This window comes from Oncorhynchus kisutch, linkage group LG24, assembly GCF_002021735.2.
Source record: "Oncorhynchus kisutch isolate 150728-3 linkage group LG24, Okis_V2, whole genome shotgun sequence".
NCBI lineage: Eukaryota > Metazoa > Chordata > Actinopteri > Salmoniformes > Salmonidae > Oncorhynchus > Oncorhynchus kisutch.
This window is the reverse complement of record NC_034197.2, coordinates 40,568,089-40,691,180: the sequence shown is the minus strand read 5'-3', so window position 1 is coordinate 40,691,180 and position 123,092 is coordinate 40,568,089. Positions and strand designations below refer to the sequence as shown.

The following is a 123,092-nucleotide window of genomic DNA, read 5'->3' as shown; positions in this document are numbered from 1 at the left end:
AACAAAAACAGACATGAAGGCACATGCATCTTAACAGCCATAAAAGAATAGATTCAAAAGAGTTCTGAAATGCTGTTGTGGATCCTACTCTGGGGAAATGAGCAACAACACATTCATAAGAAGACATCAGAATTTCAGTTAATCATTACTCTCATTAAAACGCCTCATGGATGTGGGTAAGAATGACCGTCTTAAACCTCTCTGGAGTTTCTGGGCAGGAAGAACCTGATACTGAAGCTATTTCCCCTTAGTAAGAATGTGAGCCATCCAATGACATTCCACCTCTTACACACCTCCATACCTGGGTTCAACCACTATTTCAAATCTTTCAAAATACTTTGAGCATTTGTTTTAGTGCCAGATGGTCGATGTTTGTGTTTTTTTTTTTTTGTCTTTCTGATTGGTTCCATTTCAACAGGCACGCTCAATCAGGCATATCCAATAGTGCTTGAACCCAGGTTAGCACACCCTCACCTCATTGGCTGGCTGGGTGGGCTGGCTGGCTAGCTGGCTGCTCAGTAGACACACAACACTCCATGTCACGTGTCTACAGACCTCTTTCAGATGCCACAGTGAATGGTCATGGTGTCCAGGTGTCATGTTCACCCCCTAAACTAAAATGGAAGAACGATATGTATATATATTTTTTTTATGCCTGCTTGTTTTAGGGAAAAGTAGAAGTAGGTAGATGATTGGCATACAGGCCTACTGTAAGACAAAAGGGGGTTTACTTGGTTCTCAAACAGGTGAAGGTGCTGTGCAGTATTAAAACCAAAACAAATCATTGGTGTTGAACATATTTGCCCCTATTAAAAATGTCATCCAGATGTTATGAAAACAAATGTTTTTTGTTGTTGTTGTTGTTGTGTGGTGAAAACTGAGACGTTTAACTTATTGATCAGTATCCAGAACAGCAGCCTAGGAGGTGCATGAATTCACATATCAGTTCACTTTTGTAAATTAGTAATAAACCTAGCAGCAGACAATTGGTCTGTTGAAAACTGGAAAAAGCCAGCCTGTGGCCCAATACAAATCATGCCTTTACCCTTTCAATAGGTGGGGTGGGTGGGGGTTGTTGTGCTGAAGTGGTCACAGGTATAGACCATAGACTTAGATAGACAACGTATCGTTGTATCTGTCTCATTATGGGTTATCTCCATTTTGAAGTAGTCCATTTTCTTCTACTACTTCTATAAGTTGGTAAACAAACTGAAAATGTGCATACTGCCCCCTGGAGGGTGTTGTTTGAACAAGTATAAAGCCAAGATTGGCAATTTTTTACCTTTATTTAACTAGGCAAGTCAGTTAAGAACAAATTCTTACTTTCAATGACGGCCTACCGGGGAACAGTGGGTTAACTGCCTGTTTAGGGGCAACCTTCCGGTTACTAGTCCAAAGCTCTAACCACTAGGCTACCCTGCCGCCCCAATTTACAGCCACTTGTAGTTATGGAATGTTTGCTCACGAGTATAATTCATTGGCTGATCCCTCCTGATGACCTGGAAGGAAATAAGCGATCCTTCCTTAACCCATAGGAATCCCCACCCAGTTGACTACTTTAAAATGGTGGAAGCCCTCAACGGCAATGTCCATGTAAAAAAGTTGGGTTGTCCACATCTAGAGACCTCTATCATTCTCTATGGTGGGTAGACCTTCAGCTCTATGGATTGAGAGCTAGCCTTGTGTGTGTCCACTAGTTGAATCACTCTGTATGCATTAAGATAGCTTTCTGTCCTCTCTCCTTTTTATGTTCTCTCTTAGTACAATGGCTAAGTGAAAGTAACATTATATGGCAATTGCTTCCACCTGTAAAGTTATTTTTATCAGTAACATTGACTAAGGGTAGAATAGGACATCAGACTTTGAGTACATTGTTGTTATTGGATACTATTCAACTGTTCTGTCAATCAATTGGTCAATCTTCTTTTCATAAATAAAAGAGACCCCCCCCCCCCCCCCCCCCCCTGTGCTGTTGTCAGACCTCTCTACGTCACGGACAACTCCCCCTACCAGCCCCCCATGACGCAAATGAATTAATCTCTTCAGATGCTGTTGCAGCAGAGTTGGTCCTATTCAGAGAAAGCCGGGTGGAGGACAACAGTTGATGAGCAAGAAAAGCCACATTGAAGTCTCTGATTTATAAATATTATATTTACGGGAAGAAAAATAAGATTATGGTTATAGTGTTTTAAAAATAATTTAAAAAATGGCACAGAATAATAATACGTTATTACATCTCTTCGCGGGGGGGTAAGTCATCCTATCCGACCTTTTTTCCCTGTCAAATGTGACAGATAGATAGCGTAGCTGAATATTTTTATTGAAAGGGAAGTTACAGTAGCCTCTCGTTCCCGATGGCGTGAGAAGGGCTAGCTGGCTAGCTTAGCTACAACATGCGTTTGTCAGCTACCTGTAATGATGTACAATGTCAATGTGTTTCAGACGAGTTTTTTTTTTAAACTGGTTAACTAGTATATGTTTACTGGGGTGCGTTCGATAAACTCGCTCCGGCTTTTTACTTTCGATTTTAGAGCGCAGAATTAACTGATGCTTTTACGAACGCACCCCCTTTTTTTGTATCATCCGTTTAGTTTGAACCGGTACCGGCTGTGTATCTCGTCATGCAAATGTACAGGTTCAAGAGTAGTTATGCAATGTCAGGTGGCCAAATGTCATTGTTACTGTTATTAATCAACCGCATATTGATTTCTGAAGCGTGCTAGCCGCTATTCTAGCTATCACGTTAACATTTACGTTAGCTAACTTTATGCAGGAAATGTGGGCATCTTAGCCATTTGTGATGCTGTCTATTTCTATAAAGTTGATAACACTTGACATATAATAAAACACCAGCGTCGTAAATATCAAGATGATAAATGTTTTTAATGTGATGTGGTATTAGATGTCAGGTGGCGCAGTAATGAGACCCTTATTAACGTCACATGGTTGCCACAAAACTCTTTGCCCTATTTCTAAAATGTGTCTTTGTAAAATCAGATGTTAAACCTAACCAATAGCACTAACCTTATGCCTAACCTTAAACTTTTTTTAAAATATAATTAATCATCGTTTTTAAAAATGTATAATCTTCATGAGTTTCCCAAAAGTCGGTCCGATGCTCCGTGCATGTTTTGGTTTTGTGTCCTAACACTACACAGCTGATTCAAATAACCAAAGCTTGGGGATGAGTTGGTTATTTGAATCTGCTGTGTAGCGCTAGGACAAAATAACAACGTGCACAGTTTGGGGAATCCTTGATTGTAGACCATGCAAAGTGCTAAACTAGCAAACTGTCTCGTGTTAGTTACTGCAGTTTACAATGGCCGACTCTAAACTATACATAGACAACATTTTATTCTGCCATAGAGAAGAGGATCTTAAGGTACCCATCCTAAAATGTATATTAGCTAATATATAGCTAGCTACAATAGCTAGCAAGTCATGAGAGAGAGCGAGTCCAACCATCTTTAACCTGGAAGCTGAAGCCTTTTATTTGGAAGCCAGTACTTATCACTCAATCAGTTAAGGTCATCCATTGACAGCTGTTGACATTTGGGAAAGCACCATTCAATACCTAGCGCCGATATTACATTTACTACACACTGATACTATATTAATCCCACAGAGGAATAGAAATCCCAGTCATATTCAGTATATCGTGTGTGTGTGTGTCTGAATATCTTAGCCAATGACAAGAAGTACCAGAATGGTGATAATAGCTTTATTTGTCATATCATGATATAATCATTCAAAAAAAGAAGATTAGTAGCTACTTCACACACCCCATTGTGTATCTACAGTTGATTGGAGCAAACCGATTAGTTTCCTCTATCATTTCAGACAGTACTGCATTATTTTTTGCTTGAGATCCTACATCTAGTTTCACTTGTCCTGCAGGTCCTGGTACTTTGCATAGGCTGCCATGGTGCAGTGCATTTTGCAGGCATGACATTGAGAGCTAGTCTATATTTACATAGGACTCTCACAGTCCCTTCATTTGTAAATGAATGCCCAGTGAATGGTAGTTTCAAATGTAAACATTTAACTTTGAGTGTCAATCAGGGGCATCTGGCCTGTAGCCATATTACGGTTAGTTCCCAAGAGTGCGTATGGTTATGTGACTCTGTATCATACACCGAATCTTATCTTATGGTGTCCCAGGCCGCTAGGAGGAATGACATGATAAACAGTGAATGGATGTCTAGCTGGGTGTTAGGAATTGGAATCCCTTGCATTTGGCAGTTGACCTGCCCTTTAGACACAGAGTACAGGGCAGGCAGTACAGGATTGATGAACAACATGATATTTTGTCGTCGATCAATTGATCGTTGTCATTTGCTACTAAAACTATAGTTACCTAGTTACCTACTAGATGAAGCTCATGCTAAACTAATATGATTCTGTCTCCCGTCTAAACTTGTCTTGTGTAACAGGATAACTTTAGACCGTCCCCTCGCCCATACCCGGGCTCGAACCAGGGACCCTCTGCACACATCAACAACAGTCACCCACGAAGCGTCGTTACCCATCGCTCCACAAAAGCCGCGGCCCTTGCAGGGCAAACGGAACTACTACTACTTCAAGGTCTCAGAGAAAGTGACGTCACCGATTGAAACGCTATTTAGCGCGCACCGCTAACTAAGCTAGCCGTTTCACATCCGTTACACTTGGATGGACAGGGGTTGTAGACGGGTATTTTTATGATGTCACTCGAGACTATCCCTGACTTGTTACGGTCATAAATTAAATAAAGTGCATGGTTTGGAGATTTAAACGTCTATTAGGATCAGGATATAGAGAGGGTGAGCAATTCCAGTCCTCAAGGGTCTCATTGGTGTCACAGTTTTGCCCCCAGCTAACACATCGGACTCCAATAATCACCTAATCACGATCTGCAGTTTTAGAATGCCATTAGATTAATCCGCTGTGTTTGCTAGGGATGGAGAACAAGTGTTACACCCATCAGGCCTCGAGGACTGGAGTTGCCCACCCCTGGGCTATAGGGATGCCTTTTTTTGTGTGTTCTACCCCTGACACATAAAAATACCTGGTCACTCATTTGTCAGCAAACATTCTCCACCTCTGGCTGTAATCCACTTCTGGTAATCTTTTACACGGGTTACTGGAGCTCCGTCTCTATTGTCCTCCGCCATGTTAGTAATTTATTAATAATGCCATATTGATTAGTTTTCTTCTTCTCGTTAAAGATGTAGTACAGATGACTTAAAAGCCCTGACCTATATCTTGTTGTTACCGTGTTATAGAAATGTTGTCAACAAATGTTCAACTTCCTCTCTGCAGATGTAGCGGCACAGTGGGAGCCATTGTGACTTGTCCTCTGGAGGTGCTGAAGACCAGGTTGCAGTCTTCAGGCATCACGCTCCGGCCCATGTTCCAGGTCCAACTGGGCACGCTCAATGGTACTGGGGTCATCAGACCAGGCTCAGGCACCATTACACCACCTGGCCTGCTGCAGGTCTTACGGTAAGGGGTTGTCCCTTTTCTTCTTATTAGCATGGGGCTAGTCTACAATGGGTCTTACGGTAAGGGGTTGTCATTCCTTATTAACATGGGGCTCATCTACAATGGTCTTACGGTAAGGGGTTGTCCTTCCTTATTAGCATGGGGCTAGTCTACAATGGGTCTTACGGTAAGGGGTTGTCATTCCTTATTAACATGGGGCTCATCTACAATGGGTCTTACGGTAAGGGGTTGTCATTCCTTATTAACATGGGGCAGGTCTACAATGGGTCTTACGGTAAGGGGTTGTCCTTCCTTATTAGCATGGGGCAGGTCTACAATGGGTCTTACGGTAAGGGGTTGACCTTCCTTATTAGCATGGGGCTAGTCTACAATGGGTCTTACGGTAAGGGGTTGACCTTCCTTATTAGCATGGGGCTAGTCTACTATGGGTCTTAGGGTAAGGGGTTGTCCTTCCTTATTAGCATGGGGCTAGTCTACAATGGGTCTTAGGGTAAGGGGTTGTCCTTCCTTATTAGCATGGGGCTAGTCTACAATGGGTCTTAGGGTAAGGGGTTGACCTTCCTTATTAGCATGGGGCTAGTCTACTATGGTTTTTACGGTAAGGGGTTGTCCTTCCTCATTAACATGGGGCTCATCTACAATGGGTCTTACGGTAAGGGGTTGTCATTCCTTATTAACATGGGGCTCATCTACTATGGGTCTTACGGTAAGGGGTTGTCATTCCTTATTAACATGGGGCAGGTCTACAATGGGTCTTACGGTAAGGGGTTGTCCTTCCTTATTAGCATGGGGCAGGTCTACAATGGGTCTTACGGTAAGGGGTTGACCTTCCTTATTAGCATGGGGCTAGTCTACAATGGGTCTTACGGTAAGGGGTTGTCCTTCCTTATTAGCATGGGGCTAGTCTACAATGGGTCTTAGGGTAAGGGGTTGTCCTTCCTTATTAACATGGGGCTAGTCTACAATGGGTCTTACGGTAAGGGGTTGTCATTCCTTATTAACATGGGGCTCATCTACTATGGGTCTTACGGTAAGGGGTTGTCATTCCTTATTAACATGGGGCTCATCTACAATGGGTCTTACGGTAAGGGGTTGTCATTCCTTATTAACATGGGGCTCATCTACTATGGGTCTTACGGTAAGGGGTTGTCTTTATTATTAGCATGGGGCTCATCTACTATGGGTCTTACGGTAAGGGGTTGTCCTTGATTTATTTTTTTATTTCACCTTTATTTAACCAGGTAGGCTAGTTGAGAACACCTTTATTTAACCAGGTAGGCTAGTTGAGAACACCTTTATTTAACCAGGTAGGCTAGTTGAGAACACCTTTATTTAACCAGGTAGGCTAGTTGAGAACACCTTTATTTAACCAGGTAGGCTAGTTGAGAACACCTTTATTTAACCAGGTAGGCTAGTTGAGAACACCTTTATTTAACCAGGTAGTTCTCAACTGGCCAAGATAAAGCATAGCAGTGTGAACAGACAACACAGAGTTACACATGGAGTAAACTATTAACAAGTCAATAACACAGTAGAAAAAAAAGGGGAGTCTATATACATTGTGTGCAAAAGGCATGAGGAGGTAGGCGAATAATTACAATTTTGCAGATTAACACTGGAGTGATAAATGATCAGATGGACATGTACAGGTAGAGATATTGGTATGCAAAAGAGCAGAAAAGTAAATAAATAAAAACAGTATGGGGATGAGGTAGGTGAAAATGGGTGGGCTATTTACCAATAGACTATGTACAGCTGCAGCGATCGGTTAGCTGCTCAGATAGCAGATGTTTGAAGTTGGTGAGGGAGATAAAAGTCTCCAACTTCAGCGATTTTTGCAATTCGTGCCAGTCACAGGCAGCAGAGTACTGGAACGAAAGGCGGCCAAATGAGGTGTTGGCTTTAGGGATGATCAGTGAGATACACCTGCTGGAGCGCGTGCTACGGATGGGTGTTGCCATCGTGACCAGTGAACTGAGATAAGGCGGAGCTTTACCTAGCATGGACTTGTAGATGACCTGGAGCCAGTGGGTCTGGCGACGAATATGTAGCGAGGGCCAGCCGACTAGAGCATACAAGTCGCAGTGGTGGGTGGTATAAGGTGCTTTAGTGACAAAACGGATGGCACTGTGATAAACTGCATCCAGTTTGCTGAGTAGAGTGTTAGAAGCAATTTTGTAGATGACATCGCCAAAGTCGAGGATCGGTAGGATAGTCAGTTTTACTAGGGTAAGTTTGGCGGCGTGAGTGAAGGAGGCTTTGTTGTTCCTTATTAGCATGTGCTCATCTACAATGGGTGTTACGGTAAGGGGTTCCTTCCTATAATAGAGGGAAATGGCGTCTTTTTGTAGGCACTCCTCCATTGTTCGTTGGACAAAGCCTATGGGGAAAATTAATGGCGTTTTTGGATAATCCCTGAATATAAGGTCTGAAGTAAACACAGGTTTAGGAGATCGTATATGTTTTGTTCTATGAGATAAGCTACATCAGCTAACGTCACTTTTTTGTGAATTTTGAAGCTCACATGAAGTCTTCATCATTCACAGAGGTCATGTTAACTGACTGATATTATCTCATAGAACAAAACATGAAGTCTTCATCATTCACAGAGGTCAGATCTCTTAAGCCTGTGTTTACCTCAGACCTTATTATCGTCGTCTATCCCACAACACCTATTCTTTCCCCATTTATTTTCCCCATAGGAATGACTGAACCAACCAGAAGTAACTCATTACTGGTTTTTAGGGCTACAAGCTGGCGAGCTCAATTAACGTGGGGACAGCCTCTACTATGGGTCTTACGGTAAGGGGCGCGTATAAGTGAGGGGGCACAGGAGGCTGCTGAGGGCAGGACAGCTCGTAATAATGGCCGGAACATGGGGGAATGAAGTGGCATTAACTACATGGAAACCACGTGCTTGATATAGTTGTTACCATGGAGAGAAAATATATCGTTTCCATGACGTCAACAATCCTTTGATTCTAAGCCAACCCTGCCTGTTTTACACCACGGTGGCGCACGCATATTTTTTTTTGGGGGGGGGGGGCTAAACAACCCACCCATTTATAGAAGGAGACAAGTGAACAACGCCACAGCAGGAAGAACTAATACCACAGCCTCATGTAGGACCAGGATATGATCCACTTTCACCACCTGCATTCCCTACCCATAACAATGTAGTGACCGATCCACTTGGTATAGTACTCTCCTGATTGCCAGATGCCCGCTGTTCCAGCTGTCAGTGGATGTGGTTTCTGACAGTTTTTTTGTTTGTTGCAGAAATTCTTCAGGTTGTGCAAACCCACAGTTTTCGTGGTCTCCGACAGTCCCGCAGGTGAAGAATCCGGATTGGACGTACTGCCAAATTCTCTAAAACGACATTGAAAGCGGCTTATGGTAGAGAAGAAACATAATAAATTCTCTGGCAACAGCTCTGGTGGACATTCCTGCAGTCAGCATGCCAACTGCATGCTCTCTCAACTTGAGACATTTGTGGGGTTGTGTTGTTGTGACAAAACGGCACTTTTTAGTTGTTTTTATTGTCCCCAGCCCAAGGGGCACCTGTATAATGATCATCCTTTTTTTAATCAGCTTCTTGATATGTCCAGTATAAATTAATCTTCTATAAAGAAGAATTTAAGATTAAAGACTGAGAATCCTGCTCTGATCTAATCTCTCTTCGCCAGCTGTGGGGAGCACAGACACACTGCCGCCTCCGCCGCAGAGCATGTTGGGAATGTTGTTTTACTACTAGGAAGGCAGGCAAGGACACACACGTACAGTGAGGACTACTTATGTAAGTGCTGATGCCACCTGTGGAAATGTCCCTCGCCTGAGGCTCAGGGCCTGTTTTGGGCAGGAAGCAAGCAGGGTTGCCTCAGTCCACAGAGGGTGTTTTAAAACTAGTTGAAAACAAGTTTGACACAGACAACAACATAGAGTTACACATGGAATAACATGGAATAAACAAGTCAGTGACACAGGAGAGAAAAAATAAAGTCTATATACAGTGTGTGCAAAATGCATGAGGAGGTAGGCAATAAATAGGCCAATAGGAGCGAAGAATTACAATTTAGCAGATTAACACTGGAGTGATAAATGAGCAGATGATGATGCGCACATCAGTAGAGATACTGGTGTGCAAAAGAGCAGAAAAGTAAATAAAAACAGTATGGGGATGAGGTAGGTAGATTGGGTGGGCTATTTACAGATGGACTATGTACAGCTGCAGTGATTGGTTCGCTGGTGTGAGAGCCATGGTGTCACTGTGCCTCTGCCAAATTGAACACGAAGAGGAAGCTGTGCTGAATTGACCACTTCTACTGTGCTCTGGGGGTTTCTCATGTTTCTCACTTCAAGGGTTTAGAGCTTGAGGCCTTTGGCTGACTGACTGACTGACTGACTGAACCAGTGTGGGCAGGACTTCCGCTGAATGGATGATTGGCTCAAATAATATTGTGAACCGGTTCACCCAGTGCAGTTTGGACATGAGCCATTGCAATCCTAAGTTACACAACAGCCTTCAAGTATCTGTTTTGGTTCATTTAGCCAATCATTGTTGTATTCAAAATATTTTTTTCAGCCATGCTTTTATATAGCAGAGAGCGGGATTTATGCATCAGCCGACCTGTAGGTGTGTCCACCCATCTGGCTCATACCTGTCGGTGTGTCCACCCATCTGGCTCATACCTGTCGGTGTGTCCACCCACCTGGCTCATACCTGTCGGTGTGTCCACCCACCTGGCTCATACCTGTCGGTGTGTCCACCCACCTGGCTCATACCTGTAGGTGTGTCCACCCACCTGGCTCGTACCTGTAGGTGTGTCCACCCACCTGGCTCGTACCTGTAGGTGTGTCCACCCACCTGGCTCGTACCTGTAGGTGTGTCCACCCACCTGGCTCGTACCTGTAGGTGTGTCCACCCACCTGACTCGTACCTGTAGGTGTGTCCACCCACCTGACTCATACCTGTAGGTGTGCCCACCCACCTGGCTCATACCTGTAGGTGTGTCCACCCACCTGGCTCATACCTGTAGGTGTGTCCACCCACCTGGCTCATACCTGTAGGTGTGTCCACCCACCTGGCTCATACCTGTAGGTGTGTCCACCCACCTGGCTCATACCTGTAGGTGTGTCCACCCACCTGGCTCATACCTGTAGGTGTGTCCACCCACCTGACTCATACCTGTAGGTGTGTCCACCCACCTGGCTCATACCTGTTTGTCAGCTACTGGCATAAAGGTCATCCTTTCCTAGGGTCATAAATAAGTGTGTGTGTGAGAACAATACCTGTGTGTGTGTGAGAACGATACCTGTGAGTGTGTGAGAACGATACCTGTGAGTGTGTGAGAACGATACCTGTGTGTGTGTGAGAACGATACCTGTGTGTGTGTGAGAACGATACCTGTGAGTGTGTGAGAACGATACCTGTGAGTGTGTGAGAACGATACCTGTGTGTGTGAGAACGATACCTGTGTGTGTGTGAGAACGATACCTGTGTGTGTGTGAGAACGATACCTGTGTGTGTGAGAACTATACCTGTGAGAACGATACCTGTGTGTGTGTGAGAACGATACCTGTGAGTGTGTGAGAACGATAATCTGTGTGTGAGTTTTACGGAACAAACTCAGAAGAATCTTCTGCAAAAAAAAGATTCATCACAATGAGAAACCTTTTTTTTTTCTTTTTCTTTTTATCAATGAAAAATGTATTTAAAAAAAGAAATCTTCCCATTTCTAGGTCAATTCTAGAAAAAGAGGGTCCAAGGTCTCTTTTCCGGGGACTGGGTCCAAATCTTGTCGGTGTCGCTCCTTCAAGGTAAGCCCACTCTGCAGTCCACCTTCTACACTGCATTTAACAGAGTGGATTTGGTGGAAGTACTGTTTTGGGTGTGGATGTGTTACTAACTTTCCGTGTGCACTAACATGACACACACACACACACACACACACACCATGCCATCTCAATTGACAGATGGTTAGACTTTAACAACTGGGCAGGAACAATATCTTACGACAACACCATTTCCTAATAACGTGGTTTTCCTTTGTTTCACTGTGTTGGTGCGAAAGGCCCAGATTACCCCAACCTGGGCCCAGTTATTATTATGTTCTCTCATCTAACTATCTCCTAAGGATATGGGGAAATAGTTGGCCTTTTCTTAAAATGAAAGGCCAATAATCTACTGGAGTGATGTGACACCTAGAAAGTCTTCTTTCCGTTAACTTCAGCATCTTGTTACCAATCCTCCAATCACTAATGCGCTCCAGTAACCGATAGGATGGCAGCTCCAGTAACCTCCTGTGGTGATAGGATGGCAGCTCCAGTAACCTCCTGTGGTGATAGGATGGCAGCTCCAGTATCCTCCTGTGGTGATAGGATGGCAGCTCCAGTATCCTTCTGTTGTGATAGGATGGCAGCTCCAGTAACCTCCTGTGGCGATAGGATGGCAGCTCCAGTAACCTCCTGTGGTGATAGGATGGCAGCTCCAGTAACCTCCTGTGGCGATAGGATGGCAGCTCCAGTAACCTCCTGTGGTGATAGGATGGCAGCTCCAGTAACCTCCTGTGGTGATAGGATGGCAGCTCCAGTAACCTCCTGTGGTGATAGGATGGCAGCTCCAGTAACCTGTGGTGATAGGATGGCAGAGCAGAATAGTGAGGTGGAAGAGAACAAAGCAGGGCCCTGTTCAGTAGACACAAAATGGAGAGCTTATTTTTTTTGCTACACTGTGCCCTGATGAACACGACGCCGCTTTATAAGTGACAGAGTTGCAGTATAGTGTTGATTTTTCTAGGGTTAGAGGGTGACATCGTTAAGACATTGACCCTTGGTAATGTAAACATTAACAAAAAGTAGTCCATATTTAATGGAATCCTTTGTTTTCATTCATGGAGCGAGACATTATTGGAAAGCCAGACGTGGTTATACTGTATACTGACAGAGGGGGAAATACAAGAAAAACACAGCTTCAGGCCCTTTGATGTTCTTTACTTTAACCAAGGTAACAGGATGATCCCAATGTAGACTTGATGCCTGAGCCCTTTTTTTTGGCCTGTTCCAAATGCATAGCAGAAAGAAATGAGACTGCTCTGGACAGGACAGGCATCTCTGGGAAACAATGTTACAAACACACACACTGCTGTTCTCACAGACACACACACACACACACACACTGCTGTTCACACACACACACACACACACACACACACTGCTGTTCTCACACACACACACACACACACACACTGCTGTTCTCACACACACACACACACACTGCTGTTCACACACACACACACACACACACACACACTGCTGTTCTCACACACACACACACACACACACACACACTGCTGTTCTCACACACACACACACACACGCACACACACACACACACACACACACACACACACACACACACACACACACACACACACACACACACACACACACACACACACACACACACACACACACACACACACACACTGCTGTTCTCACACACACACACACACACACTGCTGTTCTCACACACACACACACACACACACTGCTGTTCTCACACACACACACACACTTCTAAAGATGGGGACATTATTTATCCGTTCAGGGGGTTCTCTCCTCCCTCCGTCTTGTGTCTTTGCAGAGCTATTTATTTTGCTGCCTACAAGAAGTCGAAAGAGACGTTCAACGGTGTCTTCGTCCCCAACAGCGGAGTGGTGCACATGTCCTCAGCTGGCTTTGCAGGTGAGACCCAGTCTGAAGCAGAACGCGTTGGGACGTAGAGGGTATAGAGCCCTGGGACGTAGAGGGTATAGAGCCCTGGGACGTAGAGCCCTGGGACGTAGAGCCCTGGGACGTAGAGGGTATAGAGCCCTGGGACGTAGAGGGTATAGAGCCCTGGGACGTAGAGGGTATAGAGCCCTGGGACGTAGAGGGTATAGAGCCCTGGGACGTAGAGCCCTGGGACGTAGAGGGTATAGAGCCCTGGGACGTAGAGGGTATAGAGCCCTGGGGCGTAGAGCCCTGGGACGTAGAGGGTATAGAGCCCTGGGGCGTAGAGCCCTGGGACGTAGAGGGTATAGAGCCCTGGGACGTAGAGGATATAGAGCCCTGGGACGTAGAGCCCTGGGACGTAGAGGGTATAGAGCCCTGGGACGTAGAGCCCTGGGACGTAGAGGATATAGAGCCCTGGGACGTAGAGGATATAGAGCCCTGGGACGTAGAGGGTATAGAGCCCTGGGACGTAGAGGGTATAGAGCCCTGGGACGTAGAGGATATAGAGCCCTGGGACGTAGAGGGTATAGAGCCCTGGGACGTAGAGGGTATAGAGCCCTGGGACGTAGAGGGTATAGAGCCCTGGGACGTAGAGGGTATAGAGCCCTGGGACGTAGAGGGTATAGAGCCCTGGGACGTAGAGCCCTGGGACGTAGAGGGTATAGAGCCCTGGGACGTAGAGGGTATAGAGCCCTGGGACGTAGAGGGTATAGAGCCCTGGGATGTAGAGGATATAGAGCCCTGGGATGTAGAGGGTATAGAGCCCTGGGATGTAGAGGATATAGAGCCCTGGGACGTAGAGGGTATAGAGCCCTGGGGCGTAGAGGATATAGAGCCCTGGGATGTAGAGGGTATAGAGCCCTGGGATGTAGAGGATATAGAGCCCTGGGATGTAGAGGATATAGAGCCCTGGGACGTAGAGGATATAGAGCCCTGGGACGTAGAGCCCTGGGACGTAGAGGGTATAGAGCCCTGGGATGTAGAGGATATAGAGCCCTGGGACATAGAGGGTATAGAGCTCTGGGACGTAGAGGGTATAGAGCCCTGGGACGTAGAGCATATAGAGCCCTGGGATGTAGAGGATATAGAGCCCTGGGATGTAGAGGGTATAGAGCCCTGGGATGTAGAGGATATAGAGCCCTGGGATGTAGAGGGTATAGAGCCCTGGGACGTAGAGGATATAGAGCCCTGGGACGTAGAGGGTATAGAGCCCTGGGACGTAGAGGGTATAGAGCCCTGGGACGTAGAGGATATAGAGCCCTGGGACGTAGAGCCCTGGGACGTAGACGATATAGAGCCCTGGGACGTAGAGGATATAGAGCCCTGGGATGTATAGGATATAGAGCCCTGGGACGTAGAGGGTATAGAGCCCTGGGACGTAGAGGATATAGAGCCCTGGGACGTAGAGGGTATAGAGCCCTGGGACGTAGAGGGTATAGAGCCCTGGGACGTAGAGGATATAGAGCCCTGGGACGTAGAGGGTATAGAGCCCTGGGACGTAGAGGGTATAGAGCCCTGGGACGTAGAGGGTATAGAGCCCTGGGACGTAGAGGGTATAGAGCCCTGGGACGTAGAGGATATAGAGCCCTGGGACGTAGAGGATATAGAGCCCTGGGACGTAGAGCCCTGGGATGTAGAGGATATAGAGCCCTGGGACGTAGAGCCCTGGGACGTAGAGGGTATAGAGCCCTGGGATGTAGAGGGTATAGAGCCCTGGGACGTAGAGGATATAGAGCCCTGGGACGTAGAGGTATAGAGCCCTGGGACGTAGAGGGTATAGAGCCCTGGGACGTAGAGGGTATAGAGCCCTGGGACGTAGAGGGTATAGAGCCCTGGGACGTAGAGGGTATAGAGCCCTGGGACGTAGAGGATATAGAGCCCTGGGACGTAGAGCCCTGGGACGTAGAGGATATAGAGCCCTGGGACGTAGAGGATATAGAGCCCTGGGACGTAGAGGATATAGAGCCCTGGGATGTAGAGGATATAGAGCCCTGGGACGTAGAGGATATAGAGCCCTGGGACGTAGAGGGTATAGAGCCCTGGGACGTAGAGGATATAGAGCCCTGGGACGTAGAGGGTATAGAGCCCTGGGACGTAGAGGGTATAGAGCCCTGGGACGTAGAGGATATAGAGCCCTGGGACGTAGAGGGTATAGAGCCCTGGGACGTAGAGGGTATAGAGCCCTGGGACGTAGAGGGTATAGAACCCTGGGACGTAGAGGGTATAGAGCCCTGGGACGTAGAGGGTATAGAGCCCTGGGACGTAGAGGATATAGAGCCCTGGGACGTAGAGGATATAGAGCCCTGGGACATAGAGCCCTGGGACGTAGAGCCCTGGGATGTAGAGGATATAGAGCCCTGGGCCGTAGAGCCCTGGGACGTAGAGGGTATAGAGCCCTGGGACGTAGAGGGTATAGAGCCCTGGGACGTAGAGGGTATAGAGCCCTGGGACGTAGAGGGTATAGAGCCCTGGGACGTAGAGGATATAGAGCCCTGTGTCTGTGGAAGCACTACACCCTCATTCGGTATGAAACACAAAGCGATGGAGCCGTGTAAATGCTTCCACCTTTATGCAAACAAATGGTTTTTATACCTGTTGTGTAAACAGGAGCAACATTTGCATCCAAGCACGAAGGAAAAAAAAAGAGAGAATTTTGTTCACCAAAACATGTATGTATGTATTTACACACGCACAGTACCAGTCAAAAGTTTGGACAGAATAAAAGACATCAAAACTATGAAATAACACATGGAATCATGTAGTAAACCACAAAAACAGTGTTAAACAAACCAGAATATATTTGAGATTCTTCAAAGTAAGCCACCCTTTGCCTTGATGGACAGCTTTGCACACTTTTTATAATGTGTTGTATAATGATTTAATTTCTGCTCTGTCAGGAATCCTGGAGGATTTGATCTCCCTGACCTTTTGTTCTTTAACAGAACTCACTTACTGTCCCTCTCTCTGTCTCTGTCCCTCTCTGTCTCTGACCCCCTCTCTCTCTGTCTCTGTCCCTCTCTCTCTCTGTCTCTGTCCCTCTCTGTCTCTGTCTCTGTCCCCCTCTCTCTCTGTCTCTGTCCCTCTCTGTCTCTGTCCCCCTCCCTCTCTGTCTCTGTCCCTCTGTCTCTGTCCCTCTCTCTCTCTCTCTCTCTCTCTCTCTCTCTCTCTCTCTCTATCTCTCTGTCTCTATCTCTCTCTCTATCTCTCTCTCTCCGTCTCTCTCTCTCTGTCTCTCTCTCTCTCTCTCTCTGTCTCTCTGTCTCTATCTCTCTGTCTCTATCTCTCTCTCTATCTCTCTCTCTCTCCGTCTCTCTCTCTCTGTCTCTCTCTCTCTCTCTGTCTCTCTGTCTGTCTCTCTCTCTGTCTCTCTCTCTCTGTCTCTCTGTCTCTATCTCTCTGTCTCTCTCTGTCTCGCTCTGTCTCGCTCTGTCTCTCTCTCCTGCTCCATCCAGTGATATGACATGAAACTCTATTTCTACTTCCTGTTTCAGCCTTTGTTACAAACTCCCTCATGAACCCTGTCTGGATGGTTAAGACCAGGATGCAGCTGGAGAAAAAGTATGTACTTTACATTCCTGTTATATATGTAGTACATTCCTGTTATATATGTAGTACATTCCTGTTATATATGTAGTACATTCCTGTTATATATGTAGTACATTCCTGTTATATATGTAGTACATTCCTGTTATATATGTAGTACATTCCTGTTATATATGTAGTACATTCCTGTTATATATGTAGTACATTCCTGTTATATATGTAGTACATTCCTGTTATATATGTAGTACATTCCTGTTATATATGTAGTACATTCCTGTTATATATGTAGTACATTCCTGTTATATATGTAGTACATTCCTAACCTGATCATCTCTTGTTTTGTTTTTTAAAATCTTTTGATTACATCTTTAAATGCAGACGGACAACTTCAAGAGTTTGTTCTCTACTAATGAAAACAGACCATATCAGGGTTACTGTAACTAGTCTAGTCACCAGTCACCAGTCACCACCACGTGTAATGTGGCCTTTGACGAGCCCCCACATCTTAGCTGCAGTGCTGTCCTTGTGTTACGCAGTGCAGCATGGTTTAACATGTGACCAGGCAGGTCCATAAATACCCGAGCTGCTGACGCATTAGGCTGTGTGGGAGCAGGAGGAGGAGGCTATATTAAGCGGCTGCTTGCGTACCAAATTGCACCCCCCCTCCCCCCTATTCCCTAATATAGGGCACTACTTTTGACCAGAGCCCTATTCAAAAGTAGTGCACTATGTAGGGAATATGGGGGTGCCATTTTTTGGGAGCAGAGAGGACTGTGTCGAAGTCAGTTACAAGGATAAGCAGGTTAACTGGTGACCTAGAATCCTGTTTACCCTTTGGACTTGTCCATATAGCTCGTCCCTCAAACTAGTGTTATAAAGCTCATCACTCAAACTAGTGTCATGTAGCTCGTCCCTCAAACTAGTGTCATGTAGCTCGTCCCTCAAACTAGTGTCATGTAGCTTGTCCCTCAAACTAGTGTCATGTAGCTCGTCCCTCAAACTAGTGTCATGTAGCTCGTCCCTCAAACTAGTGTTATGTAGCTCGTCCCTCAAACTAGTGTTATGTAGCTCGTCCCTCAAACTAGTGTTATATAGCTTGTCCCTCAAACTAGTGTTATATAGCTTGTCCCTCAAACTAGTGTCATGTAGCTCGTCCCTCAAACTAGTGTCATGTAGCTCGTCCCTCAAACTAGTGTTATATAGCTTGTCCCTCAAACTAGTGTCATGTAGCTCGTCCCTCAAACTAGTGTCATGTAGCTCGTCCCTCAAACTAGTGTCATGTAGCTCGTCCCTCAAACTAGTGTCATGTAGCTCGTCCCTCAAACTAGTGTCATGTAGCTCGTCCCTCAAACTAGTGTCATGTAGCTCGTCCCTCAAACTAGTGTCATGTAGCTCGTCCCTCAAACTAGTGTTATGTAGCTCGTCCCTCCCCCCATCTTGTCCTGTGACCTATTCAAATCAAATGTTATTATTGGTTACATTCACGTGTATAGCAGATGTTATTGGTCAAAGACACGTGTATAGCAGATGTTATTGGTCAAAGCCACGTGTATAGCAGATGTTATTGGTCACAGACACGTGTATAGAATATGTTATTGGTCACAGACACGTGTATAGCAGATGTTATTGGTCAAAGCCACGTGTATAGCAGATGTTATTGGTCACAGACACGTGTATAGCAGATGTTATTGGTCACAGACACGTGTATAGCAGATGTTATTGGTCAAAGCCACGTGTATAGCAGATGTTATTGGTCACAGACACATGTATAGCAGATGTTACTAGTCGCAGACTCGTGTATAGCAGATGTTATTGGTCAAAGCCACGTGTATAGCAGATGTTATTGGTCACAGACACGTGTATAGCAGATGTTATTGGTCACAGACACGTGTATAGCAGATGTTATTGGTCAAAGCCACGTGTATAGCAGATGTTATTGGTCAAAGACACATGTATAGCCGATGTTATTGCGGGTGTTGCGAAATGCTTGTACCTCAGACTCCATATTTGAGTGGAGTCTGAGGTATGCTGACTTCTCCACACGACAACTGATGTGTTTTGGGGAGGTGAAGTGTTGACTAGCTGTTGTGCTCCTGACACCTCTACACCTGGTGCTTTAGGGGACACCTCTACACCTGGTGCTTTAGGGGACACCTCTACACCTGGTGCTTTAGGGGACACCTCTACACCTGGTGCTTTAGGGGGGACACCATATCAAACTGGAGCTAAACAAAATCCCAGTGCATTTTTTAAATTTAACTAGGCAAGTCAGTTAAGAACAAATTCTTATTTACAATGACAGCCTACCCTGTCCAAACCCGTACGACCCTGGTCCCATTGTGTGCCGCCCTATAGGGCTCCCAATCACAGCCGGTTATGATACAGCCTGGATTCGAACCGGGGTCTGTAGTGACGCCTCTAGCACTGAGATGCAGTGCCTTAGACCGCTGTGCCACACGGGAGCACCGCATTGAGGCGCTCCATAGCAACCTGGAGCAAAACACGTATTTCCTATTGGTTCAAATAGTACCACTGTGTTTTTCTTCTGTTTTCCACTAATTTTAAATTCCTACTTGAAAAATGTTTCTTTCAGTCTAATCTAACCTCCGATAATTTCCTCAGGGCGCGAGGGGAGAAGAAGACGAACGCGCTGCAGTGTGCCCGTAACGTTTACAAGACAGAGGGCATGAGAGGTTTCTACCGGGGCCTGACGGCGTCCTACGCTGGCATCTCCGAGACAATGATCTGTTTCCTCATCTACGAGACGTTGAAGAAACGCCTGAACGAAGCGCGCTTCACGTCGCCGAACAGCGAGACGGAAAAAGGGGCGTCGGACTTCCTAGGCCTGATGATGGCGGCTGCCTTCGCTAAGGGTTGTGCTTCCTGTATAGCCTACCCACACGGTAAGCATGGGGTTCATGGGTAATAAATAAGATGTTAGGATATTAACTTGTCAAACCACACCTCAACGGACAAAATGCACATTGACGTCGGAGGCAAAGCCGTAGCTGTTAAATGACAACGGCCCAGTCAATGGCCATCGAGTCTACTGTGGAATAAGCAAACACACATCGTGACTCAAAATTCTATCATGTTCGCCTAATTTCAGTTTGTGACAAAACAAGGTGTGTAGTAGAGAATCATTAAAATCAGTAAAATGGCGCTCATAGAATGGCTCTACAGCTTATTAGACTGGCTTTCAATGAGAATGACCGCTCTATAACTCGCATTTCTATGTGTTATTGGTTGGGTCGCCCAGAAAGCTACAGACTTGACCTTTTGAGTGAACAGTCTTTTTTTTGGAGATTAAACTCCCAATGTTCCTTCCATCTTTGGGTCAAATACTCTAAACTTCATTCAAAATCACCTTCTAACGCGTCTTGTCTCCCTTCATCAGAGGTGATTCGGACGAGGCTGCGAGAAGAGGGCAGCAAATATCAGTACTTCTTCCAGACAGCACGGTTGGTGGCAGTGGAGGAGGGCTACTCTGCATTTTACAGAGGACTCATTCCACAGCTTATCAGACAGATCCCCAACACAGCCATCGTCCTCTCCACCTACGAACTCATTGTCCACCTGATGGGAGACTCCTCGCAATGATCAATGACGACGTGTTTTGGTCAGGCCCATCGGATGGAAGGGCAACATGATGTAGCTGTACCCCAAGGCACGTTGGCTAAGAAAGAGACTATCGTGCAATTGCAGAAGAAAGGAAACTTGTTTTTTTGTGAACTGTTGGTTTCTCTTGAAGGAATTTGAAAGCAGGTTTTACTGTTATCCAAAGGACCTGAAACTGATTTTTAAGGCTGCATCCCAAATAGAAAACTATCCCCTATCCCTATTTAGGGCACTACTTTTGACCTTATAGGCTCTAGTCAAAAGTAGTGCACTCTGTAAGGAATAGGGTGCCATAGGGTCTGGTCTAAAGTAGTGCACTATTTAGGGAATAGGGTTCCATAGGGCTCTGGTCTAAAGTAGTGCACTATATATAGGGAATAGGGTTCTATAGAGCTCTGGTCTAAAGTAGTGCACTATAAATAGGGAATAGGGTGCCATTTGGGACTCTGAAAATAATGTTTTATTTTAATGGAAGCATGTTATGTTTATTAAGGTGTTCAGAATAATTTTACGCTCTCAAGAATTGTGGTACTTACGACAGGACAACTCTAGCCCGAGTCCCAGATCGGTTTGTGCTGTTATTACCAACTCCACTGCTGTCATTTTGAGTTGTACGTTGGCAAGACGACACAAACAGATCTGGGAATCTGGCTAGGACATCTCCATGTCCCGAGAAGAACTTTAGTTTCCGTTTTGAATCATACGAGGTAAAGAGGTCACCTGAATAGGTGGGCCACTGTTAAGTTCAACTAAATTATGTTATTGTATTTGTATTGTTAAATGCTGATTCTCTGACGGCTTATCCATGTTGAATGTCCAACGTTCCACCACTTTCTTTGGCTACAGGCTATTTCATTACTGGTTATTTCATTACAGGTTATTTCATTACTGGTTATTTCATTACAGGTTATTTCATTACAGGTTATTTCATTACGGGTTATTTCATTATGGGTTATTTCATTACGGGTTATTTCATTACGGGTTATTTCATTACGGGTTATTTCATTACGGGTTATTTCATTACGGGTTATTTCATTACGGGTTATTTCATTATGGGTTATTTCATTACGGGTTATTTCATTACGGGTTATTTCATTACGGGTTATTTCATTTCACACTAATGATGGGAAAGAAGGTGGAGGCATAGCTAGAGTTGTTATTTGCCAGGCAAAAGCACACACACACTCATGATAGTTTATTTATTCACTACCACACGGTGAAGTTTTGATTAGAATTATCGCTGAGTAATGCATCATATTTTACATGACAAATACAGGTTAATCTGTATATTGTGTTTGTTAAAGAACATGGTCATCTTTTACAATATAACCACAACGTGAATGCTTATTTGACCAGTGGCTCAATAAAATTGCATCAATAAGTGGTTTGGTTCATTTGTTTTTGAATGGTGTCATACTACAGTAACCTGGTTGGAAAATATAGACTTGTGGTGTTATGGATTTCACTTGGTCTACAGTAAAAGATGGACTGGATTTTTTTGGTGTTATGGATTTCACTTGGTAGTCTACAGTAAAAGATGGACTGGATTTTTTGGGTGTTATGGATTTCACTTGGTGGTCTACAGTAAAAGATGGACTGGATTTTTTTGGCGTTATGGATTTCACTTGGTGGTCTACAGTAAAAGATGCTGAATGTCAGCTGGATTTTCTCACTTCACAACTCCGTACCAAACTACACTTTACATAGTGGTTCAATCAAAAGTGAAAACCCTATGCAAAGACTGAGAAGGGGATATATATATATATATATATATATATATACGCCCAACTCTTATCAAATGTAGCCTATCTGATTTACTAGAACATCCTCATAACAAGTTGCATCAACTTTGTTTGGAATGGACCGTGGACACTAGAATACCGTGGACACTAGAATACCGTGGACACTAGAGTACCGTGGACACTAGAGTACCGTGAACACTAGAATACCGTGGACACTAGAATACCGTGGACACTAGAGTACCGTGGACACTAGAGTACCGTGAACACTAGAATACCGTGGACACTAGAATACCGTGGACACTAGAATACCGTGAACACTAGAATACCGTGGACACTAGAATACCGCGGACACTAGAATACTGTGAACACTAGAATACCGCGGACACTAGAATACCGTGGACACTAGAATACTGTTAACACTGTGGACATTGTAAAATACTGTGGACATTAGAATACTGTGAACATTAAAATACTGTGGGCGCGGCCTCCCGTCACCACAGACCCAGGTTTGATCCCAGTCTGTATCACAACCGGCCGTGACCGGGAGTCCCATAGGGTGGCGCACAATTGGCCCAGCGTCGTCTGGGTTTAGGGGATGGTTTGGCCGGGTGGCCTTTACTTGGCTCATTGCGCTCTAGCGACTCCTTGTGGCGGGCCGGGCACCTGCAGGATGACCTCAGTCATCAGTTGAACGGTGTTTTCGCTGACACATTGGTGCGGCTGGCTTCCTGGGTAAGCGGGCTGGTGATTAAAAAGCGCAGTTTGGCGGGTCATGTTTCGCCGCTCCCGAGCCCGTTGGGGACTTGAAGCGATGAAACGATCGCTATTGGATATCACGAAAAGGGGGGAAAATACAACAACAAAAATATATATACTGTATATGGTGGAGACTAAAATACTCTAGACACGGTAAAATACTGTGGACACTAATACTGTGGACACTGTAGAATACTGTGGACACTAATACTGTGGACACGGTAAAATACTGTGGACACTAATACTCTAGACACGGTAAAATACTGTGGACACTAATACTGTGGACACGGTAAAATACTGTGGACACTAATACTGTGGACACTGTAGAATACTGTGGACACTAGAATAATGTGGACTAAAATACTGTGGACACAAATACTGTGGACACTGTAGAATAATGTGAACACTAAAATACTGTGGACACAAATACTGTGGACACAAATACTGTGGACACTAGAATAATGTGGACACTAAAATACTCTAGACACTGTAAAATACTGTGGACACAAATACTGTGGACACTAGAATAATGTGGACACTAAAATACTCTAGACACTGTAAAATACTGTGGACACAAATACTGTGGACACTAATACTGTGGACACTGCAGAATAATGTGGACACTAAAATACTGTGGACACTTTAAATACAGTGGGTTGCAAACACTGTAAAGTCATTGTTGTGGATTTGAAAAACAATCCCATGTGTGTTTTGTATCCAAAGTTGAACATTTAATTGTGATTTATATGTTTATTCATTGTCTATGTAATAAAAGACAGTATTAGTGCTTTACATATAATCGTTTCAAAATGTTAAAGATAAAACAAAATAATGATTTTCAAGGTATAATCAAACTCTTGTGTTTGTGGATGATTCATTCAAAATATGTTATTCATTATTTTTTTTGGTCATGTTTCTACTGGTCACCTTTTGCTTTGGAAACCTGCAAATGCATAACCGTCCCCTAAAACAAACCAAGAAAAAAACAACACAAATTAATACATTTTGCCAAGGAAAATGTAATAAATTTCCTCATAAGAAAGAGTATTACCTCGTAAAACAAGTTTTAGCATTTCGCTGTTGCAGTAATCCCACTGTGGATTGAACAGATGAGGAAGTCTTGAGGGGGGAAAAAAATAAAAATATTTAAGGGATAGGTTTCAGTGGCGAGGGAAACCCTGTTAAACGTGAACTTATATCATGCACAGGACAAGTTGTTTATTATTGACTTACCTTTGTACTGTCGTTTACTCTTTGGTGATGAAGCTAGAGTAAACCACAGTAAAAAAAATTGACAGCATTTAATTAACCGGTAGACTAATTGTATTCAAACTACTTATACTTCAAAAAGTAGAAACATCTCCCCGTCTTCTGGGGTCTTCATTTCTAGCCATCTTAATGTTTATTTTTATTTTTACACTATAATTACTTACCAAGAAGATCATCAAAGAGTCCTTTACACCAGTTCCAGTTTTTCATAGGTTTGCTCATGCATGTCATATAACCTACCGCAAAGACAGAAACCTTGCTGATTCCAAGAGACAACTTTAACGTGTGAAAATATATGCATCATAATTTACAAGTGATGAAGTGATACAACTATCAACAATAGTAATATCTGAAAACTTGAACTATTATCACAGTGTCGTCTTAAATAAATACGCAGAGTGGACAAAACATTAGGAACACTGTCCTAATATTGAGTTGCACCCCCCTTTTGTCCTCAGAACAGACTCAATTTGTCAGGGGCATGGACTCTACAAGCAGGGCCAGGTTAATGCATCACCTTACCGGGGCTGAAGCCCCTGGCCCCAGGCCCGTGGAGGCAAGGGGTTTCGAAAGCAGTCCACAGGGATACTGGCCCATGTTGACTCAAATTGACTAGAGCTCAGCGTTCAACACCATACTGCTCACAAAGCTCAAAACTCAAACTGCTGCGGCTGGCAACTACTACCATACCCTGGTCAAAGGAACTGAAATATTTTTGGCTTGTCAATTCACACATACACAATCCATGTCTCAATTGATTCGAGGCTTTAAAAATCCTTCTTTAAACCTGTCTCTTCCTCTTCATCTACACTGATTGAAGTGGATTTAACAAGTGACATCAATAAGGGATCATAGCTTTCACCTGGATTCACCTGGTCAGTCTGTGTCATGGAAAGAGCAGGTGTTCCTAATGTTTTGTACACTCAGTGTAGACTTAAAATAATACGGTCATTTTACTTACGTAACATATTGTCTTTCATCTCTCTCTCTGCCCTTATTTCTGTTGGAAAAACAAAATGGTGGGAGAATTGGTAGGGTACTCAGTCGTCTTACAATCAGACAGAAACGAATCTAAATTCAATAGAAGAGCCAAACAATCCAAGGAAATCTACAGCGCCTTCAGAATGTATTCACACTGCCACGCCCTGACCTTTAGTTATCTTTCTTTTCTTTATTATCTTGGTTAGGTCAGGGTGTGACGAGGGGTGGTTGGTTTAGTTTTTGTATTGTCTAGGTGTTTTTTCCTGTCTAGGGTTTTTGTATATCTATGGGGTTTTAGTATGTCTAGGTATATGTCGGTCTATGGTGGCCTGAATTGGTTCCCAATCAGAGACAGCTGTTTATCGTTGTCTCTGATTGGGGATCATATTTAGGTAGCCATTTACCATTTTTGGTTTTGTGGGTTATTGTCTATGTCTAGTTGCTTGTCAGCACTCGTGTTATAGCTTCATATTCGTTTTGTTATTGTGTTAGTTTGTTTAGTGTTCTTCGCGTAAATAAAGAATGTATTCATAGCACTTGGTCTCCTCGTTATGACGAACGTGACACATACCCCTTGGCTTTTCCCACATTTTAATAAGTTACAGCCTGAATTTAAAATGAATTCAATTGAGATGTTGTGTCACTGGCCTACACACATCACATTATGTCAAAGTGGAATGATTTCAATATTATTTTGTGATTTTTTTCCCCCGATATTTTTACAAATTCATTGAACATTTTAAGCTGTGATATCTTGAGTCAATAAGTATTCAACCCCTTTGTTATGGCAAGCCTACATAAGTTCAGGAGTAAACATTTGCTTAACAAGTCACAAGTTACATGAACTCAATAATATTAATTAATGGTGTTTAGCATGATTTTTGAATGACTACCTCATCTCTGTACCCCACAAATACAATTATCTACTGTATAAAGACCTTCAGTCGAGCATGAGAATTTCAAACACAGATTCAACCACAAAGACCAGGGAGGTTTTCCAGTGCCTCTTAAAGAAAGGAAACTATTGGTAGATAGGTATAAAAAAAAAGCAGACAATGAATATCCCTTTGAGCATGGTGAAGTTATTAATTACACTTTGATGGTGTATCAATACACCCAGTCACTACAAACATACAGGCAGTCACTACAAACATACAGGCGTCCTTCCTAACTTAGTTGCCAGAGAGGAAGGAAACTTCTCAGGGATTTCACCATGACGCCAATGGTGATTTTAAAACAGTTACAAAGTTTAATGGCTGTGATAGAGGAGAAAACTGAGGATGGATCACCAACATTGTAGTTACTCCACAACACTAACCTAATTGACAGAGTGAAAACAAGGAAGCCTGTACAGAATAAAAAATATTCCAAAACATGCATCCTGTTTGCAACAGGGCACTAAAGTAAAACTGCAAAAAATGTGGCAAAGCAATTCACTTTTTGCCTTGAATACAAAGTGTTATGTTTGGGTCAAATCCAATACAACACATTACTCTGAGTACCACTCTCATTATTTTCAAGCATAGTGGTGGCTGCATCATGTTATGGGTATGCTTGTAATAATTAAGCACAGGCAAAATCTTAGAGGAAAACCTGATTCATTCTGCTTTCCACCAGACACTGGGAGATTAATTCACCTTTGAGCAGGATAATAACCTAAAACACTCGAGTTGCTTACCAAGAATACAGTGAATGTTCCTGAGTGGACGAGTTACAGTTTTTGACTTAAATCTACTTGAAAATCTATGGCAGAGACCTGAAAAGTGTTGTCTATAAATGATCAACAACAAATTTGACAAAGCTTGAAGAATTTTGAAAATAATAATGGGCAACTGTTTCACAATCCAGGTGTGGAAAGCTCTTAGAGACTTACCCAGGAAGACTCACAGCTGTAATCACTGCCAAAGTTAATCACTGCCAATACTTCTACAAAGTTTTTTTAAACAATTTTAAAAAATCTATGAAATCCATTTTGAATTCAGGCTGTAACACAACAAAATGTGGAATAAGTCAAGGGGGTATGAATAGTTTCTGAAGGGACTGTACATGAACATTTCGTATGTGTACATTTATGTAAACATTTTTAAATACAATTGTGTAATGATCTAAATTATATGATATCTGCCTTACTCAGTTCCTTGATGTAGTTGTCATCTAGCTGACCATAGCAGCTTACCATTCCTTTCAAAGCATGGTAGAGCCAACAGCTCACAGCAACTGAAAATATGGAATATATAGCGATCAGATTTAATATATGAAAATTATAGAATATCCTGTTGTCTAAGTACTTACAGAATATATTGTTGTCTAAGTACTTATAAAATACCTTATTGTCTAAGTATTCATAGAATATCTTGTTTTCTAAGTACTTGTATAAAATACTGCTGTCTAAATACTTATAGAATACCTTGTTTTCAAAGTACTTATAGAATACCTTATTGTCTAAGTATTCATAGAATATCTTGTTTTCTAAGTACTTGTATAAAATACTGCTGTCTAAATACTTATAGAATACCTTGTTTTCAAAGTACTTATAGAATACCTTGTCTAAGTACCCCCAGAATACCCTGTTGTCTAAGTACTCATAGAATACCTTGTTATCGAAGTACCTGCAGAATGCCTTGTTATCCAAGTACTTATATAATACCTTGTTGTCTAAGTACTTATATAATACCTTGTTGTCTAAGTATTTATAGAATAGCTTGTTGTCTAAGTACTCATAGAATACCTTGTTGTCGAAGTACTTATAGAATACCTTGTTGTCTATGTACTTATAGAATACCTTGTTGTCTAAGTACTCATAGAATACCTTGTTGTCTAAGTACTTATAGAATACCTTGTTGTCTAAGTACTCATAGAATACCTTGTTGTCTAAGTACTCATAGAATACCTTGTTGTCTAAGTACTCATAGAATACCTTGTTGTCTAAGTACTTATTGAATACCTTGTTTTCTAAGTACCCCCAGAAAACCTTTTTATCTAAGTACTTATATAATAGCTTGTTGTCTAAGTACTTATAGAATAGCTTGTTGTCTATGTACTTATAGAATAGCTTGTTGTCTAAGTACTTATAGAATAGCTTGTTGTCTAAGGACTCATAGAATACCTTGTTGTCTAGGTACTAATTTTCACATTTCTCTTCAGCAACTTGATAAATAGCAGGCGGATTGGACTTCAGAACTGTAGGGATGAATCAACACCACACCACTCTAGGAGGTAAAACTTAAAATGTGAAATATCACTTTTTAAGGTGATAATAAGTCTGACCTGGATCATCAAAGATCATTGCAAACAACGGGGTAATGAACGGCTGTGCCTTATCAATGAGTCTGCCCATAAAACAACCTGCAAGAGAAAGACTGACTTAAATCAATGATCACCTCTGCGAATATAGAGTACACAAACACACTTAACAACAGATACAGTATACTGTATATAAACAGACCATCACTTAAAAGCAGATACAGTGTATATATATACACACAAAGACCATTACATAACAACAGATACAGTATACTGTATACAAACAAACCATCACTTAAAAACAGATACACTATATATATATATATATACAGTGGGGCAAACAAGTATTTAGTCAGCCACCAATTGTGCAAGTTCTCCCACTTAAAAAGATGAGAGAGGCCTGTAATTTTCATCATAGGTACACTTCAACTATGACAGACAAAATGAGGAAAGAAAATCCAGAAAAATCACATTGTAGGATTTTTTATGAATTTATTTGCAAATTATGGTGGAAAAATAAGTATGCTGAACATTGCCTCACCTCCGACTTCGGAGTCTGTCATCCTAAGCCAGCATTCAAGATAAGCATCTGTCATTTCAGCCATGAAAAGCTCTACGTTGACACAAACAGAGAACTCAGTCAATGAAAGAAATTCACATCCCCCTATAGTTTAGAATCATTTCTGTCCCTGTCTTAAAAGACCCATTGTCATTAGAATGAAAAAATGTTGATACATACCAGCATTTGGTTCGACAATTGAGGCAACTTTTGGATTTTGTGCCACTAGAAAACACAGTTCTCATAGTTAGAGGAGGGAATCATTACACTGTAATAACATTAAACTGTAATGAATCATTTCACTGTAATAATACTAAACTGTAATGAATCATTACACTGTAATAATATTAAACTGTAATGAATCATTTCACTGTAATAATACTAAACTGTAATGAATCATTTCACTGTAATAATATTAAACTGTAATGAATCATTTCACTGTAATAATACTAAACTGTAATGAATCATTTCACTGTAATAATATTAAACTGTAATGAATCATTTCACTGTAATAATACTAAACTGTAATGAATCATTTCACTGTAATAATACTAAACTGTAATGAATCATTTCACTGTAATAATACTAAACTGTAATGAATCATTTCACTGTAATAATACTAAACTGCAATGAATCATTTCACTGTAATAGTACTAAACTGTAATGAATCATTTCACTGTAATAATACTAAACTGTAATTCATAATTTCACTGTAATAATACTAAACTGTAATGAATCATTTCACTGTAATAATACTAAACTGTAATTAATAATTTCACTGTAATAATACTAAACTGTAATTAATAATTTCACTGTAATAATATTAAACTGTAATGAATCATTACACTGTAATAATACTAAACTGTAATGAATCATTTCACTGTAATAATACTAAACTGTAATGAATCATTACACTGTAATAATACTAAACTGTAATGAATCATTTCACTGTAATAATACTAAACTGTAATGAATCATTACACTGTAATAATACTAAACTGTAATGAATCATTTCACTGTAATAATACTAAACTGTAATGAATCATTTCACTGTAATAATACTAAACTGTAATGAATCATTTCACTGTAATAATACTAAACTGTAATTAATAATTTCACTGTAATAGTACTAAACTGTAATTAATAATTTCACTGTAATAATACTAAACTGTAATGAATCATTTCACTGTAATAATACTAAACTGTAATGAATCATTTCACTGTAATAATACTAAACTGTAATGAATCATGTCACTGTAATAGTACTAAACTGTAATGAATCATTTCACTGTAATAATACTAAACTGTAATGAATCATTACACTGTAATAATACTAAACTGTAATGAATCATTTCACTGTAATAATACTAAACTGTAATGAATCATTTAACTGTAATAATACTAAACTGTAATGAATCATTTCACTGTAATAATACTAAACTGTAATGAATCATTTCACTGTAATAATATTAAACTGTAATGAATCATTTCACTGTAATAATACTTAACTGTAATGAATCATTTCACTGTAATAATACTAAACTGTAATGAATCATTTAACTGTAATAATACTAAACTGTAATGAATCATTTCACTGTAATAGTACTAAACTGTAATGAACTTAACTCACATAACAGGGGTAGGTACTGTTGTAAGAACTGATCTACACAGCGGTTGGTGATTTTCCTACATTTGTGGACAACACAACCTGCAACAGAAAAACAGGTTGGTTAGCAGTAATAATGATTGAAAAAAAGACCTAAAGACATCAGTTTTGATTTTTGGGGAGAAAAAAAATGTAATAATAAAATAAATAAATATAGTATTATTATATCGTTGTTTTGATAATGCATGGTGAAAAGACTTTGAGGCTGACGTATATACTTTAGGATATATATAAAACCTCAAGATGATCTAATCCATGATGTATAAATGTATTATAACCAAAACATCTGACATTTTGTCCTCCTCACCTTTGAGCTGTTCTGTGGGGGCCTGTCCATGTGTGTCCACACAGGCATTGATTCTCCTGGCACATGTCATTTTCATACAGCCTGAAATATATATGTATATATATATATATATATATCAACAGATTGATGACAACACAATTGAATTAAACTAGCATATGCTTTAGTGTACACGGGGAATAAAATGAATTAGCCTGGTCCCACATTAGAAACAGACTGGCACTCATCCAATAAGGATACTGTTGTTTACCGGTTATATCAGAATGGAGTACGGGAAACTCTATTACTCCACAGTCACCTGGAAGCCCAGCTAGAGAAGGAAGGAAATAATGAGTTTGTTATATGTGTAACATGGTAATAACATTCATGATCATTTTCTCTTTAACTTTTGAGTGACAGTAAGAGAGATTTAGTGCTGTTTGAGATGGCAAAGTAACACTGTTCAAAACCTCAACCACATAACAGTTCATGTTTCTTCATGTTTAGTATAATTCAGATTCAATAGATAAAGCCGTTATGCCCAATGTTACATTGTAAACACTGTAATAGCCTTATTCACAATACTATTAAAGTAAAAGTGGAATTACCACAGAGTAAAAGTGGAATTACCACAGAGTAAAAGGAGAATTACCACAGAGTAAAAGTGGAATTTCCACTGAGTAAAAGTGGAATTACCACAGAGTAAAAATGGAATTACCACAGAGTAAAAGGAGAATTACCACAGAGTAAAAGTGGAATTTCCACAGAGTAAAAGGAGAATTACCACAGAGTAAAAGGAGAATTACCACAGAGTAAAAGTGGAATTACCACAGAGTAAAAGTGGAATTACCACAGAGTAAAAGTGGAATTACCACAGAGTAAAAGTGGAATTACCACAGAGTAAAGGGAGAATTACCACAGAGTAAAAGTGGAATTACCACAGAGTAAAAGGAGAATTACCACAGAGTAAAAGTGGAATTACCACAGAGTAAAAGGAGAATTACCACAGAGTAAAAGTGGAATTACCACAGAGTAAAAGTGGAATTACCACAGAGTAAAAGGAGAATTACCACAGAGTAAAAGTGGAATTACCACAGAGTAAAAGTGGAATTACCACAGAGTAAAAGGAGAATTACCACAGAGTAAAAGTGGAATTACCACAGAGTAAAAGTGGAATTACCACAGAGTAAAAGGAGAATTACCACAGAGTAAAAGTGGAATTACCACAGAGTAAAAGGAGAATTGCCACAGAGTAAAAGTGGAATTACCACAGAGTAAAAGTGGAATTTCCACAGAGTAAAAGGAGAATTACCACAGAGTAAAAGTGGAATTACCACAGAGTAAACGTGGAATTACCACAGAGTAAAAGGAGAATTACCACAGAGTAAAAGTGGAATTACCACAGAGTAAAAGGAGAATTACCACAGAGTAAAAGTGGAATTACCACAGAGTAAAAGTGGAATTACCACAGAGTAAAAGGAGAATTACCACAGAGTAAAAGTGGAATTACCACAGAGTAAAAGGAGAATTGCCACAGAGTAAAAGTGGAATTACCACAGAGTAAAAGTGGAATTTCCACAGAGTAAAAGGAGAATTACCACAGAGTAAAAGTGGAATTACCACAGAGTAAACGTGGAATTACCACAGAGTAAAAGGAGAATTACCACAGAGTAAAAGTGGAATTACCACAGAGTAAAAGGAGAATTACCACAGAGTAAAAGTGGAATTACCACAGAGTAAAAGGAGAATTGCCACAGAGTAAAAGTGGAATTACCACAGAGTAAAAGTGGAATTTCCACAGAGTAAAAGGAGAATTACCACAGAGTAAAAGTGGAATTACCACAGAGTAAAAGGAGAATTACCACAGAGTAAAAGTGGAATTACCACAGAGTAAAAGGAGAATTGCCACAGAGTAAAAGTGGAATTACCACAGAGTAAAAGTGGAATTACCACAGAGTAAAAGGAGAATTACCACAGAGTAAAAGTGGAATTACCACAGAGTAAAAGGAGAATTACCACAGAGTAAAAGTGGAATTACCACAGAGTAAAAGGAGAATTACCACAGAGTAAAAGTGGAATTACCACAGAGTAAAAGGAGAATTGCCACAGAGTAAAAGTGGAATTACCACAGAGTAAAAGTGGAATTTCCACAGAGTAAAAGGAGAATTACCACAGAGTAAAAGTGGAATTACCACAGAGTAAAAGGAGAATTACCACAGAGTAAAAGTGGAATTACCACAGAGTAAAAGGAGAATTGCCACAGAGTAAAAGTGGAATTACCACAGAGTAAAAGTGGAATTACCACAGAGTAAAAGGAGAATTACCACAGAGTAAAAGTGGAATTACCACAGAGTAAAAGGAGAATTACCACAGAGTAAAAGTGGAATTACCACAGAGTAAAAGGAGAATTGCCACAGAGTAAAAGTGGAATTACCACAGAGTAAAAGTGGAATTTCCACAGAGTAAAAGGAGAATTACCACAGAGTAAAAGTGGAATTACCACAGAGTAAACGTGGAATTACCACAGAGTAAAAGGAGAATTACCACAGAGTAAAAGGAGAACTACCACAGAGTAAAAGGAGAATTACCACAGAGTAAAAGGAGAATGATCGTCAGAGTCTCTCTCTGCATGGTTTCACTCAAGTCTGCTCTCAACCTGTTCACATTCAACAGAAATAAATAGATGATTATTAAATATGAGAATATCTCCAAAAACCTCGATAAAATGCAGAGACATTTTAAGAAACTAATACCTGATTCAGCCTCTAAAAGTCAGTGTGGTGCGTTGAAAGCTGATAACGCATATGAGACTTTTGGTTTCAGTTATGAACTTACGAGTCATTTGACTAGCTGTACAACATTTTTTACAACCTGTTATCTGCAATTGACTCATATAGTCAGATGAATTAGTGGGATGACAAAGCTCTTTCAGTGATTGGTGGGGGACTGTCTGTATCAAAGGAGCATCAAGAATGTTTGTTCTGCTAAGATATTTTTCATCCATCAATATGGCTACCCTTACCTACAGTACCTGCACACGGGTCATTACTTTCTACCAAAGATGGGCTACTTTCCTGTGCAATGGTTCGTCCCACTGAGGTATACACTGAGTATACTAAACATTAGGAACACCTCCCCCTTTCGCCCTGAGAACAGCCTCAATTCATAAGGGCATGGGCTCTACAAGGTGTTCAAATCAAATCGTATTGGTCACATACACATATTTATCAGATGTTATTGCGGGTGTAACGAAATGGGTTGTAAGCGTTCCACAGGGATGCTGACAAATGTTGACTCCAACGCATCCCACAGTTGTGTGGATGTCCTTTGGGTGGTGGACCATTCTTGATACACACAGGAAACCATTGAGTGTAAAAAAAAAAAAAAAAACAGCAATGTTGCAGGTATTGACACAAACCAGTGAGCCTGGTACCTACTACCATACCCTGTTCAAAGGCACTGAAATAGTTGGTCTTGCCCATTCACCCTCTGAATGGCACACATACACAATCCAAGTCTCAGTTGTCTCAAGGCATAAAACCCCTTCTTTAACCAGGTCTCCTCCCCTTCATCTCTACACTGATTTGAAGTGGATTTAACAAGTGACGTCAATAAGGGATCGTAGCGTTCACCTGAATTCACCTGGTCTGTCTGTGTCATTGGAAGAGCAGGTGTTCTTAATGTTTTGTATACTCAGTGTTGACCTGTAGCTTCATCCTCGACATACAGTATGAAATGGATACATTGTAGCAGAGTAGCTAGTGGTGAATGAGTGACCTCTGTCTGTGGGATGTAAGGATGGTCACACTTTTTAAAAAACATTTTTGTGGGATGGTCATTGGGTGAATTCATTACGCTTTATGCAACAGAAAACAATTACAGTTTGAGAACCAAACGGAAGTAAACAGAGCAAACAGAACTAAACGCGGAGGGACCTACATGGATTTGTCCAATAGAAAATCTTGTTTTTTCATTGCGAAACATTTCCATTTGGCAACAGACGAAACGTTTCGATACATCATCGGTGTAATGAATAGACCCATCGTCACAAGCCAGAGGAAAACATTCAGTTCAATTCAAAAGGAGCTTTATTGGCATGGAAAACATATGTTTACATTTGCCAAAGCAAAAATAAATAGATAATAAAGAAAAGTGTAATAAACAATCTGAAATGAACAGTAAACATTACACTCACAAAAGTTTAAAAGGAATAGAGAAATTAAAATGTCATATCATGGCTATGTAGTTTTTAAACAATGTGATAGTAATTGAAGCACTAAAGGGGATGTGTATCAACATAAATATGGGTTGTATTTACAATGGTGTGTGTTCTTCACCGGTTGCCCTTTTCTTGTGGCAACAGGTCACAAAATCTTGCTGCTGTGATGACACACTGTGGTATTTGACCTAATATATATGGGAGTTTATCAAAATTCGATGTTTTCAAATTCTTTGTGTGTCTGTGTAATTTGAGGGAAATATGTGTCTTTAATACAGTCGTATATTTGGCAGGTTAGGAAGTGCAGCTCAGTTTCCACCTCATTTTGTGGGCAGTGTGCACATGGCCCGTCTTATCTTGAGAGCCAGGTCTGCCTACAGAGGCCTCTCTCAATAGCAAGGCTATGCTCGCTGACTGGCTCACTGAGTCACTTTGTGGAAAGTCACAAGTTTTCCTTAATTTTCGGTCAGTCACAGTGGCCAGGTATTTTGCCACTTGTGTACTTTCTCTCTATTTAGGGCCAAATAGCATTCCAGTTTGCTCGTTTTTTTGTTTTTCTAATTTTTTTTCCAATGTGTCAAGTAATTATTTGTTTTCTTATGCTTTAATTGTGTTGCTGTCCTGGGGCTCCGGAGGTGTGTTTGTGAACAGAGTCCCCAGGGCCAGCATACTCAGGGGACTCTTCTCCAGGTTCCTCTCTGCAGTGTGATGGAAGGTTTGGGAATCGCTTCCGTACGTGATGACGTAAATACAACGCGTCACGGACATGTGTCTAGCTAGTTTTCGTAAACAAAAAAAATAATGTTTGAAAGGATTTACGCCTTGAAGTGATTATATATGGATGATAAAGAATACTGTATCTATAATGTTAACTATAGCTACGCCATCCACCCCATTAGCTAACTAGAGTAACTATATGCTAGCTAGTTAGCTAGCATGCTAGCTAGCTCGTTTTTAACCATCATCTTCGCCTTCTCTCAAAAAAAAGTTTGATATTAAATGGACATTTATTTTAACGACAGGTCGTAGTGCTCTCCGTTTAAAATTTTAAATATCCGTGATTAAATGTGAAAAGAAGGACCGCGACGGACTAAACACGTATGAAGGAATGTAGCTAGTTAGCTGACGCCAGTAGGTATGCTATAGCCAGTTGTACGAGCTAAGCACACCGAAATCATTCGGCTAGTATTTGCGCCGCGATACTTTGACTTGTTAACCAGCCAGCTATTGTGGTGTCAAGTTGAAGGACTCCATTGTCCGGTGCATTTTGAGTAGTCTGTTCCCCAGAAAATCGCATCGAGCCGTCATCATCATCATCATCTCTCGAATGGAACGGTGACAAAGATGCTGAAGATTCTCCTTGTCCTTTGTACGCTCGGTCAGAGATGATTTAAATGTTTCTGCTCTGTGCCTGATGATTATATGGTGTAATTTGTTCATTCTGGAACTAGCTTTAGTATTTCAATGTGCTCTTTTGATGTAATGAGCAAGTGTCATAACCATGTACTGTAAAGGTATTGCTTTGTACTGTAGCAATGACTCTTCTGCAGTATTTTCACGGTTATAGTTCTAATGTTTTCCTCTCTTCGTTATGCTGTTCCCATACAGGCTGTGCTCTTGTTACTTGGGATGGAGTCGATGCAGACGGTGAATTGCTCAAAATGATACCCTCTGCAGATGGCGTGTCGTTCATCCGGCTCGTCAATGGGGACAGTGAGTGTTCGGGGCGTGTGGAGGTGCTCCAGAGAAACCAGTGGGGGACGGTGTGTGACCACGGCTGGGACCTGAGGGAGGCTGACGTGGTGTGCCTGGAGCTGGGCTGTGGGCTGGCCGAGAACGCCCTCCGTGGAGCTGCATTTGGCAGGGGCTCCAGAGAGATCTGGCTGAGGCACGTCCAGTGCTCTGGCCACGAGGCGAGCCTGACGCGATGTCCCAGGGTCCTCCACAGTTACCTCACCTGCACCCATAATAATGACGCTGGGGTGAAATGCTCAGGTGAGACTGAGGCCCAGGAGGATAGCCTGGTACCAGATCTGTTTAAACAGATCCCCAGGCTACAGGAGACAAGGACACCTATAATAGTGAGGATTGGTTATGGGACAGAAAACATTTCCATGTTGGAATACATATGAACAAACAACGATTAACAATTGATAATATACGTGTGGTGTGATTGTGTTTTTTTGTTTGTTGTTGAGACAATGTATGTGGCTAGGAACTATCCTAATGGATATATAACATACCTTTTGTCCCTGACAGGTACACTGTTGATGCCCACCCTGTCCCTGCTCTCCCCTCACACTGTCTTCTCTGCCGGGGAGGCGGTTCGCTTCAGCTGTACTGTGCTACTGGGCCACCACCTGAATGACTTCCACCTGTATAAGAGGGGCATAGCCACCCCGTTGGTGACTCAGAGGGTGGACTCTGCCCAGACCAGGGTGGAGCTGACTCTATCAGACCTGGAGGCTACCCACCAGGGCAGCTACAGCTGTCTGTACAGGATCAAGGGCAGCTCTCCCTCCTCCCTGCTCAGCTCTCCACCCAGCAACTCTATCAACATCACTGTGGGTGAGTTATCTGGGGCCTGTTCAGTTAGATATATAATGGAAGAAAACAAAGCGATTTGCTACGGAATGCGCTAAAGTTCAGTGTAGGATAGATCGTAGTACTGCCTCATTTTACTCCATTTTCAAAACATGTTCTCCTTACTAAACACTTACCCAAAACGACAAAAGGTATTGTCTGAAGTCCTGACATCTTTTCCAGAAACAAAACTGTGACTTGTTTTGTAATTTGGATCTATTCTGTAACTCAATGACGGGGTCAAATTGATCCCCGACCCCTTGTTTCTCTCGCATCTCGCCAGTGGAGCTGCACACCCCTCGGCACTGGCACAACACGTCCATCGAGGCTCCCACAGGCTCTGTCATCAAAGGCCACAGCTTCAACATCACCTGCTCCACTGAGCAGCAGTACCCTGGAGGTAACTTGATTCATTTATTCGATTCATTTTACAATTTGCCTTGTCCTGGAGTAATTTCAATTGAGATTCTCCAGTCGGCAAGCTTTTTTAGTCTTGGGCTAAGCTGTGCACGGGAAAACTGGTCCGTAGAGCCAAGAACAAGCAGTACATAGTTTTTTGTAAATGTAGCTATTTAGTCATATTATCTTATTTCCTTACTAAGGTTCTTTCCAGCTGCGTCTGATCCGTTCCAACGGCACGGTGCGACAGTCGCTGCCTGCCCTCTCTCCCTTCGTCACCTTCACCTTTTCAAACGCACAGCGCTCCAACGAGGGCTACTATTACTGCCTCTACAAGGTCCAGCTGGGCGGGAGAACCTTCATGTCCCGGGAGAGCCAACCGCTCCCTATCTCCATCAGAGGTGAGGGCATGCTAGTCAACATCTAGGGCAGTAGCCTGGTCCATCAGAGGTGAGGCCGTGCTAGTCAACATCTAGGGCATTAGCCTGGTCCATCGGAGGTGAGGCCGTGCTAGTCAACATCTAGGGCATTAGCCTGGTCCATCGGAGGTGAGGCCGTGCTAGTCAACATCTAGGGCATTAGCCTGGTCCATCGGAGGTGAGGCCGTGCTAGTCAACATCTAGGGCATTAGCCTGGTCCATCGGAGGTGAGGCCGTGCTAGTCAACATCTAGGGCATTAGCCTGGTCCATCGGAGGTGAGGCCATGCTAGTCAACATCTAGGGCATTAGCCTGGTCCATCGGAGGTGAGGCCGTGCTAGTCAACATCTAGGGCATTAGCCTGGTCCATCGGAGGTGAGGCCATGCTAGTCAACATCTAGGGCATTAGCCTGGTCCATCGGAGGTGAGGCCATGCTAGTCAACATCTAGGGCATTAGCCTGGTCCATCGGAGGTGAGGCCGTGCTAGTCAACATCTAGGGCAGTAGCCTGGTCCCAGATGTGTTTGTGCTGTATGGCCTACTCCTATGGTTGTTGAGTTGCCAAGATAACACAAACATATTTGAGGCCAGTCTACTAGGGCACCACCTCAGGCCTTGTGGATTGGTGTCATGAGGCCAGTCTACTAGGGCACCACCTCAGGCCTTGTGGATTGGTGTCATGAGGCCAGGCTACTAGGGCACCACCTCAGGCCTTGTGGATTGGTGTCATGAGGCCAGGCTACTAGGGCACCACCTCAGGCCTTGTGGGTAGGTGTCATGAGGCCAGTCTACTAGGGCACCACCTCAGGCCTTGTGGATTGGTGTCATGAGGCCAGGCTACTAGGGCACCACCTCAGGCCTTGTGGATTGGTGTCATGAGGCCAGGCTACTAGGGCACCACCTCAGGCCTTGTGGATTGGTGTCATGAAGCCAGTCTACTAGGGCACCACCTCAGGCCTTGTGGATTGGTGTCATGAGGCCAGTCTACTAGGGCACCACCTCAGGCCTTGTGGATTGGTGTCATGAGGCCAGGCTACTAGGGCACCACCTCAGGCCTTGTGGATTGGTGTCATGAGGCCAGGCTACTAGGGCACCACCTCAGGCCTTGTGGATTGGTGTCATGAAGCCAGTCTACTAGGGCACCACCTCAGGCCTTGTGGATTGGTGTCATGAGGCCAGGCTACTAGGGCACCACCTCAGGCCTTGTGGATTGGTGTCATGAGGCCAGGCTACTAGGGCACCACCTCAGGCCTTGTGGATTGGTGTCATGAGGCCAGTCTACTAGGGCACCACCTCAGGCCTTGTGGATTGGTGTCATGAGGCCAGGCTACTAGGGCACCACCTCAGGCCTTGTGGATTGGTGTCATGAGGCCAGTCTACTAGGGCACCACCTCAGGCCTTGTGGATTGGTGTCATGAGGCCAGTCTACTAGGGCACCACCTCAGGCCTTGTGGATTGGTGTCATGAGGCCAGTCTACTAGGGCACCACCTCAGGCCTTGTGGATTGGTGTCATGAGGCCAGGCTACTAGGGCACCACCTCAGGCCTTGTGGATTGGTGTCATGAGGCCAGTCTACTAGGGCACCACCTCAGGCCTTGTGGATTGGTGTCATGAGGCCAGGCTACTAGGGCACCACCTCAGGCCTTGTGGATTGGTGTCATGAGGCCAGGCTACTAGGGCACCACCTCAGGCCTTGTGGATTGGTGTCATGAGGCCAGTCTACTAGGGCACCAGAAACACAGATGATTATACAAGTAGATGAGTTGGTGTTTAGTTGTAATGAATTATAATGATAAACTCTAATGTAAACTGTTTATACTTTCATATACTGACTGTCTGTCCATCTGGGTTGTGGCCATACATATATTCATGTTTGGTTGCGTCCATCTGTGTTGCGTCCACCCTCACCAGACCCAGACCCAGTGTTGAGCCCTATGATGATCAGCTGGCTGGCGTCTGCTCTGACCTTCCTCGTGGCTCTCCTCATCATCATCATCATCGTTGCCAGAGTGCTCTGCAAGAGGGAGAAGAAACCCTCGGAGCTAGAGAGAGAGACCAGAACCTGTGAGTGCTTGTCATGTATAATTCCACTTCCCACTCCTAGCTTTAGCCTAGAATCCAAGTTTGGGGTCGGGTTCCATTTCCAGTCAATTCAGAAAGTAAAACCAATTCCACATTTTCCTCATTGACAAAGTATTGAAGAGAATAGGAATTTCATTGTTCTTCCTGAATTGAAATGGAATTGACCCTAACCCTGCTGGAATCTAAACTGATATGCATAGAAACAATGGTGAAACAATGGTGAAACAAAGCATATCAGTTTGTATTCCTGGTTGTCTTCGCTTACCACTGTCAAGGTCATTTAGAAGAGTCCTCCTGTATATAACCATGAACACACTGACACGTCCATTTTACATGTCTGATTTGACCAACAGGTGTGGAGAACACTTACGTTGCCTTAGCAATAAAATTGTGAGCTGCTCTGTTTTTGAGAGAACCATTAAAGATGGAACCATGGAGAGACATTCCTGAGCTGACAAACCTTCCTGAAGGAGGATGAGGATGGCTCTGGAGCGCAGGTGCAGAAGACACAAGACCAAGTTACAGAAAACACTACGAAGGAGACATCGACACGAAATGCCTCAATCTCTCAGCATCTACTAGTAGTACCTGGTAGAATCCTGCATTAGAACATGACAGCAGCACTTGTAGGTAGAGTAATTGTTAGGTCATCATCTATATACCAGGTACACTGTAATAAACACTACAATCAACTATGAAAAGGGCATTGACTATAATGACCCTTTCTGGACACATTGGCCTTTCTGGACCAGTTCTCAGGCCAGCTACAACTGACAATTATGGACATGAAATATAACACTGTGTTCCAATGATTTAAAATATCCAATGTAGCGGTTTTTATCTCTCAAATCATTTCTGTGTAACAATTAAGTACTTTACTGTGATTTGTTTTCAAATAAAATGATCAAAAATGAACAAAAAAAATAGCTTATTTTGCAAAGAATTTCTCAAGCAATAATTTTTCTAGGACTGTCTGGGAGTGGTCTGAGTGTAGAAAACAGAACTAGTTATTAGTCTTAACTAATATACCGCCTAGTGATGCCACCAGGCAGGTCAAATCTCCATCCCACCAAAAACAGGCTGAAATTTCAGGCCATCTTTTCAAACAGCACTTCCACTAAAAGGGCATTATCATTTTCACAGTATTATTCCAACCTCAATGTGGAAATATATATATAACACACAGGAAAATCACATTTTAAATGTATGGTTGGGCCTTTAAATGATGGTTGAATAAGACTGATGGTCAACAAGAGAACAGTGGACACTTGTTGGACTGAAGAAAGATTCACTTAAGGTTTGTCAGTTCTGCTTCTGAATGGAGTAGTTTGATAGCCTGGTCTCAGGTCTGTTTGTGCTGACTTGCCACTGTTGGTGAGACAATAACAACAGAAGTGTGTAACACGGCGCAAACAGATCTGGGACCAGGCTAGAAGTTTGATACTGGTACTAAGACTTTAAGTTTGACTGTGAAACATAATTTAGGTTTCTTGTTAATGTGTTTACACAATTTGTCTAATAAATTTTGTTTTATTAAAAGACAGCACAGTAAATTAACAGGGGACAACATCAAGGATAATGAATTCTTTATTTTACAGATTGTGATCTATGGTTAAGAGAAATGTCGAATGTTGCAGCTACAGGAGTTGGCAAGGTAGCACGAACAGATCTGGGACCATCTTACTGATAGTTGTGACGTTGCCTCGGATGCCCAGGCTTCGCTCCATTTGGAAAGATGGCTTTCAGACCCGTTGGGACGTCCATCTCAGAGAGAGACCTGTTGGGACGTCCATCTCTGAGAGAGACCCGTTGGGACGTCCATCTCAGAGAGAGACCCGTTGGGACGTCCATCTCAGAGAGAGACCCGTTGGGACGTCCATCTCAGAGAGATCCGTGGGGACGTCCATCTCAGAGAGAGACCCGTTGGGACGTCCATCTCAGAGAGATCCGTGGGGACGTCCATCTCAGAGAGAGATCCGTTGGGACGTCCATCTCAGAGAGACCCGTTGGGACCTCCATCTCAGAGAGAGACCCGTTGGGACGTCCATCTCAGAGAGCTCCGTGGGGACGTCCATCTCAGAGAGAGACCCGTTGGGACGTCCATCTCAGAGAGAGACCCGTTGGGACGTCCATCTCAGAGAGAGACCCGTGGGGACGTCCATCTCAGAGAGAGACCCGTGGGGACGTCCATCTCAGAGAGAGATCCATTGGGACGTCCATCTCAGAGAGAGACCCGTTGGGACGTCCATCTCCGAGAGAGATCCGTTGGGACTTCCATCTCAGAGAGAGACCCGTTGGGACGTCCATCTCAGAGAGAGACCCGTTGGGACGTCCATCTCAGAGAGAGATCTGTGGGGACATCCATCTCAGAGAGAGACCCGTTGGCACGTCCATCTCAGAGAGAGACCCGTTGGGACGTCCATCTCAGAGAGAGACCCGTTGGGACGTCCATCTCAGAGAGAGACCCGTTGGGACGTCCATCTCAGAGAGAGACCCGTTGGGACGTCCATCTCAGAGAGAGATCTGTGGGGACGTCCATCTCAGAGAGAGATCTGTATGCCCTCTGTAGTATCTAGAATCTATTGGGGTTTGAATTACCACATTCACCGATATCACTGAGTTCTATTCACTGTGGAGCTGAGAATACAAATGACAAAGAAAGGATTTATTCCATTGTTATCACAGGTTATATCTTCTACTAGGTAATACTACTAACCTCTAATTTTCCATTCTGTTATCACAGGTTATATCTTCTACTAGGTAATACTACTAACCTCTAATTTTCCATTCTGTTATCACAGGTTATATCTTCTACTAGGTAATACTACTAACCTCTAATTTTCCATTCTGTTATCACAGGTTATATCTTCTACTAGGTAATACTACTAACCTCTAATTTTCCATTCTGTTATCACAGGTTATATCTTCTACTAGGTAATACTACTAACCTCTAATTTTCCATTCTTCCATTCTGTTATCACAGGTTATATCTTCTACTAGTTAATACTACTAACCTCTAATTTTCCATTCTGTTATCACAGGTTATATCTTCTACTAGTTAATACTACTAACCTCTAATTTTCCATTCTGTTATCACAGGTTATATCTTCTACTAGTTAATACTACTAACCTCTAATTTTCCATTCTGTTATCACAGGTTATATCTTCTACTAGGTAATACTACTAACCTCTAATTTTCCATTCTGTTATCACAGGTTATATCTTCTACTAGGTAATACTACTAACCTCTAATTTTCCATTCTTCCATTCTGTTATCACAGGTTATATCTTCTACTAGTTAATACTACTAACCTCTAATTTTCCATTCTGTTATCACAGTTTATATCTTCTACTAGTTAATACTACTAACCTCTAATTTTCCATTCTGTTATCACAGGTTATATCTTCTACTAGTTAATACTACTAACCTCTAATTTTCCATTCTGTTATCACAGGTTATATCTTCTACTAGGTAATACTACTAACCTCTAATTTTCCATTCTGTTATCACAGGTTATATCTTCTACTAGTTAATACTACTAACCTCTAATTTTCCATTCTGTTATCACAGGTTATATCTTCTACTAGGTAATACTACTAACCTCTAATTTTCCATTCTTCCATTCTGTTATCACAGGTTATATCTTCTACTAGTTAATACTACTAACCTCTAATTTTCCATTCTGTTATCACAGGTTATATCTTCTACTAGTTAATACTACTAACCTCTAATTTTCCATTCTGTTATCACAGGTTATATCTTCTACTAGTTAATACTACTAACCTCTAATTTTCCATTCTGTTATCACAGGTTATATCTTCTACTAGTTAATACTACTAACCTCTAATTTTCCATTCTGTTATCACAGGTTATATCTTCTACTAGTTAATACTACTAACCTCTAATTTTCCATTCTGTTATCACAGGTTATATCTTCTACTAGGTAATACTACTAACCTCTAATTTTCCATTCTGTTATCACAGGTTATATCTTCTACTAGTTAATACTACTAACCTCTAATTTTCCATTCTGTTATCACAGGTTATATCTTCTACTAGGTAATACTACTAACCTCTAATTTTCCATTCTGTTATCACAGGTTATATCTTCTACTAGGTAATACTACTAACCTCTAATTTTCCATTCTTCCATTCTGTTATCACAGGTTATATCTTCTACTAGTTAATACTACTAACCTCTAATTTTCCACTCTGTTATCACAGGTTATATCTTCTACTAGTTAATACTACTAACCTCAAATTCAAATGAAATAATGAAATAGCAGACAAATTGATATAAAAACATTTATTTTAAAAGTTGGAGAATCCTATGAATGACTCAATGGCTGGATACAAAATAGTATATCTGAACAGTTGCTGTCCTGCTGAAGGTATTTTCATTTGTGAACTGGGTCCTGTCCTAAATGGCATCCTATTGCCTATGTAGGACACAGCCTGTGCTTATAAACATTCTTGTGTGACCAAAGTGATCTCCTCTGATAAAACAGACAAGTGTCTGAAAACTTTAAAAGGTTACTTTGTTACAAAATGATACTGCACGTGTAGAAAACTAAAAACAACCGCTGGCATGAGTACATCTAACAAAACCACAACTCACATTACATTTCAAATGACGATACACCGACCACAGCAATTACAGTTCTAGAAATGTATGGATAGAAATCATTAACAGTTCAAAATGCTACGGTACTTCATTTAGAACTGTATTGTCCCCCACAATTAAATGGATCTGTTTACAACTTTAATGTCATTTAGAATTGTGTAACGTCATTTAGAACTGTATTGTCCCCCACAATTAAATGGATCTGTTTACAACTTTAATGTCATTTAGAATTGTGTAACGTCATTTAGAACTGTATTGTCCCCCACAATTAAATGGATCTGTTTACAACTTTAATGTCATTTAGAATTGTGTAACATCATTTAGAACTTAAACGTCATTTAGAATTGTGTACAGTTGTGTAACGTCATTTAGAACTTAAACGTCATTTAGAATTGTGTACAGTTGTGTAACGTCATTTAGAATTGTGTACAGTTGTGTAACGTCATTTAGAACTTAAACGTCATTTAGAATTGTGTACAGTTGTGTAACGTCATTTAGAATTGTGTAACGTCATTTAGAATTGTGTAACGTCATTTAGAATTGTGTAACGTCATTTAGAGTTTTGTAACGTCATTTAGAGTTTTGTAACGTCATTTAGAGTTGTGCAACGTCATTTAGAGTTGTGTAACGTCATTTTGAACTTTAGCGCCAGGTGGGCCGGGGTTCTCCTGAGGGGTATACCGGTACTACAATGCAGGATCCATGAGTTAGCCAGCTAACTTCCAGAAATAACTAGAGATGTTCCAGTTAAACTTAGATGTGTTTTTGGTTGTTGAGTCAATTAGACCCCGTGCCCATTTCAAGCTACAGTACTGCCGCGGGCTCTCTACATTTACTGTTAGCCGTGGGCTCTCTACATTTACTGTTAGCCGCGGGCTCTCTACATTTACTGTGGGCCGCGGGCTCTCTACATTTACTGTTAGCCGTGGGCTCTCTACATTTACTGTGGGCCGCGGGCTCTCTACATTTACTGTTAGCCGTGGGCTCTCTACATTTACTGTGGGCCGCGGGCTCTCTACATTTACTGTTAGCCGTGGGCTCTCTACATTTACTGTGGGCCGCGGGCTCTCTACATTTACTGTTAGCCGTGGGCTCTCTACATTTACTGTTAGCCGTGGGCTCTCTACATTTACTGTGGGCCGCGGGCTTTCTACATTTACTGTTAGCCGCGGGCTCTCTACATTTACTGTTAGCCGTGGGCTCTCTACATTTACTGTGGGCCGCGGGCTCTCTACATTTACTGTTAGCCGCGGGCTCTCTACATTTACTGTTAGCCGCGGGATCTCTACATTTACTGTGGGCCGCGGGCTCTCTACATTTACTGTGGGCCGCGGGCTCTCTACATTTACTGTGGGCCGCGGGCTCTCTACATTTACTGTGGGCCGCGGGCTCTCTACATTTACTGTGGGCCGCGGGCTCTCTACATTTACTGTGGGCCGCGGGCTCTCTACATTTACTGTGGGCCGCGGGCTCTCTACATTTACTGTGGGCCGCGGGGCTCTCTACATTTACTGTGGGCCGCGGGCTCTCTACATTTACTGTGGGCCGCGGGCTCTCTACATTTACTGTTAGCCGCGGGCTCTCTACATTTACTGTTAGCCGTGGGCTCTCTACATTTACTGTTAGCCGCGGGCTCTCTACATTTACTGTGGGCCGCGGGCTCTCTACATTTACTGCGGGCCGCGGGCTCTCTACATTTACTGCGGGCCGCGGGCTCTCTACATTTACTGTGGGCCGCGGGCTCTCTACATTTACTGTGGGCCGCGGGCTCTCTACATTTACTGTGGGCCGCGGGCTCTCTACATTTACTGTGGGCCGCGGGCTCTCTACATTTACTGTGGGCCGCGGGGCTCTCTACATTTGTGAAGATAGTACTGTTACCCCACAGTAGAAGCACCCCAAGGTAGTTCTGATAAACAGAACACTATACATCACCATCTAGTCATTAGGAGTTGAGACAGGAGGAAATGGTACTGCTTTCCTTTCACCAATAGTAAAGTTCCCAGAACCCAAAGTCACCTTGAAGAACATGCAAAAAGAGTTACAAGAAAAAGAACAGGCATAGGAAGTGCCATTATATATTTAAATATGAAAACTGGGTCATATTCATTAGGACACACGTAATGAAACATTTTTTAAAAACATTGTCCATCAGAAAACGAGTGATTCTTATAGCTCAAGAACAAATAGTACTTCCCCATTTTGGACCGTTTCGTGCCGAAAAAGAACATATCCCAGATTGACATTTATTTGTACATTTTTGATCATTGGATTCTGTTAAAGGGGCTACTCTCTGCAGACTCCATGTTAGTGAATATGAAGTAGAGGAACCCGGCTAGGATCAGGAAGACCAGGAACTGGACCCAGAGAGGGATCAGTCTCCCAGAACTCGTTGTGTTTTCCTTCTTCACAACGCCACCTCCAGACTTCACCACAGGCGTTGGTTTGGAGTAGGATGATGACGATGGTGTGTTGTAGACATGGGGCCTGAAAACAGGTCTCAAACATGACTACATTCATCCATGTGATCAGACCAACATAGTAAAAGCAGGCTCTTTAGTTAGGGGGATAGGTCTGTTTGTATACAAAGCCTTCTGTAAGTAGTCACACACCTTGACGCATTACACATTTAGTTGTGTTACAGCCTGAATTCAAAATGGGTTATTTTTCCTCACCCATCTACACACACACACACACACACACACACGCACACGCACACACACACACACTACCCCATAATGACAAGATATTAGGTATTTGTTTTAAATGTTTTTTTACACATGTTTGCAAATGTATTGAAAATTAAACGCAAATCTCATTTACGTAAGAATTCACACCCGAGTCAATACTTGTTAGAATCACTTTTGGCAGCGGTTACAGCCGTGAGTCGTTCTGGGTAAGTCTAAGAGCTTTGCAAACCTTGAATTGTACAAAATTTGCTTAAATTAAACTTAAATGTTTTTTATTTATTCAAGCTGTGAAGTTGGTAGTTAATCATTGCTAGGCAACCATTTTCAGGTCTCGCCATTGGTTTACAAGTAGATTCAAGTCACAACTAGGCCACTCAGGAACATTCAATATCATCTTGGTAACCAACTCCAGTGTAGATTTGGCCTTGTGTTTAAGGTTATTGTCCTGCTGAAAGGTGAATGTCTCCCAGTGTCTGTTGGAAAGCAGACTGAACCAGGTTTTCCTCTAGGAGAATGCCTGTGCTTTATCCTGTTTCTTTTCATCATAAAAAAAAAACTCCCATGTCCTTGCCAATGACAAGCATACCCATGATATGATGCAGTTACCACCATGCTTAAAAACATAAAAGTGGTACTCTGATGTGTTGGATTTGCCCCAAACATAACACTTTGTATTCAGGACATGAAGTAAAACATAAAAAAATTGTGTTGCAAACACAATGTCTGTTTGGGGAATAGTGTTATTCTGTACAAGCTGTCCTCTTTTCACTCTGTCATTTTAGGTTCGATGCCTTTCTTTACGAGGCATTGGAAAACCTCCCTGGACTTTGTGGTTGAATCTGTGTTTCAAAATGTACTACTCGATTGAGAGGCCTTACAGATAATTGTATGTGTGAGGTACAGAGATGAAGTAGTCATTCAAAAGAAAAGAATGTCGAACACTATTATTACCCACAGAGTCCATGCAACACATGTGGCTTGTTAAGCACCATTATCAATCCTGAACGGATTTAGGCTTGACATAACAACAGGGTTGAATACTATATTGACTCAAGACATTTCAGCTTTATTTTCTATTCATTTGTAAACATTTATACAAACGTAATTCCACTTTTACATTATGGAGTATTGTGTATAGGCCAGAGACAACGACTCTTAAAATGAAGGCTGTAAAAAGAGTCAAGGGGGTGGGGATACTTTCTGAAGGCATTTGTTAAGTATTCAGACCCTTTGACCTTTTCCACATTTTGTTAAGTTACAACCTTAATTCTAAAATGAATGAAATTGTTCAATCTACACACAATACTCCATAATGACATCACAATACTCCATAATGACATCACAATACTCCATAATGACAAAGCAAAAACAGGTTTAGTAGTATTTGCAAATATATATATATATATATATATAAAAAGAAGGAAATATCACATTTACATAAGTATTCAGACCCTTTACTCAGTACTTTGTTGAAGCACCTTTGGAAGAGACTACAGCATCGAGTCTTCTTGGGTATGTCGCTACAAGCTTGGCACACCTGTATTTGGGGAGTTTCTCACATTCTTCTCTGCAGATCCTCTCAAGCTCTGTCAGGTTGGATAGGGAGCGTCACTGCACAGCTATTTTCAGGTCTCCAGAGGTTTTGGCTCTGGCTGGGCCACTCATTTTCAGGTTCCCTCCAGAAGTGACGCTTGGCATTCAGGCCAAAGAGTTCAATCTTGGGTTCATCAGACCAGAGAATCTTGTTTCTCAAGGTCAGAGTCCTTTCGGTGCCTTTTGGCAAACTCCAAGCGGGCTCACATTTGCCTTTTACTGAGGAGTGGCTTCCGTCTGGCCACTCTACCATAAAGGCCTGATTGGTGAGTAGTGCAGAGATGGTTGTCCTTCTGGAAGGTTCTCCCATCTCCACGGAGAAACTCTGGAGCTCTTGGTCACCTCCCTGACCACGGCCCTTCTCCCCCGATTGCTCAGTTTGGCCAGGCGGCCAGCTCTAAGGAGAAGAGTCTTGATAGTTCCAAACTTCTTCCATTTAAGAATAATGGAGGTCCCTGTGTTCTTGGGGACCTTCAATGGAGGGGTAGCCTAGTGGTTGGAGCGTTGGACTGATGACTGGAGGGTTGCAGGTTCAAACCCCCGAGCTGACAAGGTACAAAACGGTCATTCTGCCCCTGAACAGGCAGTTAACCCACTGTCCCTAGGCAGTCATTGAAATTAAGAATTTGTTCTTAACTGACTTGCCTGGTTAAACAAAGGTAAATAAAAAAATACTGCAGACATGTTTTGCTACCCTTCCCCAGATCTGTGCCTCGATACAATTCTGTCTCGGAGCTCTACGGACAATTCCTTCAACTTCATGGCTTGGTTTTTGCTCCGACATGAAGTGTGAACTGTGGGACCTTTTATATAGACAGGTGTTTGCCTTTCCAAATCATGTCCAATCAATTGAATTTACCACAGGTGGACTCCAATCAAGTTGTAGAAACATCTCAAGGATGATCAATGGAAACAGGATGCACCTGAGCTCAATTTCCAGTCATATAGCACAGGGTCTGAATAATAATGGAAATAAGTTTATTTTTTGTTTTTATGAATTTGCAAAAGATTCTGAAAAACCTGTTTACTTTGTCATTATGTGGTATTGTGATGTCATTATGGGGTATTGTGATGTCATTATGGGGTATTGTGATGTCATTATGGGGTATTGTGTGTAGATGTGAAGAGAAATAGTTGATTTCATCCATTTTAGTATAAGGCTGTAACGTAACAACATGTGGGAAAAGGAAGGGGTCTGAATACTTCATGAATGCTCTGTACCAAAGGTACATTCAAGTGGAACAGTGGACTACCGAGTGTATATGAATGAAGGATACATGTCAGAGAAGCAGAAATCACATCTCTGAACAATTAGCCTGGTTTCAGATCGGTTTATGTTGCATTGCCAGCTCGTATTGGTTGTTTTCGGCACAATAATGACCATAGGACTTGGCAAGACCGCAACAGATCTGGGACCAGGCTATTAAAACATTTATTATACATGAACAATGTGAAATCGGTCTAAACTAGACTTACTCATCAATGTACGGTCTTCCGCTGCTGTACTCTGGTCTTGATCTCGAATAGAGTTTACTGGAGAGAGAGAGACCGAGACAGAGACAAACTTTGATACATTTTATTGGTCCACTTTAAATCAACTGACCACACAAACACTGAATAACATGACATTACTAATGCAATGGTATCTGTAAACAAACATACTCATCCACCCGATCCCTCTCACTGTACTCTGGTCTTGAATAGGGTTTACTGCAAAGGAGAGAGAGAGAAAAGCTTTAATTAGTTGTATTGGTCCACTTTAAATCAACTGACCACAAAGCTATCTGTAAACAAACATACTCATCCACCCGGTCCCTCTCACTGTACTCTGGTCTTGAATAGGGTTTACTGCAAAGGAGAGAGAGAGAAAAGCTTTAATTAGTTGTATTGGTCCACTTTAAATCAACGGACCACAAAGCTATCTGTAAACAAACATACTCATCCACCCGGTCCCTCTCACTGTACTCTGGTCTTGATCTCATGTAGTTTTTACTGCAAAGAAGAGAGAGAGAAAAGCTTTAATTAGTTGTATTGGTCCACTTTAAATCAACTGACCACAAAGCTACCTGTAAACAAACATACTCATCCACCCGGTCCCTCTCACTGTACTCTGGTCTTGAATAGGGTTTACTGCAAAGGAGAGAGAGAGAAAAGCTTTAATTAGTTGTATTGGTCCACTTTAAATCAACGGACCACAAAAACACTGAATAACATGACATTTGCTAATGCAAAGCTATCTGTAAACAAACATACTCATCCACCCGGTCCCTCTCGCTGTACTCTGGTCTTGACCTCATGTAGGGTTTCCCATCTCCAGAAGGACCCTCACTTCTAACCTGCAAATATGAGAAACAGAAGAATATTGATGGTTATAAACTGGGTGGTTCAAGCCCTGAATGCTGATTGGCTGAAAAATAATGTATTTTTTACTGTCCTAATTGTGTTGTTAACCAGTTTATAATAGCAATTCAGAGCTTTGTGGTATATGGTCGATATACAGGTGCCTAAGAACAACCCTTATCCGTGGTATATAGGCCGTATACCACACACCCCTCGTGTCTCATTGCTTAATCAGACATTCTGTCAACAAAAGGACATGTTCTAGAAGCACTTGTGTCTCATTGCTTAATTAGACATTCTGTCAACAAAAGGACATGTTCTAGAAGCACTTGTGTCTCATTGCTTAATTAGACATTCTGTCAACAAAAGGACATGTTCTAGAAGCACTTGTGTCTCATTGCTTAATTAGACATTCTGTCAACAAAAGGATATGTTCTAGAAGCACTTGTGTCTCATTGCTTAATTAGACATTCTGTCAACAAAAGGATATGTTCTAGAAGCAACTGCAAACGAAATAATTAATACTTACTGGTGTCTGGTAGGTGACATAGGTGACTTCTTCCTCTGAAATTAAGAAACAAAAGTAAACCAACATTACCGAGTTCCACTTTCTTATTTAAATTTTTATTCAACCTTTATTTAACTTGGCAAGTCAGTTAGGAACAAATTCTTATTTACAATGGCGGCCTTAAACCGGCCAAACCCTATCCATGGCGACGCTGGGCCAATTGTGTGCCACCTTATGGAACTCGTGATCACGGCCGGTTGTGATACAGCCCGGGATCGAACCAGGGTCTGTAGTGACACCTCTATCACTGCGATGCAGTTCCTTAGACCGCTGCGCCTGTCGGGAGCTTAGTTCAGTCTAATGGTTGATATGCATAAAGTAGCCTTGTGTTATCATGCATGTCTAACTTACGGTCCTCTCTGTAGAAGGTTCTGTCTGGGGATGGTTTTGTCACAGTGACCTTGGCTTTGGCCATGGCGTCTTTCAGCTTCTTCTCATACAGTGGTCTTGTAGTGTCTACAACACAGAAATGTTAGATGTGGCTTAGTAATGCAATTTAAAACCATAGTTACATGACTATTAGAACTATTAGAATATCATAAGTACATTTGAGACTGTCTGGTCATAGACATCTAAGTTAGTCTATTAAGCAGGCCTACTCAGACTAGGAATTTGTAGCTAAAATAACTAGCAAACGTTAGCTAAACTAAGCATACCCAGCCCATGTATTGTAACTTTAAAACATAGGCTGGCCTAGCCAACTACACGCCATGATTAACGATGGCTTTCGCGGCAATAAAAACATATGTATAATAAAACTAGTGTGGGAGGACTGGAGCTCTGATGTCACATAAAATTAAGTTTTTATACAACAACAACAACAACAAAAACCTAGGGATTTCAACTGTGTAAATGCGTGTTATTCTTTCATTTTCTGTGAAGTCGGAGCTGCAGTCCGCCCACACTAGTCAACGCTCAACTCCATAGTAAATCGTGGAGTGTAGTCGGACAGGGCTGGGTAAAGCTTAGCTTAACGTGAGCTAATTCAAACTCAAAGCTTGACTTACCAACGACAGGACCATGCTTAATTCCATACTCATCCAGCAGGTCCTTGATTTCTTGGTCAGATTTATTGCGCAGTGCGGCCATACTGTCGGCGATATATTTGTAGCTACTCTGATTGAAACAGACAATTACTCGTGTTGACTTACACTTTCATTTCCAAAAAATCAAGCTTCTGTCCCCACCCACTTCCACACAACATTCCTATGTTACTTCCGGGTGCTCTTTGAACATCGCATTTCAACTGTGACAGCGCCCTCTTCTGAATTTCCTGCGCGTTGGCAACAGTCACATCGTAACGTTACCAGAGAATGTATACAATAAGATGTACATTTGTGTGCAAAATCCAAGGCTTTCTGTATCTGTGATGGCAACAACAACAAAAACGACTGACGCTTAAAGTCGAATGGGACTATAAACATACCCCTTTATTATCCTCAAAACAGATAAAGACATGATATAGATGATGCCATGATACAAATAAGTGACAGCAACTACAGTATATAAGGAGATAGCATTTGCCTTACAAGTAAGCCTTTTTTAAAAACTTAACTACTGCTACTTTTTACGTTCTAATTATATTCAGACACATTGACAATACAGTACAGTCATTAGGCAAGACAATTTTAGCCAAATCACCAGTCCAAGTCCAGTTGGTATCTTGTCCACCAAAATGTCAGAAGTCCAATCACTGTCAACAGGGTTATCTTCACCAGTAACTTTAGCACCCTCAGACACTACAGAAACACAGTGTGTCAGAGGAATCAATCAATCAATGAAGCAGCTTTTTTATAGCAAGTTGTGGGTTAAAGACTTACCTGGTCTCTCTTGGTGTGGGTCTGAGGCATTTTGCTGAGATCTTGTAGTTCTCCTTGTGGCTCCCGAGTCTCGGGTAAACTCATTCTCTGTCTCTCAGGCTCACTCTGCTCCTGAAATAGTCACAACATCGTCATGTGCTCGTGGCTAAAGGAAAGAGACAAAGAGAGAGAGAGACAAAGAGAGAGAGAGAGAGAGATTGTTTGTGTGTGTGTGTGTGTGTGTGTGTGTGTGTGTGTGTGTGCTCACTTCAAGCCTTTCTGTAGAATCCAGGTCCTCGTCTCCATCAGATAAGTTGTCGACCAAATCAACATCACTACTGCTGAGAACATAGTAGACAAGACAGTGACATAGTAAATCATTTCACTCATCTATACCACAGTGACAGTGACATGTCTTGTTCAAGTAGAAATAGGCATTTCCTGGTTGGCGGTTGTCGTGACAATTTTTATGTTTGTTATTTCACTTACCTGTCTGTGTATTCAATGACTTGAGGCAGGGGATCCATGTGGAACTGAACTCTAGGCTTCCTCCCTGAAAAATCACATTCTGTTCCAGTGGCATTCTCCCCTTCTTCCTCTTCATCATTATAAAAGTTGTAGAATGCCTTGATTCTCTCTTTCTCTTGTTCCCAACTCCTATTATCCTCTTCGTCATCCTCTTCGTCTGCAAGTTCTCCACTCTCTGTGATTCCAGACGCGTCATATTGGTAATCTTGAATTAAACCACCACGTTCCACATTATTTTCCCCTGTGTCCCAGCTTATATCAGTGTGAATGTGGCTCTTCAACCTTCCTGCTAGTTCCAGTTGAACTTTGCAAAGATGTTCCTCTTCTAAAGCGACTGGCCCAGCCTCACCCCAAAGCCAAGTCTCTCGTTTATCCTCTCTTTGTTCAGCCTCCAATGTCCACAACGCTCCAGGCAAACTTTCCTCAGAGTCAGATGGTGACATGTTGCCGGTACCTCTGGAGATAGTTATAGCTGCTCTACCGCGTCTGGCCTCACTGTGAAGGGTAAAAGTGGGGACATCAGAGATGGTTTCTGAAAGATGCAGGTCGGCAGCAACGCTCTGCTTGGAGCCGTCCTCCTCTCCACCTCCCCACTGAACTTGAAGAGGAGAATCCTCAGACCCCCGGTCTCTCCGAGGAAGACCCTGGTATCTTGGCAGAGCTTGGTGTTCTTCCTTATACTTCTGTTGTTCCTCCTCATCCTCACTAGAACTGCCACTGGAACTATTGCTGTCACTCTGAGGTTCAAGATGGTATCCAATACTCTTCCTCATGCTAGTGTCAATATTGGTATTGAACATCGCACAATCTGCTAAATCTTGCTCACCTTCTACGCGTGGAGAGATAGAGGCTGTTACCTCTTCCATGACGTCTACTTTCTCCTCTGTATTCCAGATACCCTCCAAGGGACTAGACAGTTTTCCTCCATCCTTTTTGTATTTACACGGAGAGCAGACAGAGGGGTAATCTGCAAATCTTTCATCTGCCTCTTGGTGGTCGTCCAATTGGAACTCCTTAATTTTCTTCTGAAGCGGATGTTCCACAAAGGTGTTGACCATAAGAGCTAGCACATTCTGTGTTGCTGCAGGATCTGGCCAATCATAAACAACCTCTGGAGCTCCATCTTCTTCTTGCTCGTCTTCCTCTTCATTCTCCTGAGGAACAGTCTGCTGGGAGAGTAAGTTCGCTACTTTATTTCCCTCTTTTCTCTGTTTTTTGGTGATAGAGCTAGTCAGGACCTCCAGGTCTGAATCAGATGATTCCTCTTGGTTTTCTTCATCCGACTGTCTTTCCTCTTCTTCACATATATCTGCTGTGATCTCCATGGTGACGTCTTCACCCACAAAACACCTCACATCACTGTTCTCGTAAGCACCTTGCTCTACGTTTCTGACTTCACGGTTTTCACTGTCTTGTTCGGCAAAAGGTTGTCCTGTGGTTACAATCTTCTCTATGTCCTGGAGTGCACCATCCCGGGTTTCTTCATCGTAGTGAACAACCACAGACCAACCCCCTGGCGAGCCAAGGTTCTTTATTCCTGTGTCCTCTTCTTCTCCTGAGTGCATCATCTCTGCCTCTTCCTCATCAATAGGTTGAGTATCCTCATGTCCTGAACCCATCTCTTCCTCGTCAATATGTTGAGTCTCCTCTTCTCCTGAACCTATCTCTTCCTCATCAATATGTTGAGTCTCCTCTTCTCCTGAACCTATCTCTTCCTCATCAATATGTTGAGTCTCCTCTTCTCCTGAACCTATCTCTTCCTCATCAATATGTTGAGTCTCCTCTTCTCCTGAACCCATCTCTTCTTCATCAATATGTTGAGTCTCCTCTTCGTCATCATATATCTCCACTGAGATATGGTCAGATACAGTTTCAGTTTCTCCACCAGGCTCTCCCTCTACCTGTCCTACATCTTCCTCTTCCTCTCTCAGCACCGGTAATGTTCCGAGAGACATGTCTGGCTTTGCTTCGTCAAAATGCACAGACTCAAAGTCTAACTCTCCTTCAGGGAAAGATGGGAGGGATGAGTCTGAAAAAACAACATCACAGACTGAAAAATATCATAAGAAATGGAAAATAATAACAAAGACAGAAAAACAAAAACAAACACTTTCAGGAAGTAATTGCAGTAAATGTCAGTGCATCCCTGAAGGTGCAGTGCTCTAACTACAACCTGCATAACGCTTACCTGAAAATGAATCCGATAACAAATCAGCAAAGTTTTGTTCTATCTTCTAGGTAGAATAGGATAGGTACATTCAAACTATATATGTCATTGCATTTTTTGTGCATTTAGTTTTTCAGTTTTACCAAGAGACAAGCATGCAAGAGACATGTAATGATTTCATGTTTGCCAGCTTTTCATTTCCTATTAAAGCTCTTCTGATTTCTGACAGGAAGAGAGTGAGTTTAGTTTTACATCTGTTATTGCATCATGAAGCTTCCTGTCAAAATGGAGATACAGAAATAGAACAAAACACATTGACAAGTAGTGACAGACAGACAGCACACAAAGAGAACTACAAAATAGTTTAAACTAATATGTTAATTAAAATGGCAGAAAATCACAGTATGTTAAAAGCATTTGCTTTGTCATAAAAAAAAAGTCACACATAAGAAGAAGGTGTTTATGTCGATGTACTCACCGTAGATTCAACATGTCAGCCGTGCTGTGGTTTTACTTTCAGATGTAGAACACAAGCCCCAGCCCTACCTCCTTCCCTTAGAGATGTAGGCTACCACTTCCACCCTGTCTATCTGTCTCTGTCTGTCTCTGGCAAATGAAGGTGCATCAACTGTCTAGGCCCTACCTACATATGCATCAACTGTCTAGGCCCTACCTACATATGCATCAACTGTCTAGGCCCTACCTACATATGCATCAACTGTCTAGGCCCTACCTACATATGCATCAACTGTCTAGGCCCTACCTACATATGCATCAACTGTCTAGGCCCTACCTACATATGCATCAACTGTCTAGGTCCTACCTACATATGCATCAACTGTCTAGGCCCTACCTACATATGCATCAACTGTCTAGGCCCTACCTACATATGCATCAACTGTCTAGGCCCTACCTACATATGCATCAACTGTCTAGGCCCTACCTACATATGCATCAACTGTCTAGGCCCTACCTACATATGCATCAACTGTCTAGGCCCTACCTACATATGCATCAACTGTCTAGGCCCTACCTACATATGCATCAACTGTCTAGGCCCTACCTACATATGCATCAACTGTCTAGGCCCTACCTACATATGCATCAACTGTCTAGGTCCTACCTACATATGCATCAACTGTCTAGGCCCTACCTACATATGCATCAACTGTCTAGGCCCTACCTACATATGCATCAACTGTCTAGGTCCTACCTACATATGCATCAACTGTCTAGGCCCTACCTACATATGCATCAACTGTCTAGGCCCTACCTACATATGCATCAACTGTCTAGGCCCTACCTACATATGCATCAACTGTCTAGGCCCTACCTACATATGCATCAACTGTCTAGGCCCTACCTACATATGCATCAACTGTCTAGGCCCTACCTACATATGCATCAACTGTCTAGGCCCTACCTACATATGCATCAACTGTCTAGGCCCTACCTACATATGCATCAACTGTCTAGGCCCTACCTACATATGCATCAACTGTCTAGGCCCTACCTACATATGCATCAACTGTCTAGGCCCTACCTACATATGCATCAACTGTCTAGGCCCTACCTACATATGCATCAACTGTCTAGGCCCTACCTACATATGCATCAACTGTCTAGGCCCTACCTACATATGCATCAACTGTCTAGGCCCTACCTACATATGCATCAACTGTCTAGGCCCTACCTACATATGCATCAACTGTCTAGGCCCTACCTACATATGCATCAACTGTCTAGGCCCTACCTACATATGCATCAACTGTCTAGGCCCTACCTACATATGCATCAACTGTCTAGGCCCTACCTACATATGCATCAACTGTCTAGGCCCTACCTACATATAACTTACTGGTGAACATATAAACAATCTCCATTCTTGCATAATATGTTATAAGGGATCAATCCAAAATAGACTTCAGTCTGCAGACATCCAATAAATATAATGTATTAGTCTTTGTGCTGACTGAAATAATATATTTCTCAGACGCTATCTCATATGATATTTTTCTGTCTGTGATGTTGTTGTTGCAGACTCATCACTCCCATCTTTCGCTGAAGGAGAGTTAGACTTTGAGTCTCTCTATTTTGACGAAGCCAAGCCAGACATGTCTCCTGGAACGTTACCGGTGCTGAGAGAGGAAGAGGAAGATGTAGGACAGGAAGAGATAGAGGGAGAGCCTGGTGGAGAAACTGAAACTGTATCTGACCATATCTCAGTGGAGATATATAATGACGAAGAGGAGACTCAACATATTGATGAGGAAGAGATAGGTTCAGGAGAACAGGAGACAACATATTGATGAGGAATAGATAGGTTCAGGAGAAGAGGAGACAACATATTGATGAGGAAGAGATAAGCACAGTGTGTCTTTCTTAATTCTATTCGTTTGGTTTTAGTTTTGTGTGTATTGTTGTGAATTGTTAGATACTACTGCACTGTTGGTGCTAGGAACACAAGTATTTCACTACACCTGCAATAACATCTGCTAAATATACAGTATGCATGTGACCAATATCATTTGATTTGATGGCTTCCCCTTTAGAGTCTCAAACTTCCTGAATCACACACAGGTCACAGCAAGCCAGAATCTAGAGAGGGAAAAAACAGAATCTAGGGAGGGGAATACAGAATCTAGAGAGGGAAAAAACAGAATTTAGAGAGGGAAAAACAGAATCTAGAGAGGGAAAAACAGAATCTAGGGAGTGGAAAACAGAATCTAGGGAGTGGAAAAACAGAATCTAGGGAGTGGAAAACAGAATCTAGAGAGGGAAAAACAGAATCTAGGGCCCCAGAAGGATACGGCCCCAGATGGATAAGGCCCCAGAAGGATAGGGCCCCAGATGGATAGGGCCCCAGAAGGCTAGGGCCCCAGAAGGACATTGCCAGCCCTGCATGCTGAATGCAGTTGTACATAGCCTCTCGTTCTTTAACCATAGGTGTATTGGAAGAAGAAACTGTGAAGTCCCTGCTTCAACCTCTGTTTTCGGGGACCCATTTTCCGGAAGTATAATTGCTACCTTCCGTGTCTGCTCATTTAGCAGTTGGTGATATTCAAACCATTTCAGTGAGTGTCATTGTTTCATAAATCCTTTATCTTTAAACATAGCCTGCTGCAGGTCATCAAATGGGATCAGGCGTGTTGACACAGCTTTAGCAATTTACAGGCCCACATACTCAATGATAATTTGACAAATATACAGCAGAATATGAACCTGAACAAGCAGTCACCCCTCCAGGTCAGTCACTGCTCTAGGACAGTCACCCCTCCAGGTCAGTCACTGCTCCAGGACAGTCACTCCTCCAGGACAGTCACTCCTCCAGGATAGTCACCCCTCCAGGACAGTCCCTCCTCCAGGACAGTCCCCCCTCCAGGACAGTCCCCCCTCCAGGACAGTCACCCCTCCAGGACAGTCCCTCCTCTAGGACAGTCACCCCTCCAGGACAGTCACTCCTCCAGGACAGTCACCCCTCCAGGACAGTCACCCCTCCAGGACAGTCACTCCTCCAGGACAGTCACCTCTCCAGGACAGTCACTCCTCTAGGACAGTCACTCCTTCAGGACAGTCACCCCTCCAGGACAGTCACCCCTCCAGGACAGTCATTGGACCTTCCACAGTCATTTTATTACAGTCGATTTCGACAAACTCCACAAAAATGGACAGCACTTGTGACAATAATGTAAACACAATCATTAACATTATGGCCGAGTTCAGATCCGATCGTGCCTTGCACCTTTTAAAGGCAATGTTTCCACACTCACGGAGACTGCATTCACGGTAAACTCTGCATATGTCACCTCGGAAGTTACCTGTAAATGTCAAACGCGCTACAACGCTGATCTACAGCTGATCAGATTGAATCCCGGTCTCTGTTTCTCAAACAAATTGACACAAAACAGAATACGTATTGTGATACTTATCTAACGATTTTCATGATCTGCACGATTTTTTGTGTCCAACTAAAATATGAGGTGCATTAGTCAAATATAATCATTTCAAACACAGATATTGAACAATCTTTACATAATGATGCTTATGCAGCAGTGGAGGCTGCTGAGAGGAGGACGGTTCATAGTAAAGGCTGGAATGGAGTCAATGGAATGGAATCAAACATGTGGTTTCCATGTGGGTTGATTCCATTCCATTGACTCCATTCCAGCCTTTACCTCCTCTCAGCAGCCTCCACTGATAGGCAGTAAATTGTTATTTGTATCCCAAAGTTTGTGTCATGTGTAACATTGTAAACATTCATGTTAAAGTCAATCAAACTATATCTGCAGAGAGACTACTTCAAAGTTGAAATCAAAAGCAACTAATTCTTAGTTGTCATTCTCAATTCATCTATAAAGGCACACAAAGGTTCTGAGTTATAAATATAAATTAAATGAATAGATTGTGTTGTCTTTTATCATTTGGATTGTTTTTGCTCGATTTTGTTTGTTAATAAATAAATTAATCATACCTTAACAAAAATTCCTAATATACAAAACAAACTCAAACTATAAATCCTAAACCTGAGCTGTGCTGTGGTAGCCTGAGTCCCAGATCTCTTTGTACTGTCTTGTCAAGTCCAATGTCTTAGAGTTGGCAAGAGAGCCCAAACCGATGTGGGACTCAGGCTAGTGCTGTGGTCAGACAGGCCTGAAGCAGCCAACGTGTTGTGGAGAGGCGGCCTGCATTAGATAGTCCTCTATGTGTTCCTCTACAGCTGAGTACAGGTCCTGGACTTGGTCCTTGAAGGGAGGATGCCACGCCCACAAGATGGCCACCGCCACCATGGACAGGAGCAGTGGTAGTAGAACACAGAGCCATATCCACGAGACACAGGGCTTCTAGAAACAGAAGGAAAAGTACGTACAAATCTGGTCTTTAAAAAGTTAACCTGTAGAGAAGCGCAGTAAAAAACAACATTTCCTTCAAAGTGGATGTAACTGCACCGCCAGGGGCATATTTCAGAGATGTATTTCATTACATGGGTTTATGGTGGGGGGGGCAACAAGGGGAGAGAGCTGCACACACACACACACACACGCACACACACACACACACGCACACACACACACACACACACACACGCACGCACGCGCACACGCACACGCACGCACACACGCACACACACGCACACGCACGCACGCGCTCACGCGCACGCACACACACACACACACACACATGCACGCACACACACACGCACGCACACACACACTCACGCTGCACACCCTGCTGCTGCGTCGGTGGCTGCGCTGTCGGAGTTCGTCCCTGCACTGCGTCAGACGGACCTGGCACGACTGGCACTCTGCCTCCACGGCTTCCAGATCGTTCTGCAGCTCCTCACACTGCACACACACATACACACACACACATACACACACATACACAGACACTATGAAATACAATAAAAATTCTCCACCATTGTGTATGTAATAGAATTTGGGGACTGACTTGAAACATCTTTACATTTAGCTGAGAATGAAATATTCCTGTTCCTCTCATTGGTCCAATTCAGGAGGGCGGAGCTCCTTTCATTCCATTCCTACTTATTGGCAACGGTTCAATGAACATGTAATAACTGTCATTATTCTCCTTCAATCACTACGAGGTCTGGGTTTATGAACCCCTCATTGCTCACCTCCCTCTCCTTCTCCTACAATCACTACGAGGTCTGGGTTTATGAACCCCTCATTGCTCACCTCCCTCTCCTTCTCCTACAATCACTACGAGGTCTGGGTTTATGAACCCCTCATTGCTCACCTCCCTCTCCTTCTCCTACAATCACTACGAGGTCTGGGTTTATGAACCCCTCATTGCTCACCTCCCTATGCCTTCAGCTGTAATCACTACCAGGTCTGGGTTTATGAACCCCTCATTGCTCACCTCCCTATGCCTTCAGCTGTAATCACTACGAGGTCTGGGTTTATGAACCCCTCATTGCTCACCTCCCTCTCCTTCAGCTGTAATCGGTCTAGAGCGTGACGGAGCTGCTCCAGAACCTGATCTCCATCTCCCCATGATAGCTGTTTCTGCTGTGACGATACAATCAGCTCCTCCTCCTCCTCCTGCTCCAGAGACACATCCAACTGGGCCAGGGTCCGCTCCAGCTTGGCCAGGGTCTCCTCCTCCTCCTCCTGCTCCAGAGACACATCCAGCTGGGCCAGGGTCTCCTCCTCCGACTGCTCCAGAGACACATCCAACTGGGCCAGGGTCCACTCCAGCTGGGCCAGGGTCTCCTCCTCCTCCTCCTCCTCCTCCGACTGCTCCAGAGACACATCCAACTGGGCCAGGGTCCGCTCCAGCTGGGCCAGGGTCTCCTCCTCCTCCGACTGCTCCAGCGACACATCCAACTGGGCCAAGGATTCATCCAGGGACACCTCCTGAGTGTCAGCTCTGGCATCTAGGAGTCAGGCAAGGCAAGATGAGAAAGCCATTAATGAATTAATTCCTTTAGTTTCTACTTCACTACTAAAATATATTCAGATGCAGAACCCCATGAAAATTGGTGTGTGTGTATATCAAACTACATGTGTTATTTGTATGACCTCTAACCTCTCATCTCATGGATCTGGTCCCTCAGGTTCTGGTTCTGTTCTTCCAGCAGAACAATGTTGAACTGTAACTCCTCCTCCACTCGCTGTACTGCCCCCAGCTCCTCCCTCAGCCCCGCCTCCTGACCCCTGGCCAGCTGCACACAACAGACACCAACCAGCCTCTTGAGCATTAATATACACAGCTATGTCTATACAAACATCTTTTCCCCCCCAGAATTAAATCTATTTTAGATCCACATTTTATCCAACTCCAGTTAGTTAAATGACAGTAACCCAATGGATCATACAATATGTAGCGGTCTCTCTGATCATGATGTAGTCTCACTTCGCCAGAGGCTAACTGATTATGACAGCATCCTTCAGTGCCTCACAGAACACTCCACTCTGCGATAACTGCTGTCTGTACAGCAGTGACTACTGTACCTCCAGTTGGTTCTGCAGTTGAAGAACCTGTTCAGAGCTGATCTCCTGTTTCTTCTTCAGCTGTTCTGAGCTCTCCTTCATTTCCTCACACAGACCCTGCCACTGCGCCGCTTCCACCCTGGCTGCCTGCAGCAACATCTAGTGGACAGGAGGAAGAAGTACACCTACATTATACAGAGAGACAGCACCTAGTGGACAGAGAAGTACACCTACATTATACAAGAGAAGCCACTACAAGTGTTATCAATGTAGGGCTTCATAGTATTCAATACACTATCTCGACAGTAGAAACCTGGTGAAATGGTATGAGCATTTCATTATAGCCAAAACGTAACATCAGTTTAGTATAGCTGCAAAGTGCCGGCCTGTACATGAACAGGGTGTCTGCATGTGCCAGAGAGACAGAGAGAGACAGAGAAAGACCCCAACCTCAAGTGTCTCGGCCTGACTGAGAGTTTGTTATGTGAGGCAGGTATGAACAGGGTGTCTGTATGTGCCAGAGACAGAGAGAGAGAGACAGAGAAAGACCCCAACCTCAAGTGTCTCGGCCTGACTGAGAGTGTGTTATATGAGGCAGGTATGAACAGGGTGTCTGTATGTGCCAGAGAGAGAGAGAGAGAGAGAGAGAGACAGAGAAAGACCCCAACCTCAAGTGTCTCGGCCTGACTGAGAGTGTGTTATATGAGGCAGGTATGAACAGGGTGTCTGTATGTGCCAGAGACAAAGAGAGAGAGAGAGAGAGAGAGAGAGAGACAGAGAAAGACCCCAACCTCAAGTGTCTCGGCCTGACTGAGAGCTTCCCTTTTCTCCTCTGTAGCCCTCTGGATGACCTCCAAGGCTTTCTCCTCATACGCTCCCTTCTGGTTCTCCATCTGTAGCACGAGCTTCTTCACTCCATCCAAGGGGAGTTTCTGTTTCTGTGAGAACAGCAAGTTATAAACGGGTCAAACATAGACATACGTTTGCTAGCTGCGCTACACTGTAGTTGTGAGAAGTATTGACAAGTTGAATGAACCAAGCTGGCTGTTTAAACTACTTGCGCACAGCTCAGACACCCATGCATACCCCACAAAGACATGCCACCAGAGGTCTCTTCACAGTCCCCAAGTCCAGAACAGACTATGGGAGGTGCACAGTACTACATAGAGCCATGACTACATGGAACTCTATTCCACAGTACTACATAGAGCCATGACTACATGGAACTCTATTCCACAGTACTACATAGAGCCATGACTACATGGAACTCTATTCCACAGTACTACATAGAGCCATGACTACATGGAACTCTATTCCACAGTACTACATAGAGCCATGACTACATGGAACTCTATTCCACAGCACTACATAGAGCCATGACTACATGGAACTCTATGCCACAGTACTACATAGAGCCATGACTACATGGAACTCTATTCCACAGCACCACATAGAGCCATGACTACATGGAACTCTATTCCACAGTACTACATAGAGCCATGACTACATGGAACTCTATTCCACAGTACTACATAGAGCCATGACTACATGGAACTCTATTCCACAGTACTACATAGAGCCATGACTACATGGAACTCTATTCCACATCAGGTAACTGATACAAACAGTAGAATCAGAATTAAAAAACAGACAAAAATACACCTTATGGAACAGCGGGGACTGTGAAGAGACACACACACAGGCACAGACACATGCGTACACACACACACACACACACATGATAACATGGGGATCTATAATAAACCCCAGGAAGAGTAGCTGCTGCATGGACAGGAACTAAATGGGGATCCATAATAAACCCCAGGAAGAGTAGCTGCTGCCTTGACAGGAACTAAATGGGGATCCATAATAAACCCCAGGAAGAGTAGCTGCTGCCTTGGCAGGAACTAATGGGGATCCATAATAAACCCCAGGAAGAGTAGCTGCTGCCTTGGCAGGAACTAATGGGGAACCATAATAAACCCCAGGAAGAGTAGCTGCTGCCTTGGCAGGAACTAATGGGGATCCATAATAAACCCCAGGAAGAGTAGCTGCTGCCTTGGCAGGAACTAATGGGGATCCATAATAAACCCCAGGAAGAGTAGCTGCTGCCTTGGCAGGAACTAATGGGGATCCATAATAAACCCCAGGAAGAGTAGCTGCTGCCTTGGCAGGAACTAATGGGGATCCATAATAAACCCCAGGAAGAGTAGCTGCTGCTTTGGCAGGAACTAAATGGGGATCCATAATAAACCCCAGGAAGAGTAGCTGCTGCCTTGGCAGGAACTAAATGGGGATCCATAATAAACCCCAGGAAGAGTAGCTGCTGCCTTGGCAGGAACTAATGGGGATCCATAATAAACCCCAGGAAGAGTAGCTGCTGCCTTGGCAGGAACTAATGGGGATCCATAATAAACCCCAGGAAGAGTAGCTGCTGCCTTGGCAGGAACTAATGGGGATCCATAATAAACCCCAGGAAGAGTAGCTGCTGCCTTGGCAGGAACTAATGGGGATCCATAATAAACCCCAGGAAGAGTAGCTGCTGCCTTGGCAGGAACTAATGGGGATCCATAATAAACCCCAGGAAGAGTAGCTGCTGCCTTGGCAGGAACTAAATGGGGATCCATAATAAACCCCAGGAAGAGTAGCTGCTGCCTTGGCAGGAACTAATGGGGATCCATAATAATCCCCAGGAAGAGTAGCTGCTGCCTTGGCAGGAACTAAATGGGGATCCATAATAAACCCCAGGAAGAGTAGCTGCTGCCTTGGCAGGAACTAAATGGGGATCCATAATAAACCCCAGGAAGAGTAGCTGCTGCCCTGGCAGGAACTAAATGGGGATCCTTATTAATAAATACAAATACACAAGCTTAAGGAGGTATAACCCACAAACCACATGGCAACACCACTCTCTATGGACAGTTTCATTGGATTAGTATGAGAGGGTTGTTGGTTCTGAACCGAGATATTGCCTGAATGGTTGTTTTGACCAAAGGGCAACATACAACTGTTATAAAGCCTACAAATTAGATTTAACGGGATGCCAAACACTTCCTTTTCAAACTCATGTGCAAACATTAGAAGCATCTGACAACAAAATAGGACAAACTAGAAATGACAAGAGGGATATTTTTTTTAAATCTTCGCCGAGAAGGAGCACATCCTCAGTCAACAGCTGCAGATACAGCCGGGTTCTATTCTTACCTGCAGACAGACTTGCAGCTGTGTTTCCAATGCTCTGATCTTGTTCTTTAGGAGGTCTTCGTTGCAGCTTGTCTGTGGGAGTGGAGAGGAAACGTCTGTAGAATGAAGTTTTTACACTACTGAAATCTGCTGAGGAAAGACTAACGGCTGGTTGACACCACAACGAGTCTCCTTGCTTGTCACCGCGGTCTGTCCCGAATGCACCAATTAAAGGCAGATATAGTCTGTTGTGAACAGAACCAATAAGAACACACCCTTCCTGTGTGAGAGCTACAGCAATCTCTCTTCCTAGATACTGAAGTTCTCTGATATTACTCTGTGAGCAAGGTACAGATGAGAGCAGAAGGAAGCTAGCCCTTAACCACAGACTCATCCTGCCTGCTGTATCGTAATCAGAAACAGAGAAACACTACAGACTCATCCTGCCTGCTGTATCGTAGTCAGAAACAGAGAAACACTACAGACTCATCCTGTCTGCTGTATCGTAGTCAGAAACAGAGAAACACTACAGACTCATCCTGCCTGCTGTATCATAGTCAGAAACAGAGAAACACGACAGACTCATCCTGCCTGCTGTATCGTAGTCAGAAACAGAGAAACACTACAGATACTGTACATGATTATGGCAATGAGTTTTGTTTGTGTGAGGCAGACAGGTATGAGACGAGAGAGTGTGGTGTGTGAGGCAGGTATGAGGAAAGTGGGTGTGGTATGTGAGGCAGGTGTGAGGAAAGTGGGTGTGGTATGTGAGGCAGGTATGAGAAAGTGGGTGTGGTGTGTGAGGCAGGTATGAGGAAAGTGGGTGTGGTGTGTGAGGAAGGTATGAGGAAAGTGGGTGTGGTATCTGAGGCAGGTATGAGGAAAGTGGGTGTTTTATCTGAGGCAGGTATGAGAAAAGTGGGTGTGGTATCTGAGGCAGGTATGAGGAAGTGGGTGTGGTATGTGAGGCAGGTATGAGGAAAGTGGGTGTGGTCTGTGAGGAAGGTATGAGGAAAGTGGGTGTGGTATCTGAGGCAGGTATGAGGAAAGTGGGTGTGGTATCTGAGGCAGGTAAGAGGAAAGTGGGTGTGGTCTGTGAGGAAGGTATGAGGAAAGTGGGTGTGGTCTGTGAGGAAGGTATGAGGAAAGTGGGTGTTGTAAGTGAGGAAGGTATGAGGAAAGTGGGTGTGGTCTGTGAGGAAGGTAAGTCTCTTACAGCCCATAGGTTGTCAGAGTATCGCAGCAGGGTGGAGCCACGCTTCTGGAGAACAGCCAACTTCTTCTTCAGGCCCTCCTCTCTCCATAGAGCCTCCTGCCACGAGCAGGAACAGAACAGATTTCGTATGAAGGCAAAGACACACACTTCTATGAAGGACAACAAGCCTCACACGTTTAACTGGGAACATTACAGGTTGGGTCAAAAAAAAAAGTAGCAAAGTTTTACCTGCAAGTAAACATCCAGCTGAATAACTTCCTGTCAAGAAAGAACAGGGGAACATTGTGTTATTCTAGCGACTGACCTGGGGGGGGTGTATTTAACCTAAGACCGTAGTGACTGATCTGTATGAGGGGGGGAGGGGGGGTATTTAACCTAAGACTGTAGTGACTGACCTGGGGGGGGGTGTATTTAACCTAAGACTGTAGTGACTGACCTGGGGGGGGGGTGTATTTAACCTAAGACTGTAGTGACTGACCTGGGGGGGGGGGGGGGGTGTATTTAACCTAAGACTGTAGTGACTGACCTGGGGGGGGGGGGTATTTAACCTAAGCCTGTAGTGACTGACCTGGTGGGGGGGGGGGGGGTGTATTTAACCTAAGACTGTAGTGACTGACCTGGTGGGGGGGGGGGGGGGGGGTATTTAACCTAAGCCTGTAGTGACTGACCTGGTGGGGGGGGGGGGGTATTTAACCTAAGACTGTAGTGACTGACCTGGGGGGGGGGGGGGGGGGGGGGTATTTAACCTAAGACTGTAGTGACTGACCTGGGGGGGGGGAGGTGTATTTAACCTAAGACTGTAGTGACTGACCTGGGGGGGGGGGGGGGGGGGTGTATTTAACCTAAGACTGTAGTGACTGATCTGTATGAGGGGGGGAGGGGGGGTATTTAACCTAAGACTGTAGTGACTGACCTGGGGGGGGGGGTGTATTTAACCTAAGACTGTAGTGACTGACCTGGGGGGGGGGGGTGTATTTAACCTAAGACTGTAGTGACTGACCTGGGGGGGGGGGGGGGGTGTATTTAACCTAAGACTGTAGTGACTGACCTGGGGGGGGGGGTATTTAACCTAAGCCTGTAGTGACTGACCTGGTGGGGGGGGTGTATTTAACCTAAGACTGTAGTGACTGACCTGGGGGGGGGGGGGGGTATTTAACCTAAGACTGTAGTGACTGACCTGGTGGGGGGGGGGGGGTATTTAACCTAAGACTGTAGTGACTGACCTGGGGGGGGGGGGGGGGGGGGTATTTAACCTAAGACTGTAGTGACTGACCTGGGGGGGGGGAGGTGTATTTAACCTAAGACTGTAGTGACTGACCTGGGGGGGGGGGGGGGGGGTGTATTTAACCTAAGACTGTAGTGACTGGTCTGTATGGGGGGGGGGTATTTAACCTAAGACTGTAGTGACTGGTCTGTATGGGGGGGGGGGGGGGTGTATTTAACCTAAGACTGTAGTGACTGATCTGTATGGGGGGGGGGGGTGTATTTAACCTAAGACTGTAGTGACTGGTCTGTATGGGGGGGTATTTAACCTAAGACTGTAGTGACTGGTCTGTATGGGGGGGGGGGGTGTATTTAACCTAAGACTGTAGTGACTGATCTGTATGGGGGGGGGGGGGGGTGTATTTAACCTTAGACTGTAGTGACTGGTCTTTGGGGGGGGTGTATTTAACCTAAGACTGTAGTGACTGACCTGAGGGGGGGGGGTATTTAACCTAAGACTGTAGTGACTGACCTGGTGGGGGGGGGGTGTATTTAACCTAAGACTGTAGTGACTGGTCTGTATGGGGGGGGGGGTGTATTTAACCTAAGACTGTAGTGACTGATCTATATGGGGGGGGGGGGTGTATTTAACCTTAGACTGTAGTGACTGGTCTTTGGGGGGGTGTATTTAACCTAAGACTGTAGTGACTGACCTGAGGGGGGGGGTATTTAACCTAAGACTGTAGTGACTGACCTGGGGGGGGGGGGTATTTAACCTAAGACTGTAGTGACTGACCTGGGGGGGGGTGTATTTAACCTAAGACTGTAGTGACTGACCTGGGGGGGGGGGGGGGGTGTATTTAACCTAAGACTGTAGTGACTGATCTGTATGGGGGGGGGGGGTGTATTTAACCTAAGACTGTAGTGACTGGTCTGTATGGGGGGGGTATTTAACCTAAGACTGTAGTGACTGATCTGTATGGGGGGGGGTGTATTTAACCTTAGACTGTAGTGACTGGTCTTTGGGGGGGTGTATTTAACCTAAGACTGTAGTGACTGACCTGAGGGGGGGGGTATTTAACCTAAGACTGTAGTGACTGACCTGGTGGGGGGGGGGGGTATTTAACCTAAGACTGTAGTGACTGACCTGGGGGGGGGGTGTATTTAACCTAAGACTGTAGTGACTGACCTGGGGGGGGGGGGGGTATTTAACCTAAGACTGTAGTGACTGACCTGGTGGGGGGGGATTTAACCTAAGACTGTAGTGACTGGTCTGTATGGGGGGGGGGGGGTGTATTTAACCTAAGACTGTAGTGACTGATCTGTATGGGGGGGGGGGTTGTATTTAACCTTAGACTGTAGTGACTGGTCTTTGGGGGGGTGTATTTAACCTAAGACTGTAGTGACTGACCTGAGGGGGGGGGTATTTAACCTAAGACTGTAGTGACTGACCTGGGGGGGGGGTATTTAACCTAAGACTGTAGTGACTGACCTGGGGGGGGGGTGTATTTAACCTAAGACTGTAGTGACTGACCTGGGGGGGGGGGGGGTGTATTTAACCTAAGACTGTAGTGACTGATCTGTATGGGGGGGGGGGGGGGGGGTGTATTTAACCTAAGACTGTAGTGACTGGTCTGTATGGGGGGGGGTATTTAACCTAAGACTGTAGTGACTCGTCTGTATGGGGGGGGGGGGGGGGTGTATTTAACCTAAGACTGTAGTGACTGATCTGTATGGGGGGGGGGGGGTGTATTTAACCTAAGACTGTAGTGACTGGTCTGTATGGGGGGGGTATTTAACCTAAGACTGTAGTGACTGGTCTGTATGGGGGGGGTGTATTTAACCTAAGACTGTAGTGACTGATCTGTATGGGGGGGGGGGGGGGGGGTATTTAACCTTAGACTGTAGTGACTGGTCTTTGGGGGGGTGTATTTAACCTAAGACTGTAGTGACTGACCTGAGGGGGGGGGTATTTAACCTAAGACTGTAGTGACTGACCTGGTGGGGGGGGGGGGGTATTTAACCTAAGACTGTAGTGACTGACCTGGGGGGGGGGGGTATTTAACCTAAGACTGTAGTGACTGACCTGGTGGGGGGGGGGGGGGTATTTAACCTAAGACTGTAGTGACTGATCTGTATGGGGGGGGGGGGTGTATTTTAACCTTAGACTGTAGTGACTTTTCTTTGGGGGGGTGTATTTAACCTAAGACTGTAGTGGACTGACCTGAGGGGGGGGGGTATTTAACCTAAGACTGTAGTGACTGACCTGGGGGGGGGGGGGGGTATTTAACCTAAGACTGTAGTGACTGACCTGGGGGGGGGGGGGTGTATTTAACCTAAGACTGTAGTGACTGACCTGGGGGGGGGGGGTGTATTTAACCTAAGACTGTAGTGACTGATCTGTATGGGGGGGGGGGGGTGTATTTAACCTAAGACTGTAGTGACTGGTCTGTATGGGGGGGGTATTTAACCTAAGACTGTAGTGACTGGTCTGTATGGGGGGGGGGGGGGGAGGGGTGTATTTAACCTAAGACTGTAGTGACTGATCTGTATGGGGGGGGGGGGGGGTGTATTTAACCTAAGACTGTAGTGACTGGTCTGTATGGGGGGGGGGGTGTATTTAACCTAAGACTGTAGTGACTGATCTGTATGGGGGGGGGGGGGGGTGTATTTAACCTTAGACTGTAGTGACTGGTCTTTGGGGGGGTGTATTTAACCTAAGACTGTAGTGACTGACCTGAGGGGGGGGGTATTTAACCTAAGACTGTAGTGACTGACCTGGGGGGGGGTATTTAACCTAAGACTGTAGTGACTGACCTGGGGGGGGGGGGGTGTATTTAACCTAAGACTGTAGTGACTGACCTGGGGGGGGGGGGGTGTATTTAACCTAAGACTGTAGTGACTGATCTGTATGGGGGGGGGGGGGGGGTGTATTTAACCTAAGACTGTAGTGACTGGTCTGTATGGGGGGTGTATTTAACCTAAGACTGTAGTGACTGGTCTGTATGGGGGGAGGGGGGGTATTTAACCTAAGACTGTAGTGACTGGTCTGTATCGGGGGGTGTATTTAACCTAAGACTGTAGTGACTGGTCTGTATGGGAGGGGGGGGTGTATTTAACCTAAGACTGTAGTGACTGACCTGTGGGGGGTGGGGGGGGTATTTAACCTTAGACTGTAGGGACTGGTCTGTATGGGGGGGGGGGTGTATTTAACCTAAGACTGTAGTGACAGATCTGTATGGGGGGGGTGTGTATTTAACCTAAGACTGTAGTGACTGATCTATATGGCACTGCACACAATTGTGAGCAAGGTGGAATGTGGAAACTCACTGATTCTTTGACGGTAACATAGCCAGACCTGTAAATAGAAAACATTTATTTTGTTACAGAGACTGACATCAAGAAAACAACATGTGTTTTCTATTGCTACAGTTTGTGGGTTTTATACACCACTATTTCAAAACAAATACATGATTGAGACTCACTCTGTTTGTGTGTTGGCTTCTTGCTGTGTCTTCTTACCTCCTGTACCCTTCAGGATGCCTGGTAAAGTGAAATGCCAATGTTTTCATTAAATATGACTTGGTCATAATTGTATTGTATTGGAAGTGGAATAAAGATATAGAAGTACCCTTTTCTTTCTTCGTGGAGGCTTTTTTCCTGGGCTGGACTAGATCTCTGCTCGGGGTGGAGGTTGGGGTGGACGTAGGGGTGGAGGTAGGGGTGGACGTAGGGGTGGAGGTGGGTGGTTGTTTTGTCAAGGCTTTTAACCTGGGCTGGACTAGTTCTCTGCTCGGGGTGGAGGTTGGGGTGGAGGTAGGGGTGGAGGTTGGGGTGGAGGTAGGGGTGGACGTAGGGGTGGAGGTAGGGGTGGACGTAGGGGTGGAGGTAGGGGTGGAGGTAGGGGTGGAGGTTGGGGTGGAGGTAGGGTGGAGGTTGGGGTGGAGGTAGGGGTGGAGGTAGGGGTGGACGTAGGGGTGGACGTAGGGGTGGAGGTAGGGGTGGAGGTAGGGGTGGACGTAGGGGTGGAGGTGGGTGGTTGTTTTGTCAAGGCTTTTAACCTGGGCTGGATTAGTTCTCTGCTCGGGGTGGACGTCTTCAGGGTGGAGGTTGGGGTGGAGATGGGTGGTTCTCTGGTCGAGGTGCAGATGGTTGGGGTGGAGATGGGTGGTTCTCTGGTCGAGGTGCAGGTGGTTGGGGTGGAGATGGGTGGTTCTCTGGTCGAGGTGCAGGTGGTTGGGGTGGAGATGGGTGGTTCTCTGGTCGAGGTGGTGAAGGTGGAGGTGGGTGGTTCTCTGGTCGAGGTGGTGAAGGTGGAGGTGGGTGGTTCTCTGGTCGAGGTGGTGAAGGTGGAGGTGGGTGGTTCTCTGGTCGAGGTGCAGATGGTTGGGGTGGAGATGGGTGGTTCTCTGGTCGAGGTGGTGAAGGTGGAGGTGGGTGGTTCTCTGGTCGAGGTGGTGAAGGTGGAGGTGGGTGGTTCTCTGGTCGAGGTGGTGAAGGTGGAGGTGGGTGGTTCTCTGGTCGAGGTGGTGAAGGTGGTGAAGGTGGAGGAAACTGCCTCTAGTGTTCTAGTACTGCTCTTCTCATTTTTCCATATTGAGGCCTGGTAAATACAACAGTGATAACGAAGGAACTCAATAATTATGCTGTAACGTTACCTTAATAAATAAATGAGCCCTGGATAGTCAGAATCAGACTATAGACGGTAGCCCTATTAACAAGATACACTTCAAATATATTGTTAAAACCAATAGGCATGTAGTAAAGTAGATTTTAAACCAATAGGCATGCAGTAAAGTAGATGGTAAACCAATAGGCATGCAGTAAAGTAGATGGTAAACCAATAGGCAATGGGTAAAGTAGATGGTAAACCAATAGGCATACAGTAAAGTAGATGGCAAACCAATAGGCATGCAGTAAAGTAGATGGTAAACCAATAGGCAATGGGTAAAGTAGATGGTAAACCAATAGGCATGCGGTAAAGTAGATGGTAAGACATGAATTACATGTTTTCTTTTACCCATTCACTGTTGCCCAGGTCATCTTTGGATGGCTTTATTCTTCGACCCATTGTCAATGGCCTTTCATCGGACATAAGCCCAGGGGGCATAGGCCAATTGATGTTACACTGCAAAGACTCTGTCTTCACTTCGTCACAGATGACACAACTGTCGTCCTTGACCTTTGCAGAGTCTTTCGCTCTTTGTGACCCATGCAGATTTGACTTAGGGGTCACGCTGACCTTAGCCCCCACCGTCTCTGACTTGGCTGTGTCACAGATGACACAACTGTCGTCCTTGACCTTTCCAGAGTCTTTGGCCCTTTCTGGGCTGACTGATCGTCTTATATTGAATTCCTGCTGTCTCTTCCGCCTCAGCTCCTTCTTGATCCACCGTGTGTCCAGTTCTCTGGTTGGGCTCCGACAGGAAGTAACGTTGTTGCGTCCCCGTAGTCCCTTGTGTTTCTCTGACCGCTGCTCACTCTTCTGGTCGTATTCTTTCACCTGACGCAACAGAGGGTCATATGGTCAAACAACTGGAGTAGTGGTGCTACCTTAAATAAACGAACGACGCATCAGAAGTTGAAGCACGACTCTCTCTCTCTCTCTCTTGTAAATTACAAGGATAAAAACATAGCGTGACCTTTCAGCCAGAGACCTTCATTAGGCAGAGTTGTTATTCTCTCACCTTAAACCACTTGGTCAGGGTGATATCCTCCATGGTAGTGTGTCCTGTCTGGCTGTAATGATGAGGGTGTAGGCCTACTCTTACAACTGCAAAGTGAATATGTAAAAAAATAAAGTATATTGTTATTGCAATTGATATGTAGAGACACATGACAAATAAAGCAGTTAAAATGGTTGTGTCAGATTGGCTAAATGAAGGCAGGAGTGGAGGTAGTGGATACCATGGATAACCTGGTGGATAACAGGGTGGATAACCTGGTGGATAACCTGTTGGATAACGGGGTGGATAACAGGGTGGATAACCTGGTGGATAACCTGGTGGATAACAGGGTGGATAACAGGGTGGATAACCTGGTGGATAACCTGGTGGATAACAGGGTGGATAACAGGGTGGATAACCTGGTGGATAACCTGGTGGATAACAGGGTGGATAACCTGGTGGAAAACCTGGTGGATAACGAGTTGGATAACCTGGTGGATAACCTGGTGGATAACCTGGTGGATAACGGGGTGGATAACCTGGTGGATAACGGGGTGGATAACGGGGTGCATAACAGGGTGGATAACCTGGTGAATAACGTGGTGGATAACGGGGTGGATAACAGGGTGGATAACGGGGTGGTTAACCTGGTGGATAACCTGGTGGATAACCTGGTGGATAACGAGGTGGATAACAGGGTGGATAACGGGGTGGTTAACCTGGTGGATAACCTGGTGGATAACCTGGTGGATAACGAGGTGGATAACAGGGTGGATAACCTGGTGGATAACGTGGTGGATAACGGGGTGGATAACAGGGTGGATAACCTGGTGAATAACGTGGTGGATAACGGGGTGGATAACGGGGTGGATAACGGGGTGGATAACCTGGTGGATAATGGGGTGGATAACAGGGTGGATAACCTGGTGGATAACGAGGTGGATAAGGGGTGGATAACCTGGTGGATAACGAGGTGGATAACGGGGTGGATAACGAGGTGGATAACGGGGTGTATAACCTGGTGGATAACGAGGTGTATAACCTGGTGGATAACGAGGTGGATAACGGGGTGGATAACGAGGTGGAAAACCTGGTGGATAACGAGTTGGATAACCTGGTGGATAACGGGGTGGATAACCTGGTGGATAACGAGGTGGATAACCTGGTGGATAACGGGGTGGATAACAGGGTGGATAACCTGGTGGATAACGTGGTGGATAACGGGGTGGATAACAGGGTGGATAACCTGGTGAATAACGTGGTGGATAACGGGGTGGATAACGGGGTGGATAACGGGGTGGATAACCTGGTGGATAACGGGGTGGATAACCTGGTGGATAACCTGGTGGATAACGGGGTGGATAACCTGGTGGATAACGAGGTGGATAACCTGGTGGATAACGGGGTGGATAACAGGGTGGATAACCTGGTGGATAACGAGTTGGATAACCTGGTGGATAACCTGGTGGATAACGGGGTGGATAACCTGGTGGATAACGAGGTGGATAACCTGGTGGATAACGGGGTGGATAACAGGGTGGATAACCTGGTGGATAACGTGGTGGATAACGGGGTGGATAACAGGGTGGATAACCTGGTGAATAACGTGGTGGATAACGGGGTGGATAACGGGGTGGATAACGGGGTGGATAACCTGGTGGATAACGAGGTGGATAACAGGGTGGATAACCTGGTGGATAACGGGGTGGATAACGGGGTGGATAACAGGGTGGATAACCTGGTGAATAACGTGGTGGATAACGGGGTGGATAACCTGGTGGATTACAGGGTGGATAACGGGGTGGATAACGGGGTGGATAACCTGGTGGATAACGGGGTGGATACTGTGGTGGATAACGGGGTGGATAACAGGGTGGATAACCTGGTGAATAACGTGGTGGATAACGGGGTGGATAACAGGGTGGATAACAGGGTGGATAACAGGGTGGATAACAGGGTGGATACTGTGGTGGACAACGGGGTGGATACTGTGGTGGATACTCAATCAGTAAATGACACGCACCTCGAGAAGCAGATGAGGGGAATGTATAATTAGCCTACGACTGATTGTTATTTCTTTGCCCACAGGTCTCAAACCATTCACAGTTCAACTTCTCTCATAGCATTTTACAGTTGACAGGGAGCTCCCTCATCGCTCCTCAAACTTGACAAATGTGTACATATAACACAGAAAGTTTGTCAAACTAATGGCACAATAAACATCTGTCAGTTGCTAAAAAGGCTTTATGTATCAAAAGCAAGTTGAAGAAGATGGTTACACACAAATAAGACATTTCTCTGGCTGCTATGACAACAGAGTTTCAGTAGGGAAGGGAAGCACGACTACAGGGAGATTTATTAAGATATGTACATGTTACCTGGTCAGTCATCAATATTGTTTGAAGTAACGGATCCTGAAGAGGCAGTTGTGAAGTTAAAAAAACTGCCAAGCTTTCTCTGTCTTCTAAACCGTGTCCTCCTTGTAGATTTTCTGTCTTTCTCAAGTCGCTCTTTCTGTCTTGCACGTTTTTTCAGGAAGTGGAAGGGATGGGGAACCACGTCATGCAGGTTCCTCTATCTCACCAACAAGCTGTAGCTCCAATGATGCCACACACTGGTGGGACCCATTGATTAGAGACTGCCATGCCCTGTTGACACTGTAGTTGGGTGTAGAAGGTAGCTATTTGGTCGTTTTCCTCTCTCCCCATCTCAGCGAGACTGGTCAGCTGGGTGTTATGTACTAGGAATGTTCTTCTGTTCGTACTGTAAATTGGTATAATATGTAACTACTGGACATGATGCATATACACTGTAAAACACCCATCAATGTATTATTTTGTGTGTGTGTGTTTTGAAAATAACATGGGGCTGATTGCCTCTGGACTTGAAACACTGTGCTTTCAAACTAGGCCTATTCATAACGCTCAAAACAAATTTCAACTGCAACTATTTTTAGGAGCTTAATAACTAAATATCCCGTGCGGCAAAGGTCATATCTATTTCACTTGTGTGCAACCTAGTGGATTAAACACTGAACAACAGGACAATTTGTAAAACAGTGACCTTCAAATCCCGTTTATAATCTCGCGACGTTTGATGGTCTCTAGCAGTAGAAGGGCACGAAGAGAAGGTGGTCAGGAAATCTAAAACTTGGCACTTTTTCCGTTTAACCAATGCTGTCTAGGATCGTTTTCGTTTCAGGTATGCAATGTCAGCGTGTCATACATACTATTGAGTTGAAATAGCAGTAGTAATGTCACGAAGTGTGGCTGATTTGAAATGTAAAGCTGAAGGGTAAAGTCTGGAAGAGAAGGCCTCAATCACAATTGAATGAGCAACATGCTAACCTAGCAAGAACAGGGTAAATATAGCTAGCAAACCGTAAATGTTACGTGGCAATATTCTTTATTTGTCCAATCTGGGTAGTTATTACACTCATATTTTGGAATAACTAACGTTATTTAGTTACAGTAAATGTCAAGGTAACATTGTTTTTGACGTTAGCCAGACTGTCCTTGCTTGTTGGGAAAGGTGTCAAGCCTTCCACAGTTAAACTGTTAGCATAGCTAACTTCACTGACAGTTGGCAACTCATCGTGCAAGTTCATCATGCATAATATTGGTGTCTTGAAGTAGGTATGTTTGTTAAACAACTAGTTAGCAAAAAAAGGTATCTATCTAGGGACAATGTCGAGTCCTGGACGGTTAACAAACGTTAGCTAGTGTACTAACACTTGTAGATGTCGTGGCTATTGCACTTGACAGCTGATTTGACGTTGGCTAGCGAAAGCTTGTATGTGGATACAGTTCCCTAGCGCAGACTCTGTTTGACTGCATAAGTAAAACTCCATATTACTCTCTACCATTATGTGAATGATTTTTTTTAGCAACATGTTTCATTGACACGTAAATTCATGACATTCAAAACATGATTCTTGTCTTTTTTTAATTATATTGACTGTTCTTTTCTCCTCCAGCTAATGCTGTAAAAAGCAGTAGTCCCCTCGGCGCTGGGTATGCACTTCTTATTATTACTTTAACATGAAGCTACATGACGTTCTCTAAGTAAACATTACACAATTAAATGTCAGTACACTGCATTTCAAACCGAGTCAGTTGTACAACTGAATGCCTTCAACTGAAATGTCTTCCGTATTTAACCCAACCCCTCTGAATCAGAGAGGTGCGGTGGACTGCCTTAAAATTGACATCCACGTTTTCGGCGCCCCGGGGAACAGTGGGGTTAACTGCCTTATTCAGGTGCAGAACGACAGATTTTTACCTTGTCATCAGCCCGGGGATTCGATCCAGCAACCGCTAGGCTTCCTACCGCTAGGCTTCCTACCGCTAGGCTTCCTGCCGCTCCATTGGCCCAACGCTCTAACCGCTAGGCTTCCTGCCGCTCCATTGGCCCAACGCTCTAACCGCTAGGCTTCCTGCCGCTCCATTGGCCCAACGCTCTAACCGCTAGGCTTCCTGCTGCTCCATTGGCCAACTTGGATCTATTTGATTGCTACAAGGTAGAACAGTTGAACTGTTATTTACACACCCTCATGTCTGTCTCCAGCTGTTTGAACAACACGGCCTGTTCATTTTGTTTAGATGTTGAAACCAAGTGGCCTACCTAGATGAGATGCTTATTTCTCAGAATGAGAACGAGATGCCAATTCCTTATACAAATATTTTTATGCTCAATGCATATTTTTATAAAACAGACTAGACAGCTAGCAAGTAACAATATGTGGCTAAAATGCTGAACATTAATTTCTCACAATCATGTTTAATGATGCTCTCGTTTTAGTAGGGTCTACTTAGTTCTACGTTTTGGGAGTTGAGACCTCTTTAAAAAAGGTTAGGTTCTCCTCTATTACAGTAAAACCATGTCATTGTGTTTGTGTCCACTTGACCGGTTCTGTTGGACAAAACCTCAAAGGCGAGTTGAAACCGCTTGTCAGAGAGGAAGAAGTGATCTCTCATCTTTGTTGGTGTTTGTTGGCCTTGGGGTGAGAGAGTGCACGGAAGGAGATCATTAAAAACCTTGATTCTTTCCAGACAGGCATTTGGAACATCGTGCTAAAAATGAAATTAATTTGATATATCGCCCAGCCTAATCTAGAGACCCATGCTTGTTTTACATGTATAAAACCACGGGTGGCAGGTAGCCGAGCGTTAAGTGTTGGACCAGTAACAGAAAGGTCTCTCGTTTGAATCCCTGAGCCAGCAAGGCAGTTAACCCCCAACAACAACCGCTCCCTGGGCACTGATGACGTGGATGGCGATTTATTAAGGCTGTGTCTGATTTGAGGGGTTGGGTTAAATGCGGAAGATGCATTTCGGGTTCATTGCATTGTTGTGCAACTGACCAGGTATTCCCCTTTCTCTAATGCCAATTCACAACACTAGATATGTCATTTTAATGGTCCAGTAGTTTGATATGAATTGGCAAACTAGATAAATGAAATAAAGGTGACAAAATGATAATGGGGACCTTGAACTCTACATTGAAGTTCTACATGCCCGTCCTCACCATAGTTCCTACAATAAAGTCTCCCTGTCTCCCCAGGCTGGTCCAGCTGTCCCACCTCCACACGTCCCCCAACAGCCAAGCTCCAGTCCCTGCTCTGCCAGAGAAGGGAGGCAAGACACGCCATGGCATCATCCCTGAGGAGATCTTCCAGCTCCTGTACCCCAAGACTGGAGTCACAGGTCAGCAGAACTTCCACAAACCTGGAGCAGTGTTCAGATAGAAAAATTATATGTAGAACAAACATGCCTCACTGACATGTTGAATAACTAATAATTTAATCTGTATTCATGACGTATTTATCTACATAATCAACATTTGCCTATTGAATGTGGCCATGGACATTCACTCTCCTCCCATCCCCTCTTCCTCCTCCCCCTTCCATCTACTTTTCCCCTTGACACTCTTCTTATCCCTTCTCCTCCCCATCCCCTCTCCTCCCCATCCCCTCTCCTCCTCCCCTCTCTTATCCGCGCTCCTCCCCATCCCCTCTCCTCCCCATCCCCTCTCTTATCTGCGCTCCTCCCCATCCCCTCTCCTCCTCCCCTCTCTTATCTGCACTCCTCCCCATCCCCTCTCCTCCTCCCCTCTCTTATCCGCGCTCCTCCCCATCCCCTCCTCCTCCCCTCTCTTATCCGCGCTCCTCCCCATCCCCTCTCCTCCCCATCCCCTCTCCTCCTCCCCTCTCTTATCCGTGCTCCTCCCCATCCCCTCCTCCTCCCCTCTCTTATCCGCGCTCCTCCCCATCCCCTCTCCTCCCCATCCCCTCTCCTCCTCCCCCTCCTATCCGCTCTCCCTTCCCATCTACTTTTTCCCTTGACACTCTCCTCACTTGTGTTCTATTTTCACCCCCAGGTTCCTACAGCCTTTTTTATTTGTAATTTAATTTCACCTTTATTTAACCAGGTAGGCTAGTTGAGAACACCTTTATTTAACCAGGTAGGCTAGTTGAGAACACCTTTATTTAACCAGGTAGGCTAGTTGAGAACACCTTTATTTAACCAGGTAGACCAGTTGAGAACACCTTTATTTAACCAGGTTAGGCTAGTTGAGAACACCTTTATTTAACCAGGTAGGCTAGTTGAGAACACCTTTATTTAACCAGGTAGGCCAGTTGAGAACACCTTTATTTAACCAGGTAGGCTAGTTGAGAACACCTTTATTTAACCAGGTAGGCCAGTTGAGAACACCTTTATTTAACCAGGTAGGCTAGTTGAGAACACCTTTATTTAACCAGGTAGACCAGTTGAGAACACTTTTATTTAACCAGGTAGGCCAGTTGAGAACACCTTTATTTAACCAGGTAGGCCAGTTGAGAACACCTTTATTTAACCAGGTAGGCCAGTTGAGAACACCTTTATTTAACCAGGTAGGCCAGTTGAGAACACCTTTATTTAACCAGGTAGGCTAGTTGAGAACACCTTTATTTAACCAGGTAGGCCAGTTGAGAACACCTTTATTTAACCAGGTAGGCCAGTTGAGAACACCTTTATTTAACCAGGTAGGCTAGTTGAGAACACCTTTATTTAACCAGGTAGGCTAGTTGAGAACACCTTTATTTAACCAGGTAGGCCAGTTGAGAACACCTTTATTTAACCAGGTAGGCCAGTTGAGAACACCTTTATTTAACCAGGTAGGCTAGTTGAGAACACCTTTATTTAACCAGGTAGGCCAGTTGAGAACACCTTTATTTAACCAGGTAGGCCAGTTGAGAACAAGTTCTCATTTACAACTGCAACCTTGCCAAGATAAAGCAAAGCAGTGAGACACAAACAACAGAGTTACACATGGAATAAACAAATGTACAGTCAATAACACAATAGAAAAGGTGTATATATATATATATATACAGTGTGTGGAAATGAGGTAGGATAAGAGAGGTAAGGCAATAAATAGGCCATGGTGGTGAAATAATTACAATATAGCAATTAAATACTGGAGGGATAGATGTGCAGAAGATGAGTGTGCAAGTAGAGCTACTGGGGTGCAAAGGAGCAATGAAGGAGAGTCCAAAGAAGGGCCAGAAGTATACAGAATGGTGTTGTCTGCGTAGAGGTGGATCAGAGAATCACCAGCAGCAAGAGCAACATCATTGATGTATACAGAGAAAAGAGTCGGCCCGAGAATTGAATCCTCTGGCACCCCCATAGAGACTGCCAGATGTCCGGACAATAGTCACTCCGATTTGACAGACTGAACTCTATCTGAGAAGTAGTTGGTGAACCAGACGAGGCAGTCATTTAAGAAACTGAGTCTGCTGATAAGAATGTGGTGATCGAAAGCCTTGGCCAGGTCGATGAATACGGCTGCACAGTAATGTCTCTTATCGATGGCGGTTATGATATCGTTTAGGACCTTGAGCGTGTCTGAGGTGCACCCGTGACCAGCTCCGAAACCAAATCCTGTTTTGCTTCTCTCTCTCTCTCTCTCTTGCTCTTCTCCTCTATAAATGATAGTAAATAAACGTTGGCATCTCCACTCCTGTTGTCTCCAGGCCCCTACGTGCTGGGTGCTGGGCTGCTCACGTACATCCTTTCCAAGGAGATCTACATCATCAACCACGAGACCTTCGCTGCTGCCTGCATGGGTACGGTCATCATCTACGGTGTCAGGAAGTTTGGCCCCGACGTCGCGGCTTTCGCTGACAAACTGAACGAGGTGCGGAATTTATTGTCCTCCTGAGTTTGTTTGGCCTGTTTGATCATTAATTGCAGGTCTTCTTGTCGTAAATCTTTTGGACTTTTGTAGTAGTTCTGGAGCAGTGTTTCTCAACTCCTCCAGTACCCCCCCCCCCCCCGCCCCCCCAGCAGCCCCGACTCCTCCAGCAGCCCCGACTCCCTCCAGTACCCCCCCCTCCCCCCGGCAGCCCCGACTCCCTCCAGTACCCCCCCCAGCAGTGTTTCTACTCTGGAGTACTGAAAAGATGCACCATGTTAACGCACAGCCTCGTTTCTACTGAACTTTCTATTGAGGCTTTTAGCCCCTCCCTTATTTAAAGTCACCAGTCCTGAGACATTTCATATGTTATGCAAACTGTCCATATGCTGTGTCCCTCAGAGCCTCGTAGTCTCATAGCTGACCTATGACCCTTACTCTCTGTTACCTGTGTTCTGGTTATGACCCTCTGACGTTGGCTGTGTGTTCTGGTTTTTGCAGGAGAAAGTGCAGAAGGCTCAGGAAGTGAAGGACCTGGCCATGACCAGCTTGGCTCAGGCCGTCCTGGATGAGAAGAAGGAGCAGTGGAGAGCAGAGGGACGACAGATGCTCTTCGACGCTAAGAGGGTGAGTCGGTTACCTGACGTTAGAACACGTGTCTCGTCTGTATGGTAAAACCCACACACACTCTGACTCTCAAATCAGTCCAATTTGAAAAGCCTTTTGATAGACCTGTTATTAACATGGTCTTCAGTCCAGGAGTAAGGAGCTTCATCTAGGTCTGTGTAACCACTCCTAGGGCTGGTATTTCAGGACACAGACTTAAGGGTAAACTTGGATTAAAAAGCATTGTGATTGGAGAAAAAAAGCCAGGATTAAACTGCTTCTGGGGAAACCAGACCCTAACGTCTTGGTATGATTTTTAACATGAGATGGTGTGCTAATGTCTTCTCCCCCCCCCCCCCCCCCCACACACACACACCTCACCTCAGAACAACGTGGCCATGCTACTGGAGACCAACCGCAGGGAGAGGGTCCACATGGTGACCAATGAGGTGAAGAAGAGGCTGGACTACCAGATCGCCCTGCAGACCCTTCACCGCCGCATGGAGCAGGAACACATGGTGAACTGGGTGGAGAAGAACGTAGTCACCAGCATCACCCCCCAGCAGGTGGGTTAAGGATGGGAGATGGATGGGAATATTACATACAGCAGGTGGGTTGGGGAACGTTATGGATTTGACTGGAGTGTGTATAGAGATTGGGAACGTTATGGATTTGACCAGCATCACCCCCCAGCAGGTGGGTTGGGGAACATTATGGATTTGACTGGAGTGTGTGTATAGAGATGGGGAACGTTATGGATTTGACTGGAGTGCGTGTATAGAGATAGGGAACGTTATGGATTTGACTGGAGTGTGTGTATAGAGATGGGGAACTGTTGTAGGAATTAAATTCTTGTTTTAACACCCAACTAAAATCAAACACTCTGTCAATTCATAAGGGTTTGTATGACCCTTATTAGTATAAAAATGGACAGAGCCCAGTCTTAAAGTCAAACCGCAGCCTTTATTCACGAGAGTACTGCTCCTTACACATTTTACCACAGGTTATAAACTTAAAATGACGTCATTAGTTTCAGTACCAACCCGTGCCATCTCCGTTCTAGTACAAAGGCTGTATGGTTCTCACATCGTCTCTCCCTATTAAGATAATATACGACCGAGCCAAGGTCATACTTGTGTAGATAAGCCTTCTAGCCAGACTGGCGATTATAGTTCATTCATTTGTACCAAGGATCAGACAGTCATTGTTCTAATGTTTGATTATATTTACACACATTATATTCAGTACTAAGATTAAAAAGAAAATTCATACATATACAGTAACATAATAGTATTCTGATTAGTACATATACAGTAACATAATAGTATTATGATTAGTACATATACAGTAACATAATAGTATTCTGATTAGTACATATACAGTAACATAATAGTATTCTGATTAGTACATATACAGTAACATAATAGTATTCTGATTAGTACATATACAGTAACATAATAGTATAATGATTAGTACATATACAGTAACATAATAGTATACATAATTAGTCATCATTGATAAAAATTCCCTTAACAGGAACATTATGGATTTGACTGCTGTATAGAAGGATGTGTGTGTGTATAGAGGGGTAGGTCATATGTGTGTGTGAATGTATTTGAGGGGTAGGTCTATATACAGTACCAGTCAACAGTTTGGACACACCTACTCATTTAAGGGTTTTTCTTTATTTCTACATTTTAGAATAATAGTGAGAACATCAAAACTATGAAATAACACCTATGGAATCATGTAGTAACCAAAGAACGTGTTCACTTTGTGTTTCAGGAGAAGACGAGTATTGCAAAGTGCATCACAGACCTGAAGGTGTTGGCTAAAGTCCAGCAGGCTAAGGCCACTGCGTAATTCACCACTGTAACAGTTTAGACCTTCTCTCCTGAACCCCAACTGTTTTCATTTCAAATAAACTATTTCCTCTTTAACCATATATGGTCTGTCCGTGTGTGTGTATATACTGTACATGTCAACTGATCATAAAATAAGTCATTTTATTCGGTTCTAGTTTGGTGTTCTTGACGTACCCATCCCGTTAGCTGGATCATTTTTGTCAACGTCTGCTGAATTGCAGAGCGTCAAATTAAATTACTAAAAATATTAAATTTTCATGAAATCACAAGTGCAATATAGCAGAACACAGTTTAGCTTGTTGTTAATCCACCTGGTGTGTCAGATTTCAAAAAAGCTTTACAGCAAAAGCTATCCAAGCGTTTATGTTAGGACATCTCTCTCAGCAGACTACATTACAAACAGCTAGCAGCAAAGTAGATTGGTCAGAAAAGCAATCAAATGGATTGCTTACCTTTTGATCTTCGGATGTTTGCACTCACGAGACTCCCAGTTACACAATTAAATGTTCCTTTTGTTCCATAAAGATTATTTTTATATCCAAAATACCTCCATTTGGTTGGCGCGTTTTGTTCAGAAATCCACGGTCACGACGGGGCAGACAAATTCCAAATAGTATCCGTAAAGTTCATAGAAACATGTCAAATGTTTTTTTTATAATCGATCCTCAGGTTGATTTTACAATAATCGATAATATTTCAACCGGACCGTAGCTTTTTCAATAGGAGTGCGAGAGAAAATGTCTACTCCAAGCTGTTGCGCATGCAAAACTAGGGACACGTAGCTATGCACTGACGCGATGTGATCATTCTCGCTCATTTTTCTGAATAAAAGCCTGAAACGAAGTCTAAAGACTGTTCACACCATGTGGAAGCTATAGAGAAAGGAATCTGGTTGATATCCCTTTAAATGGAGGGAAGGCATGCAGGAACAGAGGTTTCAGGAAAAACAGTACTTCCTGGTTGGATTTTCCTCAGGTTTTCACCTGTAATATCAGTTCTGTTATACTCACAGACAATATATTGACAGCTTTGGAAACTTTAGTGTTTTCTAGCCTAATCTGATAATTATATGCATATTCTGGGCCTGCGAAATAGGCAGTTTCATTTTGTTATGTTTTTCATCCCAATATCAAAATACTGCCCCCTACACTCGAGGTTTAACCACAGATTGAGAATGTTTTCAACATGTACTATGTTATTATTGTGAAATTAATATATTTTATAAGATTTTCGCCTTACTGAATACACCCTACTACTCAGGTTGACTTTGACTGATGTTTCCAAGCAGGAAGTCAAGATTGTTATATTTGTGCTTTTTACCTGCCTATGGGTTTGGGGATGCTTTGCCTTAAACATTGTATGCCAACAGTGAAATATGAGCAGGTTGATCATGAACCAGTGAATAGGACAAAGGCTATTTTCACAGGTAATAATGGACTTCATGATTTAAGGCATAAGATACTGTAATGTCTGAGGGATAGACCATAAAATAATAGTATGAGCTTTGTAGTGTTTGCTGGTAGTTTTAAGTGAAACGATATGTATTCGTATTTATTATGGATCCCCATTTAGTTCCTGCCAAGGCAGCAGCTACTCTTCCTGGGGTTTATTATGGATCCCTGTTAGTTCCTGCCAAGGCAGCAGCTACTCTTCCTGGGGTTTATTATTAGTTCCTACCAAGGCAGCAGCTACTCTTCCTGGGGTTTATTATAATTCCTCATTAGTTCCCACCAAGGCAGCAGCTACTCGTCCTGGGGTCTATTATGGATCCCCATTAGTTCCTACCAAGGCAGTTGTCTGATGTTGATATGACACCAATACACGTCATCTACCTGGTACAGTAAAAACCAGGATTAATCTGTGAAGAGCACACTTCTCCAGTGGCCATTGAAGAAGAGCATTTTCCCACTGAGGTCGGTTACGACGCCCGGACTGCAGTCAGGCCAATACCCTGGTGAGGACGACGAGCACGCAGATAAGCTTCCCTGAAGAGGTTTCTGACAGTTTCATCGGCTTCTAGGTGATTGGTCTCAGACGATCCCGCAAGTGAAGAAGCAGGATGTGGGAGGTCCTGGGCTGGCGTGGTTACACGTGGTCTGAGGTGAAGAAGCAGGATGTGGAAGGTCCTGGGCTGGCGTGGTTACACGTGGTCTGAGGTGAAGAAGCAGGATGTGGAAGGTCCTGGGCTGGTGTGGTTACACGTGGTCTGAGGTGAAGAAGCAGGATGTGGAAGGTCCTGGGCTGGCGTGGTTACACGTGGTCTGAGGTGAAGAAGCAGGATGTGGGAGGTCCTGGGCTGGCGTGGTTACACGTGGTATGCGGATGTGAGGCCGGTTTCGACATACTGCTAAATTCCCACAATTATTTGAGAGAAATAAGCTTTTTTTTGTGCGTAATGAAACATTTCTAGGAGCTTTCATTTTAGCTCATAAAACATGGAACCAACACTTTTTAAACCTGAAATATTCATTTGATTCATAGGCCTACTATAAATAATGACACTCAATCACTTCACAATTCATACATTACTTCACTGATGATTTACTTTCTTGTCAACATTATCTTATGTGAACTATTTCACCTTAAACACTTAGTCCTTCACCTATTGTGTTGGATTTGAACTGGTGTGTGAACAGAGAAGATGGCAAGTGATTTATAGAGATGGACAAACACATTGGTAGTGATTAACCAGTGTCTGATTGATGCCAAGTGTTTGTGTAACAACTTGTTCCCTCTTGGTTTCCTTTTACTAGTAAGTCATATACTGAATAAAGTCTGGAATTATAATGGTTGTCTCAGCTTTTAATACTGAATACTCGATCACAAGTAAAGGGGAGTGAAAAAGTACACAAAAGTACCCAAAATAACTTACTTTTGATACATAAGTATATTCTAGCAATTACATTTACTTTTGATACTTATATATATATTTACAACCAAATACTTTTAGACTTTTACTCAAGTAGTATTTTACTGGCTGACTTTCACTTTTACTTGAGTTGTCACGACTTGTTTGGTCCCTCTCCTTGTTCGGGCGGTGTTCGGCCCCTCTCCTTGTTCGGTCCCTCTCCTTGTTCGGGCGGTGTTCGGCCCCTCTCCTTGTTCGGGCGGTGTTCGGCCCCTCTCCTTGTTCGGTCCCTCTCCTTGTTCGGTCCCTCTCCTTGTTCGGGCGGTGTTCGGTCCCTCTCCTTGTTCGGGCGGTGTTCGGTCCCTCTCCTTGTTCGGGCGGTGTTCGGCCCCTCTCCTTGTTCGGGCGGTGTTCGGCCCCTCTCCTTGTTCGGCCCCTCTCCTTGTTCGGGCGGTGTTCGGTCCCTCTCCTTGTTCGGCCCCTCTCCTTGTTCGGGCGGTGTTCGGTCCCTCTCCTTGTTCGGCCCCTCTCCTTGTTCGGGCGGTGTTCGGTCCCTCTCCTTGTTCGGGCGGTGCTCGGTCCCTCTCCTTGTTCGGGCGGTGTTCGGTCCCTCTCCTTGTTCGGGCGGTGTTCGGTCCCTCTCCTTGTTCGGGCGGTGCTCGGTCCCTCTCCTTGTTCGGGCGGTGTTCGGCCCCTCTCCTTGTTCGGGCGGTGTTCGGCCCCTCTCCTTGTTCGGGCGGTGCTCGGTCCCTCTCCTTGTTCGGGCGGTGTTCGGTCCCTCTCCTTGTTCGGGCGGTGCTCGGTCCCTCTCCTTGTTCGGCGGTCGAAGTCACTGGCCTTCTAGCCATCAATGATCCATTTTTCATTTTCCATTGGTTTTGTCTTGTCTTCCTTCACACCTGGTTCCAATCCCATCAATAATATGTTGTGTATTTAACCCTCTGTTTCCGACCTCATGTCCTTGTCGGAGATTGTTTGTTTGTTATGTGATTGTGCATGTATCATGTTGGTGTGCGACGGGTTTTGTACACACTATTCTTATTTTGTACATTTTGGTTTTTGGAGTTGTAACAGATTTTATTAAACAACTCCGTTTATACCAAGTTCGTTCTCCTGCGCCTGACTTCCCTGCCACCAACACGCACCTATTACATGACTAACTTTCTATACTTTATCTCAAGTATGACAATTGGGTACTTTTTCCACCACTGAGTACCAGTCAAACGTTTGGACACACCTACTTGTTAAATGTTTTTTTTCTTTTTCTTTTTTTTTTTTTTACTGTTTCCTACATTGTTGAATAATAGTGACGACATCAAAACTATGAAATCACACATATGGAATCATGTTGTAATCAAAAAAGTGTAAAACAAGTCAAAATGTATTTTATATTTGAGATTCTTCAAAGTAGCCACCCTTTGACTTGATGACAGCTTTGCACACTCTTGGCATTCTCTCAACCAGGTTCATGAGGTAGTCACCTGGAATGCATTTCAATCAGCAGGTGTGCCTTGTTAAAATGTCATTTGTGGAATTTCTTTCTTTAATGCGTTTGAGCCAATCAGTTGTGTTGTGACAACGGAGGGGTGGTAAACAGAAGATAGCCCTATTTGGTTAAAGACCAAGTCCATATTATGGCAAGAACAGCTCAAATAAGCAAAGAGAAATGACAGTCAATCATTACTTTAAGACATGAAGGTCAGTTAATCCGGAAAATGTCAAGAACTTTGAAAGTTTCTTCAAGTGCAATCACAAAAACCATTAAGCTCTATGATGAATCTGGCTCTCATGAGGACCATCACAGAAAAGGAAGACCCAGAGTTACCTCTGCTGCAGAGGATAAGTTCATTAGAGTTCCCAGCCTCAGAAATTGCAGCCAAAATAAATTATTCACAGAGTTCAAGTAACAGACACATCTCAACATCAACTGTTCAGAGGAGACTGTGTGAATCAGGCCTTTATGGTTGAATTCCTGCAACGAAACCACTACTAAAGGACACCAATAATAAGAGACTTGCTTGGGCCAAGAAACTCAAGTAATGGACATTAGAGCGGTGAAAATCTGTCTGATGAATCCAGATTTTTGATCCACCCGCCGTGTCTTTGTGATACACAGAGTAGGTGAACTGATGACCTCCGCATGTATGGTTCCCACCGTGAAGCATGGAGGAGGAGGTGATGATGTGGGGGTGCTTTTCTGGTGACACTGTTGGTGATTTATTTATAATTCCAGACACACTTAACCAGCATGGCTACCACAGCATTCTGCAGCGACACCTCATCCCCTCTGGTTTGTGCTTAGTGGGACTATCATTTGACCCAACACACCTCCAGGCAGTGTAAAGGCTATTTGACCAAGAAGGAGAGTGATGGAGTGCTGCATCAGATGACCTGGCCTCCACAATCACCCGGCCTCAATCCAATTGAGATGGTTTGGGATGAGTTGGACCGCAGAGAGAAGGAAAACCAGTCAACAAGTGCACAGCATATGTGGGATCTCCTTCAAGACTGTTGGAAAAGCATTCCTCACAATGCTGGTTGAGAGACTTCCAAGAGTGTGCAAAGCTCTCATCAAGGCAAAGGGTGGCTACTTTGAAGAATCTAAATCCTAAATATATTTTGATTTGTTTAACACTTTTTTGGTTACTACATGATTCCATAAGTGCTATTTCATAGTTTTTATGTCTTCACTATTATTCTACAATGTAGAAGATAGTAAAAAAAAACTTGAATGAGATGGTGTTTCCAAACTTTTGACTGGTACTGTACATATATATATATTTTAGCTAAACAGGTGTGGCTCGCCTGCCCTGACTAACGGGTCACCACTGATATCCTCAGTAATTCAATGTGTGTAACATCATTGTACTGTATCACATTTTCTTAGAGGCCCTTTGCATTGTTATAACATATTCATTATATAGCTGTTCAATGGCTATTACATAGTTATAACATTGTAATTATATTGCTATTACATAGTTATAACATTGTAATTATATAGCTATACTATTGCTATTACATAGTTATAACATTAATTATGTAGCTATTACATAGTTATAACATTGTAATTATATAGCTATACTATTGATATTAAATAGTTATAACATTGTAATTATATAACTATTCTATTGCCATTACATATCTACTACATTGTGTTTCTCTGTCTAATTTGCATTGATATTGCATTGTTACTACATTGCTATAGCATTGTTTATCTCCTTTCCTGCCCCAGTGAGGATGCATGTGATCTATGACTTCATGGCCAGGAACCACCAGGAGCTGAGCATTATGAAGGGAGAGGTGGGTTGGGGTTGAACCACCAGGAGCTGAGCATTATGAAGAGAGAGGTGGGTTGGGGTTGAACCACCAGGAGCTGAGCATTATGAAGGGAGAGGTGGTCCAGGTGGGTTGGGGTTGAACCACCAGGAGCTGAGCATTATGAAGGGAGAGGTGGTCTAGGTGGGTTGGGGTTGAACCACCCGTAGCTGAGCATTGTGAAGGGAGAGGTGGTCAGGTGGGTTGGGGTTGAACCACCAGGAGCTGAGCATTATGAAGAGAGAGGTGGTAAAGGTGGGTTGGGGTTGAACCACCAGGAGCTGAGCATTATGAAGAGATAGGCGGGTTAGGGTTGAACCACCAGGAGCTGAGCATTATGAAGAGATAGGTGGTCCAGGTGGGTTGGGGTTGAACCACCAGGAGCTGAGCATTATGAAGAGAGAGGTGGGTTGGGGTTGAACCACCCGGAGCTGAGCATTATGAAGAGAGAGGTGGTCCAGGTGGGTTGGGGTTGAACCACCAGGAGCTGAGCATTATGAAGAGAGAGGTGGTAAAGGTGGGTTGGGGTTGAACCACCAGGAGCTGAGCATTATGAAGAGAGAGGTGGTAAAGGTGGGTTGGGGTTGAACCACCAGGAGCTGAGCATTATGAAGAGATAGGCGGGTTAGGGTTGAACCACCAGGAGCTGAGCATTATGAAGAGATAGGTGGTCCAGGTGGGTTGGGGTTGAACCACCAGGAGCTGAGCATTATGAAGAGAGAGGTGGGTTGGGGTTGAACCACCCGGAGCTGAGCATTATGAAGAGAGAGGTGGTCCAGGTGGGTTGGGGTTGAACCACCAGGAGCTGAGCATTATGAAGGGAGAGGTAGTCCAGGTGGGTTAGGGTTGAACCACCAGGAGCTGAGCATTATGAAGAGAGAGGTGGTCCAGGTGGGTTGGGGTTGAACCACCAGGAGCTGAGCATTATGAAGAGAGAGGTGGTAAAGGTGGGTTGGGGTTGAACCACCAGGAGCTGAGCATTATGAAGAGATAGGTGGTACAGGTGGGTTGGGGTTGAACCACCAGGAGCTGAGCATTATGAAGAGAGAGGTGGTACAGGTGGGTTGGGTTTGAACCACCAGGAGCTGAGCATTATGAAGAGAGAGGTGGGTTGGGGTTGAACCACCAGGAGCTGAGCACTATGAAGGGAGAGGTGGTCTAGGTGGGTTGGGGTTGAACCACCTGGAGCTGAGCATTATGAAGGGAGAAGTGGTACAGGTGGGTTGGGGTTGAACCACCAGGAGCTGAGCATTATGAAGGGAGAGGTGGTCCAGGGGAACAGTCATAGCAGTGAATGTCCAATCCAAACCAGAATCAAAACAACAAAATTGATGGGTGGTTTTCAATACTAGAAAAATATGTCAGTGAAAAGAAGTATCTTGCTGACAGACATAGCTGGCCAGAGGACAGTCATCATGTAGGATTAGGTTATGGCTGCTGCAATTAGTGAAAAATAAACTCTTAGTGGTCAATAGAAGAGAAAAATGCATTATAGTCATGTTTGGTATGTGTATTCAGGTGAAACTGTTGAGCGTGAAAAGCCCAGCAGCATTGCAGTGCTTGACACACCCAAACAGGTTCTCCAGGCATCTACTACCATACCTTGTTCAATGTTTGGTCTTGTCCATTCACCCTCTGAATGGCACACACACAATCCATGTCTCAATCGTCTCAATGTTTAAAAATCCCTCTTTAGCCTGTCTCCACTCCTTCATTTACACGGATTGAAGTGGATTTTCTGGGAAGGCTTTTCCACTAGATGTTGGAACATTGCTGCTATAACAGCCTCCAGTCTTCTGGGAAGGCTTTCCACTAGATGTTGGAACATTGCTGCTATAACAGCCTCCAGTCTTCTGGGAAGGCTTTCCACTAGATGTTGGAACATTGCTGCTATAACAGCCTCCAGTCTTCTGGGAAGGCTTTCCACTAGATGTGGGAACATTGCTGCTATAACAGCCTCCCGTCTTCTGGGAAGGCTTTCCACTAGATGTTGGAACATTGCTGCGATAACAGCCTCCACTCTTCTGGGAAGACTTTCCACTAGATGTTGGAACATTGCTGCGGGGACTTGCTTCCATTCAGCCACAGGAGCATTAGTGAGGTCGGGTACTGATGTTGGGTTGATGAGGCCTGGCTCGCAGTCAGTGTTCATAAGGTGTTCGATGGGGTTAAGGTCAGGGCTCTGTGCAGGCCAATGAATTTATTCCACACTGATCTTGACAAACCATTTCTCTATGGACCTCGCTTTGTGCACGGGGGCATTGTCATCCTGAAACAGGAAAGGGCCTTCCCCAAACTGTTGCCACAAGATTGTGAGCACAGAATCGTCTACAATGTCATTGTTTGCTGTAGCGTTAAGATCTCCCTTCACTGGAACTAAGGGGCCTAGCTTGAACCATGAAAAACAGCCCCAGACCATTATTCCCCCTCCACCAAACTTTACAGTTAGCGCTATGTATTCTCCTGGCATCCGCCAAACCCAGATTTGTCCGTCGGACTGCCAAGCAACATCAATAAGGTATCATAGCATTCACCTGGTCAGTCTGTCAAAGAAAGAGTGTATGTTTTATTTTCTTCTTCTTCTAGGTAATGGACAAGTCAGGGGCAGTGGTGGAGAGTCCGTAATGAACGTGGTGAGGAGGGTCATGTTGCCAAGAATGTTCTGGAGAGTCTGGATGGAAGGGAACTCTGGGATGAGGGCTGAGGAGGTGTGATTCCCACCAGTTCAGATCTCCAGATGGTAAAGCATGGCTGGAGTACAAGTCCTTCTCCAAAATATAAGACATCACATGCACTCTTTTTAACCACAGACAGGCAAGCAACTGACGAATGAGGGAGCAGCAAGGTATGGCGTTTTCTCCTTGGGAGGACTGCTTACATTAAAACTAGTCTCAAGAAGCAGGGACATGGACTAGAACAAGTCTATAGACCAGAGGTAGAGGAGCACTCCTAAATAACCTGTAATGTTGTCTATTGCTATGGATGACCAGAGATGACATGTTGGATGTGTTTATGACGGCTTTATATAATGGCTCTATGTTGTCAGAACTGTTCGTAGCCTGGCCGTGCTGAACGGTGCGGTTCGTAGCCTGGCCGTGCTGAACAGTACTCTCCTCCCAGGGATGACCGGAGATGAGGACGATGTGTCCAGAAGTGTTCGTTCAGCTGCAGGCCATCAAGTCCTCCATAGCATACAGGCCCACACATAGTAAAACTGTACAACACGGATCAAGCAAGCTATATTTATCTAAGGGTTTGGGTGTGTTTCGGGTCATTTCTACTTCTGACAAATTCAAGATAAACAAAATACATCTGTGAGGGAGATAATGACAGCCGGTCCCAGTCTTCGTTTGCAGCTTGCCAGTGAATCCAACAGCTATGGCCCTTATAATGGTCGTCAGACTGACTAGTCATAAAGAACCAAGAGTCTACGGAGGGAGAACCATTTAAACCTTATAATGGTGTACACTCATAGACGTCAGTGCAGTCCGTAGACTGGAGTGATGACTAAGCAAAATAAATGGAGTAGCCAAATAGAGAACTCCTTTGTTAGTACTCCTAGCCACTTGTGAGCCCATGCTAGATGGTAAAGTTTATTTCAGTAATTCTGAATATCCACATTTGCAAGAATCAAGGAAAAAAAAAAAGAAAAAGACAAGCTTCAAAGTGTCCTCAATGTTTACACAGTGGACAGATATGCAATAGTTTCCCTTTTGCATTTGAACGAATGTATTGTACTCATCCTTAAAAACAATATCCTTTGCATATTCGGGTAACATTATCCTGAAAATAAAGTGATGACACTGACATTGAATGAAATCTTTTTTTTTTTTTTATTAACTCAAGGTTCTAATTATCACTTTAAAAAACATTTCTGCTTTAAGTTTCCCAAAAAAACAAAAAGGTATAAAACAAAAATCATAAGTCAGGACAGTAAATTCTTTTAGCCATTCAAACATCTAACATTAGTTGCTCACTCAATTCCAAAGATTATACATTTTCCTCCATGCCAATACTCAACCACAGGCAGCCAGATTCTGATATTTTGCCACTAAAATTAAATTAATTGATTAAAGAACATATTTGGGCTGCCTGTGTAAAAACCTTAGACTAGCTACTCTATCAAATGGTTCATTCAGCAGACTCCTAGATGTCTTATCAGGTCCCATGACCCCAGTGGGTGCAGAACTAACTCTCTTAATATCTAAAATCATACGATTGATGTTTTTCCAGTCATTGGTTTCTTTACTCTTTCTTGTTGCCCCACTTGGCCATCTTGTTATTGACAGGAGTCTTTATGAAGAGGCTTGACTTCATGTAGGCTGCAATCTTCTCCAGAGCCTGTTGAGAAAGACAATACAGCGTCAAGTCAATGGAGTCAACAACTAAAGTTTAAAACCGACGGGTATCATCTTATTCTGTGTAGATAACATTTTTTTATCCTTCAAATTGAAAAGGGAACCCTTTCAGTTACAATGGGCTTTAATATAAAAACAGCAGAGGGAATCATAATAATCCCCAATATACAAAATGACAATCCTGACCTCGAAGCGGTCTACAAGTTCCTGTAGGTTCTTGAAGTCGTCCAGGCACTTGGAGTCAAACATTATATGTTGATCCAAAAGCTCATACATGATGAAGTCCACAAAGGTGATCTAGTTGAGGGGGAGCAACAGAGCAATTATTAATTCTCCAGAGAGGTGGTGAGTATTTTATCCTGGCCGGCACCATTGGTGCGTTACGTGTGGCACTACTTAACAGTGCAGTGACTAGCCAATAGAAGTGCATCATACCTTGTCACCAGCAAACCACTTCCTGGTTCCTAGGAACTCTGAGAACTGCTTCAGTGTTCCGGGCAGTCTCTCTGTGTAGCCTGGCTTCATCTTGTCCTGAGGGAGAATACAGGCGGGGACTTATACTCCAAACGATCTAGGGTCACTCAGTATCAAGATGTGTCTTGGGGAATGAAAACTAGAACATAGGAAGGTATTGTACTGCTATGGAAAAATCGGGTGAGTAGCACGAGGTCCTTATAGCGGGCTGCAAACCCAGATCACAGCGAAACAGAAAAATCCATAATCACGAGAGATCCATAGACGGGTTGGTTGTTTAAACAAAACAGACACGTGTGAAACTATGGGGCAAAAAAAAGACTGGGTTGGTTTAGACTGTTGACCCTTGTCTCAAATACATGGTTACCAGTTGTTGGTTAGCTAGCTAGTGAATTTGCCACAGTAGCATGGACATGAAGTCACTCAAAACAAAAAAACTCCCCAAAAAGAGCCACAATACCCCACACGGCAGTTTCTTCTCATTCTTGGTGGCCATCCAGAATCACAACACAAACTTCTGCCCCATTGAAGCGTGCGCATTGTCTGCGACATTGTCAGTTAACTGTTATGGGATTTTTTTTAATGAATAATGACTAAATGAGGTGTGTTCATTAGGAAGGGGTTATATGGCATGTACCTAGGAAGAAAGGAATGTATGTGGGGGTCGAAGGAGAACGGAGAGGGGCATTAACCTGTTTGAACAGGCCTGGCTGTAAATCTGTTGAGATAATAGGACAAGGAGAGCCCCTCCAGAGCTCTGGTGTCTGGGGGAGCCTGGAACTGTCAGCTGAGTGGTTATAAACTGTGGTGAGACTCATGAGAAAAATCCCTGTGTTGGTGTGTAAGTATGTGCGTAGGTTAGGATGGTATAAAAGGAATGTCTTTGTGAAAACCTTGAGAGCTCTCGCAAATAAATCTGGATCTGATCAATTGTGAGCTGGGAATTCTGTCTGTTTTATTGAAGACCAGAACTTTATAACCTCTGGGTATCAGACAGATAAAGATAATTGGAGTTTATGAACACTGATTACAAAAATGACTGAACACTACCCCATCTATATCATATGCAATATATTTTAATGCCACTCAGCCACATCTGTTTTTATAGTTTACTCTGTCGTCTCTCCATCTCTCCTCTTGAGGCTGCGTCCCACACCAAGCCCCCCCCCGCGGACGCTGCGTCCCACACCAAGCCCCCCCCCGCGGACGCTGCGTCCCACACCAAGCCCCCCCCCGCGGACGCTGCGTCCCACACCAAGCCCCCCCCCGCGGACGCTGCGTCCCACACCAAGCCCCCCCCCGCGGACGCTGCGTCCCACACCAAGCCCCCCCCCGCGGACGCTGCGTCCCACACCAAGCCCCCCCCCGCGGACGCTGCGTCCCACACCAAGCCCCCCCCCGCGGACGCTGCGTCCCACACCAAGCCCCCCCCCCCGCGGACGCTGCGTCCCACACCAAGCCCCCCCCCCGCGGACGCTGCGTCCCACACCAAGCCCCCCCCCCGCGGACGCTGCGTCCCACACCAAGCCCCCCCCCGCGGACGCTGCGTCCCACACCAAGCCCCCCCCGCGGACGCTGCGTCCCACACCAAGCCCCCCCCCGCGGACGCTGCGTCCCACACCAAGCCCCCCCCCGCGGACGCTGCGTCCCACACCAAGCCCCCCCCCCGCGGACGCTGCGTCCCACACCAAGCCCCCCCCCCGCGGACGCTGCGTCCCACACCAAGCCCCCCCCCCGCGGACGCTGCGTCCCACACCAAGCCCCCCCCGCGGACGCTGCGTCCCACACCAAGCCCCCCTCCGCGGACGCTGCGTCCCACACCAAGCCCCCCTCCGCGGACGCTGCGTCCCACACCAAGCCCCCCCCCGCGGACGCTGCGTCAAACACCAAGCCCCCCCCCGCGGACGCTGCGTCCCACACCAAGCCCCCCCCGCGGACGCTGCGTCCCACACCAAGCCCCCCCCGCGGACGCTGCGTCCCACACCAAGCCCTCGGGACTGCATCTAACCCTGTTACATTGGCAGTGTCAGTCTTTGGTACTTATAGATAGGACTCGTCAAAAGGTTGACACCTACTCATTCAAGGTTTTTTTTATTTTTACATTGAGGAATAGTGAAGACAAAACTATGAAATGACACATATGGAATCATGTAGTAACCAAAAAAAAGTGTTACATCGAAATATATCTTGCAAAGCTGTAAAGGCACTCTTAAAAGTCTCAACCAGCTTTACCTCCACACCTCCGTGCTTCACGGTGGGAACCAAACATGCGGAGAGCCGTTCATCTACTCTGCGTCTCACAAAGACAAGGCGGTTGGAACCAACGTTCTCAAATTTGGACTCATCATGAGGCCAGAGGACAGTTTCCTCTGAACAGTTGATGTTGAGATGTGTCTGTTATCTGAACTCTGAAGCGTTTACTTGGGCTGCTTTTCTGAGGCTTGTGACTCTAATGACCTTATCCTTCCCTGTGGCGGTCCGCACGAGAGCCAGTTTCATCGTAGTGCTTGATGGTTTTAGCAACTTCACATGAAGAAACTTTAAGTTCTTTAAGACCTTCATGTCTTAAAGTAATGATGGACTGTCGTTTCTCTTTCTATTTGAGCTGTTCTCGTCATAATATGGACTTGGTCTTTTACCAAATAGGGCTCTCTTCTGTAGACCACGCCTACCTTGTCACAACACAACTGATTGGCTCAAATGCATTAAGGAGGAAAGAAATTCCACAAATTAACTTTTAACAAGGCACACCTGTTAATTGAAATGCATTCCGGGTGACTACCTCATGAAACTGGTTGAGAGAATGCCAAGAGTGTGTAAAGCTGCAACTTGTTTAACACGGTTTTGGTTCCTACATGATTCCATGTGTTATTTCAGTTGATGTCTTCACTATTATTCTATAATGTAGAAAATAGTCCAAATAAAAACCCTTGAATGAGTAGGTGTCCAAACGTGACTGGTACTAATATATATATATATATATATATATATATATATATATATATATTTTAAGGCAGTGGTAAGTGCAAACTAAAATTCCATAATGATGAAAAGTTTAATTTAGAAAGTGAGTTGAAATAAGTCTTGAGTGATGGGTCAATGTCGAAGGCTGTGACTTACAAAGTCTATTGGTTGCCAATTATCAAGCGAGTCTTCGGAATGATATTCAAGAAGCCAGTCTAAGGTTGTCACTTACAAAGTCTGCGTAGCACAGAGTCACAAAGCCGTTCCGGAAGTCCATCGCCTGATTCTCAAGAATGTCCACACGAACCTTCTCGTCGTCACTCTCTCCACCTACAAAAATTACAAAGAGAAGACAATAGAACATTTATATTCTCAACTAAAAACTTACAGAATAGATATATGGCAACTCCGTGGTCTAGTCATAGCTTAGCTGTGTGTGTGTGTGTGTGTGTGTGTGTGTGTGTGTGTGTAAAGTACTGTGTTGTAGAACTACATCAATAATGCCACCCTGAATGGCCTGATTGCAGTTTATCACACAGTACAGAGGTTGTGCTTGCGTGCGATGTATCTCATGATGGCATTGCTCTGGACAATCTTCCTGTCTCCGTCCTCCAGATAGGGCAGCTAGGGGAAAACACAGCAACAGTCACAGGTGGTATGGTAGCAGCGGGTCTGTGTGTGTTCAGCATATTATACGTAGGTTACTTACGTTGGGGAAGTCCATGCCCAGTTTGTGCTTCTCATCAAACCAGCAACTTTTGTCATAGTTTGGGGCTACAGGAGACAGAAAGTTAGAGCTTGAATGTTCTCAACTTTATATTCTTCCCTTTAGGAGTATTCAACAAATTAAAAAAATGTACCTTCTCCGCAGGTGTAGAATTTGTCCTCATATTTAGTGTCAGTGTACTCCAGGAGCAGACGAATGGGCTGAGCAAGCTATTTAGAAAGAAAATATGGCACGTAAACTTTTCTGCCAGAGGTCCTCATAAATAAAAGGTGAAATAAAAATAAATATCATGGATACTATATCATACATACTATGAACATTTAAAATAGCAGGTGTGTGTGTGTGTGCTAAATCTAAAATATTTCATATTGACAATCTGATATATTGACGCGTGGCGATTACGTTTAAAACACATTTCAGATTAACTGACAATTTTTTTCCCCCCTCTGGCAAGCAATTTCTAACAAAGTAAACTCGTGTTGCAAGTCGGCAATTTATAGTTACGTAACACACATTTCTCTTCCGGTCTTTGAAATGTATAACACAATAGAAATTGATCGATTCAAACAATTAGACTGCATGACAATAATTGTATCCAACTATTATGAACAGCTTGAAATCACGCCCGAATATTGGAAACAAAGTACCGTTACTATAACCTACCACCGCAGGCACACAAATGAATGGGAAACCGCTGTTCATACCAACTGTGCAACTGCGTGCAGAAAAACAAATAATTTGATTCCTTACCCCGCGAATATCCCAATAAGCCAATTTCATTGCCATGTTGTACCCTTTCACGAACAAGGTAGCACAGACTACAGCACCGAGTTTATTGCAAACACAGACGAACAACGGCGTTAAAATGAATCCTCTGCAGCTGCCTGTCGAGGCTTTATACGCGAACCTTCACTGTGTGGAATGAGAAAAAATTACTGCTGTTCTGCCAGCAGCACAAACTATGACGTCACTATTGTATGGTAATATTAACCTTCATAAATAAAAGCTCGCATTTCAAAACAAATAAAAACAACAAATAACAAATGTAAATAAGCTTCCAACAATGAAAAAATACAACGTCGACACTGGTATGTTGAGAATATTGTTCTGTAGAGAGAAAATACACAACAGGGTGTCTACTAAGCAATTAGGAAGGGTGCTGGGTTGCACGGCATGCTGCTGGTTTTTGTATCCCATGTACAGTCTATTACTGTATTTTGAAAGGGGGTAGAAAACGAAGTGTTGCTGGATATGTACAACACAGTCCCCCTCCAAAACTACACATATTTGGTTAGTAGAGACCCTACTGAGTCTTTCCCACCCCACTTTAGCTGAGACAGTTAGAAATAACAGTTTTCTCTCTACAAGTCAATAACCATCCCAAATGTATTGGTGGAGTAAGGACTCACCAGTACTCTGTATTAAACCCTGTTGCCCAGCAAAAGACACACATTTAAGTTCTGCAGACTATTGAGTCATTCCAATTTGATATATTTTGCATTTTATTAAAAGTGTATTTCTTTAAATATAGCCTACACAATAGCTTTCAACATTCCAGTATTTTCTGAGGTGGTTACAATGCTGTGAAAAACAGTTGTCATGGACTACTGCTGAAAAAAATATATAGATATTCCCGAAGTTTAGCATGTCTTTGCAGGGGGACTCTTATTTTGAGAAGAAAAATCCGCGATGCTACCGGCATAATATTCTGCTGCTAGGAGAACGTAAATCGAAAGGTTCATGTAGGCAGGCTACCGTTACTCCTTAAGGTTCAAGGACCTTGTATGTTATTTTCAGAGGTAGACTGGCTCTGGCAGGCAAAACAGCCAAATACTCCATCTAAACGTGAATCCATTCTCAATTGTGATACGATTCTAGAAACATAAAGCCCTTTACTTTCCTATCACATCAAAAATAATAATAATAAAAGCTAAATATACACTTAATGCACACTGTTTTAACCTGCTTTATCACAGTTGCAGAAGACAGTGTTTTTCAGTGACATCACATTTCTGGCGGCCATTCTTCCATTCCACACAGATGTTCCCTCTGTCTTCCGTCTGTCTTCCATAAACATTCACTGTAACATTGAGATATGGCATTGTGGGAACAATAACCCAAACCCTATAAAGCTGTGTATCAATTGAAAATGTCTTCTCGCTAATATCGAAGATAAGGTCCTTATGCTGCATGTTAATGTCCAGACCGAGCACCGGGGCTTTAAACAAAACTCCCCCGTTCCCAGACCGAGCACCGGGGCTTTAAACAAAACTCCCCCGTTCCCAGACCGAGCACCGGGTCTTTAAACAAAACTCCCCGTTCCCAGACCGAGCACCGGGGTTTTAAACAAAACTCCCCCGTTCCCAGACCGAGCACCGGGGCTTTAAACAAAACTCCCCCGTTCCCAGACCGAGCACCGGGGTTTTAAACAAAACTCCCCCGTTCCCAGACCGAGCACCGGGGTTTTAAACAAAACTCCCCCGTTCCCAGACCGAGCACCGGGGTTTTAAACAAAACTCCCCCGTTCCCAGACCGAGCACCGGGGCTTTAAACAAAACTCCCCGTTCCCAGACCGAGCACCGGGGTTTTAAACAAAACTCCCCCGTTCCCAGACCGAGCACCGGGGCTTTAAACAAAACTCCCCCGTTCCCAGACCGAGCACCGGGGCTTTAAACAAAACTCCCCCGTTCCCAGACCAAGCACCGGGGCTTTAAACAAAACTCCCCGTTCCCAGACCGAGCACCGGGGCTTTAAACAAAACTCCCCGTTCCCAGACCGAGCACCGGGGCTTTAAACAAAACTCCCCCGTTCCCAGACCGAGCACCGGGGCTTTAAACAAAACTCCCCGTTCCCAGACCGAGCACCGGGGCTTTAAACAAAACTCCCCCGTTCCCAGACCGAGCACCGGGGCTTTAAACAAAACTCCCCCGTTCCCAGACCGAGCACCGGGGCTTTAAACAAAACTCCCCCGTTCCCAGACCGAGCACCGGGGCTTTAAACAAAACTCCCCCGTTCCCAGACCGAGCACCGGGGCTTTAAACAAAACTCCCCCGTTCCCAGACCGAGCACCGGGGCTTTAAACAAAACTCCCCCGTTCCCAGACCGAGCACCGGGGCTTTAAACAAAACTCCCCCGTTCCCAGACCGAGCACCGGGGCTTTAAACAAAACTCCCCGTTCCCAGACCGAGCACCGGGGCTTTAAACAAAACTCCCCGTTCCCAGACCGAGCACCGGGGCTTTAAACAAAACTCCCCCGTTCCCAGTCCGAGCACCGGGGCTTTAAACAAAACTTCCCCGTTCCCAGATCGAGCACCGGGGCTTTAAACAAAACTCCCCGTTCCCAGACCGAGCACCGGGGCTTTAAACAAAACTCCCCCGTTCCCAGTCCGAGCACCGGGGCTTTAAACAAAACTCCCCCGTTCCCAGACCGAGCACCGGGGCTTAAAACAAAACTCCCCCCTTCCCAGTCCGAGCACCGGGGCTTTAAACAAAACTCCCCCGTTCCCAGTCCGAGCACCGGGGCTTTAAACAAAACTCCCCCGTTCCCAGACCGAGCACCGGGGCTTTAAACAAAACTCCCCCGTTCCCAGTCCGAGCACCGGGGCTTTAAACAAAACTCCCCCGTTCCCAGACCGAGCACCGGGGCTTTAAACAAAACTCCCCCGTTCCCAGACCGAGCACCGGGGCTTTAAACAAAACTCCCCTGTTCCCAGACCGAACACCGGGGCTTTAAACAAAACTCCCCTGTTCCCAGATCGAGCACCAGGGTTTTAAACAAAACTCCCCCGTTCCCAGACTGAGCACTGGGGCTGTAAACAAAACTCCCCCGTTCTCAGACCGAGCACCGGGGTTTTAAACAAAACTCCCCCGTTCCCAGACCGAGCACCGGGGCTTTAAACAAAACTCCCCCGTTCCCAGACCGAGCACCGGGGCTTTAAACAAAACTCCCCTGTTCCCAGACCGAGCACCGGGGCTTTAAACAAAACTCCCCCGTTCCCGAAGACACCTTCGTCCAAATGACTCTTATGTGTTTTTAATTTAATTTAATTTCACCTTTATTTTACCAGGTAGGCTAGTTGAGAACAAGTTCTTATTTGTAACTGCGACCTGGCCAAGATAAAGCAAGGCAGTTCGACACATACAACAACACAGAGTTACACATGGAATAAACAAACATACAGTCAATAATACAGTATAAAGGTCTATATACAGCATGTACAAATGAGGTAGGATAAGAGAGGTAAGGCAATAAATATGCCATTGTGGCGAAGTAATTACAATATAGCAATTAAACACTGGAATGGTAGAATGTGCAGAAGATGAATGTGCAAGTAGAGATACTGGGGTGCAAAGGAGTAAGATAAATAAATAAATACAGTATGGGGATGAGGTAGATTGGATGGACTATTAACAGATAGGCTATGTACAGGTTCAGAGTCTCCAGCTTCAGAGATTTTTGCAGTTCGTCAGTGTGATAGACTGCATCCAATTTGTTGAGTAGAGTGTTGGAGGCTATTTTCTAAATGACATCGCCGAAGTCGAGGATCGGTAGAATGGTCAGATTTACGAGGGTATGTTTGGCAGCATGAGTGAAGGGATTGAAGATGTTTAATGTGAGTCTGGAAGGAGAGTTTACAGTCTAACCAGACACCTAGGTATTTGTAGTCGTCCACATATTCTAAGTCAGAACCGTCCAGAGTGGTGATGCTGGACGGACAGGCGGGCAGGTGCGGTCAGCGATCGGTTGAAGAACATACATTTAGTTTTTACTTGCATTTAAGAGCAGTTGGAGGCCACAGAAGTGTGATGTAATGGAATGCAGAGATGATCAAGGGCTACATGTAAACTACCTATTGCAGTTGTATTTCTACATTTCTAAAGTCTTTATTTAGTTGGGATTTTTTTTTGACAATTTGTAATTGTTGTATTTATTCATGTACATTTCTGTTTATTGTCTTCAGAGCACCTGGCTGTCTTGTTTACATACAGAATGCTAGTGCACCTGCTGACTGGACATAATCAAGGCAAAATCTATGAATTAAAAAAAGCTAATCTGAGAGTAATCCTCGATATAATGTGGCATTACCATATAGCCTCAGGTCCCCAGTGCTGTGTTATGGGTAACTGTATACCATAACCCAGCGTCGTCCGCGTTACAGTTTGGCCAGGGTAGGCCGTCATTCTAACTAAGAATTTGTTCTTAACTCACTTGCCTAATTAAATAAAGGTTCAATTAAAAACATAAATCGATACATGGAGTGTGTCTGAAAGTGGGTGTGTCAACAGCAGTGGGAGAATCAACATAAGTGGGCGTGTCAACAGCAGTGGGAGGATCAACAGAAGTGTGCGTGTCAACAGCAGTGGGAGGATCAACAGAAGTGGGCGTGTCAACAGCAGTGGGAGGATCAACAGAAGTGGGCGTGTCAAAAGCAGTGGGAGGATCAACATAAGTGGGCGTGTCAACAGCAGTGGGAGGATCAACATAAGTGGGCGTGTCAACAGCAGTGGGAGGATCAACAGAAGTGGGCGTGTCAACAGCAGTGGGAGGATCAACATAAGTGGCCGTGTCAACAGCAGTGGGAGGATCAACAGAAGTGGGCGTGTTAACATCAGTGGAAGGATCAACATAAGTGGGCGTGTCAACAGCAGTAGGAGGATCAACATAAGTGGGCGTGTCAACAGCAGTGGGAGGATCAACATAAGTGGGCGTGTCAAAAGCAGTGGGAGGATCAACAGAAGTAGGCGTGTCAACAGCAGTTGGAGGATCAATATAAGTGGGCGTGTCAACAGCAGTCGGAGGATCAACATAAGTGGGCGTGTCAACAGCAGTGGGAGGATCAACATAAGTGGGCGTGTCAACAGAAGTGGGAGGATCAACAGAAGTGGGCGTGTCAACAGCAGTGGAAGGATCAACAGAAGTGGGCGTGTCAACAGCAGTGGGAGGATCAACAGAAGTGGGTGTATGGAAAGCATATCAGGTAATTAAGCAGATTTGGCCAGTCTAACCAATAATGGAGAGCTGATGTTACACCCACTGATACACACATCGCTGATGAGCCACCAACTTCTTGTGCAACGCCCACTTTCAGACACTCCAAGGATGCAGTTTCCCATACTTGGAGCATACGGGTCAAAGTTGGTGTCGTTTGATGTCATTGGGAGGCAGGAAGCCTAGTGGTTAGAGAGCGTTTGGCCAGTAACTGAAAGGTTTCTAGATTGAATCCCCGAGCTGACAAGGTAAAAATCTGTCTTTCTGACCCTGAACAAGGCAGTAAACCCACTGTTCCTAGGCCGTCATTGTAAATAAGAATTTATTCTTAACTGACTTGCCTAGTTAAACAAATAACAATTTCCTCAAACAGTCTGAGAGGAAGAGGCGAAGCGAGAGACTTTACTTCCACAAAAATGAGACCACGAAGTGAGGGATTTTTGTATGGAGGTCAATGAGAGAGTGTAGGTCAGTATGGTCAACAAAAAAAATTTAATTGCTCATTTGCTACGCGAGGCTTATTTGATGGAATAGAAGTTTCGAAATGAATCACACACTTCAACAACTGCAATGAATTCCTGTGTCTTAGAGAAATTTATTTACGAGATAAAACAAACAAACAAACAAACACCAACTATAAATCAACAACAAATATTGAACCAAGTCAGACGGCTTTTTAGTCCACAGTTATTGGGAAAGTAAATGCAGATAACAGTCATCCATACAGTCTGAGGTGTGACGCTAGTTTACCTTGGGCACGCAAGTCTGAAAAGAGACCATTACGAAGCTACTGTTGATACAAAACTATGATGAGTGTGTTCACCCTTCATTTTGGGACATGTCCATAAGTTTTACGGAAACACAGACAAATCTATCAGGTATTATGGATTGTAAAACAGATATGAAACGTGATGCCGTATCTCAATCTAGTAGATGATTCCAAACTTGGAGCTTTATTTTGTATTGTAGGCTATGCAGGACACTGATCCGAGATCAGATAGAGAGTTGACATTGTAATGCAATGAAATGACATGATGAGATATGATACAGTCACTATAATGAAGGACTATTGTCAGGATGACTCTGAGAGAAAGATGAGTTACCACAGCAACCGCTCCAGTAAAAGGTCTTCACACCACCCTGATGTAAAACTAGCCTGAAATCCAGAACCTGTTTTGTGCTAACGTTCCACTCATTTGTACATGTTGTTTGGTATGACAAGAAGTGGCAATGAGTGAGTGGAATGTTAGCACAAAAAGACTGGAATTCACCAGGCTAGTAATAAAACCATAAAAGGCTTAAGAAATATTGCCAGAAATATGTAGTTGTTTTTTAAAATACTGGCAGACATTAACATTCTAAATCATATGTAGCCTATATTCACTTGCAAATAAATAAATTCAGAAATTATAATCACAGTGACAAAGAAAGGTTTGACAGTAAGAATGATGAAATCAAAGATACAATGGAAAGTCACAATATCAGATAGCGTAAAAACAATCCTAATCAAAAACAGGTCATTTTGACAGACAGGAATAGGTTTGTTCTCTAATATTGCATTGCCCAGATCTCTTCCATGTCGCACACCACACAATTATTTCTATCAAACCATATCTGCCAGTAAAGTCTCTGCAAAGATTTTCCTTAAAAAAAAAAAAAAAAAATTGTATTCTCTACTCTGTTCTGTGAATGATAGGGTCTCTTGCAACCGTCTTGGTTCCTCAGGACTGAGGTCTGTCCTCCTCCCTGCTTCTCCTTCCTCTTCCCTGTGCCTCCTCCTCCCTCCTCTTCCCCCCACTCTTCCCTGCTCCACCTCCTCCCTCCTCCTCCCTCCTCCTCCCTCCTCTTCCTCCCACTCTTCCCTGCTCCTCCTCCTCCCTCCTCTTCCCTGGATCTCCTCCTCTTCCCTCTTCCTCCCACTCTTCCCTGCTCCTCCTCCTCTCCCCTGCTCCCCCTCCTCTCTCCTCTTCCCTGCTCCTCCTCCTCTCTCCTCTTCCCTGCTCCTCCTCCTCTCCCCTGCTCCCCCTCCTCTCTCCTCTTCCCTGCTCCTCCTCCTCTCTCCTCTTCCCTGCTCCTCCTCCTCTTCCATGCTCCTCCTCCCAGGGCCGTAACCAGGGTTTAAGCTCTAGAGAGGTCGGGAAGGGACCCCCCCCCCCCACCCGGGAAATAAAACCCTTTGCCTTGATGACAGCTTTGCACACACTTGGCATTCCCTCAACCAGCTTCACCCGGAATGCTTTTCCAAAAGTCTTGAAGGAGTTCCCACATATGCTGAGCACTTGTTGGCTGCTTTTCTTTCCAGGTCATTTGATGCAGCACTCCGTTACTCTCCTTCTTGGTTAAATTAACTTCTAACAATGCACGCCTGTTAACTGAAATGCATTCCAGGTGACTACCTCATGAAGCTGGTTGAGAGAATGCCAAGAGTGCGCAAAGCTGTCATCAAGGCAAAGTGTGGCTACTTTGAAGAATCTGAAATATAAAATACATTTTGATTTGTTTAAACACTTTTTTTGGTTACTACATGATTCCATATGTGTTATTTCATAATTTTGATGTCTTCACTATTATTCTACAATGTAGAAAATAGTAGAAAATAAAGAAAAACCCTTGAATGAGTAGGTGTGTCTAAACTTTTGACTGGTAGTGTAAATATAATATACTGTAAATATAATATACTATAAATATACTGTAAATATAATATACTATAAATATACTGTAAATATAATATACTGTAAATATACTGTAAATATAATATACAGTAAATGTACTGTAAATATAAGATACTGTAAATATACTGTAAATATAATATACTATAAATATACTGTAAATATAATATACAGTAAATGTACAGTAAATTTAATATACTGTAAATATACTGTATATATTTTTTTAGTTGAAAAAAATGACCTGCGTCCGGACCTCTCTGTCCTCATTTGTAGTTACGACCCTGCCTCCTCCTTCCTGTTACTCCTCCTTCCGCTTCCTTCCTACACCTGTCCCATATGAAGGTTGCCCTCCTCCTCCCAGTTACTCCTCCTCTGCTCTTCCTCCTCCCTCATCTCTCCCAGTAGACAGACTCCATACACAGACTCCCCTCCTCTCTGTCCCTCCTTTCCTCCCCCTAGACAGGCCCCATGTTTGTTTGTCAATTGGGGTGTGTAGGGTGAATACGTGGTCTGTCGTGCGGTAATTTGATAAAAGCCTATTTGACATTTGCTCAGTACATTGTTTTCAATGAGGAAATGAACTAGTCTGCTGTTAATGATAATGCTGGGGATTTTCCCAAGGTTGCTGTTGACGCATATCCCATGGTAGTTATTGGGGTCAAATTTGTCTCCACTTTTGTGGATTGGGGTGATTAATCCTTGGTTCCAAATATTGTGGAAGATGCCAGAGCTAAGGATGAGCCCATATATAGACTCACCTCCTCTCTGTCCCTCCTCTCTCCCCCTAGACAGGCCCCATATACAGACCTCCCTCCTCTCTGTCCCTCCTCTCTCCCCCTAGATAGGCCTCATAGACTCCCCTCCTCTCTGTCCCTCCTCTCTCCCCCTAGACAGGCCCCATAGACCTCCCTCCTCTCTGCCCCTCCTCTCTCCCCCTAGACAGGCCCCATAGACAGACCTCCCTCCTCTCTCCCCCTAGACAGGCCCCATAGACCTCCCTCCTCTCTGCCCCTCCTCTCTCCCCCTAGACAGGCCCCATAGACAGACCTCCCTCCTGTCTGCCCCTGCTCTCTCCCTTTAGACAGGCCCCATAGACATACCTCCCTCCTCTCTGCCCCTCCTCTCTCCCCCTAGACAGGCCCCATACACAGATTCCCTTCCTCTTCTGTGATGGCCTCCAGCTCGTCTGTGCGGATGGCCTGGGTGATGAGGTTGAGTTCTTCACACATGGTCTCGTAACGGTACGCCACACGGATGTCGGGGACGTTGGTGCGTCGGATATCGTTTCCTTCCTGCCCCTCCTTGATGTAGTGAGGGCCCAGCCAGTAACTCTTCACCTGAGGACAGAAAGTGGATTGAGGAAAAGTACTGTAACTTGTCAGGTGATTAAACGAGGTTCCCTCCAAACAGATCATGTATGACCGTGGGAAATAGTAGTAGTGTGTGTTAGAGATACATTGATTGGTTGCAGGCTGTTCCAGGCATTACGAAGATCTGTTGATCTGAACAGACCTAAGCAAAGTCTGTCAATCTCAAACATACACATATCCTTAGGAACAGGCTAAAAGTAGGAACAGGCTAACAGTAAGAAGAGGATTACAGTAGGAACAGGATAACAGTAGAAACAGGATAACAGTAGAAACAGACTCACAGTAGGAACAGGCTAACAGTAGGAACAGGATAACAGTAGAAACAGGATAACAGTAGAAACAGACTCACAGTAGGAACAGGCTAACAGTAGGAACAGGCTAACAGTAGAAACAGGCTAACAGTAGGAACAGGCTAACAGTAGGAACAGGCTAACAGTAGGGAACAGGCTAACAGTAGGAACAGGCTAACAGTAGGAACAGGCTAACAGTAGGAACAGGCTAACAGTAGGAACAGGCTAACAGTAGGAACAGGATAACAGTAGGAACAGGCTAATAGTAGGAACAGGATAACAGTAGGAACAGGCTAACAGTAGGAACAGGCTAACAGTAGGAACAGGCTAACAGTAGGAACAGGCTAACAGTAGGAACAGGCTAACAGTAGGAACAGGCTAATAGTAGAAACAGGCTAACAGTAGGAACAGGCTAACAGTAGGAACAGGCTAACAGTAGAAACAGGCTAACAGTAGGAACAGGCTAACAGTAGGAACAGGCTAACAGTAGGAACAGGCTAACAGTAGGAACAGGCTAACAGTAGAAACAGGCTAACAGTAGAAACAGGCTAACAGTAGAAACAGGCTAACAGTAGGAACAGGCTAACAGTAGGAACAGGCTAACAGTAGGAACAGGCTAACAGTAGGAACAGGCTAACAGTAGGAACAGGCTAATAGTAGAAACAGGCTAACAGTAGGAACAGGCTAACAGTAGAAACAGGCTAACAGTAGGAACAGGCTAATAGTAGAAACAGGCTAACAGTAGAAACAGGCTAACAGTAGGAACAGGCTAACAGTAGGAACAGGCTAACAGTAGGAACAGGCTAACAGTATGAACAGGCTAACAGTAGGAACAGGCTAATAGTAGAAACAGGCTAACAGTAGGAACAGGCTAACAGTAGGAACAGGCTAACAGTAGGTAAATAATGTAGTAGGGAATAGATGCTCAAGTAAATAATGTAGAAACTTGATAATGCAGTGGTTAATGATAAAAGTAGTACCTTATGAGAGAAACCGCTCATCAGAACACTGTTCCTGGCCAGCTCACACATGTCACAGGAGCTGAGCTTCCACACCTGAGCAGCGATGCTGTACTCCTCCATCAGAGGCTCCTGGAACGGGACAGCGTACAGTAACAGTAATATGTCATACATTCCATCCTGATAATGACATTCAGCCTGAGGAAGGCCCAGAACACCCAGCTCTTGGAGTCAGGGATAGGAGGGCCCCAGCATTAGGGGCCCCAAGCTTGGAATCATGAATATGTACAGTCTGTTCACTTCCACATACTTATTTATTTATTCTCTCTTAGAATATGGTCTATTCTCCACAGCCACTAACCTACCCATCAGAACACGGTCTATTTTCCACAGCTACTTATCTACTCATCAGAACATGGTCTATTCTCCACAGCTACTTATCTACTCATCAGAACATGGTCTATTCTCCACAGCTACTTATCTGCTCATCAGAACATGGTCTATTCTCCACAGCTACTTATCTACTCATCAGAACATGGTCTATTTTCCACAGCTACTTATCTACCCTCCAGAACATGGTCTATTCTCCACAGCTACTTATCTACCCTCCAGAACATGGTCTATTTTCCACAGCTACTTATCTACTCACCAGAACATGGTCTATTCTCCACAGCCTCTTATCTACTCATCAGAACATGGTCTATTCTCCACAGCTACTTATCTGCTCATCAGAACATGGTCTATTCTCCACAGCTACTTATCTACTCATCAGAACATGGTCTATTCTCCACAGCTACTTATCTACCCTCCAGAACATGGTCTATTCTCCACAGCTACTTATCTACCCTCCAGAACACAATCTATTCTCCACAGCTACTTATCCACCCATCAGAACATGGTCTATTCTCCATAGCTACTTATCTACTCATCAGAACATGGTCTATTCTCCACAGCTACTTATCTACCCATCAGAACATGGTCTATTCTCCACAGCTACTTATCTACCAATCAGATCACGGTCTATTCTCCACGGCTACTTATCTACCCATCAGAACATGGTCTATTCTCCACAGCTACTTATCTACCCTCCAGAACATGGTCTATTCTCCACAGCTACTTATCTACCCATCAGTACATGGTCTATTCTCCACAGCTACGTATCTACCCTCCAGAACATGGTCTATTCTCCACAGCTACTTATCTACCCTCCAGAACATGGTCTATTCTCCACAGCTACTTATCTACCCTCCAGAACACGGTCTAATCTCCACAGCTACTTATCTACCCTCCAGAACACAATCTATTCTCCACAGCTACTTATCTACCCATCAGAACATGGTCTATTCTCCACAGCTACTTATCTACCCATCAGAACATGGTCTATTCTCCACAGCTACTTATCTGGGGCGGCAGCGTAGCCTAGTGGTTAGAGCGTTGGACTAGTCACCGGAAGGTTGCAAGTTCAAACCCCCGAGCTGACAAGGTACAAATCTGTCGTTCTGCCCCTGAACAGGCAGTTAACCCACTGTTCCTAGGCCGTCATTGAAAATAAGAATTTGTTCTTAACTGACTTGCCTAGTTAAATAAAGGTTAAAAAAAAACTACCCTCCAGAACATGGTCTATTCTCCACAGCTACTTATCTACCCATCAGAACATGGTCTATTCTCCACAGCTACTTATCTACCCATCATAACATGGTCTATTCTCCACAGCTACTTATCTACCCTCCAGAACATGGTCTATTCTCCACAGCTACTTATCTACCCATCATAACATGGTCTATTCTCCACAGCTACTTATCTACCCTCCAGAACATGGTTTTTGCACAAATACAGATGATGCTCCTTTCCAATAAATATTGCGGTTCTTATTCTGATGACATGATGATTGATGCTTGGCTGCCATTTTGACAAATACAAATATTCTCTCTCTTATCCATAATAATGTCATCATGTAGCCTAACCTACCCGCCCTGTATCTGAGAGCTGTTGTCTGGAGCTCAGCCACCAAGACCAGTGTAGGAACGTTTGTTATTTAACACCAGTTTTTTTTTGTGTAACAAAACTAAATCAGTAGAGATGAAAATGCGATGGAAACATTATTGAACATATATTTTTATTCGGTACTGAAGAGAATAAGAGAATAAGTACATTGTTTGAAACACCTCCGCCGGTGGGAAAATGCGCATATTTTCTTTATGTAGATTTTTTATGAATATTTTCATGAAAATCAGTTGCCAATTGGATGGAAATATTTCTAGCTAGTGACATGGCATCATAGACATGTAATATAGCATATATTTGCATACCGGTATTCATAGCGTTTATTTGTATACACAGTTGGGGTTCACCAACCTTAGTGAAGTGGAACTGCAGAGGATCGTCAGTGGACAGTGAGACCATGAGTCCTCTGGACAGATATTCAGGCAGAGGGTTACGGTGGTAGCTGAGGAACAGGCTGTTGTTGCTGAGAGGAGACATGGCGATACCGATCTGAGCCAGGTAGTACAGGTACTGCAGCACAGGGGCCTGGGGGGGGACAGGGGGAAAGACATGGTGATACACTATGTGTTCTTGTTGTGGGGCCGTTGTCCCCATGGAAACGTTGTTGATAGAAAAGAACAACCAACCCATGAACCATATGCTTTGGAACATTTACAGTAGCCACCATGTTTGAAGGGCACCAGATGGTCACAAGCTCGTACTGTAGTTGACCGAGGCCTTGTCCCCATTGGAGTGTGGGAAATAGAGAGATTGTGGCGGCTGACAAGTGTGCGTGTGCGTGTGCGTGTGCGTGTTGCTCGTGGGATTCAAAGGAGCAGCAATACCTTCCTAAGCAGTAGTCCGTGGGAGATGTTTTCTGACAGCATGAAACCTGACACCAGGTGATGGATAGGCCCCGCCTCCCCACAGTGAGGACGCAGCACAAGGGTGTTGAAACCTCTCTGCCTAGGACACAAACAGAGAGCTGGTTCATTGATAGATAGATAGATAGAGAGAGAGAGAGAGAGAGAGAGAGAGAATCTCCACCTGGCACAGCCAGAAGAGGACTGGCCACCCCTCATAGCCTGGTTCCTCTCTACATTTCTTCCTAGGTTCCGGCCTTTCTAGGGAGTTTTTCCTAGCCACCGTGCTTCTACACCTGCATTGCTTGCTGTTTGGGGTTTTAGGCTGGGTTTCTGTACAGCACTTTGAGATATCAGCTGATGTACGAAGGGCTATATAAATACATGTGATTTTATTTGTACACACAATCATAGAGGTACGGTGGGGATGAGACTCAAACCATATACAACACAACTACTCAGACAGCAAAAGAGATAAGGTGGTTATAATACCTTAGCAACACTGTATAACACAGCTACATAACATAGAGGTCAAAGCCAGGTCATATTGAGTTTATGTTGCATCTTGCACTGTTCTGTTATGATAAGTGACAGTATTGTCGGTGGGTTTCCTGTCTCCATTATCTATTGGTACGTCTGTATAGGGTCATGACCCTCACTGAAATGTGAACTAAGAAGTGTTGCTTATGACTTTTAGTGGCAAGTATCTACAGTAGCTCAGGGCTCTCCAACCCTGTTCCTGGAGAGCTACCCTCCTGTAGGTTCACACCAGGGCTCTCCAACCCTGTTCCTGGAGAGCTACCCTCCTGTAGGTTCACACCAGGGCTCTCCAACCCTGTTCCTGGAGAGCTACCCTCCTGTAGGTTCACACCAGGGCTCTTCAACCCTGTTCCTGGAGAGCTACCCTCCTGTAGGTTCACACCAAGGCTCTCCAACCCTGTTCCTGGAGAGCTACCCTCCTGTAGGTTCACACCAAGGCTCTCCAACCCTGTTCCTGGAGAGCTACCCTCCTGTAGGTTCACACCAGGGCTCTCCAACCCTGTTCCTGGAGAGCTACCCTCCTGTAGGTTCACACCAAGGCTCTCCTACCCTGTTCCTGGAGAGCTACCCTCCTGTAGGTTCACACCAGGGCTCTCCAACCCTGTTCCTGGAGAGCTACCCTCCTGTAGGTTCACACCAGGGCTCTCCAACCCTGTTCCTGGAGAGCTACCCTCCTGTAGGTTCACACCAGGGCTAATTATTAGAGTCAGGTGTGCTGGATTAGTGTTGGACTGAAAACCTTACAGGAACACGGTTAGACTCAACCTCCAGGAACAGGGTTGTAATGAAAACCTCCAGGAACAGGGTTGGAATGAAAACCTACAGCAACAGGGTTGGAATGAAAACCAACAGGAACAGGTTTGGAGAGCCCTGATGGAGAGTCCTAGCTACCATTCCCACATATAGCCAGGTGTTTACAGTGATAATGCTAGAATCAGTGTAAATGGTACAGTGCTGCGTTGTCATGTAGTCTCCTACCTGCGCAGGTGGTTGAGCACGGTCATGTTAGCGTACATATAGTACAGGTAGTAGGCATAAGGAGGGTTGTCTTCCTCAGTCCAGTTGGCTGGCAGAGGACTCTCCATGTTGAAGCAGTGATGCTCTGGTTTAGACTCATCGTCGACACTGTCGAAGCCCACCACCTGAACACACACACACACACAACATCGTCATCGTAATTATCATTGTCGACGTTATCATCTTCATGATCAGTGGTCGTGTTTGAGAGCATCAGTTTAGGTCAGTCGCTGATGACAGACTGAGCTGACTGACGGATATTGTGATGTGTAGATCTGTCGGAATTTGATGTTCTCAAACACGGCCAGTGTCTCAGAGAGGTTTTCTGCTCGACTACCCTCTGTGGAGCAGAAAACAACCAGAAGTTCCAGCTTTTTCTGCGGCAGGGTAGCCTAGTGGTTAGAGCGTTGGACTAGTAACTGAAAGGTTGAAAGTTCAAATCCCCGAGCTGACAAGGTACAAATCTGTCATTCTCCCCCTGAACAAGGCAGTTAACCCACTGTTCCTAGGCCGTCATTGAAATAAAGAATTTGTTCTTAACTGACTTGCCTAGTAAAATACATTTCAGGGGAAATGGAATGAGAGCCTGTGATGTCACTTCCTCTTTTGAACGTTAACAAGGCGGCACTCCATCTTAACTCCTCCCCCACATGAACTGGATTGGTTGAACATTGCAGAAGACAACCTCCCCCACACACAGTTTTTTTCCCCTCCTCCGTCAGGACCAGTAAGATAACGCCGCTCAGGGCATTTCTTTAAAAACCTGCTACGTTAGCTTACTGCTAGACAAAGGCCGTAATAAACCGATCCAAAACACAAGTTTCTCTGAACCCACTAAACCAACGGTTGTTTACTCACGTGCTGTAGGAAGAGGTGCAGCTCACGGTGATTGGTGGGGTCGATGGTGACCTCGAACAGAGGCATGAAGATGTTCTCCAGCAGCTCTTGGAAGTTAGACAGCTGCTTCTTTGTGTGGTACACATCACTGTGGAGAGAGATCACCTTTTTTTCAGATTTGTATTGGGTTTTCAGGTCAAATTAAAAAGAATCACGGTTCAGTAACAATAATTAGGTACTTTCACAGTAATTCAATGTTATCTGGCAGCTGGCTTGACTATAGCTGTGTGGAAGGACTGAAGCACTCTAACCTCTGTCAATTACAAACATGAAAATATGTTGTTTCATTCAGAACAGTGTGGAAGAAGTGGGAACACCAGTCAATTGTTGAATTGGATGAAAGTAGTAGTAACAGAGATGGTATATAATGTTGTAAGAGGCTTTGGTGGTACTCACAAGAGTCGTGGCACCTGCAACAGCCAGCGTACGTTGTTAGAGTAGACTTGGTGTTTGACGGCCCACTGGGCCAGCTTGTCCCATTCGTCCCTCTGTCGGCCGTAGATGGACAGACGCAGCTCCACGTTCTGGTATTTACTCTCCTCCAGGTCAGCCATCACCTCCTGACAGGGTGCAGAGGCATACAATAGTCAGCAGGGGGCACTAAAAACGAGTATAGAACATTACTACTAAAATACAACATAAAATACAATACAACATGACTACAATACAACAGGACTACAATACAAGATGACTACAATACAAGATGACTACAATACAACAGGACTACAATACAGCATGACTACAATACAGCAGGACTACAATACAGCAGGACTACAATACAGCAGGACTACAATACAGCCTTACTTCAAAACAGCATTACTACAATACAGCAGGACTACAATACAACATGACTACAATACAACATGACTACAATACAACATGACTACAATACAACATGACTACAATACAACAGGACAACAATACAAGATGACTACAATACAGCAGGACTACAATACAGCCTTACTTCAAAACAGCATTACTACAATACAAAATACAATACAGCAGTACTACAATACAGCATTACTACAATACAGCATTACTACAATACAGCATTACTACAATACAACATTACTACAATACAGCATTACTACAAAACAGCATTACTACAATACAGCATTACTACAATACAGCATTACTACAATACAACATTACTACAATACAACATTACTACCAAGGACTCCTGATATCTCCAGGAGTTTTAAGTATAATTTGTTGTCTTTATCAGTTGTGGTCTAGTACTGTCTCTTTGCTAGCTAGGTCCATCTACTTTAAGCGCTGTCTGTCTTCCCAGCAGCCTACTTGTGTTAACTGCTGACTGCTCATAACTTGCAGATGATTGTTGACACATCAACCAGACATTAAGGGACAGGGTAAATTATGACTGTTGTTGTTTTGGTAATCAGGGTCAACGGCGCTCTCGTTGTCAAAACTAAGACCTTCGCCCGAAACAAAGACGGTTTTGCAGAGTTGTTCGAGAAGGGAAAGAGAAGGAATGCTCCGACACCACTCTCTCAGTATCTTACCTAATTATTTTCAGATTCTCTAATTTTGCTGTCCATCATTGAAATTCCATTCTGTCACAAACACTTGTCCACTCAAGATTAACATTGTTTTCATCTATCACCCACCAGGTGCCCTTGGAGAGTTAATCAATGAGCTTTACACCTGGATAAACTCATTTCCTGACGATGACTCACTGCTCTTCGTACTGGTCGAGTTCAAACTCCCAACATCTGCCTTCGATGAATTTCTTTCCAACTCTCTCTTCCCCTCCTTGCCTCTTTTCACCTCTCCTTTTCCCAGTCCCCTCCCACTTTCCCAGTCCCCTCCCACTTTCCCAGTCCCCTCCCACTTTCCCAGTCCCCCTCCAACACACAAGGAAGGCAATAGGCTCCCCATAGGCGCCAGGCTCCCCAGCATTGCACACTCCTGCCATCATCATTAGGCACACCTGACTTCCCCCCTCTGTCACGCGAATCAGCGATTATTGGACTCACCTGGACTCAATCACCTCTGTCATTACCTTCCCTATATATGTCTGGTTCCCTGAGATGGCGGAGATTGCGCCTGAAGAATATGGCTGACGTTTTACGTTCTCCTAACCAATTGTGCAATTTTGTTATTTTTTGTGTAAATTATTTTTTACTTGTGTACATAATGTTGCTAATACTGTATCTTATGACTGAAATGAAGGTGAACTACTCACTGGAAGAAACGTTTTCCTTTAACGAGTCTGACGAGAAGGATATCCTGCTTTCACTGGAACAGGCCCAGATTATTTCCTTTTACATTGAACCTTTATTTAACTAGGCAAGTCAGTTAAGAACAAATTCTTATTTAAAAAGACGGCCTACTGGTGAACAGTGGATTAACTGCCTTGTTTAGGGGCAGAACGACATATTTTTACCTTGTCAGCTCAGGGATTCGATCCAGCAACCTTTGAGTTACTGGCCAGACGCTTGAACCACTAGGATACCTGCCGCCCCATAAGGTCCACGCCTTTTGCGTGAAGAAAAGACGCGGGAAAAGGGGACGCACATCGGGGATCCTTCTGAGAATCTGTAGGCGAGCGAGTAAACTACTAATGTCTTCATTCTCCTTGCTAACTTACAATCATTGGAAAATAAAATTGATGACCTACTATTAAGATTATCCTACCAACGGGACATTAAAAACTGTAACATCTTATGTTTCACCGAGACGTGGCTGAACGAAGAAACAGACAATGTAGTGCTAGCGGGATTTTCCGGCAGAACAGAGACGCTACCTCCGGTAAGACGAGGGATGAGTGTCTTTTTGTCAATAACAGCTGGTGTCTAATATTAAAGAAGTCTCGAGGTATTGCTCGCCTGAGGTAGAGTACCTTATGATAAGCTGTTGACCACACAATCTACCAAGAGAGTTTTCATCTGTATTATTCGTAGCTGTCTATTTACCACCACATAGCGAAGCTGACACTAAGACCGCTCTCAACCAACTCTATAAGGCCATCAGCAAAGAAGAAAATGCTCAGAAGCATAACTCCTAGTGGCCGGGGACTTTAATGCAGGCAAACTTAAATCAGTTTTACCAAATTTCTACCAGCATTTCACGCGCAACCAGGGGGAAAAAAATTCTAGCACAGACTGGAATATGTCCCGGGATTCATCCAATGGCATTTTGGATTTTTTTTATTTTTATTTATTTATTTTACCTTTATTTAACCAGGTAGGCAAGTTGAGAACACCTTTATTTAACCAGGTAGGCAAGTTGAGAACACCTTTATTTAACCAGGTAGGCAAGTTGAGAACACCTTTATTTAACCAGGTAGGCAAGTTGAGAACACCTTTATTTAACCAGGTAGGCAAGTTGAGAACAAGTTCTCATTTACAATTGCGACCTGGCCAAGATAAAGCAAAGCAGTTCGACAGATAAAACGACACAGAGTTACACATGGAGTAAAAACAAACATACAGTCAATAATGCAGTATAAACAAGTCTATATACAATGTGAGCAAATGAGGTGAGAAGGGAGGTAAAGGCAAAAAAGGCCATGATGGCAAAGTAAATACAATATAGCAAGTAAAATACTGGAATGGTAGTTTTGCAATGGAAAAATGTGCAAAGTAGAAATAAAAAAATAATGGGGTGCAAAGGAGCAAAATAAATAAATAAATAAAAATTAAATACAGTTGGGAAAGAGGTAGTTGTTTGGGCTAAATTATAGGTGGGCTATGTACAGGTGCAGTAATCTGTGAGCTGCTCTGACAGTTGGTGCTTAAAGCTAGTGAGGGAGATAAGTGTTTCCAGTTTCAGAGATTTTTGTAGTTCGTTCCAGTCATTGGCAGCAGAGAACTGGAAGGAGAGGCGGCCAAAGAAAGAATTGGTTTTGGGGGTGACTAGAGAGATATACCTGCTGGAGCGTGTGCTACAGGTGGGAGATGCTATGGTGACCAGCGAGCTGAGATAAGGGGGGACTTTACCTAGCAGGGTCTTGTAGATGACATGGAGCCAGTGGGTTTGGCGACGAGTATGAAGCGAGGGCCAGCCAACGAGAGCGTACAGGTCGCAATGGTGGGTAGTATATGGGGCTTTGGTGATAAAACGGATTGCACTGTGATAGACTGCATCCAATTTGTTGAGTAGGGTATTGGAGGCTATTTTGTAAATGACATCGCCAAAGTCGAGGATTGGTAGGATGGTCAGTTTTACAAGGGTATGTTTGGCAGCATGAGTGAAGGATGCTTTGTTGCGAAATAGGAAGCCAATTCTAGATTTAACTTTGGATTGGAGATGTTTGATATGGGTCTGGAAGGAGAGTTTACAGTCTAACCAGACACCTAAGTATTTGTAGTTGTCCACGTATTCTAAGTCAGAGCCGTCCAGAGTAGTGATGTTGGACAGGCGGGTAGGTGCAGGTAGCGATCGGTTGAAGAGCATGCATTTAGTTTTACTTGTATTTAAGAGCAATTGGAGGCCACGGAAGGAGAGTTGTATGGCATTGAAGCTTGCCTGGAGGGTTGTTAACACAGTGTCCAAAGAAGGGCCGGAAGTATACAGAATGGTGTCGTCTGCGTAGAGGTGGATCAGGGACTCACCAGCAGCAAGAGCGACCTCATTGATGTATACAGAGAAGAGAGTCGGTCCAAGAATTGAACCCTGTGGCACCCCCATAGAGACTGCCAGAGGTCCGGACAGCAGACCCTCCGATTTGACACACTGAACTCTATCAGAGAAGTAGTTGGTGAACCAGGCGAGGCAATCATTTGAGAAACCAAGGCTGTCGAGTCTGCCGATGAGGATATGGTGATTGACAGAGTCGAAAGCCTTGGCCAGATCAATGAATACGGCTGCACAGTAATGTTTCTTATCGATGGCGGTTAAGATATCGTTTAGGACCTTGAGCGTGGCTGAGGTGCACCCATGACCAGCTCTGAAACCGGATTGCATAGCAGAGAAGGTATGGTGAGATTCGAAATGGTCGGTAATCTGTTTGTTGACTTGGCTTTCGAAGACCTTAGAAAGGCACGGTAGGATAGATATAGGTCTGTAGCAGTTTGGGTCAAGAGTGTCCCCCCCTTTGAAGAGGGGGATGACCGCAGCTGCTTTCCAATCTTTGGGAATCTCAGACGACACGAAAGAGAGGTTGAACAGGCTAGTAATAGGGGTGGCAACAATTTCGGCAGATAATTTTAGAAAGAAAGGGTCCAGATTGTCTAGCCCGGCTGATTTGTAGGGGTCCAGATTTTGCAGCTCTTTCAGAACATCAGCTGAATGGATTTGGGAGAAGGAGAAATGGGGAAGGCTTGGGCGAGTTGCTGTTGGGGGTGCAGTGCTGTTGTCCGGGGTAGGAGTAGCCAGGTGGAAAGCATGGCCAGCCGTAGAAAAATGCTTATTGAAATTCTCAATTATGGTGGATTTATCAGTGGTGACAGTGTTTCCTATCTTCAGTGCAGTGGGCAGCTGGGAGGAGGTGTTCTTATTCTCCATGGACTTTACAGTGTCCCAGAACTTTTTTGAGTTAGTGTTGCAGGAAGCAAATTTCTGCTTGAAAAAGCTAGCCTTGGCTTTTCTAACTGCCTGTGTATAATGATTTCTAGCTTCCCTGAACAGCTGCATATCACGGGGGCTGTTCGATGCTAATGCAGAACGCCATAGGATGTTTTTGTGTTGGTTAAGGGCAGTCAGGTCTGGGGAGAACCAAGGGCTATATCTGTTCCTGGTTCTAAATTTCTTAAATGGGGCATGTTTATTTAAGATGGTTAGGAAGGCATTTTTTAAAAATATCCAGGCATCCTCTACTGACGGGATGAGATCAATATCCTTCCAGGATACCCCGGCCAGGTCGATTAGAAAGGCCTGCTCGCAGAAGTGTTTCAGGGAGCGTTTTACAGTGATGAGTGGAGGTCGTTTGACCGCTGACCCATTACGGATGCAGGCAATGAGGCAGTGATCGCTGAGATCTTGGTTGAAGACAGCAGAGGTGTATTTAGAGGGGAAGTTGGTTAGGATGATATCTATGAGGGTGCCCGTGTTTAAGGTTTTGGGGAGG

The 123,092-nt window shown here is 44.2% G+C and overlaps 10 protein-coding genes across 21 annotated transcripts in view; 4 read left to right on the top strand and 6 right to left on the bottom strand.

Annotated features, from left to right (window-relative positions):
* Positions 1 to 2,035: 2,035 nt before the first annotated feature.
* LOC109869087 (solute carrier family 25 member 33) lies at positions 2,036 to 21,802 on the top strand. Of its 2 annotated transcripts, none has more exons than XM_031803850.1 (7): positions 2,036 to 2,250; positions 5,302 to 5,484; positions 11,224 to 11,301; positions 13,127 to 13,227; positions 16,749 to 16,815; positions 19,423 to 19,703; positions 20,198 to 21,802. In XM_031803850.1, exons 1-7 carry the CDS (start codon positions 2,207 to 2,209, stop codon positions 20,398 to 20,400), a joined length of 957 nt encoding a protein of 318 aa, XP_031659710.1. In that variant the 5' UTR covers positions 2,036 to 2,206; the 3' UTR covers positions 20,401 to 21,802. The 2 variants fall into 2 exon arrangements, with proteins under 2 accessions (XP_031659710.1, XP_031659709.1); XM_031803849.1 differs by having other exon boundaries at positions 13,091 to 13,227.
* Positions 21,803 to 23,621: 1,819 nt separating this feature from the next.
* LOC109869489 (uncharacterized) lies at positions 23,622 to 33,755 on the bottom strand. The gene is made up of 14 exons (XM_020459678.2): positions 33,671 to 33,755; positions 33,506 to 33,573; positions 31,189 to 31,248; positions 30,942 to 31,022; positions 30,599 to 30,676; positions 29,149 to 29,193; positions 28,951 to 29,022; positions 28,434 to 28,511; positions 27,297 to 27,383; positions 25,147 to 25,185; positions 24,350 to 24,421; positions 24,150 to 24,182; positions 23,968 to 24,035; positions 23,622 to 23,880 (listed from the first exon to the last, which is right to left on the bottom strand). Exons 2-13 carry the CDS (start codon positions 33,546 to 33,548, stop codon positions 23,983 to 23,985), a joined length of 741 nt encoding a protein of 246 aa, XP_020315267.1. The 5' UTR covers positions 33,549 to 33,573; positions 33,671 to 33,755; the 3' UTR covers positions 23,622 to 23,880; positions 23,968 to 23,982.
* A 1,930-nt stretch (positions 33,756 to 35,685) lies between these two features.
* Positions 35,686 to 41,553, top strand: si:ch211-150o23.3 (uncharacterized). Of its 2 annotated transcripts, none has more exons than XM_020459616.2 (7): positions 35,686 to 36,505; positions 36,745 to 37,131; positions 37,396 to 37,704; positions 38,003 to 38,119; positions 38,322 to 38,519; positions 40,448 to 40,600; positions 40,972 to 41,553. In XM_020459616.2, exons 1-7 carry the CDS (start codon positions 36,481 to 36,483, stop codon positions 41,010 to 41,012), a joined length of 1,230 nt encoding a protein of 409 aa, XP_020315205.1. In that variant the 5' UTR covers positions 35,686 to 36,480; the 3' UTR covers positions 41,013 to 41,553. The 2 variants fall into 2 exon arrangements, with proteins under 2 accessions (XP_020315205.1, XP_020315204.1); XM_020459615.2 differs by having other exon boundaries at positions 35,686 to 36,514.
* Positions 41,554 to 44,910: 3,357 nt separating this feature from the next.
* Positions 44,911 to 53,657, bottom strand: LOC109869693 (serine-rich 25 kDa antigen protein-like). Of its 6 annotated transcripts, XM_031803484.1 has the most exons (10): positions 53,442 to 53,657; positions 52,786 to 52,890; positions 52,396 to 52,430; positions 51,780 to 51,862; positions 51,609 to 51,656; positions 51,465 to 51,518; positions 51,327 to 51,374; positions 51,189 to 51,236; positions 51,003 to 51,059; positions 44,911 to 47,730 (listed from the first exon to the last, which is right to left on the bottom strand). In XM_031803484.1, the coding sequence occupies exons 1-10, from the start codon at positions 53,521 to 53,523 to the stop codon at positions 47,508 to 47,510; spliced, it is 783 nt and encodes a 260-aa protein (XP_031659344.1). In that variant the 5' UTR covers positions 53,524 to 53,657; the 3' UTR covers positions 44,911 to 47,507. The 6 variants fall into 6 exon arrangements, with proteins under 6 accessions (XP_031659344.1, XP_031659345.1, XP_031659346.1 ...); XM_031803485.1 differs by lacking the exon at positions 51,327 to 51,374; XM_031803486.1 differs by lacking the exon at positions 51,609 to 51,656.
* Positions 53,658 to 53,832: 175 nt separating this feature from the next.
* Positions 53,833 to 59,900, bottom strand: LOC109869587 (uncharacterized). Of its 5 annotated transcripts, XM_020459816.2 has the most exons (6): positions 57,407 to 59,900; positions 56,557 to 56,790; positions 54,723 to 56,511; positions 54,502 to 54,574; positions 54,255 to 54,365; positions 53,833 to 54,173 (listed from the first exon to the last, which is right to left on the bottom strand). In XM_020459816.2, exons 2-6 carry the CDS (start codon positions 56,714 to 56,716, stop codon positions 54,072 to 54,074), a joined length of 2,235 nt encoding a protein of 744 aa, XP_020315405.1. In that variant the 5' UTR covers positions 56,717 to 56,790; positions 57,407 to 59,900; the 3' UTR covers positions 53,833 to 54,071. The 5 variants fall into 5 exon arrangements, with proteins under 5 accessions (XP_020315405.1, XP_020315402.1, XP_020315404.1 ...); XM_020459813.2 differs by having other exon boundaries at positions 54,723 to 56,790; XM_020459815.2 differs by having other exon boundaries at positions 54,502 to 54,571; positions 54,723 to 56,790; positions 57,407 to 57,549.
* A 107-nt stretch (positions 59,901 to 60,007) lies between these two features.
* LOC109869569 (golgin subfamily A member 6-like protein 4) lies at positions 60,008 to 73,367 on the bottom strand. The gene is made up of 12 exons (XM_031803483.1): positions 73,115 to 73,367; positions 72,969 to 73,026; positions 72,814 to 72,841; positions 68,509 to 68,538; positions 68,281 to 68,376; positions 67,086 to 67,157; positions 64,673 to 64,819; positions 63,903 to 64,040; positions 63,478 to 63,613; positions 62,871 to 63,325; positions 62,145 to 62,270; positions 60,008 to 61,769 (listed from the first exon to the last, which is right to left on the bottom strand). Exons 7-12 carry the CDS (start codon positions 64,772 to 64,774, stop codon positions 61,569 to 61,571), a joined length of 1,158 nt encoding a protein of 385 aa, XP_031659343.1. The 5' UTR covers positions 64,775 to 64,819; positions 67,086 to 67,157; positions 68,281 to 68,376; positions 68,509 to 68,538; positions 72,814 to 72,841; positions 72,969 to 73,026; positions 73,115 to 73,367; the 3' UTR covers positions 60,008 to 61,568.
* A 2,024-nt stretch (positions 73,368 to 75,391) lies between these two features.
* Positions 75,392 to 77,205, top strand: LOC116356912 (S-antigen protein-like). Its single transcript, XM_031803669.1, has 2 exons — positions 75,392 to 76,087; positions 76,123 to 77,205. The coding sequence occupies exons 1-2, from the start codon at positions 75,392 to 75,394 to the stop codon at positions 77,203 to 77,205; spliced, it is 1,779 nt and encodes a 592-aa protein (XP_031659529.1).
* Positions 77,206 to 78,222: 1,017 nt separating this feature from the next.
* LOC109869263 (ATP synthase F(0) complex subunit B1, mitochondrial) lies at positions 78,223 to 85,878 on the top strand. The gene is made up of 7 exons (XM_031803767.1): positions 78,223 to 78,350; positions 79,126 to 79,162; positions 80,712 to 80,854; positions 83,167 to 83,330; positions 83,829 to 83,954; positions 84,320 to 84,499; positions 85,719 to 85,878. The coding sequence occupies exons 1-7, from the start codon at positions 78,323 to 78,325 to the stop codon at positions 85,794 to 85,796; spliced, it is 756 nt and encodes a 251-aa protein (XP_031659627.1). The 5' UTR covers positions 78,223 to 78,322; the 3' UTR covers positions 85,797 to 85,878.
* A 9,895-nt stretch (positions 85,879 to 95,773) lies between these two features.
* LOC109869272 (glutathione S-transferase Mu 3) lies at positions 95,774 to 101,451 on the bottom strand. Its single transcript, XM_020459284.2, has 8 exons — positions 101,235 to 101,451; positions 100,618 to 100,693; positions 100,467 to 100,531; positions 100,300 to 100,381; positions 99,990 to 100,087; positions 96,755 to 96,850; positions 96,506 to 96,616; positions 95,774 to 96,302 (listed from the first exon to the last, which is right to left on the bottom strand). The coding sequence occupies exons 1-8, from the start codon at positions 101,268 to 101,270 to the stop codon at positions 96,207 to 96,209; spliced, it is 660 nt and encodes a 219-aa protein (XP_020314873.1). The 5' UTR covers positions 101,271 to 101,451; the 3' UTR covers positions 95,774 to 96,206.
* An 8,671-nt stretch (positions 101,452 to 110,122) lies between these two features.
* Positions 110,123 to 123,092, bottom strand: part of LOC109869084 (AMP deaminase 2) — a 71,755-nt gene continuing 58,785 nt past the window's right edge. The window contains exons 12-18 of the mRNA XM_031804316.1: positions 117,458 to 117,621; positions 117,023 to 117,149; positions 116,126 to 116,289; positions 114,590 to 114,710; positions 114,117 to 114,290; positions 111,783 to 111,893; positions 110,123 to 110,479 (exon numbers count right to left, since the gene is read on the bottom strand). Coding sequence (XP_031660176.1) covers positions 110,273 to 110,479; positions 111,783 to 111,893; positions 114,117 to 114,290; positions 114,590 to 114,710; positions 116,126 to 116,289; positions 117,023 to 117,149; positions 117,458 to 117,621 — 1,068 coding nt within the window. The 3' untranslated portion in view covers positions 110,123 to 110,272. The remainder of the gene's footprint in view (positions 110,480 to 111,782; positions 111,894 to 114,116; positions 114,291 to 114,589; positions 114,711 to 116,125; positions 116,290 to 117,022; positions 117,150 to 117,457; positions 117,622 to 123,092) is intronic.

Bases quoted from the DNA above. Each gene is read 5' to 3' on its own strand.
- LOC109869272 (XM_020459284.2), bottom strand. From the start codon at position 101,270: ATGGCAATGAAATTGGCTTATTGGGATATTCGCGGG. The intron at 100,382-100,466 runs GTAAGTAACCTA...GTTTTCCCCTAG, and splicing joins TGGGCATGGACTTCCCCAAC to CTGCCCTATCTGGAGGACGG. The intron at 96,851-99,989 runs GTAAGTGACAAC...ATTCTCCCTCAG, and splicing joins CTCTGTGCTACGCAGACTTT to GACAAGATGAAGCCAGGCTA.
- LOC109869263 (XM_031803767.1), top strand. From the start codon at position 78,323: ATGCTGTCTAGGATCGTTTTCGTTTCAG. The intron at 78,351-79,125 runs GTATGCAATGTC...TTTCTCCTCCAG, and splicing joins TAGGATCGTTTTCGTTTCAG to CTAATGCTGTAAAAAGCAGT. The intron at 79,163-80,711 runs GTATGCACTTCT...CTGTCTCCCCAG, and splicing joins AGTAGTCCCCTCGGCGCTGG to GCTGGTCCAGCTGTCCCACC.
- si:ch211-150o23.3 (XM_020459615.2), top strand. From the start codon at position 36,481: ATGCTGAAGATTCTCCTTGTCCTTTGTACGCTCG. The intron at 36,515-36,744 runs GTCAGAGATGAT...GTTCCCATACAG, and splicing joins CCTTGTCCTTTGTACGCTCG to GCTGTGCTCTTGTTACTTGG. The intron at 38,120-38,321 runs GTAACTTGATTC...TTCCTTACTAAG, and splicing joins TGAGCAGCAGTACCCTGGAG to GTTCTTTCCAGCTGCGTCTG.
- LOC116356912 (XM_031803669.1), top strand. From the start codon at position 75,392: ATGGATAACCTGGTGGATAACAGGGTGGATAACCTGGTGGATAACCTG. The intron at 76,088-76,122 runs GTGGATAAGGGG...GTGGATAACGAG, and splicing joins ATAACCTGGTGGATAACGAG to GTGGATAACGGGGTGGATAA.
- LOC109869569 (XM_031803483.1), bottom strand. From the start codon at position 64,774: ATGGAGAACCAGAAGGGAGCGTATGAGGAGAAAGCCTTGGAGGTCATC. The intron at 64,041-64,672 runs GTTGGGGTCTTT...CCTGTCCACTAG, and splicing joins GTCAGGCCGAGACACTTGAG to ATGTTGCTGCAGGCAGCCAG. The intron at 63,614-63,902 runs GTACAGTAGTCA...TGTTGTGTGCAG, and splicing joins AACTGCAGAACCAACTGGAG to CTGGCCAGGGGTCAGGAGGC.
- LOC109869489 (XM_020459678.2), bottom strand. From the start codon at position 33,548: ATGCAGAGAGAGACTCTGACGATCATTCTCCTTTTACTCTGTG. The intron at 29,194-30,598 runs GTGAGTTAAGTT...TGTGTTTTCTAG, and splicing joins ACAGTACCTACCCCTGTTAT to TGGCACAAAATCCAAAAGTT. The intron at 24,183-24,349 runs GTAAGTAATTAT...GGTTTACTCTAG, and splicing joins ACTCTTTGATGATCTTCTTG to CTTCATCACCAAAGAGTAAA.
- LOC109869087 (XM_031803849.1), top strand. From the start codon at position 2,207: ATGGCACAGAATAATAATACGTTATTACATCTCTTCGCGGGGGG. The intron at 2,251-5,301 runs GTAAGTCATCCT...TCCTCTCTGCAG, and splicing joins TTACATCTCTTCGCGGGGGG to ATGTAGCGGCACAGTGGGAG. The intron at 11,302-13,090 runs GTAAGCCCACTC...TTATCCGTTCAG, and splicing joins GTCGGTGTCGCTCCTTCAAG to GGGGTTCTCTCCTCCCTCCG.
- LOC109869693 (XM_031803484.1), bottom strand. From the start codon at position 53,523: ATGGCCGCACTGCGCAATAAATCTGACCAAGAAATCAAGGACCTGCTG. The intron at 51,375-51,464 runs GTATGTTTGTTT...TCTCCTTTGCAG, and splicing joins GAGAGGGACCGGGTGGATGA to TAAACCCTATTCAAGACCAG. The intron at 47,731-51,002 runs GTAAGTCTAGTT...ACCTGTTTTCAG, and splicing joins GGAAGACCGTACATTGATGA to GCCCCATGTCTACAACACAC.
- LOC109869587 (XM_020459813.2), bottom strand. From the start codon at position 56,716: ATGTCTCTCGGAACATTACCGGTGCTGAGAGAGGAAGAGGAAGATGTA. The intron at 54,366-54,501 runs GTGAGCACACAC...TGACTATTTCAG, and splicing joins ATTCTACAGAAAGGCTTGAA to GAGCAGAGTGAGCCTGAGAG. The intron at 54,174-54,254 runs GTAAGTCTTTAA...GTGTTTCTGTAG, and splicing joins CCCACACCAAGAGAGACCAG to TGTCTGAGGGTGCTAAAGTT.